The sequence below is a fragment of the Aquarana catesbeiana genome, linkage group LG12 (assembly GCF_042186555.1).
Source record: "Aquarana catesbeiana isolate 2022-GZ linkage group LG12, ASM4218655v1, whole genome shotgun sequence".
NCBI lineage: Eukaryota > Metazoa > Chordata > Amphibia > Anura > Ranidae > Aquarana > Aquarana catesbeiana.
This window is the reverse complement of record NC_133335.1, coordinates 45,285,336-45,429,514: the sequence shown is the minus strand read 5'-3', so window position 1 is coordinate 45,429,514 and position 144,179 is coordinate 45,285,336. Positions and strand designations below refer to the sequence as shown.

The 144,179-nt window shown below is 43.4% G+C and overlaps 2 protein-coding genes across 3 annotated transcripts in view; one reads left to right on the top strand and one right to left on the bottom strand.

Moving 5' to 3' along the window:
• Nucleotides 1-33,867: 33,867 nt before the first annotated feature.
• CYB561 (cytochrome b561) lies at nt 33,868-91,147 on the top strand. Of its 2 annotated transcripts, none has more exons than XM_073607676.1 (6): nt 33,868-34,140; nt 52,866-53,092; nt 66,904-67,002; nt 70,621-70,724; nt 72,860-73,017; nt 83,322-83,535. In XM_073607676.1, the coding sequence occupies exons 2-6, from the start codon at nt 52,891-52,893 to the stop codon at nt 83,518-83,520; spliced, it is 762 nt and encodes a 253-aa protein (XP_073463777.1). In that variant the 5' UTR covers nt 33,868-34,140; nt 52,866-52,890; the 3' UTR covers nt 83,521-83,535. The 2 variants fall into 2 exon arrangements, with proteins under 2 accessions (XP_073463777.1, XP_073463778.1); XM_073607677.1 differs by lacking the exon at nt 83,322-83,535 and adding an exon at nt 86,925-91,147 and having other exon boundaries at nt 33,871-34,140.
• Nucleotides 91,148-120,213: 29,066 nt separating this feature from the next.
• Nucleotides 120,214-144,179, bottom strand: part of TANC2 (tetratricopeptide repeat, ankyrin repeat and coiled-coil containing 2) — a 710,755-nt gene continuing 686,789 nt past the window's right edge. The window contains 6 exon segments of the mRNA XM_073607675.1: nt 120,214-127,953; nt 134,996-135,096; nt 138,063-138,209; nt 139,419-139,510; nt 142,704-142,733; nt 143,499-143,631. Coding sequence (XP_073463776.1) covers nt 126,006-127,953; nt 134,996-135,096; nt 138,063-138,209; nt 139,419-139,510; nt 142,704-142,733; nt 143,499-143,631 — 2,451 coding nt within the window. The 3' untranslated portion in view covers nt 120,214-126,005.

Here is a 144,179-nt window from a genome sequence, read left to right as displayed (position 1 = left end):
ATAGTCTGTTATATTTGTTAACATTCAATTTGCAGCAGTCAGGAGGTGAAAATTGTGTGTGATTGATGTAAAAAAAACTAAAACTATGTCCCTTTTTCATACACAGTAAGACCACAGTAAGCCAGGAGGAGGCTGTGGAATGTGGCAGTCAGGAGGAGGCGGGGATTAGTGTCAGCCAGGAGGAGGCGGGGATTAGTGGCAGCCAGGAGGAGGCGGGGCTAAGTGTCAGCCAAGAGAAGCCTGGGACCAGTCGCAGCCTGACTGAGTCTCAGGTTCCTCCCCTCCGTCTGCCATACAAAAGGGCCAGGAAGGCCACTCCCAATCCTGTGCAGGATTCAGCATACAGGCTGATCCAGGAGGCTTCTGCGTCCCTGAGAGCCTTCCCCAGTCCTGAAGAGGCCATTGCCTGCATGGCTGCCACCAAATTGCAGGGCATGCAGGAGGGCCAACGCAAGATCTCTGAGGACCTGATTTATAAAGTCCTACGTAAGAGGGAGAGTGGGGAACTGACACACAAGACGGATGTCATTGAGATCAACGATCCTCCTCCTCCTCCTCCTGCTGCCACAACTCCACCACCACAGCCAAAGGCTGGAAGGAAGCGTGGAAGGAAGACCAAAGAGTGATTGCCCTGGGTTCAGTCTGGTCTGACAGAAGATGCAGTCTCTCGTATGACCACAGCCTGGGGACACAGATGTCATCTGCTGCTTTCCGGATCTCTGGGACTTCTGGACCAGACTGCCCTCCCTTAGATAAGGACTCCTCAGGCCACCAATTTTGCTTTTAAAAAATTGATGTCTGCCCTGGGGGTCCAAGGCTTCGCCCACTTCTGCAGTTTCTCCAGCGTTGCCTCCCTCTTTGTTTATAGTTGTGACCCCTTAATAAAATATTTTTAGGTAAATTCTACTCTCCTGTGTGTGTTTTCATCCAAAAAGGACAGTTTGTTGGTGACGATTCAGGTACATTTCTAAAGTACAATGTGAAATTAACAAGGGACAACAACACCAAACAATCTCCTACAGATTAAATAGAACAACATATCAATGGTGTTGTGGGAACTTGTCACAAAAAACACACAAACATTTTCGGGAGTACAAATCAAAATCAGCAAAAAAAAATATTAAAAAAGAGAAACACAAAAAAATATTCTACATTAAAGTCAAAAAAATAAAAAAAATATGTTGTCAGATGTGAGAAATCAAAATATATTGAGGGAATCCCGATAAATAGTAACGAAAGAAGTTTGTGAGAAGTGTGTGTGAATATGAGCATCAAAACGACTTAATTCTTGTCACATTATAAAGAAGAAGAGAGTGCGCTGTACTAAACCATTTTGAACATTGCAGCGTGACGAAAGTGCTGTATCCATTACGAACGCTAAGTTTACCAGAACGAGCTGTCCCGTGTCGGAATTTCTTCTGAGCATGCGTGGCACTTTGTGCATCGGAACAGGCCACACACGGTCGGAATTGACGCGATCGGATTTTGTTGTCGGAAAATTTTATCTCCTGCTGTCCAACTTTGTATGTCGGAAAATCCGATGGAAAATGTCCGATGGAGCCCACACACGGTCGGAATTTCCGACAACACGCTCCGATCGGACAATGTCCATCGGAAAATCCAACCGTGTGTACGGGGCATTAGTGTGTTGTATTTCTTGTGGCCTTCAGTTACATTATGCAGAATCATTCTTGTGTTTGCTTCGTGATTCAGTGCAAAGGTGACCATACCTGGTCGCTACAGTTATAAAGGTGCCTTGGTATTCAGTGCTAGGAGAACTCTCCTTCCCATTACCTCCTGGTCCCCTCTTGCACAAGGGGCCCGATGGAAGGATCATGCGTGGCTCCGAAACGTTGCTGTTTGCTGTAACGATGTGATCGCTGAATAAAGCTTTGGACCCAATTTTGGAGACCCATGGTGCAGTGCCATCTTAAGAGCATTATAGAGTTCACTGGGGCCCTGTCTACACAATCGCGAACGAGAATAAAAATGCAAATTATCAATAAGGCTATATTTATTGGTACTTCCAACAAAATCAGTGTTTAAACATTAACACAATGTTTGGACAATATAACACGAGCTTGAAAAGCAAGAAATTGCTGGTATTTTTACACAGTGTCCAGCCAAGCAGAGGCATTGGGGCAGGCAAAATATCCTGGATTCCGACCGCAGCGATGGGAGTTGTAGCACGCTGTAGGCTGGCTGCGCTGCTTTCCTCAGACTGACTCCCCCCAGGAGCAGGGAGCTTGAGCACGCAGCCGCCGCGGATTACAACTCCCATAAACAGCAGCGGCCGGCGGCGTCACACAACGTCACCTGACAGACTGCCACTCAATAATAAGTCATTCAGTGATCAGTGGGCGGATACTCGAACAGCCGCAGCGCTGGCCGGCGGCCATGGTTTCGATTATACAAAACAGTACAGCACTTCATTTGGAGGGGCACATAGTAAAATTGGGGGGGTCATGGCCCCATCAGGCCCCACGCTGGTGACGCCATTGGACAGCGTTGGCACAATGGGGCAGCGAACTTTGTGACATCTAAATGATGCTTGGCTGGTGGGGCCCCCCAGGCAAGTGGGCCCCCGGGCAACTGCCCAGCGTGCCCATACGAAAAGGCGGCCCTGCCTTGGTGTGCTGGTGACATCTCTTGCTCTGATTGTTCACGGTTCCTGCCGTTGGTTTGACCGGGTCAGAGAAACTCCAAAACTGCAGTTCTTGTGGGATGTTCCCAGTCTGCAGTGGTCAGCACCTACTAAAAGTAGTCAGAGGAACAGAGGCGGCTGTCTAATTGGGCAAATTAGGTGGTGGCCTAAGGCCCCGCACTCACAGGGGCCTCGCAATCGCCTAATTTGCCTAATTGCAGAGCCATCTCTGCTGACAATGCCGCTGCGGTGGCGCAGCGCTCCGGCCACTCGGCCAGCAGAGCTGCCTGTGTGCTCCGTGGAGAGATGAGACGGAGCCTTGGCTGTGTCTTTGGGAGAAGGCAAAATGACAATACAAATATTCCCGCTCCTCCGCTGTATTGGATTGGGCTGTATTGGAGCCGATGGGAGGGAGGAGAGAAGAGCTGAAGAGGTGTCCGGGCCGCCCCTCTCTGGGGCTGTCAATCAGTGCGGGGGGGGGGTGGGCGGGATTCGGGGATCCAGCTGCAGGGAGAGGAACATCTACCATGCCACAATCCCCTTCTGCAGTCAGCCACCACTATCATCACTATCATCAGAGATAGCCAACCCCTCATCCCTGCTCCTCCAGCATCCCTCAGCCACAGCTACTTGCCTTTATTTTCACCCCCTGTCCCATCCCCTCCACTCCCTTCCTCCTGATAATCAGTGCCACAGTCAAGGCAGCTCAGTCCTGTGCCAGTGTGTCAACCTATGATTGACAGCCCCTGACCCCTCCCTCCACCCTGCCATTACCCCCACCTATGCAGGGCTCCACTGCGGGGTCGGGACGTCCGAGCCCAGTCCAGTCCAGTGCTGATCCTTAGCCATGGTGGGCCGGGCGCTCTTCATCCTGCACTGGCACTGCCTGCTGATTGGCTTCTCCGCTGCTACCTCCCTCACTGACACCAGCACCGAGATAGAGAGCACTGACACCAGCAGTGACATAGAGAACACTGACACCGAGATAGAGAGCACTGACACCAGCACCGAGATAGAGAGCACTGACTTGGAGAACACTGACACCAGCACTGACATAGAGAACACTGATAACAGCACTGACATAGAAAACACTGACACCAGCACCGATATAAAGAGCACTGACACCAGCACTGACATAGAGAACACTGACACCAGCACTGACATAGAGAACACTGACACCAGCACTTTAAAGTTCTTAATTAATGCAATTTATACAGTTAATTTTTTTTATCGCTTGAATTATTTTTCCCATTATGGGCGTGTTTGGGCCTCATGTCTAGATTTTGCCTAAGGCCTCACAAAGCCTAGAGCCGCCTCTGCCGAGGAATATGTAAGGAGTCAGCAGGTTTATACATCTAAGTGACGTTACAAGTTTATTTTGACTACAACTCAGCTCAGTATGTTACATATCTTGATTACATGACTGCTGTGCTTTGCAGACTTAAGCAAGGTCAGTGTATCATCTTTTTTTCCTTTATCTGTCTAGAACATGTGACAGAATTGGTTCTTTTTGCATAATATGACAAACCACTTCTCTATTGATAATGCAGAATAAGGGTTTTATGCTTTTGCCACTTCCTGACCAGGCCATTTTTTGCGATGTGGCACTGCGTTACTTTACCTGACAATTGTGATGCTGTACCCAAATATAATGTATGTCCTTTTTTTCCCACAAATGGAGCTTTCTTTTGGTGGTATTTAATCACATCTGCCATTTTTTAGTTTTTTCGCTATAAACTAAAAAACAATTTTGACAAAAAACAATTATTTTTGCTTTCTGTTATAAAACCTACCCAATAAGAAAATAAAAAAATCAAATTTTTTCATAAATTTAGGCCAATATGTATTCTTCTACATATTTTTGGTAAAAAAAAAACAAAACAAAACATAAGCGTATAAAGATTTGTTTGTGCAAAAGTTAGAAAGTCTACAAAATAGGGGAAAGATTTATGGCTTTTTTTTTTTTTTTTTTTTTTTTTTTTTTTACTAGTAATGGCAGTGATCAATGATTTTTAGCAGGACTTCCACAATTGCGGCGGACAGATCGGATACCTAGCTGACATTTTTTACACTTTTTTTGGGAACCAGTGACATTAATACAGTGATCAGAGCTGACATTGTACTAATGACACTGGCAGGGAAGGGGTTAACATCAGATCTCTGTGTCATCCCCTGACAGAACAGAGATCTGCCTTGTTTACTATGGCAGATCGATCACCTGTCTGCAGTAGTGTATTTAGGTTTTGTGCTGCCCTAGGCCTGACTAAACTCGTGCACCCCTAATTTAAATATGACTCACCCCTTCCTGTCAAGGCCACACCCCTTGCTGTTTAAGACCCGCCCTGACATTTTCGAGTGGGGACACTAGTTCTGGGGACTGGGGAGGGGGCAATGGATTCCCTTAATTTGCATAGATTTCCTTTCAATTCCTGTTTGGCTATGGGGCAGTCAAGGGAAATCTCTGCAATAGGACAGGGATGGTAAAAAATTTACTGACCTGGGTTATAACCCTCCCTTACTCTATCCAAAATGAAAAAAAAAAGTGTTGCCTATATTTCAACTTTAAGCACACATTTCTGATAATTTTATGGAGAGGACTAAGAAGGGATAACCATGCCAATGGTGCAGCAAAAAACATAGAGCACAGTGAGGAAGGTTTGTGGTCCAGGATGAGAGGACAGTCAAAATTAGAAGCGCCCCCCCCCCCACAGTTGCCAGCCGTCCGCATACCGGAAACAGTGAGGCCGCTTTATGGAGACGCTAGACTAATTTGCCTCTCAGCCCAGTCCACCTCATAAGACTGGTGCTAAACTAACAGTGTAGCACAAGCCGGCGGGGACTCTTTCTGTGCTGCCCTCCTGCAAAGTGCTGCCCTAGGCCTGGGCCTTGTTGGCCTAGGCCAGGATACAGCGCTGGCTGTCTGTCTCTGTGGGTAATGATCGCAGGTGGCCGGCGGATATCGAGTCCGCCTAGACCCACTGATTGGCTCCCCCCCGTGTGTGCCCACAGAACCTGGTGCACAAACCGATGTACACCTATGGTGATTCGGGCCGCTGAGCCAACCTGCCGCAGTATAACTGTGGCGGCTGGTCGGCAAGAGGTTGTATTTTCATTCTCCCCTTCATACTCCTTTTTATTCTTATTCGGTCTCTTCACTTCTACACAGCTATTCACCTTCATTCTTCACAATTAGTCACATTTAATCTCAGCCTTATATTCAACCCATTGCTACTGGATTGGGTCTGTGTTCCCCTTCCTCTCCCTTTCTTCCTTCTATCCTTTTCCCTCACTTTCACATCACAGCTCCCCTTTCATTCCCTTTTTTTTTTCCCCTCCCCCCTCTCTCCTCCCCTCCCATTCTTTTCCTACCAGTTCATTCCTCACTTGTCACTCTTCTCCATCATCTCTTTTCTCCTTTTCTGTCTTTTCACACAGACCATCTAAGCTGCAATATTTGATACATAACACATGTATAGTGCATATATAACATATCAACACATAGATATATTTTTTAATTATCCTCTTGAGCTGTTCATTCATTACATATAATACCTCTAATACAGGTGCTGCCCGTCTATTTCCTCAGCCTCCCCGAATTCTTGGGATCACCTGCAGTGTGACTCCTCGTAAGGCTCATATGAGCAGTAGGCTCTCCTCTTGTTGACTGTGCCGACCATTGAGAGACGCTGGGATTGAGCAAGGGGTTCTCCTCACACAGAGGCTATTTAATATGGCTTAATACATTGTGATCGGTAAATATACAAAAATGTTCATTACTGTTTTTCTTCTTTATTCATCAATTAAGAATTCCAATATGTGTTAACACTTTTACAGCTTATAAATTCACATTCACATACAAGACTCATGTACCATGTTTCTCCATGGTGTAATATCATTGTATACTGTCATGTCAGTGACATTGTTTTTATTTACCATTTGTGTACCATAGCTCATGTTTTGACTATTTATGTCCAAAGCAGCAATTTTTGATACTTTGTTATAAATAAAAAGTCTCAACTACGATTTTTTTTTTTTAATTGTTTATTTAACATTTATGTATGACAAATATAATAACAATGGTGTCACATTTGGGATGAAAAGGAAAAGAAAGCTTCAACACTGTCAATCAAGGATGCACAAAGCCAAAGTCTAGGGATAGTTTTCCTAGCCGCTAATAAAACAAAGGACATCAGTTTCTGCTTTGATTTGTGAAGACCTTGAAAGGGAAGGCCTAGTAGATAGTGCATGGGGTCTAGGGGAACGAGGATTCCCAACAGTTTCTCTAGTAGGGTTTGGATCTGCTCCCAGATTTGGGAAACTAAAGAAAATTCCCAGAAAATGTGAAAGTGGGAACCAACCGCCTTATTACATCTCCAACAAATTTGGGGTATGGATGAATCGATTGCGTATAGTCTTTCCAGGGTTTTTTACCAAAACATAAGAACCTTATAGGCAGTTTCTTTATGAGATATGAAGCGGGAACTTTTGGAAGTGGGGTCCCAGATCTTACCCCAGTCTAGCAGAGATATGTCATGTTGGAGAATCTGTGACCATTTCCTCATATAGTAATGTGTATCTACTTTTAGGGGAATGGCTTCGTGCAGTATTCTATAAATGGTGGATATCAGTTGGGGTTCATAAGGGCCCTAAATACGATATTTTTTGATATATATTTTTCAATTATCTTTTGCTGCCTAGAAAACCCCTCATGGGGGACAATCTCCTTTTCTGATATTTTCATTCGGGGTGTGCAGCTACTTTTGTCTTCCCTCATATGAGTTTCCTTCATTCAATTTTATTGACAGAACAGAGATCTGCCTTGTTTACTATGGCAGATCGATCACCTGTCTGTCTCTGTGGGTAATGATCGCAGGTGGCCGGCGGATGTCGAGTCCGCCGGACCCACTGATTGGCTCCCCCGCGTGTGCCCACAGAACCTCGTGCACGAACCGATGTACACCTATGGTGATTCGGGCAGCTGGGCCAACCTCCCGCAGTATAACTGTGGCGGCTGGTCGGCAAGAGGTTAAAGACAGAAAGTCACAAGTAAACACTTTATGTGCTGCAAAGCTGAATGAAACCTCATTCAACTGATTTTTTGTGTTGTATTATTTATGCATTTGATTATATTTCTACATCAGTAACCTGGGCTTATGGTTATACTGTGGACCCTGAGCAGGAATAAGTACATCTTATTTATTTAAGGGAACCCGAGCTGACAGAAATATATAAAGCACCATTGCTGATCCCTTTCTAAGAATGAAACTTTCTGAAGAACAATGAAAGTGTTGGCCCATTGGGGTTTATTTACGAAAACTGGAGAGTACAAAATCTGGTGCGGTTCAGCAAAGAAACCAATCCGCTTCCAGGTTTTTTTGTCAAAGCTTAATTGAACAAGCTGAAGGTAGAAGCTGATTGGCTACTATGCACAAATGCACCAGATTTTGTACTCGCCAGCTTTAGTAAATCAACCCCATTATATCAGTATGAGAGCCAGGATCTATGCGTTTCTTTAGGTGACCCTGTTGCTAAACCAATGTTCCTCAGAAAAGCTTTGAGGACTGTAAATGCTTATCTTACCAGCTACCCACATCACAACACTGCTTCACTTGTCAGAAACGGTCCCCTGAAGTCTGGGGAACCGTCTGTTGGTGCTCAGTAGTTCCTCCAGCCAATCTCCACTCTACTACTGTGTCTTGTAGTGCCATAGAGGTCGGCGGGAAGAACTAGTGGGAAATACACCAGACAAGGGAGATCAACACTCCTAAAGTCTCCGTTTCCCAGTAGACTTTGGGGGATGATTTTTCATGAACAAAGGGGTGTTTAGTGGCAGCAAGAGAGGTGAAGGTTTACAGTCATTTATTACTTTATTACCATTTAAACTTGGTAGATGTTAATATTACCACATAGAGATAGAACGTTGATTTTTATATATAATGGAATTGACCTGATCCTGTAGGTATACCTGTTATGGTCATTTACATACTTTTTATAATTTACAATAAGGCCCCATGCACACTGGACATTAAAATAACATTATACAAATGTCAGTAGCTTTGCAGTGAGTTTATCAACTTTTTTCAACGTTTTAGCAATAGCGGTTTTTTAGCGTTTTTCTGCGTTTTTTTGAAAATTTTTTTTTTTGAGAAAAAATGTATTTTTTTTTTTCAATGGATCAAAAACGTTAAATGCTGGTGAGCGTTTTTGAGCGTTTATCAGCGTTTATCAACGTTAGAGTGTTTTTACAACTGAAAAACGTCTCTCAGAACCCACTAGTTTTGGGGTTTTTTTACTGCTCAAAAACGTTACTGCCCAAAACTGCTGATAACAGCCTATTGCCCCATACACACGGTCGGACATTGATCGGACATTCTGACAACAAAATCCTAGGATTTTTTCCGACGGATGTTGGCTCAAACTTGTCTTGCATACACATGGTCACACAAAGTTGTCGGAAAATCTGATCATTCTAAACGCGGTGACGTAAAACACGTACATCGGGACTATAAACGGGGCAGTGGCCAATAGCTTTCATCTCTTTATTTATTCTGAGCATGCGTGGCACTTTGTGCGTCGGATTTGTGTACACACGATCGGAAATTCCGTCAACAGATTTTGTTGTCGGAAAATTTTATAGCAAGCTCTCAAACTTTGTGTGTCGGAAAATCCGATGGAAAATGTGTGATGGAGCCTACACACGGTCGGAATCTCCGACAACAAGGTCCTATCACACATTTTCCGTCGGAAAATCCGACCGTGTGTACAGGGCATAAGTGTGCATGGACACATAGGATAACATGATGGAGAGTTTAATGACTGTAGAAAAAAAGTCTACTGACAAAAACAGCTGCTGTAAAAACATCCAAAAATGTCCAGTGTGCAAAAAAAAAAAAAAAAGTGGGCTTTTTTGTCTGTAGGGAAGAGCACCCTCGTCTAGTTCTAATCTAATTTTGTCACAGTTAAGTGTTATCAATATCCCAGGCTTTTGTATATATGTAAAGAATAAATATGCACAGAACTCATCCAGAGTTTGGGAATCTCTATGGTTAATTTTGATTATTTTTGGATGCTTCCTGCACCTGTCCTGGATTTCAAGATATAATTGTGCTCAAAAGATTGCATACCCTGGCAGAAATGTTGTCATTGATCTTGAAAATATGACTGATCACGCCAAAAAAAAATGTCTTTTATTTAAGGATACTGATCATATGAAGCCATTTATTGTCACATAGTTGTTTTGGCTCCTTTTTAAATCAAAATAACAGAAATCCTCCAAATGGCCCTGATCAAAAGTTTACATACCCTGGAATGTTTGGCCTTGGTACAGACACACAAGGTGACACACACAGGTTAAAATGGCAATTAAAGATTAATTTCCCACATCTGTGGCTTTTTAAATTGCAAAAAAGTGTCTATGTATAAAAGTGTCAATGAGTTTGTTCTCACGTGGATACACTGAGCAGACTACATACTGAGCCATGGAGAGCAGAAAAGAACTGTCAAAAGACCTGTGTGACAAGTTAAAGGGACTTTATAAAAATGGAAAAGGATATAAAAGATTTGAATATGCCAGTTAGTATTGTTTAATCACTTATTAAGACTTGGGAAAACTCTGGGATCTCTTGATGCCAAGCCAAGGTCAGGTAGACCAAGAAAGATTGCAGCCACAACTGCCAGAAGAATTGTTCAGGATATAAAGAAAAACCCGCAGGTAGCTTCAGAAAAAATACAGGCTGCTCTGGAAAAAGACGGTGTGGTTGTTTCAAGGAGCACAGTACTACACAAAAAATATGAGTTGCATGGTCGAGTTGCCAAAAAGAATTCTTTACTGTGCCAATGCCACAAAAAAGTCCAGTTACAATATTACCGACAACACCTTGACACGTCTCACAGCTTCTGGCACACTGTAATCTGGAGTGATGAGACCAAAATAGAGCTTTATTGATCATAAAGCTGATTGATTGTGACTTAATCATAAGCATAATACATTTGGAGAGGGGTCAACAAGACCTATAGCTACAAGAATACCATCCCCACTGTGAAGCATGGTGGTGGCTCACTGATGTTTTGAGACTGTGTGAGCTCTAAAGGCACAGGGAATCTTGTGAAATTAATGGCAAGATAAAAGCAGCATGTTATTAGAAAATACTTGCAGACAATTTGCATTCTTCGGCACAAAAGCTGTTCAATGGGACTCTCTTAGACTTTCCAGCATGACAATGAACCAAAGCACAAGGCCAAGTTTACAGAGGAAAAGGGTGAATGTTCTGGAGTGGCCATCAGCAGTGGCGTAACTAGAACCTTAAGGGCCCTGATGCAAGAAATCATGAAGGACCCCCCTGACCCCCGGACAGGGCCCTTTCCTCCGAGCCCGGTGGTGGAACAACAGGGCCTGGTCACAAGTGGGTGGCTGCATATAAAGGAACCGATTTCTCCATTTCCCCTTGCTTCTCCTCCTCTCCCTCCCGCAGGCATTCAACGGCTGAAGGAGGAAAATGGAGAGATCGGTTCCTCTATGCCAGTGTTTCTTAATCTTTTTCCAGTCAGGGCACCCTTGAAGTATACCCCTAGGTGAATGGGGCTGCACTGAAACCACCCTGCAACTGTGTGCATTGCATGCAGTTGCAGCATAGTGATGATGCATTTAAGGGGTTAAAATAGGCGGTCAGGAGGCAACATATTGCCTCTTTACAGGCTGTCAAATGCCTCTGAAGAGCAATCTGAGCATGGATCGCTTTTTAGAGGAACAGCATTTTTTTGCTAGCACTATGAACAAGCAGGAAAAAAAATCAGTTCTGATTGTACACATAAAGGGTGTCAGGATTAAACACACATACAAAAAATATGTATTCATACATGTAAACACACACACATACAAACACATATATAAACACACACACATAATACACACATATATACTGTGTGTGTATATATATATATATATATATATATATATATATATATATATATATATATGCACATATGCACACACATGTAAACATATGCACACAAACCTACATACATACATACATGTACATGCACACACACACGGTGGACGATTATCTAGGGGCGAAAACAGAGATGGAGAGCTTTCCAGTCGATGATCCACTGGCTTACTGGGTCATGAGAATAGACCACTGGCCAGAACTTGGCCAGTATGCAGTTGAACTGCTAGGCTGCCCTGCATTCCAGCATGCTTTTCGAACAGTCATTCAATGCTGCTGGAGGTTTTGTTACTGAAAATAAAACGCATCTGTCCACAGACTCGGTGGACCGTCTGACATTTATCAAAATTAATCAGTCCTGGATTACCAGCAGCTATGAAGTCCCTGATGCTGATGTCACTGATTAAGTGTTTTGGGATGTGGAATCTCTGCAGGAGTTTGTACAAAGAGATACCAGAATTTATCCCAAAAATCTCTAATCTTGTTCCCTTTGCACTACATTGTAGGCTCATCATACAGACTGGTTCCGCAAGCCATTGCTTACAAAATAAAGACAGCTTGCAGGCAAATAGTCTGTCATCACACAATTCCTGGACGAAAATCCGATCATGTGTACAAGGCGGTGTCACATTTTGGCACCTTCGGGGGGGAGCAGACACCTGTCTAATCCAGGTATTTGCTCCCACTTCCGGGCATAAATAGCCACAGTATCCGCGGATATCTACGCCATGTCCGGCCCTTCCTCTGTCCCCCCCGCTGTCTTCCGGGAGACACACAGGTCCCAGAAGACAGCAGGGACCAGTGGGATCGCGAAGCACAACTCGCGCATGCGCATGTAGGGAACCAGGCTGTGAAGCCGCAAGGTGGCGGCGCCTCCACCCGAGAGCCGAGGGACCGATCGGCTTCAGGTGCCAAAATCGCGGGTGCCCTGGACAGGTAAGTGTCCATATATTAAAAGTCAGCAGCTGCAGTATTTGTAGCTGCTGACTTTAAAAAAAAAAAAAATTGGCGGAACTCCGCTTTAATAAAAAGCATTCTTGGTCTGCTTAGTTTTAAAAGATTTGGTGTGTTGCCACTAGGGATGGGCCGAACACCCCCCCGGTTCAGTTCACACCAGACAAACAGACAAAAAGTTCTAGCAAACATGCAAATCCTATTAGGCTCGATTCACACCTATGCATGTTGCTTTTGAGCGTTTTTGGAGGTTTTTTTTTCATGCTTGCCACGTTTTTGAGCCGCGTTTTTGCCGCGTTTTTGCCGCGATTTGCGTTTTGCGTTTTTTTTTTTTTTTTTTTTTTTTTCATTTTTTTTACAGTCTTACAAAAAAATTACAAAAAAAAATAATAAAAAAAAAAAAAAAAACGGCAAAAACGCATCAAAAACGCATCAAAAACGCATCAAAAACGCTGCAAAAACGCAGCACTTGCGTTTTTGATGCTTGTCCATTGAAAACCATTACATGCAAAACGCTGCTTTTTGCATGCAAAAAAGTCCCCGACCCTTTCCAAAAACGCTGAGATACAAAAAAGCATTGATGTGAACATGTTCCATAGGAACCCATGTTAAAAAATTCCCGTGCATTTCTGCAAAATGCAAAATGCATCAAAAAACGCGCTAGTGTGAATGGGGCCTTAAAGTCTATGGGACACAAACATGAAAAATCAACAGTGCTAATTTTAAAGGCTTAGATGCAAGTTATTGCCATAAAAAGTGTATGGGGACCCGGGTACTGCATCAATGTATCAATAATATATCAATGCAAAAAAAAGTGCATTATGGGGCGCTACACGGCACTCGAATTTGCCGCATACGCCCCATATGTAGGTTTGTTCTGCAAACAAATGAACAGCGGATGTTCGAGTCGAACATCCAGACCATCCCTAGTTGCCACTCCTCTGGTGATATATTTTACATGTTACCTGGAAGGAGGTGTCTGCTGTCCGTACACATTCCAGGATACTAGTAATGAGGACCTTCTCTGATTTCATTCTGAGCAGTAGGCGGTGTTCATAGGTCTTTATCACCCAACAACAATAGTTGTAAAGTAGCGTTGTTTTATGTTACTGGACTGAAAGTATGCAAGTGACTGAGAATGCATCTGTTTAGTCATATTTTATGACCATAGGCTGAATGTTTCAGCATTAATTTTACCAGCAAGGTAATTACCAGAAAACCAAATAAACCGCATAAAAGCTTTATAGACATTATGGGCTCAATCACACCAGGAGTTTCATCCAAGGTCAAGTTCAGTTTTTTGTGTTCCTGCGCAGCCTATTGATTTCAATGGGCAGCTTTAATGTCCATGAAATGTGCAAAAAAAGGTGCCAGCACAATTTCTAAAATAGCGCTGCAACAAAATGTATGGTACTGCGGTACCATGCAATTTGTTTTGTGCAAACGCAAGCACATTTGCTAGAGTAAATGGCACCCATGCATATTTCCAAAAGGCGGTGCGTCTTGGTGTGGTGTGGGAACAGGTGAGATTTTGCATGTGTTGCCGCACTGCACATGGTGTGAACAAGCCCTCAAATACAAGGGTTCTTCAAAAAGTTTCAGCGCTCTTTTTTTTTATGTTTCGCACACATTTTCACCACATCTTGACAACTCTTAGTAATAAACTAAAAAAAAAATAAACTAAAAAAAAATAAACTGCAAGGTCAGCCCGCTTGCCAGACAGACTAGTCACATGACACTCTCAGACACAACCAATTACTACTCCTCCCGCCCTCACTGTCTCCAACGAAAATATAAAAGTGCAGAAACTTCTTGAAGACCGCTCGTACAAGGAACTAATGTGGCTGCAGTAAAAGCTTTAATCCCCTAAACTGCACTATCACACTGAAACCAAATTTGACTGGCAGATGTCTGTCTTTTTTTTTTCTGTCTTTCAAAATCAAATTTATTTACCTTTTCCCAGAAATTAGCAGAAATTTATGGGTTTATTTATTTTAAAAAAATGTCGTGTAATTGCCTCAATGTAATGTGATATGTCTAATATGTTTATTTCCAATGATCATCAGTGCCATCCAGTGGCCATAATGCGGTATTTTCCTGAAATACCGCAATCAGAAAAATATTGCATTATGGCCATTAGACTGACACGACAATCATAGGAAATACACATATTGGATATATATTGGGAATTATTTACCATGTTTGTGTGAATGCTGAGGCATTCGCACAACACATTTTTGATAAACAGACCCAAGTAATTACTGTGGAATTTTACTAGTGATATACAGTTGCAATAAAAAGTATGTAAACCCCTTTGGAATTATATGGATTTCTGCACAAATTGGTCATAAAATGTGATCTGATCTTCATCTAAGTCACAACAATAGACAATCACAGTCTGCTTAAACTAATAACACACAAAGAATTAAATGTTACCATGTTTTTATTGAACACACCATGTAAACATTCACAGTGCAGGTGGAAAAATTATGTGAACCCTTAGGCCTGATTCACACCTATGCATTTTTAGTGCTTTTTGCAGATTTGCACTACAGAACGTCTTCCATAGGAAACCATGTTAAATGGATTCTAGTGCAAATCTACAAAATGTAAAAAGCACTAAAAATGCATAGGTGAGAATCAGGCCTAAGACTAATGAGATCTCCAAGAGCTAATTGGAGTGAGGTGTCAGCCAACTGGAGTCCAATCAATGAGATGAGATTGGAGGTGTTGGTTACAGCTGCCCTGCCCTATAAAAAACACACACCAGTTCTGGGTTTGCTTTTCACAAGAAGCATTGCCTGATGTGAATGATGCCTCGCACAAAAGAGCTCTCAGAAGACCTACGATTAAGAATTGTTGACTTCTTCTTTCATACGACGAACTGTGACATACCTTTCAACTCCCCACAAAAATGTTTTTTCGCTATTTACAGCAATTCAAGTCCAATTTCCTACTGATATTTAACTCTAGTCACATATGGTGGAGTGTTTCCTTATTTCTACTACTGCAGACCATATCCTCTTCTCCCTGTACCTCTGGATGTCCTCTGGGACTGATGGCCAGGGGACTAGGCTGCTTAATAAATGGAAGATGGATGTGCCCTCCCTGACGGATGACGACTGGGAAGAAGGTATTCAACAATATGTTCCTCTGATGATATCCACTAGGGACAGGTACATCCAGTTAAAATTCCTTCACCAGGCATACTATACACCCCAAAGGCTTGCTAAAATATATCCTACCCACTCTGACAGATGCCCAAAATGCAACACTGAGACGGGTACATTTTTTCATGTGGTGTGGTCATGCCCCCTCATCCAACAATTCTGGAGGGAGGTGGTGCAATGTATCAACTCAATTGGGAACCTAACGATTGCACTTGATCCCTGTGTCCTCCTGTTGGGTATTTGTGACAACCTTACCACGAACACCCACAAGAGGCTATTAATCTTCAATGCCTCATTTTATGCAAGAAAGGCCATTTTAATTAAATGGAAGCAGCCCGACCCCCCGACAGTGGGACAGTGGAAAACTCTCATTGACAATACCCTTCCTACAAGCTTACATATATGAGCCGAAAATGCCTCAAAAAATTTGAGAAGATATGGAGTGCCTGGGCTACTAGGTAAATCTCTGATGACGTTACGAGGTTCTGTTATGGTATCTTAGTATAACCAAGTGGACAGACCCTATCTGGGTTTTTCTTCTATACCCCCCAGGGAGCCCCCTTGGCCCTTCTGTCACCAACAGGGTTGATAAGCCATAGGATTATTCGCAAAAATAAGTATTGAAATGTGCCTTCTTCTCTACGGAGACTGTATTATTGATGACATGCAATGAAAAACGCATATAAATAATGGGTCCACTGTGATGTCTTACTTTTTGCTGTAATGTCCATCGATATGTATTATTCGCTTGTTCCTTTCTTTAAATAAAAACTTTTCTGTTAAAAAAAAAAAAGAATTGTTGACTTGCATAAAGCTTGAAAGGGTTATAAAAGTATCTCCCAAAGCCTTGCTGTTCATCAGTCCACGTTAAGACAAATTGTCTATGAATGGAGAAAGTTCAGCACCGCTGCTACTCTCCCTAGGAGTGGGCATCCTGTAAAGATGACTGCAAGAGCACAGCGCAGACTGCTCAATGAGGTGAAGAAGAATCCTAGAGTGTCAGCTAAAGACTTACAAAAGTCTCTGGCATATGCTAACATCCTTGTTAGCGAATCTACGATACGTAAAACACTAAACCAGAATGGATTTCATGGGAGGATACCACAGAGGAAGCCACTGCTGTCCAAAAAAACATTGCACGTTTACAGTTTGCACAAGAGCACCTGGATGTTCCACAGCAGTACTGGCAAAATATTCTGCGGAAATATGAAACCAAAGTTGAGTTGTTTGGAAGAAACACACAACACTATGTGTGGAGAAAAAGAGGCACAGCACACCAACATCAAAACCTCATCCCAACTGTGAAGTATGGTGGTGGGGGTATCATGGTTTTGGGCTGCTTTGCTGCGTCAGGGCCTGGACGGATTGCTATCATCGAAGGAAAAATGAATTCCCAAGTTTATCAAGACATTTTGCAGGAGAACTTAAGGCCATCTGTCCACCAGCTGAAGCTCAACAGAAGATGGGTGTTGCAACAGGACAACGACCCAAAGCATAGAAGTAAATCAATAACAGAATGGCTTATACAGAACAAAATACGCCTTCTGGAGTGGCCCAGTCAGAGTCTTGACCTCAACATGATTGAGATGCTGTGGCATGACCTCAAGAAAGCGATTCACACCAGACAGCCCAAGAATATTGCTGAACTGAAACAGTTCTGTAAAGAGGAATGGTCAAGAATTACTCCTGACCATTGTGCACGTCTGATCTGCAACTACAGGAAATGTTTGGTTTATTGCTGCCAAAGGAGGTTCAACCAGTTATTAAATCCAAGGGTTCACATACTTTTTCCACCTGCACTGTGAATGTTTACATGGTGTGTTCAATAAAAACATGGTAACATTTAATTCTTTGTGTGTTATTAGTTTAAGCAGACTGTGATTGTCTATTGTTGTGACTTAGATGAAGATCAGATCACATTTTATGTCCAATTTGTGCAGAAATCCATATCATTCCAAAAGGGTTCACATACTTTTTATTGCAACTGTATTGTTAATTTATCTTTTTTTTTCTTTTTTTATGTCATGTTAGGTAAATTTTGCCTTAGTTCTTTCTAGACAACAGGAAAAGAGAGGAAATATGAGTAAGGGTTAGCCAGTAGTCGCTGTGACCGCTGTACTAATGGGAAGATTTCTCCTCTGTTACTGTTCCAGTGGAATTCTAATCCATTTCTGTCCATGACAGGTCACCAAGACTGAGAGGGCAAATCTGTCCAAAACAAAGACACAAAGTAATCATCTGACTAGAGAAAAGTCACCACTTTGTGATAGCAATGCACCTTTTTAAATTCTTAAAGTGTTTGTTTGTAACCCCCCCAAAAAAAGGATCCTATTCCCTTAAAGCAGTGGTCATCATCCGTGTCCTCAGGGCCCACTAACAGGCCAGGTTTGCAAGGTAACTGAAATACATCACAGGTGATATCATTTGCTGCTCAGTGATTGCAGTATTCTAGTCTGCATCTCCTCAAGGTAATACATAAAACCTGACCTGTTAGTGGGCCCTGTGGACTGGGTTGATGACCACTGCCTTAAAGCATGCATAACAGCACAGTGCTTGTGCTGTGTAATTTGGCCCCTTGTTTAACCTAAAAAACCTAGCTGATCCTGCCTGGTTCTGCCTTCCCCCTCTGTAAACTGGCCACGGTTTATCATTTTTGCTGAGCCCTGACACCATGGTCAGTTTACGTGCCTCCGTCATCCGCAGCTCTCCTGTGCTCCTCTGTCCTTCTCTTCCCCCGTCCTCTCCTCCTCCCTTCCCTTTTAGCTAGTCTGTGCCACTATGCTCCCTGCCCCTTCCCTTCCTGCTGCTATCATATCTGTATTCTAAACTTACCACCCCCACCAATTATACCTAATATCAGAGCGTCTCCCGGCGCTCACGTGACTCCTCGGCTCTCTCCTCCTGGGTGACATCAGTGGGAGTTCTCGGCCCATCCCGCTATAGCTGTCAGCATGGGAGAGGAGAGAACCAAGGAGTCACATGAGCGCCGGGAGATGCTCTGATATAAACTATAATCTGCATTTTTTTTTTTCAGCACAAACATTAGGACACACAATGGTAGCTAACAGAGGGGATGGGATGTTTAGATTACAGTGGCTTCACAACCACTTTAATACACAATGCCCTATGCCATGAGAATGTTAACAGATAACTAGGTATGCACACCTGTGCACATTCCTTCTGCCAACTAACAAACTCCTAATATATCCCTTGCCCTTGGATATCGCTTTCTGATATTATGTACCATATAGCTCTGACAAGCAAGCAGGGCACTATAAACCACATCTACGCTTTGAATTACAGTAGGGATGCTGAGGGCAACTGCCAAGGACATGGGCTAATTATCTGCCTTGCAACAAATACATCCAGCTGCAAGGTTTCAAAAACATTTTGTGAACAACCATTCTGTGTACAGTGCTTTGTCCACATTGGATTTTGGCCAGACCAGTTTATCAACTCTGAACCTGATTTCATTTTGCCTGAAGCCTAATCAAAATCTCTTAATGAATATAAATAACTGGTAGAGGGTGTGGTGTGTATTGCGTATAACCTGAAAGTATATATTTTCTAGTATGTTGTTCTTGGTCAGATTCCAGCATGTTGAAATAATTTAGCTGCCTGTTACTATAATCCACTAGTAAAGCTGCAGGTCTTGGCTAATTCCATGAAGCTGCCTTAGAAAACTTCAGTCTTTATGTAGCTAAATTTACCTAATTGGTTATAAAATGCTTATCTGACATGTTAAACACTCATCTATAAATTATAAACCTAAAAAGCATACACATTATGTAGTGAGAACACGATGTACATTTTCAAAGAAACATTTTCCAGTTATGGGATTGGAAACCACCCAGAATCCGTTCCTTCCTCAAGCCAAAACTAGAGGGCAGATTGGGTTTCTTGACCTGTTGATATATCACAAAACCAGTTCAAGACTAAATATTGGTGCAGATATGTTTCTGAGAAACGCTGGATCCAAATGCTGCAAAGAAATACTGCAAAATCTCTTGACCCCCATTCCTTGTTGGTTGTACACTCAAGCTGCTGACTCGTGATAAGCAAAACCTACATCATAATTCTGCACCCTCCAGTTGCAGGGACTTCAACTCAGACTCAACACTTCCTACCCCTGAGGGCTAAAAAGCCATCCAAGAAATTCAAGACATGACAATACCCCTTTACATATACAGTATCTCACAAAAGTAATTACACCCCTCACATTTCTGTGAAAAAAAAAAAAAGAATCTTCATGTGACAACACTGAAGAAATTACACTTTGCTACAATGTAAAGTAGTATTTGTACAGCTTGTATAACAGTGTAAATTTGCTGTCCCCTCAAAATAACTCAACACACAGCCATTAATGTCTAAACTGCTGGCAAGTGAAAATGTCCAATAGCCATTTTCCCTCCCCGATGTCATGTGACTCATTAGTGTTACAAGTTCTCAGGTGTAAATGGGGAGCAGGTGTGTGGTGTTATCGCTCTCATACTGGTCACTGGATTTCCAACATGGCACTTCATGGCGAAAAACTCTCTGAGGATCTGAAAAAAAGAATTATTGCTCTTCATAAAGATGGCCTAGGCTATAAGAAGATTGCCAAGACAATGAAACTGAGCTGCAGCACAGTGGCTAAGACCCATCAGCGGTTTAACAGGACAGGTTCCACTCAGAACAGGCCTCACCATGGTCGACCAAAGAAGTTGAGTGCACATTCTCAGCGTCATATCCAGAGGTTGTCTTTTGGGAAATAGACATATGAGTGCTGCCAGCATTGCTGCAGATGTTGATGAGGTGGGGGGGTCAGCCTGTCAGTGCTCAGACCATACACCGCGCACTGCATCAAATTGGTCTGAATGGCTGTCATCCCAGAAGAAAGCCTCTTCTAAAGATGATGCACAAGAAAGCCTGCAAACCGTTTTCAAGCAAACAGACAAGCAGACTAAGTTCATGGATTACTGGAACCATGTCCTGTGGTCTGATGAGACCAAGATAAACTTGGACAAGTGTGTCTTGCCTACAGTCATGGTGGTGGAAGTGTCATGGTCCAGGGCTGCATGAGTGCTGTCAGCACTGAGGAGCTACAGTTCATTGAGGGAACCATGAATGCCAACACCTACTGTGACATACTGAAGCAGAGCATGATCTCCTCCCTTCGGAGACTGGGCCGCAGGGCAGTATTCCAACATAACAGCCCCAAACACACCTCCAAGATGACCACTGCCTTGCTAAGGAAGTTGAGGGTAAAGGTAATGGACTGGCCAAGCATGTCTCCAGACCTAAACCCTATTGAGCATCTGTGAGGCATCCTCAAACGGAAGGTGGAGAAGTGCAAGGTCTCTAACATTCACCAGCTCCGTGATGTCATGAAGGAGTGGAAGAGGACACCAGTGGCAACCTGTGAAGCTCTGGTGAACTCCATGCCCAAGAGGGTTAAGGCAGTGCTGGAAAATAATGGTGGCCACACAAAATATTGACACTTTGGGCCCAATTTGGACATTTTTAACTTAGGGGTGTACTCACTTTTGTGTGTTGAGTTATTTTGAGGGGACAGCAAATTTATACAGTTATACAAACTGTACACTAACTACATTACATGGTAGCAGTGTAATTTCTTCAGTGTTGTCACATGAAAAGATATATAATAAACTATTTACAAAAATGTGAGGGGTGTACTCACTTTTGTGAGATACTGTATGAGGAGCACTCCAGATTCATCACTTCCTTAACCAGAACTTCAAAAGGGTACCCTGCCCCCATTTCCCAACCATCTTTTAGGAGCTGTGCTTGGAATTGATTGCCTTGAGACACAGCTCATTCAAAATCTTACTGTATCACAACCAACTGACTAATACACACCCCCTTACCTGACTGATGGGGGTAAAAACCCAGGCATCAAACTTACTGATGAACAAAAGGAACACATTCTTTTCTTTTCCCATAGAGCATCTATCTCCTTCTAGTAAACCCAGGAAACAGGTTTCAAAACTGTGTTATGCTGGCACTGTGCTTCAACAGCTTGTACACAGTACACTGTCCCCTCAGTGCACCACCATTATGGAATTGCCCTACATTGAAGGACTTCTGGGACAAGGTGAAATACTGTATATTACTCCCAAACTTGCAAAGGTTCTACTGGACCAATTGTACTTTCTCTCTGGAATCCCACACCCCTCTGCAAACTCAAATGGATAATCCCCTCTTCCAAAACCAGCTAACTTTGAAATGGCCCCTTTCTGATTGCCTCCATTCTATGTTATTTAAAGACTTTGAGGAAAGTCTTCCCCCCTCTACCTGCTTAAGCTGGGCATACATGTAAACATTTCCTCCATTTAGCATAATCACATGGATCTGAATCTCCCACTGCAGGCTATAGTTGTCAGAATACCTGAACAGTGCCCACAATTTTCTAAATTGCTCCTTTGACAAGAGGCGATTGAAAAATGTACTTTTGTTGATCTGGGTGTTGCCAACAGGGCCACCCATTGAGCAAATTTTGGTTGATTCATGCTGAGTTTGATGCATGTATGGCCAACTTTAGTTATATCCTGCTATTCCTTTATTTTCCCTTCTCATACCTACTTAAACTTATTACAATACATGTTCTCTCCTATCGCTCTCAAGTAGAAATCTCTGACTGGAGGAGGTGGACCTTTCAATTATCTACCTATCCTTCTTTCATAGATTGCTTTTCATTTATGGAAGCTCTAGTACTGTGCCAATGAATGGAGGAGGTGGTCAGATGCAGTGCAGGCATAGTTGGCACTCTTGATGAGTGCCATTTGACAGGTTCAGTGATGGTATTAACCCCTGGATCACCAGAAGTTTATACAGCATCTGGGGTATGGGAGGGGGCAGCAGACTTTTTGGATTTCCAGTATCTCATTCGGCACCAGCATAATGGACACTTTGGATTAAACATAAATAACGTCCTTCGTAAGTTAAGCTTGGTTTTTCCCTTGGATTTATCCTTGGCCTTGTGTGTACCTTTTGTTAGCCTTTCAATGCTTCTTACTGCGATAGCCAGCTATAGATGGGAGCAAATGCCGTCTTTTTTGTATCATTGTCTTATTTTTTTAACTATTTTTCCCCAAACTTATGCTAGACTTTTGTGTCAGAATACTGCATGCGCGGGAGCACACATGCATTTCTGTGCATTTAGGGCAGCCCATTCATTTCAATGGAAATATGGAAATGAAGTTCCTGACCCTTTTCCAAAATTACAGTGCACTGATACACGTGCCTTAGCAGATACCTGGGGGTAACATTAAGAATGAATGGCATCACCGCACGTCTGCTAAAAAGCAGCACATCACATGTTGGGAGAGCGCTCGATTTTATGTGCGTTCCCTACCTGCACTAGTGTGAATCTAGCCTCAAGGTGACAACACAGCATGGTGAGTGTAGCCACCCTAGAGCAGGAAGTGTTGGGCCCCATTCACACTTTATGTAATGGGAATGCGTGTTCTCACTCATGATTTTTTTGGTGGTGAAATACACGCAATACCGTACATCACGCATTACCGCACATCACGTGATGAATGCACATTACGCATTCATTTGAATGTGCTGCTCTATGCGCTTTTGTCAAGCAAAATAGAAGCTCCTGTACCTTCTTGGGCGACAAGCATTACGCAATTTTTTTCATGCGTGTTTTGCCACAATCTTTGTGCATGTGTGTTGCGCAGCAAAATCGCACTGTGTTTGGGGTGTCTTTTAAATGTAAACCTACATTTTTTTTTTTTAAATGACAAACCGATCATACTTGCCTGTTCTGCTCAGTTGTTTTGTACACCGCAGCCCTGATCCTCCTCTTCTCGGGTACCCCGCCGCTGCTCCTCCCCCCTGCCAAGTGCCCCATTAGCAAGCTGCTTTCTATGGGGTCACTTGTGTGGATTCGCTCATGTGGCACTGTCTATTGACACACGCAGCTCTGCCCCACCCCCTCCTAACTCCTTGCAGGCTTTGACAGCAGAAGCCAAGGGCTCCTACTGCTATCTCTGAGACTATGTGGAGGGAGAGAGCAGAGAGAGCCGCTGCTCTCAGACACAATGCAGGATTGAGATCGGGCTCAGGTAAGTATGGGGTTGCTGGGGGACAGCAGAATAAAGAAGGTTTTTTTTTATCATTATGCAGAGATTGCAATAGGGTAAAAACCCTTCTAGCTTTACAACCACTTTAACCACTTGCCTCCTGGGCACTTAAATCCCCCCCCCCCCTCCTGTCCAGACCAATTTTCAGCTTTCAGCGCTGTCGCACTTTGAATGACAATTGCGCGGTCATACAACACTGTACCCACATGAAATTTTTATCATTTTTTCTCCACAAATAGAGCTTTCTTTTGGTGGTATTTGATCACCTCTGCGGTTTTTATTTTTTGTTAAAAAATTTAAAAAGACCGAATTAAAAAAAAAAAAAAATTTATATTTTGTTATAAAATTTTGCAAACAGGTAATTTTTCTCCTTCATTGATGTACGCTGATGAGGCTGCACTGATGGGCACTGATGGACTGCACTGATGGGCACTGATGGGCACCGATAGGGCAGCACTGGTGGGCCCTGATAGGCGGCACTGGTGGGCACTGAGAGGTGCAACTGATGGGTGGCACTGAAGGGCATTGATAGGTGGCATTGGTGGGCGCTGAGAAGTGGCACTGATAGGTGGCACTGACAGCTGACAGTGATGGGCACTGATAGGTGGCAGTGATGGGCACTGATGGGTTACACTGAAAGGCAGCACTGCTAGGTGGCACTGATGAGGCACTGATTGACACCACTAGTGGGCATTGATAGGTGGCACTTATGGGCATTGATAGGTGGCACCTGTGGGCATTGATAGGTGGCACTGGTGGGCACTGTGGGCAATGGCATGTGGCACTGGCAGGCACAGAGGAGGAGGCAGATGTGCCTCCTTCCTCTTCGGGACCGATGTCCCTTGATCATAAGCTGGTGATTGGCTTTTTTTTCTCCTCACGCTGTCAGCGCGAGGAGAAAAAAAAAGACGATTACCGAGCTTTTGTTTACACATGTGATCAGCTGTCATTGACTGACAGGTGATCACGTGGTAAGGGGCCGGGATCGGCCCCTTACTCGGATCGGTGATCACCCGAGTCTCGGTGATCACAGTGCGCGCCGCGTGCGCCCTGCAGGGGGCACGCGGGGAGCGCGCAAAGGGCAGGATGTCCTATGACAGCCTCCCGGAAATTCAGGTCCACGCTGTGGCCGTCATTCGGCTATAGCGCAGACCTCAAGTGGTTAACAATGTATGACACTCAAATGTGGTGTGTTTTAGCACAATTTCAAATTGCTAGGTGTGAATTTGCTGGATCATCAGGAGAAAATAAAAGGAAAAAAGGGAAAAAATACCACGCTAAAGTGCATAGAAGAATGAAAAATGAAATAAAAGAGCAGCTGCTAAAACTATGAGATACACATAGAAAAAATACAATAAAACAATGTAGCAGCGCTAATAAATGTGAAAAAAATTATTATTGAGTAAATCCAAAACAATTTGATGTGTCTGAAATGAACAGTTGAATGTGACTAGGATGAATATTGAAGACACAATCCAAAAAGACACATATGTGAGTGCCGACCACCACATAGATATGTGCTTACCAGAGGCAAGCTATAAGAGAGCCTGTGGCTAATATCCAGCCAGGGCCTTTTCCACAAGAAAGTTGATGTCAAACCACCAGCAGAGGGAAACCTGGACCACACTCCAATTGGCTCAAAGATCGAACGTCGGCCACCGGGGGTTAATAAATATATTGCCCGAAAAATAAAGGAGAGAACTCCATAGTGCAGATTGTACCATAATACGATTTAATGTAAAAAAGGTAGTACACTTACATTGTGAAGGATAAAAACAAACATGTAAAAACGGCCGGCCAGCAAGCAAACACCTGTCGCTGAGAAGCGTGATGACGTCAGTACATCCATCTCCCCAGGGAGGTATTGAACCCTAATGGACGAAGACTGGGATGCCATTAAAGTTCATGTGTGTGTAAAGGCAGGCGTCCCAATACTTTCGGTAATATAGTGTGTTTTGGTCAGTGGAATCTCCACTACAAGTTCTGTATTGGCCTCTTTCCAGACCTGTATGCACTGGTTGGTTAGTTGCAGAGTATTACCCTAAATTTTGGAACAATGGTACAGCCTGTGTTGTAATCTACCTTCTGATATTTTTCTCTGAAAATTGAACTCTGCAAAATTTGAAGTCCTCCTAGTATGCTACCTTCCGACCCTGACAGATCTGTGTGTCCTGTGTAGCACAAGTCCCAATACTTTCTATCTGTTGTGGATTTGTATGTGATCAGTATTGCACAGTGTTACAGTACATATATGTCTGTTGTGGATTTGTATGTGATCAGTATTGCACAGTGTTACATATATGTCTGTTCTGGATTTGTACATACCTCCCAACTTTTTGAGATGGGAATGAGGGACACCTATCAGCAAAAGCATGCAGGCATAGGACACCCCCCCTTAAAGGAGAATTGTACAAAAAAAAAAACAAGATTGGTTAAACCCACAAGTGCTTTTTTTTACCACTACTATTCCTTTATATTGGCTTTTGGAATTTACAAATGCAGCAATTTAGAAATCAGATGAAAGGTTTACTGCTGGAAAACACTTTTTGATAGATAAAAAGTACATTTTAAAAACAAGTATATTGATCAGACCAAAATGAGCGACAAATGAGCAGGAAAGAGGGGCAGAGGGACATTGCTCCAAATCAGGGACAGTTGAGAACTATGTTTGTATGTGATCAGTATTTCACAGTGTTACATATGTATCTGTGTAGATTTGTATGTGATCAGTATTGCACAGTGTTACATATGTATCTGTTGTGGATTTGTATGTGATCAGTATTGTACAGTGTTACATATGTAATGCCCCGTACACACGGTCGGACTTTGTTCGGACATTCCGACAACAAAATCCTAGGATTTTTTCCGACGGATGTTGGCTCAAACTTGTTTTCCCTACACACGGTCGCACAAATTTGTCGGAATTTCCAATCGCCAACCACGCGGTCACGTACACCACGTACGACGAGACTAGAAAAGGCCGGTTCAGAACCAAGCGCGGCACCCTTTGGGCTCCTTTTGCTAATCTCGTGTTAGTAAAAGTTTGGTGAGAGACGATTCGCGCTTTTTCAGACTCGTGGCTTTCAGATCGTTTTCTGCCGTTCAGTTTGTGCTTGTGGGTTTGTCTGCTCTTCAGTGCATTCAGTCAGTTCGTATCGGAGTTTTTTGTGTGATCTTGCCTGCTCGTTGCTGTTTTTCAGGTCGCTCTTCACAGGCCTTGCTGTTCTTCAGTGCGTTCTGTTACTTCGTTCTGAGCAGCCGACCGTTTTCTAGCCATGTTTCGTATGCGTACTCCTCGTACAGTTCGTGCTGTGCGGGGGCTTGGTGTTGGGGTCCTGACCTTGACACAAGTCCAGTCCATGAACAGGGTGGGGAGGAGTTCATGGACCAAGAATTGGTTGCTTCAGTGTGACCAGTTCTCTCATATGCCTTTGCTCCGTGAGATCCGTGAGAATAATCCTGATGATTTCAGGAATTTTCTCCGGATGACGGACCCCGTGTTTCACCATTTCGCTGACCCCCTATATCAGCAGGCAGGATACCTGCATGAGGCAAGCCATCACTCCGGAGCAGAGGCTGGTCGCTACCTTGCGGTATTTGGCCACAGGGAGAAGTCTGCAGGACCTCAAGTTCTCGACAGGCATCTCCCCCCAGGCTCTTCTTTGTGGACATTTACTGCTTGTGTTTGTTTGAGCTGACCCTGACAGAAATGTGTGGAGTGCAGAAAATGTCGTGATTGTGTAACCTTATACAAAGCACGGTTGGTTGTTATTTACTAAATGCAAAGACACTTTTCACTACAAGTGCACTTGCAACTGCACTGAAACTGCACTTGTAGTGCAAAGAGGATTTGCCCTTAGGAAATAACCCCCATTTTCTCATAAAACAACAATTACATCACCCCAAAAGTGTTGTAGCGTTGAGACAATAATCCACACATTCTTGATGAACAATCTTTTTAATACCTGCACAATCACATGTGCATTTACCAAAGGTTTTTCTGACAAACCAACATGTTTGTTGTATAACAATTTTTGTGGTGTCATTATCCAAAATCAAAATGTGCATTTTATAGAAAACAGGCCTGTGTAAAACCCACAAGAAAGACACAAATCTTGATCTTACAAAGTTCACATTTGGTAGAACTGGAAGGCAATATCAGACATGAGTATTTAGGAACTGTGTTTGATATTGCGTTCAGATGGGGGGAAATCACCCCTGGAAAAGCCAAATTTGGAAGATGCACACAAATTTCCCAATATCAACATGTGCGACCTGCCATTACGGGGGATCAAGGGACGTGTTTTGGGGGAGAAAGCCCTTCCTCACCGCTACTTTATTATTGAGGAAGGGGTTGCACCCCCAAAACGCGTCCATTGATCTCCCGTGATGGCAGATAGCACATGTTGGCACACTGTGTGCATCCTCCAAATTTGGCTTTGGGAAAAATCACAAAAACATTTTGCACATTGTAGCACACAAAAGAAGAAAGTGATTTGGAGGGGTTTTAAACTCGCCCCAAAACATCAATGATGTTTTTATATTTTGGAATAACATCATTGATGTTTTGCTTGATGTTTTCTAATTGTAAATTACACCCCATGATCTCCCCGATCAGGATCTGGGCACTTTCTGATGTGAAAGGATCTTCATCCACAACCTCACGATCACCTAAAAAGAGAGGAACCCAAAAATAAATTAGGTCTAAAAAATATGCCGCCATCCATCTCTTATCTGAGCCTGTGGTCGCAGACACTCACCTGTTGTGGTGACTAGTTCCACCACGTCTTCTTCCTCCTGCTCATCTTGTGTTGGGGGGATTTCCCCTTCTTCCAGGGGGGGGGGGGGCTCTAGTCTCCTCGGATGAGGGGTGTCCTCCGAGTCTTTTCTCCCCTATGTAAAACAAAAATGGTATAATTAGCACACAGATATTTGATGGCAGAACTATAAAGATGAAACATTGCTTGGAAGTGGGGTACAATGATCTATTTTAGCAGAGTTCCAAGATGTAGCTTTTTTAGTGTCCTTTGTCAAGCTTCAATACTTTACCTGTTTAGTACAAGCTTCACAGATGGAGACCCCCCTATAGTATACACTGGAGCACCTGTGTGCCTCCCCTAATAAAAAGGGTGTTCTGGGGTCCCACACTAGTGCTCGTGTCCAGATGTGAAAACAGCTGCTCAGTGTCCTCTCCTTACACACAATCTAGTTTGCATTTCATTCTAGTAACAAAGCCATCTACACAACCCAATTCTTTGAAGACAAGTATAGGGCGTCAAAATGGTGGTCAAATGCATATGGCCTAAACAATGGTATTTTATCGTCCGAAATAAAAATGTGTGATCCGAACGAATAATGTGCCCATGAACATGAAAGTTGCCATTTTAAACTGTACAACAGTTCCTAAAAGCACATGGAGCAGCACGAACGTAATAAACACAAGAACAATAGGAACACAGCACAAATACTTACTTTTTTGCAGCACTCTCCGGATCTTTCTGTACTGCTCATGTTCTCGTAATTTGAGGTCCGACCACCGCTTCCTGAGCTGATCTTTCGATCGTCGTACCCTGAATTTCCGGTGCAGACTCCTGACCACTTTCGCCATGATCTTGCCCTTTCGGACATTGTGGTTGGGGTAAGGCCCATACTTTCCATCATAGTCGGCCTTCTTCAGGATGTCCACCATCTCCAACATCTCCCCAAAGGACATATTTGAGTCCTTTAATCTCCTTCTGGATCGGGACGTTTCAGGCTCCGGCCTTTCCTCCTCCTCCTCGTTGCTGTAATTAGCACGATCCTGCTGTCTATCCGCCATGTGCTCTTCCTCCACTGCGCCGAACGAAAAGGGGCGGGGAATAGAATAGAAAGAACGTCAGGGGCGGGCGGAGTTATACGCATGCGCAGTGTGTATAAATCGTAACGCGCGCGTCTTACGTACAATCTGTGAGCGGAGGAAGGAGCATCGGAGACGCCGATCGTGCTAACGAAGGTAGGATCTAAACTTGGGCCTATACTGCTTCGAAATGGAAGCCTATATTGTAACAAGATTAGGGGAGTTTGGCCTGACATTAGGGTTTGTCTTGTGTTGTGTCTTGCAGAGAAAATGGATGGGTTCAATGACCACAATTTCCTGCCCCTGTTCATTGACAAGTACAGGGAGCTGCCCTGTCTGTGGCAAGTGAGACACCCCCACTATAATCACAAACAGAAGAGGCAGGCAGCGCTGGAGAAACTGCTGGAGTTGGTGAAGCCGGTGGTCCCCACAGCAACCATCCCCTATATAAAAGCTAAAATTGGTGGCCTGAGGAGCACATATCTGAGGGAGCGCAAGAAGGTCACAGATTCCCAGAGGTCCGGAGCTGCAGCAGATGACATTTATGTCCCCAGGCTGTGGTACTATGAGAGACTGCGATTTCTGTCAGACCACACTGAAGTCAGGGAATCCCTCTCCATTCTTCCTTCCACCCTTCCTTCCATCCCAGCTGAGGCTTCCGATGTCCAACCTGGGCCTTCCAGCCAGGAAGAAGTGGAGGAGCCCAGCTGGAGTCAGGTATAGCATTCTTCTACTGATTTCTGGGCAATAAAGAAATGATGTTTACTAGATGTTATTATTGATCATTAATTGCTGATTAAAAAAAGTGTTTTACATATCAATAGACAGTAGTGGGCACCCAAAATTGGGACAAGAATGCAAAATGCTGGGCTCAGAAGGATAGTCTGTTATATTTGTTAACATTGAATTTGCAGCAGTCAGGAGGTGAAAATTGTGTGTGATTGATGAAAACAATACTAAAACTATGTCCCTTTTTCATACACAGGAAGACCTCAGCCAGGAGGAGGCTGTGGAATGTGGCAGTCAGGAGGAGGCGGGGATTAGTGTCAGCCAGGAGGAGGCGGGGCTAAGTGGCAGCCAAGAGAAGCCTGGGACCAGTCGCAGGCTGACTGAGTCTCAGGTTCCTCCCCTCCGCCTGCCATACAAAAGAGCCAGGAAGGCCACTCCCAGTCCTGTGCAGGATTCAGCGTACAGGCTGATCCAGGAGGCTTCGGCGTCCCTCCGAGCCTTCCCCAGTCCTGAAGAGGCCTTTGCCTGCATGGCTGCCACCAAATTGCTGGGCATGCAGGAGGGCCAACTCAAGATCTCTGAGGACCTGATTTATAAAGTCCTTCGTAAGGGGGAGAGTGGGGAACTGACACACAAGACGGATGTCATTGAGATCGACGATCCTCCTCCTCCTCCTCCTCCTGCTGCCACAACTCCACCACCACAGCCAAAGGCTGGAAGGAAGCGTGGAAGGAAGACCAAAGAGTGATTGCCCTTTGTTCAGTCTGGTCTGACAGAAGATGCAGTCTCTTGTATGACCACAGCCTGGGGACACAGATGTCATCTTCTGCTTTAGGATTTCTGGGACTTCTGGACCAGACTGCACTCCCTTAGATAAGGACTCCTCAGGCCACCAATTTTACTTTTAAATAGTTGATGTCTGCCCTGGGGGTCCCAGGTTTTACCCACTTCTGCAGTTTCTCCAGTGTTGCCTCCCTCTTTGTTTAGTTGTGACCCCTTAATAAAATTTTTTTAGGTAAATTCTACTCTCCTGTGTGTGTTTTCATCCAAAAAGGACAGTTTGTTGGTGACGATTCAGGTACATTTCTAACATAAAATGTGAAATTAACAAGGGACAACAACACCAAACAATCTCCTACAGATTAAATAGAACAACATATCAATGGTGTTGTGGGAACTTGTCACAAAAAACACACAAACATTTTCGGGAATACAAATCAAAATCACCAAAAAAAAAAAAATTAAAAAAGAGAAACACAAAAAAAGAATCTACATTAAAGTAGAAAAAAAAAAAAAAAAAGTATGTTGTCAGATGTGAGAAATCAAAATATATTGAGGGAATCCCGATAAATAGTAACGAAAGAAGTTTGTGAGAAGTGTGTGTGAATATGAGCATCAAAACGACTTAATTCTTGTCACATAATAAAGAAGAAGAGAGTGCGCTGTATTAAACCATTTTGAACATTGCAGCGTGACGAAAGTGCTGTATCCATTCCGAACGCTAAGTTTACCAGACCGAGCTGTCCCGTGTCGGAATTTCTTCTGAGCATGCGTGGCACTTTGTGCGTCGGAACAGGCCACACACGGTCGGAATTGACGCGATCGGATTTTGTTGTCGGAAAATTTTATCTCCTGCTGTCCAACTTTGTGTGTCGGAAAATCCGATGGAAAATGTTCGATGGCGCCCACACACGGTCGGAATGTCCGACAACACGCTCCGATCGGACATTGTCCATCGGTAAATTCGACTGTGTGTACGGGGCATATCTGTGTAGATTTGCATGTGATCAGTATTGCACAGTGTTACATATGTGTCTGTGTAGATTTGTATGTGATCAGTATTGTACAGTGTTACATATGTATCTGTGTAGATTTGTATGTGATCAGTATTGTACAGTGTTACATATGTATCTGTGTAGATTTGTATGTGATCAGTATTGTACAGTGTTACATATGTATCTGTGTAGATTTGTATGTGATCAGTATTGTACAGTGTTACATATGTATCTGTGTAGATTTGTATGTGATCAGTATTGTACAGTGTTACATATGTGTCTGTGTAGATTTGTATGTGATCAGTATTGTACAGTGTTACATATGTGTCTGTGTAGATTTGTATGTGATCAGTATTGCACAGTGTTACATATGTGTCTGTTCTGGATTTGTATGTGATCAGTATTGCACAGTGTTACATATGTGTCTGTTCTGGATTTGTATGTGATCACTCAGTATTGTACAGTGTTACATATGTATCTGTGTAGATTTGTATGTGATCAGTATTGTACAGTGTTACATATGTATCTGTGTAGATTTGTATGTGATCAGTATTGCACAGTGTTACATATGTATCTGTTGTGGATTTGTATGTGATCAGTATTGCACAGTGTTACATATGTGTCTGTGTAGATTTGTATGTGATCAGTATTGCACAGTGTTACATATGTGTCTGTGTAGATTTGTATGTGATCAGTATTGTACAGTGTTACATATGTATCTGTTGTGGATTTGTATGTGATCAGTATTGCACAGTGTTACATATGTGTCTGTGTAGATTTGTATGTGATCAGTATTGTACAGTGTTACATATGTATCTGTTGTGGATTTGTATGTGATCAGTATTGCACAGTGTTACATATGTGTCTGTGTAGATTTGTATGTGATCAGTATTGCACAGTGTTACATATGTATCTGTGTAGATTTGTATGTGATCAGTATTGTACAGTGTTACATATGTGTCTGTTGTGGATTTGTATGTGATCAGTATTGTACAGTGTTACATATGTGTCTGTGTAGATTTGTATGTGATCAGTATTGTACAGTGTTACATATGTGTCTGTTGTGGATTTGTATGTGATCAGTATTGTACAGTGTTACATATGTGTCTGTGTAGATTTGTATGTGATCAGTATTGTACAGTGTTACATATGTGTCTGTTGTGGATTTGTATGTGATCAGTATTGCACAGTGTTACATATGTGTCTGTTGTGGATTTGTATGTGATCAGTATTGCACAGTGTTACATATGTATCTGTGTAGATTTGTATGTGATCAGTATTGCACAGTGTTACATATGTATCTGTTGTGGATTTGTATGTGATCAGTTTTGTACAGTGTTACATATGTGTCTGTGTAGATTTGTATGTGATCAGTATTGCACAGTGTTACATATGTATCTGTTGTGGATTTGTATGTGATCAGTATTGCACAGTGTTACATATGTGTCTGTTGTGGATTTGTATGTGATCAGTATTGTACAGTGTTACATATGTATCTGTTGTGGATTTGTTTGTGATCAGTATTGCACAGTGTTACATAAGTGTCTGTTCTGGATTTGTATGTAATCATTTAGTAGCAGGTTGAGGAGGTTGTTACATGACAGTGTGCTGTCTCAATGCAAGGAGGAGGGTGTGGAGAGTACACAGTGACAGCAGTACACACCCAGACACACACACACACACACACACACACACACAGGGCTACCTCTGGTTTCCATGGAAACAGTAGGATGGCCCTCACACTCCGCCCACTGGTGACAACCCGGAAGTAGGACAGCCCTGTCTGTTCCCTATGTGACATGGACAGGGAGGTGACTGGGGAACTCTGGGATCGGTAGGCATAGGAGAGGGAAAGGGACTGTTACAGACAGATGGACTCAGGGACTGAGCAGGAATAACAAGGGACTGGAAGCTTTGGAGGGACTAGGAGAGAGATCCATGCACTGACAGGTGCCAAGACACAGAGATCAGAGACTGGAGGATTGTGTCTGCAGGTAACATTCTGCTCCTGTCTTCTATGTACAGATCTATTCTAGAACTAATGGGCTTGTCTATCCTGGACATGTGCATCTCATAATCACCGGCTCCACTTTCCTTTCATCTCACATTTCTTTCTGCCCAGTTCTCATTTCATAATATGCTTTTTATGGTCTCAGCATTTTTTTTTTTTTTTTTAGTTTGTGTTGCAATATTTCATGTGTTTGATTGTATTGTGTTTATGTTCTGTATGGAGCCTGATATTCTGCTCCACATCCCAAAGATCAACGACTCACCAGATCTATACCTGCCCTGTCCTCGGGGCAAATGTCTTCCTTGTGTTATCAACACTTCAGCCCCGGAGGATTTTACCCCCTTCCTGACCAGAGCACTTTTTGCGATTCGGCACTGCGTCGCTTTAACTGACAATTGCGCGGTCGTGCGACGTTGTACCCAAATAAAATTGATGTCCTTTTTTTCCCCACAAATAGAGCTTTCTTTTGGTGGTATTTGATCACCTCTGAGGTTTTTATTTTTTGCGCTATAAACAAAAAAAGAGCGACAATTTTGGAAAAAAAAACAATATTTTTTACTTTTTGCTATAATATCCCCCAAAAATATATAAAAAAACGTTTTTTTCCCTCAGTTTAGGCCGATATGTATTCTTCTACATATTTTTGGTAAAAGAAAAAAATCGCAATAAGCGTATATTGATTGGTTTGCGCAAAAGTTATAGCGTCTACAAAATAGGGGATAGATTTATAGCATTTTTATTATTAATTTTTTTTAATTAGTAATGATGGCGATTTGTGATTTTTATCGTGACTGCGACATTATGGCGGACACATCGGACACTTTTGACACTATTTTGGGACCATTGTCATTTACACAGCGATCAGTGCTATAAAAATGCACTGATTACTGTGTAAATGACACTGGCAGGGAAGGGGTTAAACACTAGAGGGTGATCAAGGGGTTAAGTGTGTCCTAGGGAGTGATTCTAACTGTGGGGGGGATGGGCTTCAAGACACATGACAGCGATCACTGCTCCCGATGACAGGGAGTAGTGATCTCTGTTATGTCACAAGGCAGAACGGGGAAATGCTTTGTTTACATAGGCATCTCCCCGTTCTGCGGCTCCGCAACACGAACGTGGACATCGAGTCAGCGGGACCCGTGGTCACAAAGAAGGCGGCTGGCAAGTGCCCACAGCACTGCTTCTTAAAGCGGGCGTACCTGTACGCCCTTTTGCCCACCCGTGCCATTCTGCCGACGTATATCGGCGTGCATCGGTCGGAAGCGGTTAACATAAAACCTTCAGTGTGTAAATCAAATATTTTACTTTCCCTGGTGCTTTGTATGCATGACTTTTTGTTTATTAATCTCACATGTTGTTTTCCATATTCAGAATCAGTACGATCGTACAGTACGGTCTTGTTTGCTCACTTTGGAGCATGCGTACTCCTTTGCTCAGTAGAGGGATCAATATTTTTCCTGTTGGCCACACAATGCAGTGAGTGAGATTTACTAAAACTGGTGCAACTGTGCATAGTAACTAAGGATGAGCTCAGGCGTGTTCGCAAACCGACGCGCCCGCCAGGAAGCTGACACGCCGCAGCGCTAATCGCAGGCAGTGAGACATTTCCCCATCTGCGGCTGCACAGAAATGTCTCGCTGCCTGTGATTAGCGCTGCGGAGTTTCAGCTTCCGGGCGGGCACGTCGACTTGCGAACACGCCTGAGCTCATCCTTAATAGGAACCAATCAGATTTCAGGTTTTATTGTCAGCTTAACTGAACAAGCCTAAGTTAGAAGCTGATTGGCTACCAGCTGCACCAGATTTTGCGCACTCCAGTTTTAGTAAATCCCCCCCATTGTGTTCTGATTTTCCTATTCCCTTCCACAGACAGGAATTTAGAAGCCAGTGTGAAGTGTCTGTTCTGTCTTGCCAAGTTTTTTTTCGTATTTTTAAAGACTGTGAAGCATATTTGGTCACTCTGTGCTCATACACGTATAGACTAGCGTCCAAGATTGGTTTGCGGAGGATGGTAGTGATAGTAAATACAGTAATTATACAATTACTACTTGGATCTTGGTAACTGCATCAGATCCCTCAGTCACCATGTTTCAGGAGATGGGTGGTGAGGAGCTGCCAGACTGCTCTGCCAAATGTACCCATTTCTGTGTCTTTTACAACAAATTGATGGTTAGGTCACCCTTCACCGAGAACACAACTAGTGTGCTGGCCATCAATGGATATCATCTAGCATTGTATGGATCACCTCGAAACTGCTTGGAGTTGACTGTCCCTCAGACTTTAGAGGTGCCACACTGTGGATATTGGGAGTAGAAAAGGTCCCAACTTCAGTGGAAAAAAAAATGACCCATCGTTGGTGTCATTGGGAGGGATTGTGCCCCATCGTCAGTGTCAGTGGGATGAAATGTGCCCCATCATTGGTGTCATTGGGATGAATTGTGCCCCATCATTGGTGTCATTTGGATGAATTGTGCCCCATCGTTGGTGTCATTGGGATGAATTGTGCCCCATCATTGGTATCATCGGGATGAATTGTGCCCCATCATTAGTGTCATCGGGATGAATTGTGCCCTATCATTGGTGTCATCGGGATGAATTGTGCCCCATCATTGGTGTCATTGGGATGAATTGTGCCCTATCATTGGTGTCATCGGGATGAATTGTGCCCCATCATTGGTGTCATTTGGATGAATTGTGCCCCATCGTTGGTGTCATTGGGATGAATTGTGCCCCATCATTGGTGTCATCGGGATGAATTGTGCCCCATCATTAGTGTCATTGGGATGAATTGTGCCCCATCATTGGTGTCATCGGGATGAATTGTGCTCCATCATTGGTGTCATCGGGATGAATTGTGCCCCATCATTGGTGTCATTGGGATGAATTGTGCCCCATCATTAGTGTCATCGGGATGAATTGTGCCCTATCATTGGTGTCATTTGGATGAATTGTGCCCCATCGTTGGTGTCATTGGGATGAATTGTGCCCCATCATTAGTGTAATTGGGATGAATTGTGCCCCATCATTGGTGTCATTGGGATGAAATGTGCCCCATCGTTGATGTCATTGGGAGGAATTGTGCCCCATCATTAGTGTCATTGGGATGAATTGTGCTCCATCATTGGTGTCATTGAGATGAATTGTGCCCCATCATTGGTGTCATTGAGATGAATTGTGCCCCATCATTGGTGTCATTGAGATGAATTGTGCCCCATCATTGGTGTCATTTGGATGAATTGTGCCCCATCGTTGGTGTCATTTGGATGAATTGTGCCCCATCATTGGTGTCATTGGGATGAATTGTGCCCCATCATTGGTGTCATTGGGATGAATTGTGCCCCATCATTGGTGTCATTTGGATGAATTGTGCCCCATCATTGGTGTCATTTGGATGAATTGTGCCCCATCATTGGTGTCATTTGGATGAATTGTGCCCCATCATTAGTGTAATTGGGATGAATTGTGCCCCATCATTGGTGTCATTTGGATGAATTGTGCCCCATCATTAGTGTAATTGGGATGAATTGTGCCCCATCATTGGTGTCATTTGGATGAATTGTGCCCCATCATTAGTGTAATTGGGATGAATTGTGCCCCATCATTGGTGTCATTTGGATGAATTGTGCCCCATCATTGGTGTCATCGGGATGAATTGTGCCCTATCATTGGTGTCATTGGGATGAATTGTGCCCCATCGTTGGTGTCATTGGGATGAATTGTGCCCCATCGTTGGTGTCATTGGGATGAATTGTGCCCCATCGTTGGTGTCATTGGGATGAATTGTGCCCCATCATTGGTGTTATTGGGATGAATTGTGCCCCATCATTGGTGTTATTGGGATGAATTGTGCCCCATCATTGGTGTTATTGGGATGAATTGTGCCCCATCATTGGTGTCATTGGGATGAATTGTGCTCCATCATTGGTGTCATTGGGATGAATTGTGCCCCATCATTGGTGTCATTGGGCTGAATTGTGCCCCATCATTGGTGTCATTGGGCTGAATTGTGCCCCATCATTGGTGTCATTTGGATGAATTGTGCCCCATCGTTGGTGTCATTTGGATGAATTGTGCCTCATCATTAGTGTAATTGGGATGAATTGTGCCCCATCATTGGTGTCATTTGGATGAATTGTGCCCCATCATTAGTGTAATTGGGATGAATTGTGCCCCATCATTGGTGTCATTTGGATGAATTGTGCCCCATCATTGGTGTCATTTGGATGAATTGTGCCCCATCATTGGTGTCATTTGGATGAATTGTGCCCCATCGTTGGTGTCATTGGGATGAATTGTGCCCCATCATTAGTGTAATTGGGATGAATTGTGCTCCAAGCAAATTTGGAGACCCCTGGTTTAGACAATAGGGGAATTTAATTTGAAAAAAAAAAAGTCTAAGACAAACTTTGGCTCCACTGGAGCAAAGTGTATCAGCCCCTGCTGTCCCTCTGAAAAGCAATCTGTGGTGGCCCGCTTTTAACCCTAAAAATGCTGACCCATTTCACTGCAGCCGTGTACATTTTACAGCAGCCCCATACACTTGGGTCACATTTTGCTGCGACCGTGGCATGTGTACAGCCTTGAGGGGCTGCATGTTCCTATTTTAGGTGGGCAGCAAAATCATGGCTCAATCGCCTGCTTTTACTATCCCCTGACCTCTTGTTTGAATAAGACCTTCCATTTTCATTTTCTAAGCTATTTGGAAAAAATTAAAAAAGCAAATTGATTGCTATGAATTAATTCCCCATATATGTTTTGCCAGGTGGGTATCTTCAGGTACCTAAATGAAGCTGGCACATGTTTTAGCAGGAGTTGTTCTTTAAAGTCTCTCTCCCCGGGATTTATGAAGTGCGGTGTATTTGAAGCACACGAGGTTGAACTGCTCCAGTGCACAACCCAGAACCAGTACTCAGAACCACATGACCATTGTTGTGGATGACAAATCTATAGAATGCTTTATGGAACGGGATTCTTCTTCAGTTGTCCTCTGAAGCAATGCCACCACTGCCATACACTGTGATTTATTAGGACTAAGGAGTGCAGTAAACAATTCTATAAAAGTGTAGGATAGTTTCACATGAAATAAAACACAACCGCTCCTTCTAAACTCTGACACCAAACCAACTCTGGGAAGTTTTCAGTGGCATCCATGGAAGAAAGAGAGATGGGGGGCACCATGAGGGTAAGGAGGACAGGGGTGGGCTATAAACAGATCCTGGCACGTTCACTTCAAAGGGCAAGGTTACATTCTCTTTAAAGGTTTCTATTTGGGGTTACGTGCTGTTGTTAGGATCTAGTTAAAGGGTAACTCCACCTTTGTGGGGAAAAAAAATAACAAATAAATAATATAGCGTATACAATCTTGACACAAGTCATATAGTAATGGAATGTTATTTAACTACTTCAATACCAGGCACTTCCCCCCCCCTTCCTGCCAAGGCCAAGTTTCAGCTTTCAGCCCTGTCGCTTTTTATATGACAATTGCGCGGTCATACAACACTGTACTCAAACATCATTTTTATCATTTTGTTCCCACAAATAGAGCTTTCTTTTGGTGGTATTTGATCCCCTCTGGGGTTTTTATTTTTTTTGCTAAACAAATAAAAAAAGACCAAAGATTTTGGAAAAAAAAAATTTTTTTTTAGCTTCTTATAAAATTTTGTAAATAAGTATGTTTTCTCCTTCACTGATGGGCACTGATGAGGCTGCACTGATGGGCACTGATGAGGCTGCACTGACGGGCACTGATGAGGCTGCACTGACGGGCACTGATGAGGCTGCATTGACGGGCACTGATGGCACCAATGAGGTGCCACTGATGGGCATTAATAGGCGGCACTGATGGGCACTCATAGGTGGTACTGATAGGCGGCACTGAAAGGCTGCACTGATAGGTGGCACTGATGGGCACTAAAAGATGACACTGATGGGCATCACTGATAAGGAGGCACTGGCAGGCATTACCGATGGGCACTCATTGGCATCATTTGTGGGCACTGATTGGCATCCCCGGTTGCCATGGGTGGCGTACCTGGTGGTCAGTGGTGGGCATCCCTGGTGGTCCTATGTGGGCATTTTCGTCTGCGCTGATAATCAATCAGTGCAGACCCCCCCCGTCAGGAGAGCAGCCAATCGGCTCTCCTCTAGTCGTGTCTGTTAGACATGATAGAGGAAAAGCCAATACACGGCTCTTCCTGTTTACACCATGGCCAGCTGTAATTGGACACAGCTGATCACATGGTAAAGAGCCTCCGATCTCGGCTCTCTACCGAGATCGGTGTTACGGTGTGTCAGATTTGAAACACCACACCACCGATCGCCGCGCTGTGCGCCATATGACGTCCAGTCAGGATAATGGAAGTGGTTAAAATTATTTTTTCCTTTTCAATCTGCAGCTCTGTAATTCTCTGTAAAATGCAATGTAATATGGCAACCTGGAGGTGTTCTGTACACAGATGGTATACAGAACGCCCCCCAGAAAGGTCATTTCCAGCTTGTGTGATTGGCTTACTGAATTTCCCAGAAGTCTACACTAAGATACAAGTCAAGTTTTGGGCATCTCCTGCAACAAGAATCATTTTTGGTAAGATACTTCCAATGTGAATTCTCGTTTAACTATTTGCTGCCTGCCCACAATAGTTTTACTGCAGGCGAGCAGCACAGGCAGGCTGGACAATGTACCTGTACATCGCCCCCTGTCTTCCAGGTTCAGGGCGCACACATGCTTGGATACAGCACACGTTTGGCTGAAATCAGCTGATCGCTAAAAGCAACACATATTACACGCATTACATATTGTTAGCACACAGTTAAACCCTTGATTGCCCCTAGGTGTTAACTCCTTCCCAGCCAGTGTCATTAGTACAGTGTACATGTACGGTATTGTCACTGATCACTGTATTGGTGTCACTAGCGATGTCAGTTAGTGTCTTTTGGCACCAGATTGCCCGTCACACTATAAGTCGCTGATCACTACCATTACAGTATAGCGTCTATAGCTGTGTAAATTCCAGTCTGTACACCATAGTTTGTAGACACTAACTTTCACATAAACTAATTAATATACACTTATTGGGATTTTTTTTTATTTTATTTTTTTACCAAAGACAGAATACATTTTGGCCTAAATTTAGAAAGAAAAATGTGATTCTTTTATTTTTGGATATGTTTATAACCAAATGTAGAACATATAGGTGTTTTTTTCAAAACATTTTTTTCTTCGTTTACTGTATATAATAAAAACTGTAAAAAAAAAAAAAACACAGTGGTGATTAAATGTCACTAAAAGAAAGCTCTATTTGTGTGAAAAATTATATAAATTTTATTTGCGTACAGTGTTGTATGACGACTCAATTGCCAGTTAAAGTAGCGCAGTGCTGAAAAGCAAAAACATTCCCTGGTCATGAAGGGGGTTAAACCTTCTAGAAGTCAAGTTGTTAAAGGGATGCAGACCCTGCTTTTCCTCATTAGAGCCCAGCAAGTGCAGCAGCTGATTGATAATTATGAAATCACTTCCATTAGATTCACTGTGGGCATGGACACAGACAAACACAGTGCTATTTCTTCAGAATTACAAAAGGTAGAAATCTGCAACAAAGTTTTGTTAAAATCATTGCAATTGTAGCGCTACCCCTGTAGGAGCCACTGGTGAATAGGGATCTCCCACCCAGCAGAGCCAGGCACAACTAATTCTCCACAGGCTCACTGAGACAGAAAATGGTCCATGCAGCTTTGTTTTTTTTAATTTTATTTAGGGGTTAATAACTTGGATGGGGATAAGGGGTATTATAGGATGCCCACTTGACTGGAACAAGTGTCTCTTCAGGGAAACTCAACTATATACACTCCATCACTTGCTTGCAGAAACACTCAGGCCCAGATTCATAAAAGCTCCTTACAGGCAGGGACCGCGGGCCCATTTGGTGTGCAGAAAAGTCCCAGTGTCCAGGTACCTTCCTCCAGTGTCCAGGTACCTTCCTGTGGCGCCTGATCCCAGCACCACCTCTTCAGGCACTGCCAGCCCACCTTGCTGCAACTGCTCCTTTCACTAGCCCTTCTGGCTAATCTTCCACAGTCCTCCCAGTCCGACTCTACAGCCATCCCAGACTGCCACTCCTCAGTCCTCTGAGGCTGTCTCTCATTCCTCTCCAACTGCCTAACTCACTGTCTTCTCCTTGGAGATCTCCTGGACGTGCTCGCTGGCTCCTGCTCTCCTCACACCTGCTCCTGTGCTACTGGACAGGACTCCTCCATGTGTTGTGGGAGGATCCCTCCTACACCCAGGCCCGAGGTCACCCCCTAGACTAGGGGGCTACCCTCAAGTGCCTCTGGCAGCCTCCTCAGCACTCCATCTCCAAACTTCCACCCAAACACCTGCTGGCCTGACCCATAGTATTTAAGAGGTTCCTCCCCCTGCCATTTAGCCAGGGATTGGTTGGAGCCCTCATCAATACTCCAGGCAGCTCCTCTTAACCTCCCTCCCATTCTTCTGGAAGTTTCTCCAAAGTTCTAGTAAGTAGGGGGGAGGTAACAGAGGTGCTGTCTGATGAGTCATCCAGCCTCCCTGAGTCTCTCACCCTGACCCAGATTCAAAACACACAGGCTACCAGCCAAGCCTAAATTTATCTACACTACAAAAATCCTATTTATATTACCTAGCACTCTACACTAGAGGGTGCTACACAATGTACACAGATCACCCAGGGGGGAATGTTTTTTTTCTCAGCAAAAGTGGAGTTACTCTTTACATGTTATGGACAGACTAGGTGTCAGCACTTTAATATTTTCATGCTTTGCACAGAAAGCTCCACTCCCAAGAACAGTGGCGCTAAATTTGCTATAATTCCAGAAATTAACTGTAGCGCAGCTAATGGAATTACCACACCATTTCCTAGTATTGGGGACTCGGCACACCTGCAGCAAGTGTACAATCACATTTAATAGATTGCTAAAATTTACATAAAGAGCTCTGTTCAATGTTTTTTTTTTTTTTGCTGCCCTGAGGTGCTGCCAGCTTCCATCTGCCCTGCTTGTTAATAAATGGGAATGCAATATAGGAGAGATGTAATTAGTTTATCCCAGACATGTGGTTGGTGTTCTCAGCTGACAAACACATTGTCCTCCTGGCTCTCTTCTACCTGCGTCATCCCTCTGCACTTTCCCATTTAACCTTATCAGTGACAGAGACACTGTGTTCAGCAAGGCACTAATAAGATCATCAGATATACATCACACAGGAAAAGGCTACCCTAGTCTTTGAAGTGTGGCTTTTAGAAAACGAAAATCTTCTCCGGCTTGCATTACCTCCTGTCTGTATGGCAGTTGCTGCAAACCAAAAGGCTTGTGTTGTTTGATGGGTAAATATTTACACCTGAATTTATCTCCACAGTAAAGAGCGTGATCGACTTCAATGCTGAACTGGCTTAAACAAAGTCTAATTTAATATAAAAAGCAGTTCATCTGATAATCGCCCAACATTTTTTGCTGCCAATTATAAAAAATCCCCCATATATCCAGCGTAAGGCACATTGAGGAGGGGGTATTTGACTTTTTTTTATAATAACCTAACAGCATTTCCACATTAACATTAAATATTTATTTTTGCAGGGTGCTCCCAATGGTCTGATTTACATGCTGGATAACTAGCTTAGATTTTTTTTAATTGAAATTCTCAGATTTTTACCAGGAATAGTCTCCTCACTGTGAGAATAGGATTGATGGCTCACTGAGGTTTTACTTTGCTCTATTATTATTATTATACAAGATTTATATAGTGCCAACAGTTTACGCAGCACTTTACAATGTAGAGGGGGGACAACACAATTACAGTTCAATACAGAAGGGACAGGAGGGCCCTGTTCATAGAGCTTACATTTTAAAGGGAGGGGGTGGTGGTACAAAAGGTAATAGATGCGGGGAATGATATGGTGGGGGGGCGCTCGGGGACAGTTGTTGGCTCCATTAGAATAAGTGTTATATGATTTTCTTTGGTTGTTTGTTAACCTTATTAAATGCACACAGACATAGGTGTGAGTAGCCCAAAGCTCAAATACACATGGGCGTGTGTGTATATAGATATATCTATATCTAGAGATAGATGGATATATATACAGTGAATATAAAAAGTCTACACACCCCTGTTAAAATGTCAGGTTTCTGTGATATAAAAAAATGAGACAAAGATAAATCATTTCAGAACTTTTTCCACCTCTGTGACCTATAAACTGTACAACTCCATTGAAAAACAAACTGAAATCTTTTTTTTGGGGGGGAGTAAAAATAATAAACTAAAATAATGTGGTTGCATAAGTGTGCACACCCTCTTATAACTGGGGATGTAGCTGTGTTCAGAATTAAGCAATCACATTCAAACTTATGTTAAATAGGAGTCAGTACACACCTGCCATCTTTTAACCACTTCAATACCAGGCATTTGGACACCTTCCCGCCCAGGCCAATTTTCAGCTTTCAGCGCTGTCGTAATTTGAATGACAATTGCGCGGTCATGCTACACTGTACCCAAACAAATTTTTTATCATTTTGTTCCCTCAAATAGAGCTTTCTTTTGGTGGTATTTGATCACCTCTGCGGTTTTTATTTTTTGTGCAACAAGTGAAAAAAGACAGAAAATTTTGAAAAAAAACAAGTTTTTCTTTGTTTCTGTTAACATTTTTTGTAAATAAGTACGTTTTCTTCCTCAATAACGGGCACTGATACGGCGGCACTGATGGGCACCAATGAGGTGGCACCAATGAGGTGGCACTGATTAGGTGGCACTGATGGGCACTAATAGGCAGCACTGATGGGCACTCATAGATGGCACCGATGGGCACTCATAGGTGGCATTGATTGGTACTTATGGGTGGCACTGATGGGTTCTTATGGGTGGCACTGATAGGTGGCATGGATGGGCACTGATGGCCACTGATAGGTGGACACTGATGGGCACAGATGGGCACTGACAGGTGGCAACGATGGGCACTGACAGGTGGCGCTGATGACACTGGTGGCACTGATTACACTGATTGGTGGCATTGCTGGGCAGAACTGAAATATAATGGTGCCAACCAGTGCCCATTTAAGGGCACTGATTGGCACAGATTGGGCACATTGGGCACATGTGGATGGCCATGGGGTACATACCTGGCCATCCACATGTTGCCCTCTTCCCTGGTGGTCCTAGTGGCATCCCTGGTGGTCCAGTGTGGTCATCTGAGGGGGGGCTGCGCTGATAAACAAGATTTACCAAGATCGGTGGAGCAGTGTGTCAGGCTGACACACCGTTCCACCGATCGCCGCGATGCATGCGGCGGCATGTTATCCCGCTGGACGTCATATGACGCCCAGTCAGGATAACGGAACCACCGCCCGGCCGTCAAAGTGCCTTAGAATATAACCCAAAATAAAGTTCAGCTGTTCTAGTAGGTCTTTCCTGTAATTTTCTTAGTCGCATCCTACAGCAAAAGCCATGGTCCGCAGAGAGCTTCCAAAGCATCAGAGGGATCTCATTGTTAAAAGGTATCAGTCAGGAGAAGGGTACAAAAGAATTTCCAAGGCATTAGATATACCATGGAACACAGTGAAGACAGTCATCATCAAGTGGAGAAAATATGGCACAACAGTGACATTACCAAGAACTGGACATCCCTCCAAAATTGCTGAAAAGACGAGAAGAAAACTGGTAAGGGAGGCTGCCAAGAGGCCTCCAGCAACATTAAAGGAGCTGCAGGAATATCTGGCAAGTACTGGCTATGTGGTACATGTGACAACAGTCTCCCGTATTCCTTATATGTCTGGACTATGGGGTAGAGTGGCAAGCTGGAAGCATTTTCTTACAAAGAAAAACATCTAAGCCCGGCTAAATTTTGCAAAAACACATCTGAAGTCTTCCAAAAGCACGTGGGAAAATGTGTTATGGTCTGATGAAACCAGGGTTGAACTTTTTAGCCATAATTCCAAAAGATATGTTTAGCGCAAAAACAACACTGCACATCACCAAAAGAACGCCATACCCACAGTGAAGCATGGTGGTGGCAGCATCATGCTTTGGGGCTGTTTTTATTCACCTGGAACAGGGGCCTTAGTCAAGGTAGAAGGAATTGTGAACAGTTCCAAATACCAGTGAATATTGGCACAAAACCTTCAGGCTTCTGCTAGAAAGCTGAACCTGAAGAAGAACTTCCTTTCAGCATGACAACCTCCCAAAGCGTACATCCAAACCAACAAAGGAATGGTTTCACCAGAAGAAGGTTAAAGTTTTGGAATGGCCCAGTCAGGGCGCAGACCTGAATCTGATTGAAAATCTGTGGGGTGATGTGAAGAGGGCTGTGCACAGGAGATGCCCTTGCAATCTGACAGATTTCGAGTGTTTTTGCAAAGAAGAGTGGGCAAATATTGCCAAGTCAAGATGTGCCATGCTGATAGACTCATACCCAAAAAGGCTGAGTGCTGTAATAAAATCAAAAGGTGCTTCAACAAAGTACTAGTTTAAGGGTGTGCGCATTTATGCAACCATATTATTTTATCAATAATACAGAGAAACAGTACAGATTTCCATATCGATACATATTATGCTGAAGCACCTTGCATTTAGTATACAGCATCCTCGGCACATAATCATATTATATCCGTATAAGATTCAGTTTTAACAATGGAATACATTCGGTCACAGAGTAACTGAAACAACAAAAGAGGGGATAGAGGGCATCCCTGCCTTGTGCCTCTAAATAGGCTAAAGTACGAAGATACTCTCCCTGACTCTCCGATTGCTGCCTTTGGGGAGCTATATAATAATTGAACCCATGCGATATATTCCTTCCCCAGCCCAAATTTGTGAGGCTAGCCCATAGATACGACCATTCAATACTATTGAAGGCCTTGTGGGCATCAAGAGAGAGCAAAGCTCTATCCCCCGTGTTATCAGACCTGGACTGTATATTGATAAACAGCCTGCGTAGATTTATAGCCGTGGATTTCCCGAGGCATAAATCCTGCTTGATCGGAATGAATTATGGAGGATATTACCTTGTTCAATCTTATGGCCAACACTTTTGCCAGTACATCTGTCTGAAGAAGGGATATTGGTCTATAGGAGCCATGGTCCAGGGGGTCCTTACCAGGCTTTAGGAGTAAGACTTTAATGGCTTTAGTCATAGATGATGGGAGGCGCCCATTTTTTTGGCTTCGTTGAACACCTCTAACAATTTAGGCAATAGGGTCTTGTCATGTTGCTTATACACCTCTACAGGAACACCATCCTCCCAGGGTGCTTTGGAGTTAGGGAACATCCCGGTCGCCACTTGAAGCTCCTCCAAAGCCAGAGGGGCATCTAGTTGTTGCCTTGCACTATCTGAAAAAGTCGGTAGTTCCACTTCCCCAAGATATGCGTGTAAAGAATTTTCCGTGTACGTTTGCAGAGTTCGGTATAAATCAGAGTAGTAGGACACAAGCACTGATATAATTACATCAGGTGAGTTTGTGACTACACCAGTGCGTAGTCCGTAGAGTAAGTCTGTGGAGCTCCAATGGATGGGGATGTCTGCTGTGAGTGGGCAATTTTTGCTAAAAGGCAACCACTATGCTCTCCCTTCTCATAGAATGCTAGTTTACTAAAAAATCGTTTCCGTTCCGCCGTAGCGTAAGTGAGAAGACAGAAAGCATCCTGAGCTGACAGCCATGCCTCCCTTCGGACCTCTGTAGGATTGGAAATAAACTCAGCCTCCAGGTTGTGCACTAGATGTCCTCTTAAAAGCTTTAATTTCCCTAATAAACATGCCCCTAAGAAAGGCCTTGAAGGTTTCCCACACCACCCCTGCGTCTGGTTGCCCAACGTGATCCTGCCAAAAATCTGCAATTTTCTTCCCTATCTGGGCCTGAGCCAGGAAAAGATTAAGCCAAAGGGCATTCAGTTTCCATGGGGCCCTAGACAGTGTCGAGGGGGGGCATACCTCAAGAGTGAGAACCAGTGGGGAATGGTCTGAAAGTGCATATTTAATTTCTGACACAGATCATACAGCAATGTCCGAGCTAAGGCATAGATCTATGTGGGATAATGATAAGTGGGATTTTGAAAAGCATGAAAATTGTCCTTCCCCAGGGTTTTTACTGCTCCATGGATCACACCACCCCACTTCATCAACCAATTTTTTCAAGGCTGTGCGGACATACTCCTCTCCCCTGCACCACCGGGGGGGTGCTTGTCCAAAAGGGGGTCTAGGTAGCAATTGAAGTCACCCAGCATATACAACGGCACATCTGGATGACCCAGTTGGTACTCCAGTACCACCCTCAACACCTGATGGTTACACAAATGCAAGTGCACATTTTAAAGAAAATAGGCGGCAGTATAAAATGATATATCTCCCCTCCTCGTCCACCAAACAGTCAAGTTCCTGGTAGTCAAGTGACCCGTGTATCAACACACTCGCCCCCCCTAGAAAAGGAGTTGTGAGTGGAGTGATAGATCTTACCCACCCACCTATAATTCAGGCAGGACAAGGAATCAGGCATGAGGTGAGTCTCCTGCAAAGCACAGATAGCAGGGAGATACTTGCGCAGGGATGTAGATACCATAGGCTGCGTGAAGGGGTCACCCAACCCTCTAACGTTCCAAGACACCACAGGTATTCTAGTCATCATCCCACATATAAGATGTGTACATCAGGGTATATATTAGGAATCACTTTGCATAGAACCAAATGTCCTTCCCTCCCCTCCCAGTCCCACCAGCCTAGTTCCAGCAAGGTTCCGAGTATATGGTGAAAAGTCCAAAGTGACTCAGATCTGCAAGGTTGAATTCTCTTTATTGTTCCAAACAAGTTGAACCATTGAGTGTAACGGCACTCTAAACTCAGTGTGTGTAATCTGTTGGTTTGATGCATGAGTCAGGACCCAAGGCATGTATTGCAAGGCCCCGGTCTCTACAGAGACCTGTATGCCATTTTGGATTTAACTTTCTAATAAGCATTGAACATTAGGATTGTAAATAGGACAACGGGTCCCGCCATCCACTGGCCACACAACTACCAGCAGAAGAACCACGTCTGTCAGAACATGGTACATTTAACATTGTATAGAAAGTCGCTTTGCACTTGCTCTCCGTAGGGAGAAATAGCACATCAAATCAACTTTTGTTCCCAACTCTGCTTTGAGCAGTGGAGTAGATGGAATAGAAAAACAGGAAAATGTAAGGTGCCCACAGGGTATTTCCAAGGCACATAGAGATAAGTAGCTTTCTGGAACCTGGATTATGTCAATCCTCTTCAGCCGCCTGTCTTATGGCCTGACGAAAGGCGTTTTCATTGGTATCTAGCCAGCCAGAGACATCTGTAGCACTTTCAAAGAATTGGGCCTGACCCCTTGCAGTGATCCGAAGCCTGACAGGGTTAGAGCATCGCATAAGGTGCCTGCAATTTCTGCAGCCTTTTTTTTTTAACCTCTGTGAAGCAGGTCCTGCGTTTCTGAATGTCAGAGGAAAAGTCGGGTAGAAGGAGACACGTGCTCCATTGAACCGTATGTCTTGCCTCTCCCGGGCCGGGTGCAGGATGATCTCTCTATCTCTGTAATGCAGCATGCGTGCCAAAATGGGGCGAGGAGGGTGCCCTGTTGGCAAGGGCCTCATGGGGACTCTGTGGGCTCTCTCCACCGTGTACAGAGCAGTAAATTACTCCTTCCCAAAGACCTCCAGCAACCATCTTTCCACAAAATCAGTGGGGTCTCTACCCTCTGTTTTCTCAGGGAGTCCCACTATGCGCACATTGTTGCGTCTCAGCCTGTTTTCAAGATCATCTGCGCCTCGATCAACCGATGTAGCCAGCCTGGCATTAGATTGTGAGTCTCTGATCAATGGAGGAAGTTTATCTTCTATGTCACTTATCCTGCTTTCAGCAGCAGTGGTTCTCTCCCTGATCTTTTGCAGATCCTGTCTTATCAGAGACACTTCCTCCTTCAGACCACCAAAGCATTCCTGTAATGTGTTAACTGTGGCAGTACATTTATTAACTGCTTTCAGAATCATAGCTAGGGTCAGCTTTTCAAATTCCTCTCCTCCACTGTCTTCTGCATCTCCTCTGTCTGTGCCTCCATGTGTTCTGTGTCTGCTCCTCTTATCGTGTCTTCCTCCTGCTCTGCAGCTTCCCCCTCAGGACCTACCCCCACTTCTGCCGGGTCTGTGAGCACCAGTGTGCCTGCCAGCTTCTGTGCATAGTACCGCATGTCCTTAGGGGGATAACCGCCAGTGTTCTTAGGGGTTTTTGGAGCTTTACTCACAGATTCCTTAGGCTTCTCCGTGCTATGCGGTCTGCGCTGCTGGAGGCCCGTGGCGGCGCCATTTTGGATCTCCGGACGCTGGTTGCCCTATTTTCCCTTACCCCGGGTAACCATCACAGATCCATGTGTGCCTGTGTATCTGAGACGGAAACAGGATCAAATCAGGGTAACCTGCTGGAGCTCTGTGAGATGCAGCTGCTCAAGTGCCAGTCCTGGCCACGCCCCCCACTTAAAAGATTTCAGTTTGTTGTTCAACTGAGTTGTACAGTTTATAGGTCACATTAAAGGTGGAAAAAGTTCTGAAATGATTTATCTTTGTCATTTTTTTTTACATCACAGAAACCTGACTTTTCAACAGGGGTGTGTAGACTTTTTATATCCACTGTATACACACACACACACAGAACCCGTGCGAAAAAGACCTTCATTTTTATTTATGCTTTACATTTTTGTGTTTGCTGCCATTTTTTACATTTTTTTCACAATGCCTTTTTTCGGGAGGGGGCTTTGTCTCAATGAGAATGAATGAACAGAAAGATCTCTGCACAGCCTTCCTGTTCATTCTGAAAATACATATTTACTGCCCCATTCCCCACTCTCCATCCTGAAGATCCCGCTGTGACTGCAGCAGCCAGTGGGAGAGGAGAGAAGTCGGCAGCGCTGCTGGGATGGGGGGGGGGCAGGCACTAACGGTAATGTGCATGGGGTCATTAGGGTGTGCCTAGGCACACCCCATGCACATGCCTGTGCACACAGATATGCTTATACCCTCAACTATGCAAGCTATGCAGTGGAATAACAGCCTTACAGGATGTCTCCAACTTACAAGCCGACCTCAGTGCACTGCACTATTTCATTGGGTGATTAAGTGGCAAATGAGGTTTAATGTTGATAAATGTAAAATTATGCACTTGGGGGCTAAGAATATGCATGCACAGATGAGGTTGCTTAAATGTTCATAGAGATACCTGGAGACACACTTGGGCAGGCAACAGTACAAACACTGGGGCAGAGGTGGAGATGCTAGGATTATTGACTAAATGGCAGGAGATTGAAAGGACATGTCGGGTAAAATTGATTCAATAACCCCTTTACTACGAACTATGTATCCTCATATATATGCATACAGCAGGTTGTGACTAATGGTTGTGTAACTGACTCTTAATTGATGATACAAAATGCAATGTCCTACATGTATGGTGATGTTTTATGTTTCTTGAGCAATAAAAACCTTTTGATTTAAAAAAAAAATATATGCATGCATCATACATACTAGGGGGAGTACAACTGGGGGAATCCATAGTGGAGAAGGATCTGGGGGTTTTGGTAGATCATAAGCTCAATAATAACATGCAATGCCAAGCTGCGGTTTCCAAAGCGAGCAAAGTCCTTTCTTGTATTAGGAGAGGTATGGACTCCAGAGAGAGATATCATTTTGCCCCTGTACAAATCATTAGTGAGACCTCATCTGGAATATGCAGTTCAGTTTTGGGCACCAGTTCTCAAAAAGGATATCTGGGAACTGGAGAAAGTGCAGAGAAGGGCAACCAAACTGATAAGAGGCTTGGAGGAGCCCAGCTATGAGGAAAGATTAGAGGAACTGAATTTATTCTCTCTTGAGAAGAGGAGATTAAGGGGGGACATGATGAACATGTACAAATATATAAGGGGTCCATAAATTGAACTTGATGTTGTTGTTCACTTTAAGGTCATCACAGAGGACAAGGGGGCACACTTTATGTCTAGAGGAAAAGAGATTTCATCTCCAAATATGGAAAGGTTTCTTCACAGTAATAGCTGTGAAAATGTGGAAAAGCCTCCCTCCAGAGGTGGTCATGGCCAGCTCAGTACATTGCTTTAAGAAAGGCCTGGATACTTTCCTAAATGTACATAATATAACTGGATACTGACATTTTATAGGTAAAGTTGATCCAGGAAATATCCGATTGCCTCTCAGGGGATTGAGAAGGATTTTTTTTCCCCTGCTGTAGCAAATTAGGATCATGCTTTGCTGGGTTTTTTGCCATCCTCTGGATCAACTGTGGGTGAAGGATTGTGTATATAGGATTGTATTTTTTTTTTTTTAATTGGTTGAACTAGATGGACTTGTGTCTTTTCAACCTGACTATGTAACTTTCTGGGATGAGAAAGAGAGACATTTAGCAGAAAGTATATAAGACAAAGGACAAACCCCTGCTGTGCCCCTTTTACATGGACCGTGAAGAATTATTGGTTCGATAAAAGCACAAATTATTTTTTCTCCACTACTTTTTCATAGTACTAACTTTTCAAAATAATATGGTATCCAATGGGAAATCTTTTTGTTTTAGGGAAGGTTAAATGTTGGTGTAAGGATGCTTGTTTTGTATATACGATAGTACAGCTCAGCATGCATTGGGTACAAGACTGTTGTCATAATGTTGTCACATTGCTTTAACAGGTAAGGCCTCTCTTCTTACTTTTCAATGGAGGACTCTCTTTCTCATCAGAACACAGGCTTTATGCCATACCTGGTGGCTACATCTCAGATCTTGGGGGTGGCAGTATTAGCCATCACAGGGACATGGCTGTCCCGTTACAGAGGAGGCTTCTCATGGGAGGGACCAGAGCAGTTCAACGTCCATCCACTTTGCATGGTGCTAGGAATGGTATTCCTATGTGGTGATGGTAAGTACACATGTTGTTCAACCTATTATCTGAAGTAATACAAATAATACTCATATGAACGTACATAAGTGTTCAGGGTGTGGTGTCATTCTCTACTCATTAGAGTTGCTCCTAATCGTATTTAAAAAAAAAAAAAATAGTACAGATTACTTAGCAAGATGGTTTGTTGTTGTAGTCTTGCTTCATGACGGTTTCTGTTAATACATATTGATTGTACTGAACATAGGAACAGATTTTTCTAATAAATTTCGATATTGGCTATTTCAGTTTTGGTTGGGAGTTTTTAAAGTGCACTTGTGTCCAGACTATGGGCATTAAACTATTTACATATTCTTAACAACATTTTTTTAGGACAAGCTGTCCACAATCTCTCTAGCTGCTTTTAAAAGAGAAGTACAGTGCATCTAGAAACAAGTATTTACAGCGCTTCACTTTTTCCACATTTTGTTATGTTACAACCTTCATTATTCATTATTTTCCTTAAACTTCTATAAACAATACCCAATAATGACAACATGAAAGAAGTTTGTTTGAAATCTTTGCAAATGTATTTAAAAAAAAAACAAAAAAAAAAAAATCACTTGTTAATAAGTATTTACAGCCTTTTCTCAATACTTTGAAGCACCCTTGACACCAGTTACAACCTCAAGTCTTTTGGAGTATGATGCTACAAGCTTGGCACACCTATTTTTGGGCAGTTTCTCCCATTCTTCTTTGCAGGACCTCTCAAGCTCCATCAGGTTGGATGGGGAGCGTTGGTGCACAGCCATATTCAGATCTCTCCAGAGATGTTCAGTCGGGTTCAATTCTGGGCTCTGGCTGGGCCACTGAAGGACATTCACAGAGTTGTCCCATAGCCACTCCTTTGTTATCATGGCTGTATGCTTGGGGTTGTTGTCCTGTTGGAAGATGAACTTTCGCCCCAGTCTGAGGTCCAGAGCGCTCTGGAGCAAGTTTTCATCAAGGATGTCTCTGTACATTGCTGCATTCATCTTTCCCTCAATCCTGACTAGTCTCCCCGCTGAAAAACATCCCCAAAGCATGATGCTGCCACCATCATTCTTCACTGTAGGGATGGTATTGGCCAGGTGATGAGCAGTGCCTGGTTTCCTTCAGACATGACGCTTGCCATTCAGGTCAAAGAGTTCAATCTTTGTTTCATCAGACCAGAGAATATTGTTTCTCATGGTCTGAGGGTCCTTCAGATGCCTTTTGGTAAACTCCAGGCGGATTATCATGTGCCTTTTTACTGAGGAGTGGCTTTTGTCTGGTCATGCATACATACATACCATACAGGCCTGATTGGTGGAGTGCTGAAGAGACAGTTGTTCTCTTGGAAGGTTCTTCTCTCTCCACAGAGAAACGCTGGAGCTCTGTCAGAGTGATCATCAGGTTCTTGGTCACTTCCCTGACTAAGGCCCTTCTCCCCCGATCGCTCAGTTTGGCCAGGTGGCCCGCTCTAGGCAGAGTCCTGGCGGTTCCAAACTTCCTCTATTTACAGATGATAGAGGCCACTGTGCTCATTGGGACCTTCAATGCTGCAGAAAGTTTTCTGCACCCTTCCCCAGATCTGTGCCTCGATACAATCCTGTCATTTTTTGGACTTCATGGCTTGGCTTGGGCTCTGACTGTTAACTGTGGGACCTTTATATAGACAGCTGTGTGCCTTTCCAAATCATGGCCAATCGACTTAATTTACCACAGGTGGACTCCAATCAAGTTATAGAAACATCTCAGTGATCATCAGTGAAAACAGCATGCACCTGAAAATAATGAATTTAAACCCTTTTGGAATACGGATGTAACATAACATAAAATGTGGAAAAAGTGAAGCTCTGTGATGAATACTTTACGGATGCACTCTATGGTGTTTCCCCCAAAAAATGTATTCTCGCCTAGGTGGATGCAGCATCAATACTATGCTGCATCTGTCCCTCACCGCCTCTGCACTGAGAATTGAGCAATCATATACTACTGATCGCTCAGTTCTCAGCTCTGCTCTGAGCAAAGAGCCGTGAATGTCAGTCGCCAGATCTCTTCTCTGCCCTTCCAGTGCTCACTGGAGTTCTGGGCTGGGGAGGGGGTGGGAGAAGCTGGCTTAGTCTCCCAGCGACTCACTGAGAGGCTGAGCCAGCTGCCGGTCCAGGCATGTGGGTGGATCGCTACTGTAAAGTCTGGATCGATCCAACGCCTGGACCGGCTGAGTGACGTCATCCAACAGCAGACTGTAGCCTGCTGTCAGCTGAAAACGGGTCACAGGAGCGCAGATTGAACTACACTTCTGTGATCCATAGGAGAAGTATGATCAAAAAAGCCTTTTATTGTAAATTTATACATTCTCAAAGATCTTAACAAAGAGAACTTGTGTTATTACTATCACACAGTGAATTGCGTACTGTGAATGGCGGAGGAGGAGTTGAATGTCAGCGTCTCCTTTGCCCATTCACAGAACGCAATGCAGCCAGCGAAAATGTTGGCACGGGGACCTGTCCTTGCTGGGAGAACACAGTGATTACTGCTAGCAGCTATAGCCGCCAGGCAATAATCGCATACTAAAAAACTGACATGCTGGTTGTACCCAAGTTGATCAATGAATCGACTTTGGTACATTCAGCCTGCTGAACCATCTATGGGTGGCTTTAGAAACACCTGTTTGGTTATTTACATTGAAAGGCCAGCAGGCCAAGATTCTGGTGCAATAGAAAGTAATAGGGAAAGAGCTAGGATTTCAATGCCTGAGTGGTGAACATTAAAAATGTATTTCTTCATAATGCTAATAGATGTAAGAGCTTGTTTTAAAGTGCTTTTCCTGCTTTTTCAGAATATTTATATTTTTTAGTGTGCATGATCAATGTGGTGGTCATCTTGCTAGCAACCAAGCAAAACAAATATGATTTGGGAGAGTTGGCCTTCAGCACTCACTTCTTTTAGGGCTTGTTCGCTTTTTAAATCAAAAGCAGACATTGATGTGAACTTGAGGCCGGAGACCCGACTTCTGATGTTTTTGCAGGCCAAAGTTCATTCTCTGAATCTAATAAAGCTTAAAAGGTTGTGTAAAGCTGAGTCTGAGTGTTCCCTAGGTGTGAAACACAACCACGCCTCTTTATAAGAATGACAGGAAAGTGATTTTTCCTGGTTACTCAGCTTGAGGCCTGAAACATGATCGTTCGGTGGACTGTAGAATTGAAAGGATGCAGGAATAGCGTGCAAGTGTGTCATTGCATGGATTCTACCAATTAGTTGCTGACCATCATGCCCTGCATAATGGAAATCTGTACTAATACAAAGACTCATTTACAAATGTTCATAGGGTTCTGATCACTTTCTTGGCTGCTTTTGCATATATTTAAAAGAACCTGTCCGTATAGAAATATGAGAACTGCCATTGCTGAGGTTTTTTTTTTTTTTTTTTTAACTTTAGGATTTAAGGCAGTACATTTTCCTTGCTGCATTACTTAATGAAGCACAAACAATGTGCATATAAGGTGTCCTGTGTATGCATATTCTTTTTTTAGAGGTCAGTAGCTCAACACGCAGTGATCGTTATTTGCTATATGATCACACACATGTGTTACTTTTAAATTGACAGGTATCCTCCATACATGCGCTTCACACCCCCTTTCAAATTAATTGTAGTGATTCTGCTTCCTTAGTAACCTTTCCCTAAGGCCCCTTTCACACTGGGGCGGTGGGGGCGTCGGCGGTAAAACAGCGCTATTTTTAGCGCTGTTTTACCATCGTTTTTGCGGCTGTATTCGGCCGCTAGCGGTGCGGTTTTAACCCCCGCTGGCGGCCAAAAAAGGGTTAAAACCGCTCGCATAGCGCGGCTATAGCCGCGGTATAGACGCACTGCCCCATTGATTTCAATGGGCAGGAGCGGTTTAGGAGCAGTGAATACACCGCTCCAAAGATGCGGCTTGCAGGAGTTTTTTTCTTCTCCTGCCAGCGCACCACTTCAGTGTGAAAGCCCTCGGGCTTTCACACTATACAAACAGCAGCGGCTGTTTTGGGTCGGTTTGCAGGCGGTATTTTTAGCGCAATAACGCCTGCAAACCGACCCAGTGTGAAAGGGGTCTAAGTGCTGGTTGTACATTGTGTCAGAACAGCCATTCTCAACCAGGGTTCCTCCAGAGGTTGCTAAGTGTTCCTTAACCTCCCTGGCGGTATGATTATTTCGGATTTTAGGTGCTGAAAGCGGTACAATTATTTTTCATGGAAATTTGGCGTTTTATATTGTAGGTCTGTAATTCTTAACAATAACACACTTAAATCTGTCCAAACCAGAGTCTAGTAGATATCCCGGGTATGATAAAGTTTGAAACACAAAAACATAAATTATAATATAATAAATAAAAATAAATAATTAAAAAAAATAAAAATAAATAGTAATAAAATAAATTTCCCCACGATTCACTATCGCTCAATTCTGCAAGTGTTTTAATTTATTATCGCTGTTTTCTAGCTGGTCTAAAGCCACTTTTGACGTAAAGGGACACTTTTTGGTTGCTATGGACAATCTCCAGTTTCCAGGCAGAAAGAACAGTATATATCACATAAAACTGCATGCAGGGCATGGGCCAAAGCACTGGGGACAAAAGGGATGTGAAATCATTTCATACAGTACTGTAATCTGTAAGATTACAGTACTGTATGTGTTATGATTTTTACTTTTTTTTTTTAATTTGCTGCCAGGCTCCGCCCCCGTGCGTCGCGACGCTCGCAGGGAACGGAGCCTGGCAAGGAGAGGCTTCGGAGGAGGACGGAGCCCTCGGACACTGCGGGGGACATCGCAGGATCCCGGGGACAAGGTAAGTAAAGCCGCACCAGGATCCTGCGATGTAATCCCGTAGTGTGGCTCGGGGTTACCGCTAATGGTCCTGAATTTTAACCCCGAGCCACACTCGGGAAAACCGCCAGGGAGGCTAAGCTGTGACTGATGAACCACCTATTTGATGATGCCTACAGAGTTGAAGGTTCAGCACCACTTAGCAAACCCAGCAGCATGACACCAAATATCGTTTTAGCTGTCTTTAAAGTGGTTGTAAACCCTTTACAACCACTTTAACCTACAGGTAAGCCTAGATTAAGGCTTACCTGTAGGTGCTCGAGATATCTCCCAGACCTGCACGGTCTAGGAGATATTTGCAAATTGCCGTAGGGCGATTTCTTCTGCGCATGCGCCAGAGTTAGAAGGGGCACACTGTGCCGTTTCTAGCTTGGGTCATACCGTTAAAGGTGGCTCCCGTGCGCATGCGCGGGAGTGACATCACGCGACTCCGGCCAGTCACAGAGCCAGAATTCGCGGCCCCAGAAGGAAGAGGGGTGAAGAATGGACGCTTTCTACTATCGAAGAAGACTGGGACATCACAGGCTTCTCCTGCAGGGAAGTGTCACATAACGTGCTACTATGTGATACATACTAGCCCATTATGCTTTACCTTTGCAGGGAAACAAAGAGGAAGTAACACCCATCAGGGTTTACTTCCTCTTTAAGGATGACATTCTGAGCACCACTTTAAGGGGGACATTCTTACTATTGACCACCAATATAAGGGGCATTGTTCCTATTGAGTCCCGATGAATTGGTTTTAGTAAGGGTTCCTCGAGAAATAAATTACTTTTGGGGTTCTCCTAGGGTTAAAAGGTTGAGAAAGCCTGTGTTAGAATGATGGTAATCTGCAACCATACTGAGCCTTGATTGGCTCAAGGCGCTGGCCCTTCCTCTCCTAGTAGAATACTGCTGTATAGCATATTATGAGAAGGGTAATCATAAAAAAAACTCATATATTATTACTTGCTGTATTGAAAACTATATACATTATTCTCAAATACATATCTTTAGCTGGAGGTCTGATTTGCTAAAAATTACAACTTTGTTCAACTTTTTTATGTCGGACTACCTCTTGACTCCTCGCCTAGGAGAAAGAAAAGAAAATTCAAAAAGTACAATTTTGGTGTAGCATTCATGGACAGAGATAAATATATTATGAGGTTGAAAATTACAGATTCACTCACCAACCACTTTATTAGGTACACCTGTTCAATTGCTTGGTAACACAAATTGCTAATCAGCCAATCACATGGCAGCAACTCAAAGCATTCAGGCATCTAGATGTGATGAAGACGACTTGCTGAAGTTGAACAAACTGAACATCAGAATGGGGAAGAAAGGAGATTTAAGTGACTTTGAACATGGCATGGTTGTTGGTGCCAGATGGCTTGGTCTGAGTATTTCAAAAACGGCTGATCTACACGCAAAACCATCTCTAGGGTTTGCAGAGAATGATCAGAAAAAGTGAAAATATCCAGTGAGTGGCAGTTGTGTGGAGGAAAATGCCTTGTTGATGTCAGAGGAAAATGGGCAGACTGGTTTGAGATGATAGAAAGGCAAAAGTAACTTAAATAACCACTCATTACAACCAAGGTATGCAGAATACCATCTCTGAACGCACAACACATCAAACCTTGAAGCAGATGGGCTACAGCAGCAGAAGACCACACCGGGTGCCACTCCTGTCATCTAAGAACAGGAAACTGAGGCTACATTTTGCACAGGATCACCAAAATCGGACAATAGAAGATTGGAAAAACGTTGTCTGGTCTGATGAGTCTCAATTTCAACTGCGACATTCAAAATGGTAGGGTCAGAATTTGGTGTAAACATGAAAGTCTAGATTCATCCTTCCTTCTATCAACGGTTCAGGCTGGTGGTGTAATGGTGTGGGGGATATTTTCTTGAGCCCCTTAGTACAAATTGAGCATGGTCTAAACACCACGGCCTACCTGAGTATTGTTGATGATCATGTCCATCCCTTTGACCCCTTTCACACTGAGGCAGTTTTCAGGCATTTTAGCACTAGAAATAGCACCTGTAAAGCACCGGAAAACTGCCTCCCCAGTGTGAAAGTCCGAGTGATTTCATACTGGGGCGGTGCACTTGTAGAACATTAGAGAAAGTCCTGCAAGCAGCATCTTTGGGGCGGTTTAGGAGCGATGAATACACCGCCCCTGCCCATTGGAATGAATGCTACACGGCGCTTTTAACCCCTTTTTAAACCCTTCTTGGAGGTTAAAAGCGCCCTGCTACTGCCCAAATTGCGGCGCCAAAGTGCCGCTCTAACAGCGGTAAAGCGCTGCTAAAATGAGTGGCGCTTTATACTGCTAACGCTCGGTTGGCTGCAGTGTGAAAGCAGCCTTTAGGACTACAGTGTACCCATCTTCTGATGGCTCCTTCCAGCAGGATAATGCACCATGTCACAAAGATCAGATCATCTCACCACTGGTTTCTTGAACATGACAATGAGGTCCCTGTACTCCAATGGCCTGCACAGTCACCAGATCTCATCCAATAGAACAACTTTGGGATGTGGTGGAATGGGAGGTTCGCATCATGGATGTGCAGCCGACAAATCTGCAGCAACTGCGTGATGTTATATCACTATGGACCAAAATCTCTGAGGAATGTTTCCAACACCTTGTTGAATTTATGCCACGAAGAATGAAGGCAGTTCTGAAGGCAAAAGGGGGTCCAAACTGATACTGGCAAGGTGTACCTAATAAAGTGGCCGGAGAGCGTATAGAGGTTTTAATACAGTGCAATGTGATTTACAACATCAATGTAGAGTTTGAAGTGTTTAGATCTAAGAAGAATCCTCTCTGCTGTCCCATGTGGTCCCATCAGTTGTAATTTGAATAATATAGGTAGGTTTCCTAAGTATAGTAAACAGTTGCAGCAAAGCGCCTGATGCAACTTCTGCAGAAGAGCCCTGAGGCCAAGTAAAAGAAGAAATAAAAAGCTGTGTGATTCCAAGATATTAGATAACAGTTCTAAGATCATATCTAGGATTTATCTGACCTTTTTCTTTCCAACTTGGCTCTTCTACAATATGATTTGAAGAAAGCTGTACACAGTGAGGCATGATACCAAACATACTGGAAAATAACTCGAAAATCTTTGTCTAGTCAGCGGAAAGTTGTTTTAAACTTAGAAAAGTAAAAGTCCGACCTCAGTGCCAGCACAATGTGTTTGGTATTAGCTGTGTGAGCTAGAAACTCCTCTTTTGTGTGTCTCTTTTGGTCCTGGTTTTACTTTGTTAAACTAATTAAGTCTCATTTTTATTTTAGTTAGAAATAAAAAAAACATTACAATTATCTTCTCTGTGCAGTGGATTTGCATAAAGCAGCCCAGATCTTCCTCTTCTCGGGTCCCTCTTCAGTGCTCCTGTCCCCTCGCTCCTGACAGGTGCCCCCACAGCAAGTGGCTTGCTATGGGGGCACCCGAGCCGAGCCACAGCTCCCTGTGTCCATTCAGACACAGAGCCGCAGCCTGGCCCCGCCCCTCTCGCTTCTCATTGGCTGGCTGACAGCAGCGGGAGCCAATGGGGCCTTGCTACTGTCTGAGCCACTGAGGAGGGGAGTCCCGGGCAGCCAAGTCACTCCTGCAACATTGCTGGATCTAGAGGGATGTCAGGTAAGTATTAGAGGGGCTGATGGGGGCTGCTGCACACAGAAGGCTTTTTATCCGAATGCATAGAAATACATTGAAGTGATTGTAAAGGCAGAAGGTTTTTTTTATCTTAATGCATTCCATGCATTAAGATAAAAAGCCTTCCGTGTGCAGCAGCCCCTCTAATGCTTACCTGAGACCACTCTCTGTCCAGCGATGTTGAAGGATTGTCTCGGCTACCCGGGACTCCCCTCCTCATTGACTGAGACAGCAGCGTGGCACCATTGGCTCACCGTTGCTGTCAATCAAAGTCAGTCAGCCAATGAGAAGAGAAGGGGGCGGGCCGGGCCACAGCTCTGTGTCTGAATGGTTACACGGAGCTGCAGCTCGGGTGCCCCATAGCAAGCTGCGTGCTCTGGGGGCACTCGTCAGGAGGGAGGGGCCAGGAGAGCCAAAGAGGGACCTGAGAAGATGAGGATCTGGGCTGCCCTTTGCAAATCCACTGCACAGCGTAGGTAAGTATAACATGTTTGTTATTTTTTACAAAAAAAAAATAGACTTTACAATCACTTTAAGATAAAAAAAAAAAACCTTCTGCCTTTTCAATCACTTTAAAGTGTGACTATGTAGACTTTGGGGCGAAGTCTTTGTGCTCCTTTATAGTAATAATGCTTAAACCCACACAGGAAAAATAGGATTTCTGTACTTACCACAAAGTCCTTTTCTTAAAATCCATTGAGGGACACAGCTTGATCATTTTTAAGCAACCTAAAGTTATACTGCCATCTACAGGACAAAGGTACAGTAGGCACATACAAAACGGAAGGCCAGTCCCTTTGAGGCTTTAATCCCTCCCTCCTCGTACCTACTCAGTTGTAGGCAGCAGTCCAAAGGGAAAATTATAGCATATAAGGGGAGGGGGCTGTGTCCCTCAATGGAGAAAATTATTTTATGGTTTATCTATAATGCTTTAGACCCCTTTCACACTGAGGCGCTTTACAGGCGCTATAGCGCTAAAAATAGCACCTGCATATCGCCTGTAAAGAGCCTCTCCTCTCACTCCAGTGTGAAAGCCCGAGTGCTTTCACACTGGGGCGCTGTGCTCTCAGGATGCCAAAAAAAGTCCTGCAAGCAGCATTTTTGAGGCGCTGTAGGAGTGCTGGGCAGCGCTGCCAAAGAGCCGGAAAAGTGCCGTTTTGCCGGCGCATTTAATCCTTTTTCGTCCGTTAGCGGGGGTTAAAAGTGCCCCGCTAGTGGCCGAAAAGTGCCGCATAAACTACGTAAAAGCGCCACTAAAAATAAAACGCCAACGCCCCCAGTGTGAAAGTAGCCTATGGGACAAGGGTTAGTGATAACTAGGCAACCTAGGGATGTTGATAGGCAGTCCAAACTGAGGGGCAGACACCCCTTAACTCAGTAAAACTAGCCCAACAAGAAAAACTAAACAAAACCGGACACCAATGTCATTAAATTGCCACTTACAGAATCTTTTGCCAAAACTAGCATCTGTAGAGGCAGATATACTGACTTTTAGAATGTATGTACAGAAGACCACGAGACATGAGGCCTGAAGATGAAAAGCCCAGGAACCACTCACTGCCCTAGTAATGTAACCTATACCGGGAAAAGGTACTTGTATGCATCTGCACCGGGAAGATTGATGCAGGGATTGTAGTTGTTGAACACTTCACCCAGGCAGAAAGGCCCATGGCCTAAAAGGTATCCAGGAGAAGGCTCAGATACCGAAAGTTGTGTGACAGAATCAGGGATGATTTCTTAAAGTTTAAGATCCACCTGAAAGTTCTCCAAGGGTCCGCATTGTTATTGACACATTTGAGTCCAAGGCTAGGGATGTCTGTACCTGCAACAGTAGATCATCCAAATATTTGATGACTGGAATGCCTCTTGGACAAAGAAGACCCAGAACTAGAACAAGGACTTTTGGCATACTCTTGGAGCCAATGCAAGACCAAAGGGAAGAGCCACAAACTGATGGTGTTTGAATCTCATTGCAAAATGAAAAAATTGCAGATGACCAGGAATGATGAAAAATGTGTAAATATGCATCCTTTATGTTAATGGAGGTAAGAAGCCTCTGCATTGAAAGGAGACAATAACTGATCAAATGGGTTCCATCCAAAACTTTTGAATGACTAAAGGCATTGAGAGCCTTTCAATCCAAGATAGGATAAATGCCACTTCTGGGTTTTGGAACTACAAACAGGTTTAAAAAAAACCACCTTGAAATCTTTTGGTTTGAAGAATGGAAGTGATAACCCCCTGGTTCAACAATGGCTGAAAGAAGGTATGTCTGACATGCTGAGACACAGAAAGAAGCAAAGCGAAAAATTGAGGTGGAGGACAGAGGCAAAACTCTATGGAACTGGTGGGAGCAGACCTTCATGCTGGGGCAGATTCATCTGCATTTTTAGATTCCTTGGTTTGCCAAGGATGTTTATCACTCCCTGAGTCCAAAGAGGTGGAAGAAGACTGTTGTGGGTTTAATAACTGGAACTTTACTATGAGGAATGCAAAGAACACTTTGATACAGGATGAGACGGCATCAGCCTGCACAATTCTTTAATGTAGCTGAGGGAAGTATTCTTACCCCCTGTTGTCTTTTTATTGAGTTCATCCAGCGAGGAGCCAATAAGACCATGTCTCACAAAGGGTAGTTGTAACAAGGGATGCCTTGACGTGGCCACTGAGGCTTACACATATGTTTGCAAAAGTGTGCGACTAAAACCCTTGTTTTTAATGTGAACTGTTAGACGAGGTCAATTTGGTTTTGTTGCAAGTTAGCTGGTAAGTGAGCTGGGAATTCTAGTTTGCTTTTGATGTGCGCTGCCCTTTCATGTGCTTCTTGCTGCTAAGACTAGTTACATACTTCCCAACGTTCTGAGATGGAAACGAGGAACACCTATTAGCAAAAGTTTGTAGAACATATAGGACGCACCCCCCTTTAAAAGGAGAATTACATAAAAAATAGATTGGATTAACCCACAAGTGCATTTTTTACCATTGCTATTCCATTATATTGGCTTTTGAAATTTACAAATGCAGCAATTTAGAAATTGAATAAAAGGTTTAGCACTGGGAAACACTTTTTTTTTATAGATAAATAGTAAATTTTATATACAGCTATATAGACCAGACCAGACCAGAACAAGGGACAGGGGGACTTTGTTCCAAATGAAGGGCAGTCCCTCAAAATCAGGGACGGTTGGGAGCTATGTAGTTATAGGTTGGGACGGTTGCCATTTGTTTGGTTGTAACAAGGCCTTCTGGTAGCTCATGCACTTGGGCATGTTATTTTTTGAAGGATCTTGCTGGCAGCAAGTTGTACAAATTGTATTCCCATGTGCCCCTTTACACTGTTGCTTTACTGAACAATTCTCCCTGTGGAGCTGGACAGAAGAAAGGGAAACTAGAGGCATAAGTTGGCTAGTATCCAATGCCGAATCATACATAAAGTTCAATGATAAAGTTAGCTGATGAATGCATTTAATACATTGAGTGTCAGATCCCTGCTTAGCAGGTTGATGAGTCAACAAAAGTCTTGGAAATGAATGCAGTGGTGAGCATGGGTTGAAGGGCAAATCCTACCAGGGAGTAGATATAAAGAAATGACTTGTGATATTTATCAGTAGAGTTCTTTAAAGCAGTGGTCATCAACCCTGTCCTCGGGGCCCACTAACAGGCCAGGTTTGCAAGATAACTGAAATACATCACAGGTGATATCATTTGCTGCTCAGTGATTGCAGTATTCTAGTCTGCATCTCCCCAAGATAATACATAAAATCTGGCCTGTTGGTGGGCCCTGAGGACAGGGTTGATGACCACTGTTCTATAGGAATGATCAGAGCTTTGTTAAGGCACTGGTGGGTTGATTGCAGGAGGAGAAGTTCATTTTGTGGCAAAATCCTCTTCAAAAGGATAGAGCGTCAGAAACCGTTTTAATGGTAAGTAATCCAATTTTTGTGCATGATCAAATAGTGGATAATGAGGAAACACTTTGGTGAAAATAGTATTGGTGTAGCAGTCCTTACACTGCAATATACAGCCCCAGAGTGAGTATCCATCATAATACTCTGAATGGCAAGCACTCATTCCTCAACGCAATAATATGACCATGACCAATGAGAAACGCATTTGAGGATTTGTCTTCTGGTAAAGTGTCTCAGAAAAAAGAAGCACTTCTCATTGGTTAATGTGGTCATGTGGCGCACTACAGCTGCTATGTGCAGCGGGGTCTGAAGGGGTGCTCAGTATATTTGGTGTGCTTTTTTTTAATACCTATAATGGGGGTTGTGTTATGAGCCCTAGAGAAGAATCCCTGAATGCTGAAGTTTATTTTGTTTGTTGTTAAAACTACACTTTTTTAATATTTACAGAAACGGCGACCAAATATGTTCTATTTGACTAAAGCTGCATACACGCTATACAACTTTTTTTGTTCGTTTTTCCTTTCGATTTATTTTCAACTATGTAATGCAAGGGCCTGCCTGATTGCATACAAATTGAAAGTGTTTTGATTTGACCTCATATTATATTGTTTTGGTAAATCTAAAGGAAATAAATCTAAAGAAAATGAGCTTTCCTGAGGCAAAATTGGTGAACAATGAAAACTTCTCTCCAAACTTTTCATCTAGACCCTGTTATTTCCCATTGGGTGAAGCCATCTTCCCTCTCCTATAGCACAGTGAGGCCCCTTTCACACATGGGCGCCTCTGTTGGATGGAATCTGCTTGCTCATTGGTGGATCGCTCCGCTGATCCCCTCTGAGAAGGTGGATGACGTGTCCATCTTGGCTCACTGTGCAGAGTGGAGACGGACAGAGTTCCGCCCTCCTCTATGGGGAAGAACCGGTGAAAACGGGCCTCCTTGTCCATTTTCATCCAATCTGATCCACCAGATGGATGGAAAATAGGACCACCATCCGTCTGGATTTTGCAGACAGGATCAGATAGCAGTGGATGGCAGTGGACAAGTCACTGCTGACATTTGCCGCTCAATAGGGGTGAATGGAGGGTCCGATCAGGTCCTGATCGGACAGCCTGTGTGAAAGGGGCCTTAGGATGAAACCAGGTTGCCAATCACTGCCTGCACATCAATGGCACCTCTGTCCTTTTGTCATAAATCACAAGACAGTAGCCCCTGCTATCTGTGCAGGTTATTAGGCATAGATCAGCAGCCAGGGGTAATGCTTAGAGATGGGGATGAGGGCTTTAGTTACGGTTTTGATTAAAAAAAAAAGTTCAGCATTTTCTTATCTTTAACAAAGCTGTTTAAAGTCATAGTAGTTTAAGTGGAACTGTGGTAATTACCGACTAATATAAATGATGTGCTTCTTTCATTGCCACAGCTTTATTGGTGTATCGAGTGTTTAGACATGAAACAAAGAGAGCAACGAAGATACTGCACGGAGCATTACATATCCTGGCACTGATCATCTCGCTTGTGGGTGAGTAACTAGAAGATGTTACTATTTCTCATCTGCTACTTGCTAGACATCTTTTGTAGTTACTGGTAGTTCTAGAAAACTGCAAATCTCTGCATACCAGTCTAGAGGGCATGAGACCGACCATAGATGAGTCAAAAACCGAACCTTCCGTTGATCGAAAAACGAAAATGGCACATACGATTGTGCCATAATTTGCTTTGTTTTTCTAAAAAAAAAAAAAAATACAGCATGTTGGATCAGTCACTTTTAATTGTGGCACGAAAATCGCGTGTCACAACTGACACACTAATGATGTGAAAAAAAAACGACCTGACGATCGACTAAAAATTTTGTTTTCGACTCATCTATGGCCTGCTTAACACCCTACCAGTGGTTAACTTAGCAGTAAGAGTAATCATCTGTGACGTATATGTTTTTAACCTGATAATATATCTGTATTTTATTAGTCTCGCCTTGCCTACAGGGTAAGGATGCCAATAATCCTTCCCACCTGGAATCCCCCTGGTAGGAAGGTTTAAAAACAGCCAGGAACACATGTACTTTGTGTATATCAGATGATTGCTATGGCTATTTAATGTGATGGGAAGAAGATAAGAACACTTGTAATGATAGACCGAAAAATGTGAACACAGCTTACTGGAGATGTATATCCCTGCCAAATATTGTACTCTAGTGCAAAATATTTTTTAGTGCAATTTTGCAAACTAGTGCATACACATAACTACAAGGGGCTTAGGAAATGAGAAGTGTGCTTTATTCATTCACAAATCATTGTCTGTTACTTGACAGGATGGGGTTCCCGCTGGTGCAGTGTTGCCAACCGCCAGTATTTTTACTGGCAGCCAGTAAAAAATGGGCACTCTTCTCTTGCCAGTAAATGGCAGTGACAGGAAAAGGTTGCCAGTAAAAAATATGACTGACGCTCAGCTCGGAACTGTGCATGCACAGCTTTGGTTCGGAGCCAGCAGAGACCATCCGAGTGCCTGCTCCAATTTGTTTAGGCGGAATGGTGGAGGCGGTGCCTGAGCGTGTTGTGTGATGTCACGTTGCAAGGGAGCGCAGTGGAGCGGCCGGAGCCTCGTGTGCCGTTCTGCAGGACAGGAGTGAGGCAAACCGAGAGTGGGACTGTCAGTGCTGTTTGGACTAAAGTGACCACTTGGCATGGGGAGAGACTGTCACTGTGGCTCAGGAGGGGACATGTCATGTCGGTGAGGTGTCATCATCATCTGTTCTGCTGCACACTGCTGTCATTGTCACTGTGAGAGTCAATTTCATGTGTGTGTCGCACATACGACGTCCACTCAGAACGAGAGCCGCACTGCTCCTCTGTCATTTGATGTTGGGCAGGTGGCAAGTGGTTAAGGACTGGATGCGGCCTTTTGCTAGCATTTATCCGGCCCTTGGGGGAACTATTCCTCCCAGTGCTATGAGGCACTATTCCTCCCACTAATATCAATGTTGATGCAACATTCCTCCCATTGACACCAACAATGGGGTACTATTCCTCCCCCTGATAACAATGATGGGGTACTATTCCTCCTCCTGATACCAATGATGGGGTACTATTCCTCCTCCTGATACCAACAATGGGGTACTATTCCTCCTCCTGATACCAACAATGGGGTACTATTCCTCCTCCTGGTACCAACAATGGGGTACTATTCCTCCTATTGACACCAACAATGGGGTACTATTCCTCCCCCTGATACCAATGATGGGGTACTATTCCTCCTCCTGATACCAACAATGGGGTACTATTCCTCCTCCTGATACCAACAATGGGGTACTATTCCTCCTCCTGGTACCAACAATGGGGTACTATTCCTCCTCCTGATACCAACAATGGGGTACTATTCCTCCTCCTGATACCAACAATGGAGTACTATTCCTCCTATTGACACCAACAATGGGGTACTATTCCTCCCCCTGATAACAATGATGGGGTACTATTCCTCCTCCTGATACCAACAATGGGGTACTATTCCTCCTCCTGATACCAACAATGGGGTACTATTCCTCCTATTGACACCAACAATGGGGTACTATTCCTCCCCCTGATAACAATGATGGGGTACTATTCCTCCCCCAGATACCAACAATGGGGTACTATTCCTCCCATTGACACCAACAATGGGGTACTATTCCTCCCCCTGATACCAATGATGGGGTACTATCCCTCCTCCTGATACCAACAATGGGGTACTATTCCTCCTCCTGATACCAACAATGGGGTACTATTCCTCCTCCTGATACCAACAATGGGGTACTATTCCTCCTATTGACACCAACAATGGGGTACTATTCCTCCCCCTGATAACAATGATGGGGTACTATTCCTCCCCCAGATACCAACAATGGGGTACTATTCCTCCCATTGACACCAACAATGGGGTACTATTCCTCCCCCTGATACCAATGATGGGGTACTATTCCTCCTCCTGATACCAACAATGGGGTACTATTCCTCCTCCTGGTACCAACAATGGGGTACTATTCCTCCTCCTGATACCAACAATGGGGTACTATTCCTCCTCCTGATACCAACAATGGGGTACTATTCCTCCTCCTGATACCAATGATGGGGTACTATTTCTCCTCCTGATACCAACGATGGGGTACTATTCCTCCTCCTGATACCAACAATGGGGTACTATTCCTCCTCCTGATACCAACAATGGGGTACTATTCCTCCTCCTGATACCAACAATGGGGTACTATTCCTCCTCCTGATACCAATGATGGGGTACTATTCCTCCTCCTGATACCAACAATGGGGTACTATTCCTCCCCCTGATACCAATGATGGGGTACTATTCCTCCTCCTGATACCAACAACGGGGTATTATTCCTCCCATTGACACCAACAATGGGGTACTATTCCTCCCCCTGATACCATTGATGGGGTACTATTCCTCCTCCTGATACCAACAATGGGGTACTATTCCTCCTCCTGATACCAACAATGGGGTACTATTCCTCCTCCTACAGACCTCCAACCCTGAGTCCATGTTTATTCTTACTGATGCTGGGCCCAGGACATTTTCTACCCCCCACTGGCCACAATCCGGACCCCCTATAGTCTGAAGAACAGTATGCTGGCCTTTTGTTTGAACCATTTGGAGACCCCCTGGTTTAGTGGAAGGACTGATAACAATGTGGCCCAGCTAAGAGCAACCTGTCACAGATATGCAGGTGGGTATGGGCAGTTTTCTTTTTTTCATTTTCTTTGGCAGCAGTAAAGACCCCTTATGTTTTGTCCAATAACTATAAATTGTTACCTAGAAATGTTTTCAGTGGTCACTAAGAATTGTTCTAGGGAAACTTTCAGACACTGAGCAGAAAGCAAAGCTAAGGAGTCAATGGGGGCTATTTACTAAAACTTGAGAGTGCACAATCTGGTGCAGCTCTGCATAGAAACCAATCAGCTTCCAGGTTTTATTGCCAAAGCTTAATTGAACAAGCTGATGTTAGAAGCCGATTGGCCACCATGCACGTCTGCACCAGATTCTGAGCGCTCCAGTTTTAGCAAATCTCCTCTAATAGCTCAATGCATGTGGAGGCAGAGGGACATGTACATTTAACTGATTGGCATTATGTTCATTTATTGCTCTTTTTCAGGGATCATTGCTGTGTTTCAGTTCCACCAAAAGAAAAAATTCCCAGACATGTACAGCATACACAGCTGGTTAGGCATTGCTACATTCAGCTTCTACATTCTGCAGGTAAGATAGTAGAAGCCGTTATATTCTCTGCTCTGCAAGAAAGGATCCTAGCTTTACAGCTTCACAAATTCTATGTGTATACACTACAGTAGTGAGGTCAGCAAGTCAGAAGCTACATTTCACTGGTTCGGGATAGCCATAAACTGGTAGATTACAAAGCCATTTAGTCCAAACTATACACAGCTGTATGAGGCTTATTGACTATCAGCAGTGCGGTGCACGTAAACAATGGCATCTATGGAGAGGGGCTTATGCAAGGTACACACTATGGAGAAAAAAAACTGAGGAGGTTGAGAGGAGCTTGCTGTACTGACTATGCAATGTTAGTACAGCGATCTCCATACTGAGCTATTGTGTTCTGACAGGGGACTGCCTGCCCTTGCTGCAAGCGCTGATTGAAAAGCCGATCAGCAACTGTTTTTCCAGCATGCCCGTTCGACAGTAGCCAGGCAGGCAGCTTCAGTCGCACAGGCTGCTGTACACATAGGCCAAATGCCAGCCGGTTTCTGTTGAACCGCCCGATGTTCGGCCCGTGTGTACCAGGCTTTAGGGTAGCAATGAGAAAATGTGCTTGATGCTGTTTCATACAAATGCTTAAAAAAATTACACAGGGGCAGCAGAAAAATGAGAAGGAACCTGATAAATGCAAAACAGAGAGATCAACACTATTCATTTTCTGGAAAGTAGATGTCCTGTTTGACTTGCTGCTTTCTTGTATCTACGGGCTGGTGCAATTAATCAGCAACTCTAATTTTGTCTTCATAGACTGCTTATCTATGATGACCAGAAAAGAAAAAAAGTTAACCCTGCGCTTACTCAACAATTTCAGCAGCTCACACAACATATTGGATATTTGTCCAAGATAACAGGTGCATAGAAAGTGTAGCGCTTATTGTATCAAATGAAAAAATATATGTGATATTGCATACATAAACCAATGAAAAAAAGAGAAAAAATAAATGTCTCTATTATTGCATACAGCACGAAGTATAATCCCTGGTAATCTTCAGATATAACTTGAGTGCAAAGATTTATTCATAGTCCAATGATTCAGTAAACGATCCTATTCACCACGTTAATTAACTGATACGAAAAAAGTGAATATGATGGACCCTCCACACAGAAGGTCTGCAGGCTTACCAGAAGAGTTGGACTAGAACATATGCTCAATGAGCCAGAAGGGCTTATATTACCAACCGGTAATGATGAAGGACCTTTCAAACAAATGGCAATGGAACTCCAGAGACATCAAGAACTTGAGGAAACCTCTTCTCTTAGGAAGTAGCCCGTCTCAGAGAAATAGCCCATATGAAATAAAAAGGGGGCCACATAGCATAATTCCGTTTATAAAACAAATTTATTAAAAAAGTAAAACACTTACATTTATGTAGTAAGAAAGCGCTTAATATAAAATCATGGCAGGCAGTGGAGTCTCCCGACGCGTTTCGTCTCACTAGACTTCGTCTGGGGTGCTCAACCACTGCTGCCATGCTCCTTAATAAGGATACTGTGACCCCCTTGATGAGAATCCAGCTCGTGCCAATTACCTTAATGAACTTCCGGATTCGGCCAAGATGGCGGACCCGCATGCGTTCCAAGCCTCATTGTTAAATATTACTATGCGTTCCAGCACCCTACATTTAATTAAACACATTTCCTTATGTGTACACTCTTCTGGTAAGCCTGCATCACTTCTGTGTGGAGGGTCCATCATATTCCCTTTTTTCGTATCAGTTAATCACGTGGTGAATAGGATCGTTTACTGAATCATTGGACTATGAATAAATCTTTGCACTCAAGTTATATCTGAAGATTACCAGGGATTATACTTCGTGCTGTATGCAATAATAGAGACATTTATTTTTTCTCTTTTTTTCGTTGGTTTATGTATGCAATATCACATATATTTTTTCATTTGATACAATAAGCGCTACACTTTCTATGCACCTGTTATCTATGATGACCACTTTAGTTGAAAATCCAGAGAGGGAAGATGAGCCTGTATTATTGGGAATTGTGTAATCCATTTCTGTGGCCCATTAGACCACTGCCTACATTGGCTGACCTTGCCACTCGTGAGCTATGTGATCAGCATTGCTTAACCCTGCCATATTTATTCTTTTTTTTTTTTTTAGTGGATAATTGGCTTTATCGTGTTCTTCGTGCCTGGACTGGCCTTTGCATACAAAACTTTCTATAAGCCTCTACACATATTCTTTGGTATGGGACTTCTGGTGACTTCAATTGCTACTTGCCTGCTTGGCCTTACAGAGAAAGTGCTCTTCTCAATCCCGTGAGTATATTTTACCTTAATAGATCAGAACATGGTATGTTGGTGCTGGTCTCAGGGGGCTCCCATGTTGTGTGTTTGGTGCCAAATCTATGCATTGCACTGGTCTCCAGCTTATGTACATAGGCTTTATCAAATGCCTGTAATCATTCAATGCAACCAGTCATGTTTCATCTAGAAGTGAAAATTAAAATCTGGGTAATAAATCCTGGAATCTGGTGAGGCAATACATAGAATTGTTATAGAAGACTCAATAAATAAGGCCTGCAGAGCATTTCAGTTCACCTCTGGGATTCTCCGTGACTGCCTGCAGAGTAACTGATTCTGCCAAGATGTTCTTCCCATAGTGGATGCAATCGGTGGAATAGAAATTGATTTTGTAAACGTGTGAAAGAAAAGACATTACTATGGTTACTGTCTCCTTCTTCTTTTCTGTACAAATGATTTGGTAAGGGTTGCTGGTTCTCATCAGAGAAGATGTTTGCTCCTCTTATACATTTAGTGGATGGAGCTCATTAGACTGTTGTATAATGGCTTTTTTATTATGGGGATTCTGGTTGTTTTGAAATGTGAATTCTGTGATATCTGTAAGTAAAACATTTGTGTGTTTTCAGACAGTACACATTTAGGTTATTTGAGAATATAACCATAGTCATTTTTTTAACCACTTCAGCCCCGGAAGGATTTACCCCCTTCCTGACCAGAGCACTTTTTACAATTTGGCACTGCGTCGCTTTAACTGCTAATTGCGCGGTCATGCAATGCTCTACCCAAACGAAATTTGCGTCCTTTTCTTCCCACAAATAGAGCTTTCTTTTGATGGTATTTGATCACCTCTGCCGTTTTTATTTTTTGCGCTATAAACGGAAAAAGACTGAAAATTTTGAAAAAAAATGATGTTTTCTACTTTTTGTTATAAAAAAAATCGAATAAACTAAATTTTAGTCATACATTTAGGCCAAAATGTATTCGGCCACATGTCTTTGGTAAAAAAAATGTCAATAAGTGTATATTTATTGGTTTGCGCAAAAGTTATAGCGTCTACAAACTAGGGTACATTTTCTGGAATTTACACAGCTTTTAGTTTATGACTGCCTATGTCATTTCTTGAGGTGCTAAAATGGCAGGGCAGTACAAAACCCCCACAAATGACCCCATTTTGGAAAGTAGACACCCCAAGGAAATTGCTGAGAGGCAGGTTGAACCCATTGAATATTTATTTTTTTTGTCCCAAGTGATTGAATAATGACAAAAAAAAAAAAAAAATTTACAAAAAGTTGTCACTAAATGATATATTGCTCACATAGGCCATGGTTATATGTGGAATTGCACCCCAAAATACATTCAGCTGCTTCTCCTGAGTACGGGGATACCACATGTGTGGCACTTTTTGGGAGCCTAGCCGCGTACGGGGCCCCGAAAACCCAGCACCACCTTCAGGATTTCTAAGGGCACACATTTTTGATTTCACTCCTCACTACCTATCACAGTTTTGAAGGCCATAAAATGCCAAGATGGCACAAACCCCCCCCAAATGACCCCTTTTTGGAAAGTAGACACCCTAAGCTATTTGCTGAGAGGCATGGTGAGTATTTTGCAGCTCTCATTTGTTTTTGAAAATGAAGAAAGACCAGAAAAAATTTTTTTTTTTTTTTTTTCAATTTTCAAAACCTTGTGACAAAAAGTGAGGTCTGCAAAATACTCACTATACCTCTCAGCAAATAGCTTGGGGTGTCTACTTTCCAAAATTGGGTCATTTGGGGGGGGGTTGTGCCACCTGGGCATTCCATGGCCTCCGAGACTGTGATAGGCAGTGAAGAGTGAAATCAAAAATTTACGGCCTTAGAAATCCTGAAGGCGGTGCTTGGTTTTCGGGGTCCCGTGCGCGGCTAGGCTCCCAAAAAGTCTCACACATGTGGTATCCCCGTACTCAGGAGAAGCAACAGAATGTATTTTGGGGTGTAATTTCACAAATCCCTATGGCATGTTTGAGCAATATAACATTTAGTGACAACTTTGTGCAAAAAAAAAAAAAAAATTTGTCTCTTTCCCGCAACTTGTGTCACAATATAAAATATTCCATGGACTCGACATGACTCTCAGCAAATAGCTTGGGGTGTCTACTTTCCAAAATGGGGTCATTTGGGGGGGTTTTGAACTGTCCTGGCATTTTATGCACAACATTTAGAAGCTTATGTCACACATTACCCACTCTTCTAACCACTTGAAGACAAAGCCCTTTCTGACACTTTTTGATTACATGAAAAAATTATTTTTTTTTGCAAGAAAATTACTTTGAACCCCCAAACATTATATATTATTTTAAAGCAAATGCCCTACAGATTAAAATGGTGGGTGTTTCATTTTCTTTTTTCACACAGTAATTGCGCAGCGATTTTTCAAACGCATTTTTTGTGGAAAAAACACACTTTTTAAAATTTTAATGCACTAAAACACACTATATTGCCCAAATGTTTGATGAAATAAAAAAGATGATCTTAGGCCGAGTACATGGATACCAAACATGACATGCTTTAAAATTGCGCACAAACGTGCAGTGGCAACAAAATTAATACATTTTTAAAAGCCTTTACAGGTTACCACTTTAGATTTACAGAGGAGGTCTACTGCTAAAATTACTGCCCTCGATCTGACCTTCGCGGTGATACCTCACATGCATGGTGCAATTGCTGTTTACATTTGACGCCAGACCGACGCTTGCGTTCGCCTTAGCGCGAGAGCAGGGGGGACAGGGGTGCTTTTTTTTTTTTTTTTTTTTTTTTCTTTATTATTTTTTTGCTTTTTTATCTTATTTTTAAACTGTAACTTTCATTTTTTTTTTTTAAATCATTTTTATTGTTCTCTCAGGGAATGTAAATATCCCCTATGATAGCAATAGGTAGTGACAGGTACTCTTTTTTGAAAAAATTGGGGTCTATTAGACCCTAGATCTCTCCTCTGCCCTCAAAGCATCTGACCACACCAAGATCGGTGTGATAAAATGCTCCCCCAATTTCCCAATGGCGCTGTTTACATCTGGCGAAATCTAAGTCATAAAATGCTTGTAGCTTCCGGTTTCTTAGGCCATAGAGATGTTTGGAGCCACTCTGGTCTCTGATCAGCTCTATGGTCAGCTGGCTGAATCACCGGCTGCATTCTCAGGTTCCCTGTTGAGACAGGAGAGCCAGAGAAAAACACGGAAGACGGTGGGGGGGGGGGCATTCCCTCCCACTGCTTGTAAAAGCAGTCTAGAGGCTAATTAGCCGCTAGGATTGCTTTTACATGAAAGCCGACCGCTGGCTAAAAAGAATGATACCAAGATGATACCTAAACCTGCAGGCATCATTCTGGTATAACCACTCAAAGTCGTGAATGGCGTACCTGAAGACAAAAAAATGGTTAACAATAAAGCACAGTAAACTGTAAAGTATAAAAAATTGCATACCTGAAAAGCAAACATGATTAAACATAATAACAATAAAACATTGCAGAATATAATACAGTAAAAAAGAGCAGAACAATAGAGAGAGAATAGAGAGAGAGAGAACAATAAAACGACAACTATTTTTTTTTATTTTTGTTTGTGTTTTTTTTTTTTTTTTTACACTTTTTTTTTGTAACTAACTTTTATAACTGTAACCGGTTCCAGGTTCGGGTCTCTCAAAATGCGATGGCATCTTGGGAGACCCTGTGAAAGTGTGCCTAGTCTGTGCAATGCTGTACCCTACGCTAATACTCAACTAGTGAATGGTAGCGTTCAAAACATTCACCAATGCAAAGACCAGGATTGTCAGGACAGGAGGGACAATAATAGCGGGTGTCACGTCTATATCCGCGCTTGCTGCAGACACAATTTTTTTGGGGGGGTTCGTTGGGTAGGGGTACTCGGGAGGACATATAAATGCCTCTCATGCAGCCGACTGCATTTGGTTGGGGATGTGAATAGGGGAAGTACGGGCGCTGCAGAAGCGGTGGGTTCACAAATTAGGATTGGCGAATGCAGCAGGAAGGGCACTATGGGCATGACAGGCCTATGTTTGTCTTTTTGGTGGCAGCGCGACACTACTTGTGCTTGCCACCTCACCAGCTTGAACTGCACTTATGGGACTCGCCACGTCACCAAGTGTTACTGCAGTGCTGGTTTGACTACGACCGGGGTGTACTAGGCCGCTGGCGCTTGCCAGTTCACCAAAACGCTACAAAAAAAAGTGACAGTGATCGATCGATACTGCACTTGGGTGGGCTGGGCTGGGCCAGGCGGAGGGGCAAAACGCAGGTGCTAGCAGGTATCTGGGCTGATCCCACTAACACTGCGTTTTTGGGAACCCTAAACTGCTGGGGACGCTAGTATAGATCTGATCGGATCAGATATTGATCCGATCAGATACTATACCACTAAGGGAGGTGTACGGTGCGTGCGTGGGTGTTAGCGGTACTGGCGCTAACCTGACGCTGCCTGGGGCTGGCGCTTGCCAGTTCACCAAAATGCTACCAAAAAAACTGTTAGCGATCGCAGGGATCAGGCCTGACTCTGTGAACGCTGCAGTTATGCATTTAGTGTTTTGCAAGTGTCAGTGATCGATCGATACTGAACTTGGGTGGGCTGGGCTGGGCCGGGCGGAGGGGCAAAACGCAGGTGCTAGCAGGTATCTGGGCTGATCCCGCTAACACTGCGTTTTTGGGAACCCTAAACTGCTGGGGACGCTAGTATAGATCTGATCGGATCAGATATTGATCCGTTCAGATACTATACCACTAAGGGAGGTGTACGGTGCGTGCGTGGGTGTTCGCGGTACTGGCGCTAATCTGACGCTGCCTGGGGTGACGCATATCACCGCCGGGCGATCAGGGGGCTAAACCTTTATTCGGTAATAAACGGCGGGTGCCCTGACACTATAAAAAATAAACGAACTAACCAGCGTCACCCGTAACGGTTATACGGTGATCAGTGGTGAAAGGGTTAACTAGGGGGCAATCAAGGGGTTAAAACATTTATTAGGTAGTATATGGGGGTCCCTGTCGCTATAAAACGCTGACAGCGAACCTAAATATTTACGTCCCTAACTAGCGTCACCAGCGACACTAATACAGCGATCAGAAAAATGATCGCTTAGCGACACTGGTGACAGGGGGTGATCAAGGGGTTAAAACTTTATTAGGGGGGGTTAGGGGGGTACCCTAGACCTACAGGGGGCTAATACTAACTGCCCTACCACTGCTAACTGTCACAAACTGACACCATGCAGTAATCAGGAAAAAAACAAAACAAAACAAAAAAACTGCTTGGTGTCAGTTTGTGACGGGGGGGGGGGTGATTGGGGGGGGATCGGGGGTGTAAAGTATGCCTGGCATGTTCTACTGTGTTGTGTGTGTGTTGGTGCACTTACATGTCTTCTCTCCTCGGCGCTGGAACGGAAACTGGCCAGCCGAGGAGAGATGACATCACATCCTCTGCCTCTGTGTACTATACAGAGGCAGGGGATGTTTCTCATTGGCTGGGAGCGATCGCGAGGGGGGGGCCACGATCGGATGGTCTCCCCCTCATCTCTGATCGCTTCCAACCAAACGCCGACCGCCGATGGCACCGGGGGGGGGTGTCCGATCGGACCCCCCGCCCGCGGGAAGGCAATCACGTACCAGGTACGTGATTTTGCCTGCCCGTGCCGCTCTGCTCACGTATATATGCGTGAGGCGGTCGGCAAGTGGTTAAAAGCTGTTTAAACTAAAAGGAAACCTACCATGAGAGGATGCCATCATGGACCTCTCCCTCATTGCCTGAAATCATGCTGACCTTCTGACTTCAGTACTTTCTAAATCCCTGACCCAGAACATATGTGCAGATCAGGGCTGGGCACTTCACTTGATGCTCCTGTGACTCAAGTTTACTGAACTTGGGGACCAATAGCATTTCCAGATCAGGTCAGCAGTGGCAGCCCCTGGATTTCTCTTATGACGGGCGTTCTTTAAAGCTGAAGTTTAGGTGTGTCAATTTTTACATAGTTGCATTAGTCCAGCTTGGATCAATGTATGTATGTGCCTAGGGCTGCAACTAACGATTATTTTCATAATCGATTAGTTGGCTGATTATTGTTTCGATTAATCGGATAATAACCTTAAAAAAAGTGTGGTGTATAATTTTATATGTAAAGTTTAAAAAAAAAAGGCAATTTATTCTTCAAAATCTCTATGCAGTGGTAAATATAAATAATCAACTATATGATTAGGGAGCAAAATCTCTAATCCACTCTGAGAATAACAGACAGAAGAGATATACTGTATATACTATTGGAGGTTAAATCTGGTAAATATCATCAGACTCAGAGATCACATTTTTTATTTAGACCCCATTCACACTGGGGCACATGTAATTGTAGTGATCGAATATATTAATTAATATTTAGGTATTATTATAATGATGATGTAAGTAATCTTCCGCAGCAACCCAATTCTTCCATAGAGATGCACTTTATTGACATCCAACACAGAACAAAGTCCAAAGTCCACAGATGACAAAGAAATCCGACAGAGGAGATATAATTCAGAAACCCATCTCCTAGGTCTGTGTCTTCCCAGCCATACACAGACAAGCCTCACCTCATATACAGACAAGCCTCACTCAAAACTAAATCCAGCTTGAATGTCCTCTATGAAATACTAGTCCACTAAGAGGGAGTTTCTGCTAGGTCAACCCAAAACACTCCTTGATCCCATTGTTACCCCCTCAAGTCTAATTACCATCAATAAATACTTCTTCTATGGTCCTTTAAACAATGTACCCTTTGAAATGTTCAATTAGACTTACATAAGATTAACACATCAAAGAGTCTTCAGCTGTTAAAATTCAGTTGGACAAATCAACCATTCTGTCATTGTTATTCTGGCCTGGTCAACATTGACTGCATGTGTACATACACACAACAATGTCCCACATAAATCGGTGAACATATTACAACATATACAACATATACCCCCTCTTGGGTCGGTTCTAACTACTAGAACTGACCCATAAATCAAACAACAAAAAATATCATTATGATTTAAGGTACTGGATGCTTTACAATGGCTCATATAAAATATGAAGTTGAAACTGGTTACATCTCTCTTCACCAGCCTCTAAAATATCCCCATGAAACAGTTATTAGATAATATAACTTTTAGACCATGACTAGACAAGGATTTGGTAAACATCAGTGGCCCATATAGCTGTTAGGCCTTATTATATCACATCAAGATCTTGAAAATTGCGCAAAGACGAGCTGATGTCACAGTCCATTCTTCGGTCTGACTTCATCACATCTCTCACCATCTCACTGAAAGTAAACTTGGTATGCTCTGGGAACTCCAATCCACAAGTCCAGGATTCTCTCATCTCCAGGCTCAAGCTTTTCATTTTTAAAGATGCTTTTACGCAAACACTCTACTTTCATCTTTATAGTAAGAAGAACCATCAATGTACCAGCACTCACTTTCAAGGTCAAAAAGGTTTGGATATGGCAGTAAAACTATTTCCTTGCACTTGACATTCATGAGTCCATCTTTGTTGATTGCCAGTCACAATTTGCTTTTGTAATTTGCTGTAGGCCAACCCCTCATTGCCTTCAATAGAGCAGTTACTTGGATCATTCAGTCCACAATTACACTTGAATGGTATACCAACATACACATATACATATACCCCCACACGATGGTTCAGATAGAGTCATCAGTGTTTATCAGATCTTCTATCCAGACAAAGCGGCAGTGGAAATTCTTGCCAGTATCTTCACCATAAAAGGTAGAAAGGTCTTTTTCATCCATATATGTCATAGCCTTTAGCATATTATAAACAACTGAATCAACAAAGTTTCAAATCATGACTAGAGTGATGAATTTCACTCACCCCTCTTATAAATTTAGGAAAACCACCCAACATACTAAAATTTATGCTATGCCAAGCCATTGTGCAGCATCTCACCTTAGATGTCAAATATATTGATCAATACGCATTATGTAATATGTACAGATGTTATGAAAATTATTTTAGGTTAAAATGCCTCTCTTTGGTTTTAAGATAAAGTTCAAGAAATAAAACAAACAAAAATAAAAAGTGAAAAGCAAAATATATCAGGAAAAGGGAGAAAAATGAAAAATTAGGGCGTTGAAGAAAAAAGAAAAAAAGGTCCATTGCTTGATGAATTTCGAGAGAGTCCATGAATACTTTATAATTCCATGTATAGTGATATATTGTCTATTCAGCATTTCTCCCATAATTCTCCCCCACTAGCCAGCAATTTCAGACTGTGCTTCTGCTATTCACATGCAAACCAGCATTTCCAGACGTACCTGAAAGACAAAACTTTCCAACAAAAACTCATTAGCAAGGTCCTTAAACGTTGTTTGAAGTTAAAACAAAAGACTATTTACACGTTTACAGTTTAGAGCTAATTCACCCCCACTGCTAGAGAAGTGTCATTTGCATTCAAAGACAGATCTGGAGAATGTACATCTTCTGCATTTATGACACCCTGTACCCCCTTCAACTTCTCTAATAATTTATCACGTTCCCCTCTCATCTTGTCATACTCAAACTTCAGGTGGTCATATTTCTGTTTTAACTGAGAAAACGGTATCCAGTTCTTGGACCTTTTCTTATTATTATTTTGGTCAGTTCTGTTTTTCATATAATTATCACCTATATTTGACCCGGTGTGTCCTCTCTGGGTGTTATCATAGGATATTATCTTCTGATCTTTATGCTCAGTATTTGTCCTAAACAATGTGGCTAAATCAATCTTGACAGCCTGCTCATTTGACTTTCTCCATAAATGGTCTGCTCTCAACAATATGTCTTTTAAATCATGAGGATTTGGGGTAACTAATAAAATATTTTGTTTGATATCTTCATGCAACGCATCTAGAAACATACTCATATGTATCAAGCCACCACGCTCAAATGCAAGATTATTACCGACCAATAATTCCATAATAGTTGCTATCCTGTGCGACAATTCATATGGAGATTCATTTTGCATTTGTTGGATCTTTCCATGAATAGTAACATCAGAACGTACACCATACAAAACACATAATAATTCCAGTAATATGTCCCTTGTCCTCAGAGGCTGAATACAGATCTGTTTAATTCTCATCCAAAGACCACTTCCTACAGAATGTTGCAAAACTCTTTCTAAGTCAGATGGGTTGAGATTGTACATATCTCTGACTTGCTGCACGTCACAAAACCATTTTAAAAATCTGTTTAAATCATGGTATGGAACCATTCCTATTTCTTTAAGAATTGCGTCTAATAATTTTGGTTTCAAAGGCTTCATTACAAGCTGAACTTCACCTGTATTATTATTATTGTTATAAACTGTGGTAGTCACAGTGGGGGCAGCTGGTAATGAATTATCAGATTTAATATGAGGTTCTGTTTGCTGCAGATTGCTGAATCCAAGATTTGATGCATATCTGCATTCCTGAGATCTCTTCTCTAATTCCTTAATTCTTAATTTTATTCTCTCATTTTCCTCTGATAATTCATCACAATGTTTAGATTTCTCAAGTAAAGCTTCTCCAATGGTAACCGCATGCAATTTTAAATTTACTGTCTCGGTGTCTGATTGGTTTTGTAACCTCTCACAAACATTGTTGCTATTATCAACTGCCTTCTGTAACTGCGCTATTTCCTCAATCTTACCATTCAAAGAACTTTCCATTGTTAAACAGCAAGATAACAAGCCCTGTATAATGCAACCTTTTCTTTTACTTTCTGAAATTTTGCTATCAAAAACATTTTTCTCTAAAAATTCCTTCATCATCGTCCATGTCTGCTTACATTTTTCTGGAATTTCATAAGGACCGCCATGGCGCTTAATACATTTTAATACCCATCTGTTAACTTTATCAGAACTGACACTAGCTTCACACTGAGTAAGCATTTTGACTATATTACTAATAATTTAAAAAAAAAGAATATTTTACTCACTGCATCAGTTACTCCTTCAGTTTCCAGTTCTTCTGGTACATGACACAGTCCTTTTTTTTGTTGTTGTTTCCAGTCTCCAGAGAATAATTCTGGGGTTCCCAACTTGTTTAAATTTGTAGACCAGACTCTCTTATGTCACAACCAGACATTAGAGTCACAGCACAGCTCTTGGTTCTTCATCAGACTTCTGTCCACCTCACAGGATTGTTGTCACCACCGACTTCTGTTACTAAGTCCGAAAATGCTCTTCTGGTCGCTTGAACAGCACCAATGTAGTGATCGAATATATTAATTAATATTTAGGTATTATTATAATGATGATGTAAGTACTCTTCCGCAGCAACCCAATTCTTCCAGAGAGATGCACTTTATTGACTTCCAACACAGAACAAAGTCCAAAGTCCACAGATGACAAAGAAATCCGACAGAGGAAATATAATTCAGAAACCCATCTCCTAGGTCTGTGTCTTCCCAGCCATACACAGACAAGCCTCACCTCATATACAGACAAGCCTCACTCAAAACTAAATCCAGCTTGAATGTCCTCTATGAAATACTAGTCCACTAATGCCCCGTACACACGATCCGAAAGTCGTATGTAAAATGCCGCATTCGAAACGATCGTACGATAATCGGATCGTTAGTACAGAGCTTTCGAGAGCCGATCAGGACAGTTCATCCGATATTATTCTATCGGACATGCACGGAAATTTTTTCCGTACGATGCCAGATCGTACGATTTTCGTTTAATCGGTACAGCTATCGTTCGAAAATGCAATACAAATGCATTGCAACACATGACATCGCTTCCGAATTTTTATTCTGTCGTACGGGAATTTTCGGGACTTTAGTAAACTCATCAGATTCGATGTGAGATTAGCATGCAAACAAAAACGGACGATCATTCGTCCGATATTCGGATCGTGTGTATGGGGCTTAAGAGGGAGTTTCTGCTAGGTCAACCCAAAACACTCCTTGATCCCATTGTTACCCCCTCAAGTCTAATTACCATCAATACTTCTTCTATGGTCCTTTAAACAATGTACCCTTTGAAATGTTCAATTAGACTTACATAAGATTAACACATCAAAGAGTCTTCAGCTGTTAAAATTCAGTTGGACAAATCAACCATTCTGTCATTGTTATTCTGGCCTGGTCAACATTGACTGCATGTGTACATACACACAACAATGTCCCACATAAATCGGTGAACATATTACAACATATACAACAGTAATGTGCCCTGCTCCCACGTAATGTGCCCTGCTCCCACGTAATGTGCCCTGCCTCCTTGAAATGTGCCCTGCTCCCACGTAATGTGCCCTGCTCCCACGTAGTGTGCCCTGCTCCCACGTAATGTGCCCTGCTCCCACGTAATGTGCCCTGCCTCCTTGAAATGTGCCCTGCTCCCACGTAATGTGTCCTGCCTCCTTGAAATGTGCCCTGCTCCCACATAATGTGGCTTGCCTCCATGTAAAAGTTTACTTTAAATGTAATAGTAATGCCTTCTATTACCTCCAGTCTATCAGTCTTCACCTTCTCTGGGTTCAGATGCTGATCTTCCCTGCTCAGTCTCTAAAGTCTTTTTTTAAAAAAAAACAAACATGGTATACTTACCTGCTCTGTGTAATGGTTTTGCACAGAGCAGCCCCGATTCTTCTCTTCTGGGGTCCCCCACCGATGCCTCTGGCTTCTCCTGCCTTTAGAGTGCCCCAATAGCAAGCTGCAAATTATAGTATAGTGTGCCTCTATAGCAAGGTAAAAAAACTTCTGCTTTTAGACCCACTCACTTCCTGCCCAGGACTATATGTTCCATGAGGCATTGCTCCTCACACATTCACATTTACACTTCCTGACATGTATGGACGGTGTACTGAGCTGTATGTGTGCTGCACTGTATTTCCTGATATGTAAACAAATAATGCATTCTGTATGCAGGCCAAATAATTGGCTGGCCGATTAATCGATTATGAAAATAGTTGACAACTATTTTTATAATCAATTAATCGATTAGTTGTTTCAGCCCTATATGTGCCATACCTATGGGATCCTGTGGAAGCTGGATTTCAGTGTAGTAGGCACCACTACTACATCGATCTTCTCTAACTGCCACGTCCTGTGCCATTCAGGGTAAAAAGTTTGTATTTCCTTTAGCAATACAAAGCGCTCTGTAGATTTGGACGAAGTGGAGATGGGTAGTGAGGTCACAATCTCCACCTCATCCAATCAGAGAACAATGTGCATTCATTGAGAGAATACAAATTGTTCTCTGAATGGTGCCTGTGCCGAGTGAGCAACCACCCCTTGTACAGTAAGCAGTAGGGCAACTTCTCAGCATAGGACTGGAAGTTAGTGGCAATTACTGTAGTAGCAGTGCCTTTTACAATGACTTCCAGGTTCCACAGTTATGGAAATACATATATAAACTTGAATGGATGACTGCACTCTAATAAAAGAAAACGATTTCTTTATTTCAGCATTATAAAAGGACAGAGAGAGTGGCAGCAAGGGAAGGGAGACTGCTAAAATGTTACATGCTGTGTAGCACTTAATTTGTCATAGATCAACCTGGAGCAGTGTTTCACTTTCATGGCACATACATACTTACATTGGTCAAAGCTGGACCAGTAGAATGATGCAATTGCCATGTTCAACTTCAGCTTTAACAAATGAGAAGATAACCATCCAAAGAGATAATACAGCAGTGTGAAAAAAAATGCTGTTTCATATTAAACCTTCATATTCCTGGGATAGTATGTAGAAAGACCATTCTACAAAAAATAATTGGTAGATAAATGTCGCCAGGAAAATTAGTTTGTAGAGTCGATTTGGATGTTTTTTTGTTTGTGTACTTAACGTCTTCAGGGCAAAGTATAACCAAAGCTATTTTGGCTGTACTTCTCTTGTGGGTCATAGGACTGCAGTTTGTTCTGCACCCCTGCGACCCGTTTTCAGCCAACAGTGGGCTAAAATCCATTGTCGGCTGATGTCACTCAGCCGGTCCAGGCTCAGGAAAGATCTTTACAGTTGGGATCCACCCAGATGCCTGTACCAGTACCAGGCATCTGTCTCAGCCTCTCAGTGAGCCAGCCGCTCTCCTCCACTCCACAGCCCAGCGCACCAGTGAGCACTGGAGGCACAGAGGAGAGAGCTGGTAACAGAGTCACTGCTCCCTGCACATTGAAGACAGAATTGAGCGATCAGTGATCTTTGATCGCTCAGCCTTTGAAGTGGTGGGGGACAGATGCATCATAGAATTTTTTTTTGGAACACAAACATCTCTTATAATAAAATAAAAGTCATATACAACATGCATTTGTATTTCCTGGAATTCTTGGTTGGACATGTGTATTTTAGAAATGTATAATTACTTTATGAAACAAGTCTATTGATCTCCTTATGGCAAAGAGAGCTTGTAAATAACCTTCTGATGACGAGGTCACTTTAAAGCCAAACTCCAACCAAACAAAAAGGCTGGATGAAAGCTGCCCTGTAGTGAAAAAAGAGAATACTTGCCTCTCCTACCAGTGTGGTCACAAGGAATCACCTGCTGAAGTCTGTGCCGAAACCAGCTCTTCCAGGAGTGCCGGTCTTCTGTCCTTGTGTGATCAGTGCTTCCTCCCATTAATCCCAATGTCAGTACAAGGCACAGTAGTATCATGGCTGTCAGAAGGAGAAACCAGTGAGCATTGCAGGGGACACAGAAGATCAACGCTCCCACAGAACAGACTTCACCTGGTCAGAAAGGCAGAGAGAGGCAAGTCTTTAGTTTTTAAAATAAAGACTTTTTAAAATAAAGACATTTTAATTGAAGTGGATCTCAATGTTTTGGCACCATCTTCTGAACTAGAACCTTAAAATAAGTGTGCTGCATGCAAGTGTTCATGATGTATGATCAGTTATTGTTTGGGGAGCTATTAATCACCCATTATTATTTTTTCAGAGATCAATACTCTCAACTGCCACCAGAAGGTGTTCTTATCAATGTATTAGGATTGCTGCTTGTAGCGTTTGGGATGGTGATTGTCTACATCCTTACACGGGAGGAGTGGAGGCGACCGGCATTACCGGAAGAACAAGCTCTCTCCATTGACTTCAAAACTCTGACAGAAGGGGGGGAGAGCCCAACAGAGCCCTGACAGCACCCATGTCCTGCTATTCATAGTCATTGTTATTGGTGATTCTTCTATGTATGGAGGTTCTTTTCTGTGTGGTTACAATAAATACATAATTTTTACATCCCCGATATAAATCTAGGCAGTTACAATAAACAGCTAAACCCCACAGATGAAGTGGAATCTAAAAGTCTCACTATCTCTGCTGTCCATAGCAACCAGACATTTCATCCTTTTAACCTGCACTACAGACATGAAGAGGTGCCAGGTGGTTATGGGTAGAGGCCCCCCTTTCACCTTCATACATGAAGCCACCTGCAGTTCTTTTTGAAGGCTTCTTTAATAACCGTGTGCAAAAAGCAAGTATGTGCTATTGGATTTCTCTGCTACATGTGGACATGCTCTGCCTAATTTCTTTTACCCGGTTTCCCCGAAAATAAGACCTAGCGTAATGGTCGGTGATGGCTGCAATATAAGCCCTACCCCCCAAATAAGCCCTAGTTAAAGTCCTTGTAGGTCTTATTTTCAGGGTAGGGCTTATTTTCGGGGAAACAGGGTAGGGCTTATTTGGGGGGTAGGGCTTATATTGCAGCCATCACTGACAATCACGCTAGGTCTTATTTTTGGGGAAACAGGGTATAGCCGAATAGTCCGTGACATGAATGCCTTTCATAACACTGTGCCAAAAAGGCCTTTAAAATTCACCTAAAAGATTTTCATGGATTTAGGTGAAGTTGTGGCTTGTAGACCTATTTGTTTCCAGTGTAGACAAGATATTTGAATGTTTCTCTCTAGCCAAATAAGCATTAAAGGGTTTGTGAACCCATTTGTCTAAGTCTAAGCCAGACCCTCTATTAGAGCCTGGTATAGCACACTGTGTAATGCATTTTTAAAAACAAATAGTGTAAATACCGATTTTCAGCTGTCTTCAGGTTGGTCACATAACTCGCGGCAGCTTTCCAGCTCCGATGGATTGCGTCTACGGGAGGGGACATGATCTCCCTCTGAAGTCGGCCAGGGAGATCACGTGACCGCTCGGCTTCACCCGCAGAAGCTCTGTCTCGTAGCTGTAAAGCGGCCGCTAGTCACGTGACCGGCCTTAAGACAGCTGAAAATACAGTGTGGTATGCCAGCCTCTAATAGCGAGGCTGGCAGTGACAATTGTAGTTTTTTTTTTTTCCCAAAAATAGCAGCGGGGGGCGGGGCTCTGAGCAGAGTCAGAGAGGGCGCTGACAGAGAGGGGGGAGAGAGAGGAGAGCAGAGCAGGGCAGTGTATGACGGAGGGATGCATTTTGACCTTGGTGATCAGCAGCCCTGGCTATCGTGGTCTGTTTAGAGAGAGCATACAGGAAGTGTTTTGTTATTCAGAAGGAAGTGTCTGTACAGATAAGAAATATGCCACTTTCCTCCAGAATGCCCTAGAATACATGGGCACTTTTCTTTGCATTGGTCCTTCTCAATACATAGTGCGCATAACTTGGCAAAGTAAGTATATTGTTTGTGGGCAGATTCACCCATACACAGTAATCAGATTTCATAGCAGTTTCAGTTTGCATCTGATTTGTGGCTGTTAGTAATATAAAGGGTCTTACTGAAGAGAGAGCACACCACCTGTTACTGTGAGCTGTTTGTAGTTAGAGCTTGGATCCTCAGCACAAACGGTCATATACGGTACTTGTTCTCCCCAAAAATTGAAAGAGCCCTGAATAGGATGCCAGAAACTTAGATGAATACATTGTATGGTGCCTGTGTGTTCTAGTCCTATAAATATTCAGTGCTAGGGTAATCAGACCTCTGACAATCTTCAAATGCCTTAAGGTGCACCTGTCACCCTGCTCAGAAAAGCACATATTAAAGAGAAGCTCTACTTCAAGTAACTTTGGCAGTCTCCCTTTTTTTAATTGTTGTGTTGTTTGCAAAGAACGATTTTTTTTTTTCATATTTCACTAATTCACCACCTGTCGGTGTAGAACGATTCTTACTAGATAGACTAGGACAGTGATGGCGAACCTTGGCTCTCCAGATGTTTTTGAACTACATTTTCCATGATGCTCTTGCACTCTGCAGTGTAGTTTAGCATCATGGGAAATGTAGTTCCAAAACATCTGGCGTGCCAAGGTTCACCATCACTGGACTAGGACAAGTCACAGTAAGTCGTTTTTGACATTTATACTCCTTCTGTTCCAAAGAAGGGGGTCTCCAAGCTTTTCCGGTATGAGGGCTCATATATTTTACAATTATTTGTAAGCCAAAAAAAAAAAAATTATGTTTTATAAGTGAATGAATAAAATGTAAATGAACTTAATATCAAAAGCCCCCCTATCACATTAGAGTCCCCCTTACAATGTTTCCCCATACAGCCGGGTCCCCATCAGGGTTCTCCCTTGCATCAGGGTCCCCCCTATCAGAAGCAGAGACTATCTGATTCCTCAGCTTCTGAATTGAGTCTGAGGACATGCCACTGACCCAAGCTGCAGTTGTCAGACTCCATGAAGTCAGACCGAGACAGAAGTACAGTTAAATCACACTTGTTTAATAATAAAAGTAAAAAGAACAAACTTAGTCAAAACATAGCCAGAGTTTAGTAAGCGGAACAGATAGTCAGTCAAGCCAGAAATCAGGGATAAAAGTAGTGGAACAGCAAGCAGGATCTGGAGCCAGAAGGGAAGTTGGCAAAGCCAGTCTTTAAACAGGAATGCAGGAGATGTTTCTTGTGATGTTGACCAAGGCGAAGGCAGAGCTCCTCTGGACTGGACGGCTTAAGTAGGCAGGACTGACGAGCAGGATATCAACAACAGCTGAGTAACTGTGGAGAGAGATGGGAGCTGGCAATTAGCCGACAGCTGAGCAGCCAGCTCAGAGAAGGAAGAGCTGAGCCCTGACAGCAGGCTGGTAAAATCTTCTAGCCAGATGTGGCCTGCAGGCCGTAGTTAGGAGACTCCTGGTCTAAGCCAAATGTGTTCAATTACAGGTTAGAAAATATAAAAGTTAAACGCCAGGCAAACCACTAAATACACAGTTGAAATACAGATCTGTTTATTATTATATCTGCCATTTTTATTTAGCTACTTACATGATTTACATATCTCTTATACACAGGTCCTGGATCTGTTCTCTGCTAATTGCAGAGGTAATGGTGAGTAGGCTGGAAAGACAACATAGAAAGCTGCATTGCAGAACCAGGAAAAAAGCATATCGCTTACCTAGGTGGGCCAGATATAAGTAAATTTATAAGAGTGGCTGTATAGAATTACATTTTTTTGGCATATATATGTATTTACAATGTATTTAACTGTTTGCCCGGCGTTCTGCTTTAATAGAAACCTTTGCCAGCAATAGCAGCCTCCATATTCCTCTCGGCACAGGTTTCCTTTAATCCCTCCCAGCAGCATATCTCACCTGTGGAATTCGTTCGTTCCTCTCCAATGTCACATTTCTCTGTAAATCATGTTCTAGAGTCCTGCAATTGCTTAAGGGAAAAAAATAAATAATAATTATATATATTAGTACTGACCTTGAATTCTTAATGTTGTAAAACAGGTGACCTGCTAAATCTAAGCTATCTAATGTAAATTTGTGATATTTAGAGGTAGAGGAGAGTTATCATGCAGGAGACTACATAGTCATTCAGTAGAATCAGTGGTGACCAGTGGAAATCTGCAGCCTTTATTACTGAGCTGACTTCATTGGTGAGTTGTTTCTATTCTTAAGTCCTTTCTTTGTGCCATTTATATACTGTATTTTGTGACAAATATATAGTCTTTTTTTGTCGTACTACAGAACAGCTGTTGGTGGTGTTTGTGATGTTTTATGCTCAGGTTTGTAGGATGGGATTAAAAGTTGGAGTGCCATCTGTAACGCCAAATTATTATTTTAATTTTTTTGTTACATTAAAAAAAAATGCTAAGTTTTATGTCCAAATGCACAACTGTCATTTCCAAGGTGTAAACTTGTTTACAAGAGAATGCGGTATTTATATATACAGGATATATTTGTTAATGTTTTGACCTATTTTGAAGAGTATTAAAATTGTCAGTTTCTCTGAAAAAAATGTGTGACTTGATAAAACATTTCTCTATATCCATGTGTGAATGTGGGAAAGAATGCAGCAGAAATGAAATGGTCAGGCATGTTTAGTATTGTGTTTTATACAGTAAATATAGTTTAAAATTGGAAAAGAAGAAGAGGGGGCGCACCATTTAAGTGCAACCTGTGGTAATGCTTAAATAAGAATTAATAAATGCACTTGCTTTATGTGAATCAAGTTTAGCATGTAAAGTTGGTCATCTGTAAGGTTGCAGAGATCGGCAATGCAAGCGGCTGGTGGATGCAGCGGTTGCACTTAGATGGCGCGCCTCCTCTTCTTCTTTTCCAATTTATAAGCGTTAGGCTATCTCAAGACCTGATCCAGGGGAGAAGCAGCCATCACCCATCTTGACCTCATTGCACCATAGTTTTAATTTATACTTTAAGCGCTCATGCACACTGCAGCATTTATAGTTAAATAGTGAGGTTGAAGAAAGACACAAGTCCATGAACTCCATCCTATTTGTGTGATTATATTCAGTATTACATTGTATATCCCTGTATGTTATGGTCCTTCAGGTGCTTATCTAAAAGGATTTTTTAATAGTTTAAATTGACGCTCCCCGCTGAAACCACTGCCTGTCCCTTTTCTTACAGTAAAGAACCCTCTACGCCACAGGTTTCAAACTGGCGGCCTCCAGCTGTTGCAAAACTACAACTCCCATGAGGCACTGCAAGGCTGACAGTTACAAGCATGACTCCCACAGGCGGAGACATGATGGGACTTGTAGTTTTGTAACAGCTGGAGGGCTGCCAGTTTGACAACCCTGCTCTACGCAGTTTAAGGTTAAACCGCTTTTCTTCTAATTTTAGTGAATGGCCGCGTGTCGTTTTAAATTCCCTTTCACAGAAAAGTTTTATCCCTATTGTGGGGTCACCAGTCCGGTATTTGTACATTGAAATCATATCCCCTCTCAAGCGTCTCTTCTACAAAGAGAATAAGTTCAGTGCTCGTAATCCTTCCTCATAACTAAGGTCCTCCAGTCCCTTTATTAGTTTTGTTGCCCTTCTCTGGACTCTCTCCAGTTCCAGCACATCCTTCCTGAAGACTGGTGCCCAGAACTGAATGGCATACTCCAGGTGCGGCCGGAACAGAGTCTTGTAGAGTGGGAGAATTATCGCTTTATCTCAGGAGTTAATCCCCTTTTTTAATGCATGCCAATATTCTGTTTGCTTTGCTTGCAGCAGCTTGGCATCGCATACCATTGCTGAGCCTGTCACCCACTAGGACCCCCAGGTCCTTTTCCATCCTAGATTCCCCCAGAGAGTAGATTGCATTCAAATTTTTGCCACCTAAATGCATTATTTTAAATTTTTCTACATTAAACCTCATTCGCCATGTGGTTGCCCACCCCATTAATTTGTTCAGATCTTCTTGCAAGGTTTTCACATGCTGCGGAGAAGTTATTGCCTGCTTAGCTTGGTATTGTCCGCAAATGCAGAGATTAAGCTGTTTACCCCATCCTCCAGGTCAGTTATGAATGAATTAAATAGGATTGGTCCCAGGCCGGGACCCCACTTTTCACCCCAGACCATTCTGAGTACTCCCAATTTATCACTACCCTCTGAATTCAACCCTGTAGCCAGTTTTCAATCCATGTACTCACCCTATGGTCCATGCCAACGGACCTTACTTTTTTACAGTAAATGTTTATGGAGAACTGTATCAAATGCTTTTGCAAAATCCAGATACACCACATCTAGGGGCCTTCCTTTATCTAGATCAGTGTTTCTCAACTCCAGTCCTCAAGGCGCCCCAACAGGTCATGTTTTCAGGCTTCCTATTATTTTGCACAGGTGATTTGATCAATTTCACTACCTTAGTAATTACCACAGCTGTTTCATCTGAGGGAAATCCTGAAAACATGACCTGTTGGGGCGCCTTGAGGACTGGAGTTGAGAAACACTGATCTAGATGGCAGCTCACCTCCTCATAGAAGGTTAATAGATTGGTTTGGCAAGAACGATTCTTCATGAATCCATGCTGATTACTGCTAATGATACCGTTGTCATTACTAAAATCTTGTATTTAGTCCCTTATCACTAGGGGTGCAACGGATCAAAAAAATCACGGTTCGGATCGTTCCTCGGATCAGAGTCACGGATCGGATCATTTTCGGATCATTTTCGGATCAACAAAAAAAATATATATCCACATCTCCCCCACTGTAATATATCCACATGTTCCCCACTGTAATATATCCACATCTCCCCCCACTGTAATATATCCACATGTCCCCCCCACTGTAATACATCCACATGTCCCCCCCACTGTAATACATCCACATGTCCCCCCCACTGTAATACATCCACATGTCCCCCCCACTGTAATACATCCACATGTCCCCCCCACTGTAATACATCCACATGCCCCCCCCACTGTAATACATCCACATGTCCCCCCCACTGTAATACATCCACATGTCCCCCCCACTGTAATACATCCACATGTCCCCCCACTGTAATAAAGCCACACGCCCCCCCTCCACTGTAATAAAGCCACACGCCCCCCCTCCACTGTAATAAAGCCACACGCCCCCCCTCCACTGTACTAAAGCCACATGCCCCCCCTCCACTGTAATACAGCCACACGCCCCCCCGCACTGTATACATTACAGTGCTGTTAGTCTGACCTGTTAAGAGAAGCCGGCGCCGCCAAGCCAGCCGCCGGACCCACGAGTTGAGGGCGGGGTGATGACGTCAGCACGCAGCTGAGCGCCGCCGGGTGTACCAAGATGGCCGCGGCTCCGGAGCTAGGCCGAAGCCGCGGCCTTTCCTAAAACCCGAGGCCGCGGAGCGCTCCGCGGATCGCGGGTGTACCGATCCGAACAGCCTGGCCCGTTCGGATCACGGATCGGTGACGATCCGTTGCACCCCTACTTATCACCCCCTCCAAGAGCTTGCATACAATTGATGTTAGGTTAACTGGTCTGTGATTCCCAGGGATGTATCTTGGCCCTTTTTTTAAATATTGGTGCTACATTGGCTTTTCTCCAATCAGCTGGTGCCATTCCAGACAGTAGACTGTTCATAGAAATTAGGAACAATGGTCTGGCAATTACTTGACTGAGTTCCTTAAGGACCTCTGGTGCAAGCCAACTGGTCCTGGTGACTTATTAATGTTACGTTTTTCAAGTCTATTTCTAATTCTGTCCCCTGTTAGCCATGAAGGTGCTTCCTGTGATGCGTCGTGAGGATAAACATTGCAGTTTTGGTTCCTGAAGCCCCCTTATTCCCTTGTGAAGACTGAGGAGAAGAATAAATTCAATACCTTCCCCACCGGATTCCCTTCATCAATCTTTATGGGACCAATATGATCTGACCTCCCTTTCTTACGATTTATGTACTTAAAGAATTTCTTGGGATTTTTTTTTACTCTCCTCCACTATGTGCATTTCGTGTTCTATCTTAGCCACCCTGATTGCACCCTTACATTTCTTGTTGCATTCTTTGTAAAGTTGGAATGCTGATGATGATCCTTCAGCCTTGTATTTTTTGAAGGCCTTCTCCTTTGCATTTATATGCATTCTTAAGTTGGTGTTAAGCCACCCAGGACTTTTATTAGCTCTTTTAAAAATTTCCAATTGGGATGCAGTGGCTAATACCCTTATTTAACATGCTCTTAAAGCATACCCGTTTTTCCTCCGCGTTCTTTGTTCCTAAGATTTTATCCCAAGTTTAGGGAAGTTGGCTCTTTTGAAATTCAGTGTCTTTGTATTCCCCTTATGTTTCCTATTTGTGTGATTTATACTGAAACAAATTGACCTGTGAGCGCTGTTTCCTAAATTGCCCCGTATTTCCACATCCGTGATCCGGTCTGTATTGTTGGTAATCAGTAGGTCTAGTAACGCTTTTTTTCTAGTTGGTGCATTTACCATCTGAACCCATGAAATTTTCCTGCAAGACATTTAGGAACTGGCGAGCCTTAGATCAATATGTGGTTACTTCCACCCAGTCTATGTCTGGATAATTAAAATCCCCCATTAAAATGACACTTCCCATCCTTGCCACTAATCTAAATTGTGATAGGAGGTCTGCCTCCGCCTCCTCCTTCTAGTTAGGGGGCCTATAGTATACTCCCAAGTATTACTTTCCCCTTAGTTTCCTCCCTTTGTAGCTGTAACCATAAGGATTCCACCTCCTCCCTTGCTCCCTTAGTGATGTTGTCTCTCATATTCACTTGTACATCATTTTTTATATACAGGCATACCCCTCCCCCTTTTTTTGCCCTCTCTAGCCTGCGATATAGGGAAAACCCTTGAATGGTTGCCAGCCAATCATGAGAGCTGTTGAACCAAGTCTCTGAAATTCCTACAAAAATCCTCCTCCTACAACAGTAGCTCTAGTTCTCCCATCTTGTCCGCCAGACTCCTGAACATGCCACGTAGTTTAGACCGGTCGCATACTCACCCCTTATTGGGTGTTCTGAGGTTGCAAATAGGACTTGTTACTGTACTTACCTCCCTCGGGTTGAGGTGCTTTAGTCAACCTACCACTAATGCCCCCAATACTACCCTCTGGAGTTTGTTCCACGCTGACTATCTTTACCTCTGGACCCCCCCCCCCCACCATCGCCTAGTTTAAAAGCCCCTCTAACTTTTCAGCCATCTTCACTCCCAGCAGATCTGCACCCTCCCCATTTAGGTGCAGTCCGTCCCTTCTATAGAGCTGGTAACCAACTGAGGAGTCCGCCCAGTTCTCCAGGAACCCAACCCCCACCTTTTTACACCATTATAGGCATTTGATTATCTGTAGGGGGAGTGGGATTCTTCTCAGTGACCAGCAATAGATTGAGCGTTCTTTCTATTGAATACCAGTGTCATGGGGCCTTCTAATACTATTCACCAGTATAAGGGGACCTTTCTCACTGACTAGAAGTGGAAGAAAGCATGTTGCAGACAACTAATGTAAGAGGGGGGTCCTTCACATTGAAGTGGGCATTTCCCCACTGACTGCCCATGTGAAAACTTATAGTTCACTGTCTGCCTTAATTTTCTGGCAATTATGCATTATTCATTTTTAAATTTAATGATAAACACTGGAAACTATTTGTTGGGTGTTCAATACATTATAAACTCCACATTTCCTATTCTTTAACTCTTTCACCACCAGAGCCATTTTTGCACATATTTTCTGAAAGAAGAAAACCCTGTTAATAGTTTTTATGTTGCATGATATTAGTACAGCTCAAACCCATATTTTCAGTAAAAATACACTCAAGTTATTTTTTTAGAAACAAAACATTGCCCACTTTTTTTTGGGTAAGGTTACCAACCCATGAAAGTGATCAGGCAACTTCACCTAAAGTGTAATGTCAAGGTTTCCTCTATACAGGCTTAAGCAGTGTCTTTTATGGCAGATGGGATGGTCTTTGTGCCACTTCTAATCTAGCTGGAAAAGTTTCATTCAAAATAAAATGTTAATGCATTGGTTGGTGTGACATTACTTGACATAACTGTGTATTGTTTTGGCAGTAAGGAGGGCATTGTCAGAGATGTGTAAAATAAAACCAAAGAATTTCCAAGCTCAACTTACGAACCAGCCTGCGACCAACCGAATTAACCTGCCCAACAGTATGCGTTAAAAACAGGGGTTTAGTTGCACATATTTGCAAATACATGCATACGCTGCAGGCCATGGCAAGGCACCCTGCAGACCCTAACTCTAACTTTGAAGAGTCTCCACAGTGGGAGTACATGTATTCTAATGGATAGATGAAGGGCAGATGCAGGAGCAGACTGAACACCCAGCACATTGCACAATGGCAGCAAAGGTGTCAGTGTGTTGCCTGACCAATAGGTCAACAATACAAAAAAAGGTCACTGCCCCACCTATAACTGGACTTCACAGCAAGGAGCACTGGAGGGGCAAATGCATTTAAAATAAAACCAAAGAATTTCCAAGCTCAACTTACCAACCAGCCTGCGACCAACCGAATGAACCTGCCTAACAGTATGCGTTAAAAACAGGGGTTTAGTTGCACACATTTGCAAATACATGCATAAGTTGCTTACAGGATACAGGGTGCCTTGCCGTGGCCTGCAGCTTATGCATGTATTTGCAAATGTGTGCAACTAAACCCCTGTTTTTAACGCATACTGTTAGGCAGGTTAATCCGGTTGGTCGCAGGCTGGTTGGTAAGTTGAGCTTGGAAATTCTTTGGTTTTATTTTACATGCGTTTGCCCTCCCCTTTTTTTGTATCATTGTCAGAGATGTGTCAAGTTTCCTTAACTAAGCCCCATGTTTTGCAGCTCAGTTTGCTCTCCTCCATTGCTGGAGTAGCATGCTTGAATGTCTCTGGAAGTGCAAAATTTTGTGACTGAGCAGCCAATAATTGTCATGGGTGTGTTTTTTATTTAAATACAGATTTTCACAAAGTACTGCTTTGGGAGGAAGGTTTGTGTACCACTTATTTATTTTTCCTCAAGGTTCTAGCATTCGATTAGGAATATTGAGCAGGTACCCCAGAGTTAGTTTACTGATTAAAGTTGAGATACAAAGCTAAATACTGGTCAAACTTTTTGTACAGTCACCTCTATAAACCGAAAATTCAGGACATATTGGCACTGGGTTGACTTATACATTTGCTTCCCTTTTTCCTGTAGAGTAGACTGCCCCTACACCTAATGCTTGTTAAACAAGTCCATAGCTAGAAAATAGGGTGGATTTTTATGGTAAGCTTTGTACACACAGCCTCAGTTTTTATAAGACTTGCATGAAAAACCTCACCAAGATTTGAGCAGCTTTTCTGAAGCATTTTAATGCATTCCTTTAGCCCCGGTTTGGTGAAACAGAGATCTTACAGAGACACTGTCACTTTGCCAATACAGGACCTTCCAATACCCCCACCTTCCTTACCACAAGGTTCTTCAGTGGGCTTATGGGTATGAGGGTCATGTGACCTTCCTCAGTCTGAGCTTACCCAGGTTGGACTTTTTCTTTAAAAGCCTGTTAACAGCTTGTGTGATCATACCTCAGTGGTCTAATGCCCCGTACACACGGTCGGACTTTGTTCAGACATTCCGACAACAAAATCCTAGGATTTTTTTCTGACAGATGTTGGCTCAAACTTGTTTTGCGTACACACGGTCACACAAAGTTGTCGGAAAATCCGATCATTCTGAACGCGGTGATGTAAAACACGTACGTCGGGACTATAAACAGGGCAGTGGCCAATAGCTTTCATCTCTTTATTTATTCTGAGCATGCGTGGCACTTTGTCCGTCGGATTTGTGTACACACGATCGGAATTTCCGACAACGGATTTTGTTGTCGGAAAATTTTATATCCTGCTCTCAAACTCTGTGTGTCGGAAAATCCGATGGAAAATGTGTGATGGAGCCTACACACGGTCGGAATTTCCGACAACAAGGTCCTATCCGTCGGAAAATCCGACCGTGTGTACGGGGCATATGACAGTGGTTCTCAACCTCAGTCTTCAAGTACCCCCAACAGGCCATGTTTGGAGGTTTTCCTTTATCTTGCACAGGTGCTTTAAATCAGAGTCAATAGCTTGGTATTTTGGACAGCTATTTTATCTAACAGAAATTCCCAAAACATGGCCTGTTGGGGGGTACTTGAGGACTAAGGTTGAGAACCACTGTTCTAAGAGGTTGGATGCTGTCTCGAGCTCTGCTGATGAAGACTATATATATTTTTTTACTATTTTTTTTAATCCTTTATCAACATTCTCAGTACTTCGTGGAATGTTTTTTTTTCTTTAATCTCGATATTAAGCTGCTTGAGCTGGTCTCTGCATAGCAGGTACCTGGATCACCTAATCCTATGCGCTGCCTTGGAGTATGTACCTGGATCCCACAGGACTGAAATTGCAGGCCTGACTGTAATGTAACTTATGGGGACACAGAGTGACTTTGCTTGTGGTGGTCCTCAAACTAGTGTACTGGTTTGTTAGCCACAGAGTGCTTTACAGCTTCAGAGCCATGTGACAACCTCTGATGTGACCTCGCCTCTGGAGACTCACTTTGTGAGTAAACCCAAGGATGGGGTGAAGACCTACTAAAAGGTGACCTTCAGGCACTGGACTCTGCCTTTGAAGCTTTCCAGACCTGTGGATACTGCGTCAGTTGGCCACAGATCACTCTCTAGAGCAATCTCCAGTGTCTCCATAGACAGATAATCTTGGTAAGTGGAATCTCCGCTAAAACTTCTGCATTGGGTTCTTTCCAGACCTATATGCACTTGTCAGTTAGTTGCAGAACACTACCCAAACTTTTGAAACAATAGTACAGCCTGTGTTGTAATCTGGCTTCTGATATTTTTCTGTGGAAATTTACCTCAGGGAAAAATTGAAGTCATTCTAGTATGCTACCTTCTGACGCTTACAGGTGTGTGTGTCTGTGTGTGTCCTGAGTAGATTTGCCAAAAACACACTCATTTAGAGCAGATGTACTACCTCCATTATACCTAAGCCCTGATCATAACTTTCATGGTCTGTTATAGTTTAAGGTTTTCTTTAGACATTCAACTCTACAATGGCATCTCCCAGTGCTTCTACTGTGGCTATTGGTGCCAGAGTTTCTGTGTCCAAATCTTTTAACGCTGATTATAATTAGATGTCTGTTATGGTACATTTGACTAGGGCTGCAACTAACAATTATTTTCATAATCGATTAGTTGGCCGATTTATTGTTTCGGTTAATAACCTTAAAAGTGTGGTGTATAATTTAGTGAATATGCAAAGTTTAAAAAAAAGGCAATTTATTCTTAAATATATATATGCAGTGGTAAATATAAATAACCAACTATATGGTTGGAGATCAAAATCTCTAATCCACTTAGAATAACAGACAGAAGAGATATACTGTATATACTATTAGAGGTTGAATCTGGTAAATATCATCAGACTCAGATCTTTAACTTTTTTTTTCTTTAAATAAAAAGACTGTTTTGCAGATTTTTAAACAGAACTGTAATATATTATATGCTGGCCATACAAAAACAACGTCTTCCTTAAAAAAAAAATGTCATTTTAAGAATGTTCGTTCGATTTTCAAATCGTTAGTGGGGTCAAATCGTTAGTGGGGTCAAATCGACGTTCGTTTTCAACCACGGTGACAGGAAAATTTAGAAATAATAGAAAACGTCTTGGTCAAAGGAATTTTCAGACAGTGTATGTAGTTTTTGTTCAGAAATTACATTCATTTTAAAACAGAATGTTAAAAGCAAGTGAAAATTTCAAACAACATTCTTTCATTCAGCGAATGTACAAAGATTTTTCATATGAATATTCTCGTCTGGAAATTGATCCGTGTGGCCAGCATAAGGCTCGGCACACACCTATGCAGTTTGCTTTTGATCTGTTTCTATACTGCTTTTTGCTGTGCGTTAAGTACAGTATAGAGTGCCACAATAGCAAGGTAAAGAGAACTTCTGCCTTTAGAACCACTCACTTCCTGCCCAGAACTACATGTCCCATGAGGCATTGCTCCTCACACATTCACAAGTTCTCAGGCACTTACTGACATGTATGGGCGGTGTACTGAGCTGTATGTGTGCTGCACTGTATTTCCTGATATGTAAACAAATAATGCATTCTGTATGCAGGTCAACTAATTGATTATGAAATTGATTTGATACTATTTTCATAATCGATTAGTTGTCGATTAATTGATTAGTTGTTTCAGCCCTACATTTGACACATGACCTTTATTAACTGCATGCTGTTAAGTAATAGCACAATACAGTCTTCTATCCAGGCCTAGAGTGGTGGTTTCTCTTTTTGGTGTGATCCTGTCACTTTCACTCATTTTATGAGCAGAGTTTCTATGCAGAAACATCAGGAATTACCTCACAGCTGAAGTAACGCAATCAGTCTGTGAGATATCACTCACGTAGCCTCCCTGGCGGTTTTCCCGAGTGTGGCTCAGGGTTAAAATTCAGTACCATTAGCGGTAACCCCGAGCCACACTCGGGATCGCATTGCAGGATCCTGGGGCGGCGTTACTTACCTTGTCCCCGGGATCCTGCGATGTCCCCCGCAGTGTCCGAGGGCTCCGTCCTCCTCCGAAGCCTCTCCGTGCCAGGCTCCGTTCCCTGCGAGCGGCGCGACGCACGGGGGCGGAGCCTGGCGGCAAATTCAAAAAACTGTCAAAATCATAACACATACAGTACTGTAATCTTACAGATTACAGTACTGTATGAAATGATTTCACATCCCTTTTGTCCCCAGTGCTTTGGCCCATGCCCTGCATGCAGTTTTACATGATATACACTGTTCTTTCTGCCTGGAAACTGGAGATTTTCCATAGCAACCAAAAAGTGTCCCTTTACGTCAAAAGTGGCTTTAGACCAGCTAGAAAACAGCGATAGTAAATTAGAACACTTGCAGAATTGAGCGATAGTGAATTGTGGGGAAATTTATTTTATTACTATTTTTTTTTTTTTTTAATTATTTATTTTTATTTATTATATTATAATTTATGTTTTTGTGTTTCAAACTTTATCATACCCGGGATATCTACTAGACTCTGGTTTGGACAGATTTAAGTGTGTTATTGTTAAGATTTACAGACCTACAATATAAAACGCCAAATTTCCATGCAAAATAATGGTACCGCTTTCAGCACCTAAAATCCGAAATAATCATACCGCCAGGGAGGCTAGAGCACTATCCACACTGCTCAGCCTGTTTCTTACCCTTGTGGAAGAAAAGACTTGAGCGGCTGCTCCTATTTACGTGCATGTGGATTCTCTGTCCTGATCCACTGCCTGCCTTCAGCGATGGTTTTTACTTCTAGCTGCCTATACATCACTCCACCTCAATCCATTCTGGTTTGTGAGCGAGGACTTGCCTCTATGTGGGCCTAGTTATTTAGTGCAATAACTCACAGAAGCATGTATGTGTCCTGAAAAAAGTTTAGAGGACAGTGCTGTTACCGTAGGTGACCTTGTCCATGGTTCCCCTTGTCCTTCTGGGAATGATTTGACAGGCTACTCAGAAGGAACCAACATCTGTAGTCAAAAATCCTTGGACCCCCCAATAGGTTTGTCCTCCTCATTAACTTTTCTGATTTCATTACCTGAGCCTGGTAACTCTGCCAACATCAGATGTGTAGATTAAATAGACCTGGTAACTTTAGCAGTTTGTTCATGATTAGTGAATCAGTCTGGTTGCAGATGTTCAGAGCTTTATGCACTACCTCTTCATCAGAACTAAGCCTATTGAAACTTCACCTATATGAAGTATGCCTGAGGCTCCTATCATTTCTGGCTCCCTATTCAGACTCTTCACAGCCTACAGGCAGTCCCTGGCTTACAAACAAGATCTGTAGGTTTGTTCTGAAGTTGAATTTGTATGCAAGTCAGAACAGGTACATTTTTTTTTTTTTTGTGTAGCTCCAGCCAAAAAAATAATTACGTTCTTTGGATAGCATAGGGAAGGGTTATCACCTCTGTAACATTTGTTTTGCTGTGCGTGCCCCTGTCCAGAAGATTTCACCTCACTTTCTGTCCCTGTGACAATTGGATTTTGAAAATTTTGGGTTGTCGTGGAAACAAGGATTGGTGATAAAGCATCAGTAGAGACACCTTTTCTCATGATAACTTCCTAGGGGTAGATTTCCTATTGCTTCCTGTTGTCTCCCTCCGGTTGTAAGTAGGGTTCGTATGTAAGTCAGATATTATATGTAAAAAATCTCATGCTTAATATAAGTGAAGACTGCTGGACTTTTGCCACTCCTTAGATACAAGGAGATAATGAAAAATACGTGAAAAAAAAAAAAAAATTGCACTCTCTTAAATAAATAAAAACTCTAATCAGAGAATTATTCCAAACACAGTGTCTCAACATGTGAGTCTTGTGAAAATAATAATCATAAAATGCAATAAACAAAGCGTCCATATGTATCCAAAGTGTATCAATGGCATTCCACCAATTCAACGTGCTGTATACCCGTCCCAGTGATAACATAATCCATTAAATATCCATGTGAAGATTAGATTGGCCTCTTACCAGAACCCGATGATCTCTAAATGATAGTAGATCATCGCTCGCATGAGGTAAATAGATGCCCAATGTCTAGCCACGTCCTCAGTGTCTCCCGACCTCTGAGATGGATGGATTCGACAGTCCTGGCTCAGCGTCCGCACACAAGGTAATAACACAAATGCCATTGATGGTTGATGCAGGAATCTCTCCCACTGTACCTTTTGTATTGTGATGGGGGGTACAGTGGGAGAGCTAGTGCTTGTTTTCCAGCATGACTGTCCACAGAAGCTGGTCATTTGACTGGTTTCTGTTAAACATATAGCAGTACACAAATACTGAAAGTTGTCCAGTCCCTGCTGAACCAGCTGACTTGGTATACCCAGCTGAAGGATTCTTCTACCACTACTGAAGTCTGTTTCCTTTTTGTGGATGGTGTTAGTAGTCTCATAGTGCATACTAGGGACCCTCCAGCTGTGTTGCAGAACTCCAAGTCCCATCATGCCTCTGGGAGTAATTGTAACTGCCAGTCTTACAATGCCTCATGGGAAATGTAGTTCGACAACAGCATGAGGGCCCCAGGTTGCCTAAAACTGGTGTATACGTTATGCCAGCAGAACTCAACCTCTGGTTTCTGGATCCCTGCCTCAGATATTCCAATATTAGATTCATGGTTCTCTATATTGTGATGGTTCTTGTCTCAAATACAACTTCCTTTATTTAATGCTTTTGCTTCTAGAGCTTTTTTGTGCACACATTTCAAAAATTTAGGCCTAAAGATTAGTAAAACCCCAAAACATGATGTATTTTCTGAAAGCAGAGACCCTGCAGAGTGAAATGGCAGTAGGATCATTTCTTTGCCACATGACATTTACGCAAGAGTTTATCAAGCACAAAATTTTCAGTTAAAAAATACAGTTAATTTTGGGGCACACATGTAATATATTACCCAATTTTTTGGTATAAATATAAAAAAAATTAAGGTTGCGCCAGGTAAATAGATATGTAACATGTCAAGTTTTACATTTATGCACACCCCCAAAACAATAATAATCTTTAGTGCTCTATATTTTCCATAAGTGCAAGCTTTAAACTGAAGACCTGTAGGGGTTTTTACACCTAACTATGACTAATGGCCCTAGAATTATTGCTCTCCTTTCTGTGTGCATGGCAGTATATTCATGTAGGCAGGGGCTAACTTTTTTTGTACAGTTTTTAAAGTGCTTGGGTGTAGCTTTTTTTCACTTTTTATTATACTAAACTTAATTTATATCACATATACACTATATTTTCAAAAGTATTGGGACAACTGCTTTTACACACACATGAACTTTAATGGCATCCTAGTCTAAAGCCACGTACACAAGGTACGATTGTTGGCCAACCGAGCGTCTGATTTTTGTCGAAAGGGCATGTGCCAGGATCTGGTCTTGCATACTAACGATACACAATTGTCGTGCCACAAACACGAACGTAGTGACGTTCTACGAGGAATTTCAGCTCAAGCACCACCTTTTGGGCCCCTTCTGCTAATTTCATATTTGGCGAGCATTGATTCCAAGCATGCGTGTTTGTACTTTCAACTTTTGTGTGACAGATTTGTGTACTGCCCATGAGAAAATCTGACATCAAACTGTTGTCCGGCAAAAATTTACTAGCCTGTCATCCAACATTTGTTGGCGGAAAATTGGACAATTATTGTCAAAAGGAGTGTATACTAAGGTAAGATTTTAGGACAACAGTCTGTCAACAGAAAATCCCCTGCCAACAATCGAACCGTGTGTACGAGGCTTTAGTCTGTATGGTTCAATATTGAGTTGGCCCACCCTTTTCAGCTATAACAGCTTCAACTCCTCTGGGAAGGCTGTCCACAAGGTTTAGGAGTGTGTCTATGGGAATGTTTGACCATTCTTCCAGAAGCGCATCTGTGAGGTCAGGCACTGATGATGGACAAGAAGGCCTGGCTGGCAGTCTCCTCTGTAATTCATCCCAAAGGTGTTCTATCAGGTTGAGGTCAGGACTCTGTGCAGGCAGGTCAAGTTCCTCCACCCCAATCTCGCTCATCCATGTCTTCATGGACATTGCTTTGTACACTGGTGTGCAGTCATGTTAGAACAGGAAGGAGCCATCGCCAAACTGTTCCCACAAAGTTGGGAGCATGAAATTGTCCAAAATGTCTTGGTATGCTGACGCCGTAACAGTTCTTTTCACTGAAACTAAGGGGGCAAGCCCAACCCCTGAAAAACAACCCCACACCATAATCCCCCCTCCACCAAATGATTTGGACCAGTGCACAAAGCAAGGCCCATAAAGACATGGAGGAGTGAGTTTGGGGTGGAAGAACTTGACTGGCCTGCACAGAGTCCTGACCTCAACCTGATAGAACACCTTTGGGATGAATTAGAGTGGAGACTGCGAGCCAGGCCTTCTTGTCCAACATCAGTTTCTAACCTCACAAATGTGCTTCTGGAGGAATGGTCAAACATTCCCATAGACACACTCCTAAACCTTGTGGACAGCCTTCCCAGAAGCGTTAAAGCAGTTATACAGGGGATATTAAAAGTCTACACACACACACACCCCTGTTAAAATGTCAGGTTTCTGTAATGTAAAAAAAATGAGACAAAAATAATTAATTTCAGAACTTATACCACCTTAATGTGACCTATAAACTGTACAATTCATTTGAAAAACAAACTGAAATCTTTTAAGGGGGGGGTAAAAGTAAAAAAACTAAAATAATGTGGTTGCATAAGTGTACACACACTCTTATAACTGGGGATGTAGCTGTGTTCAGAATTAAGCAATCACATTCAAACTTATGTTAAATAGGAGTTAGTACACACCCGCCATCATTTAAAGTGCCACTGATTAACTCCAAATAAAGTTCAGCCTACTAAACAGTTCAGCTGTTCTGGTAGGTCTTTCCTGACATTTTCTTAGTAGCATCCTACAGAAAAAGCCATGGTCCGCAGAGAGCTTCCAAAGCATCAGAGGGATCTCATTGTTAAAAGGTATCAGTCAGGAGAAGGGTACAAAAGAATTTCCAAGGCATTAGATATACCATGGAACACAGTGAAGACAGTCATCAATTGCAGAAAATATGGCACAACAGTGACATTACCAAGAACTGGACGTCCCTCCAAAATTGATGAAAAAATGAGAAGAAAACTGGTCAGGGAGGCTGCCAAGAGGCCTACAGCAACATTAAAGGAGCTGCAGGAATATCTGGCAAGTACTGGCTATGTGGTACATGTGACAACAATTCTTCATATGTCTGGGCTATGAGGTAGAGTGGCAAGACAGAAGCCTTTTCTCACTAAGAAAAACATCCAAGCTCAGCTAAATTTTGCAAAAACACATTTGAAGTCTCCCAAAAGCATTTAGGAAAACATGTTATGGTCTGATGAAACCAAGGTTGAACTTTTTGGCCATAATTCCAAAAGATATGTTTGGCGCAAAAACAACACTGCACATCACCAAAAAAACACCATACCCACAGTGAAGCATGGTGGTGGCAGCATCATGCTTTGGGGCTGTTTTTCTTCAGCTGGAACAGGGGCCTTAGTCAAGGTAGAGGGAATTATGAAGAGTTCCAAATACCAATCAATATTGGCACAAAACCTTCAGGCTTCTGCTAAAAATCTGAACATGAAGAGGAACTTCATCTTTCAGCATGACAACGACCCAAAGCGTACATCCAAATCAACAAAGGAATGGCTTTACCAGAAAAAGATTAAAGTTTTGGAATAGCCCAGACCTGAATTCAATTAAAAATCTGTGGGGTGATCTGAAGAGGGCTGTGCACAGGAGATGTCCTCACAATCTGACAGATTTGGAGTGTTTTTACAAAGAAGAGCGGGCAAATATTGCCAAGTCAAGATGTGCCATGCTGATAGACTCATACCCAAAAAGACTGTGTGCTGTAATAAAATCAAAAGGTGCTTCAACAAAGCATTAGTGTAAGCGTGTACACACTTATGCAACCATATTATTTTATTTTTACTTCCCTCCACCTAAAAGATTTCAGTTTGTTGTTCAACTGAGTTGTACAGTTTATAGGTCACATTAAATGTTCTGAAATTATTTTTGTCACAGAAACCTGACATTTTAACAGGGGTGTGTAGACTTTTATATCCACTGTAGCTGCAAAGGGTGGGGCAACTCAATATTAAACCCTACGGACTAAGACAGAGATGGCATTAAAGTTCATGTGCGTTAAAAGGCAGGCATCCCAATACTTTTGACAATATATACAGTTGTGCTCATAAGTTTACATACCCTGGCAGAATTGATTTCTTGGCCATTTTTCAGAGAATATGAATAATAACACAAAAACTTTTCTTTCACTCATGGTTAGTGTTTGGCTGAAGCCATTTATTATCAATCAACTGTTTACTCTTTTTAAAATGTGCAGTTCATGCAAGACAGCCCAAGAATTTACAGGAACTGGAGGCTTTTTGCCAAGAGGAATGGGCAGCTTTACCATCTGAGAAGATAAAGAGCCTCATCCACAAATACCACAAAAGACTTCAAGCTGTCATTGATGTTAAAGGGGGCAATACACAATATTAAGAACTGGGGTATGTAAACTTTTGATCAGGGTCATTTGGGTAGTTTCTGTTGCCATTATGATTTAAAAAGAGTAAATACAGTTGATTGATAATAAATGGCTTCAGCCAAACACTAACCATGAGTGAAAGAAAAGTTTTTGTATTATCAATCATATTCTCAAGAAACCAAATTCTGCCAGGGTATGTAAATGTATGAGCACAACTGTATAATATATACATTATTTATATATATATATATGTATATATGAGGGTTCTCTCTGATGAGACATTAAGGTCTAAAAGAACACAATGTCCCACCTATCTTCCAGTGAAGCGCAGACAAGAGAAACAGGAGGTCACTTTTTCCATGTCGCTTCCAAATTCATTCTAGCTAGGGGAGATCATCAAATGAGTATTAGCTGGTCTCACTCTCCTCCACCCAGTGACATTTGCCATGCAGGTCCTGGGCCCAAAGAACGGACAATGGAGGCTGGGAAGCATGGCAGGGCGGGAAGGGGATAACAGAAAGCAATTGGTCGGCTTTACAGCCGCCAGGTTGCTTTTATTATTTAGCAGTTGGCAGCAGCTGTCGCGAGTGTAAAACCACTGTTGCAGCAAGTGGATAAGTTCACCTTTGAAACATGTTACACCTTTATTTAGGGTGGAATATGTTCCAGCTTCTGCCTCCTATCCCCCCCTAACTGTGACAGCGTCCGGGGGATCCTTTTCATGTACCAGCTGTCACATTTTAAAAACAGTGTGGCCATGTGGCTGTGTCATTCATTCACAGAGTTCTGTGAAAGAATGAACTACATCGACCATCAGATTCTGCCCTCCAAAGACTTGTAGCTCCCAATGAACTGCGAGGGCGAGCATCCTTGTAGTTCATTGATTCTTCCTGCCATTCAGTAACTGTTTGCTCATATGAGATGTAGGGGGCATACATTGTACTAGGCGTTTGCAGGATCCTGGCATTGCACCCACGATCTACTGATCACAGGTTCAAAGCCTTACAGGCTATAGAGTAAAAAAATAAATAAATGCAACATTTTTTACCTGCAAAAATATGTGCATTTATTATTTTCTGTAATAGGCAAGCTAAGAAATTAAAAGGAAATATCCATTTTGTTAGTTCTGTACTTCAACGTACTGGATGATCACAGAGACAGCACCTTACTGCCGTACAGCGAGAGAATGTCACCACCAGCACACCATTCATCTCCAGATTGGGTCCAAAGCTTTATTCAGAGATCACATTATTACAGCAGAAGCAACGTTTTGTAGCCTCGCATGACCCCTTTGATCAAGGTATCCTACGAGGGTCTGAAATGTTGCTTCTGCTATAATAATGTTGACTAAATGCTTTGGACCCATTCTGGAGATCCATGGTGTACTGGTGACGTTCTCTTGCTTTGACTGTCTTTGGTTCCAGACTATTATCGCTGCAGCACCTGCTAATACATACAGCCATTTCTTCAGGAATGTATGCATTAGAATAACTGCCATACAGAGTTCCTATAACTGGTAGCCTGTTTAGGTCCAATGAGGGGCCTCTGGACAGTTACTAGATGAAACTCCCTCTTCTCCTAACAGTCTGATTCTATCTATACAGTATCTCACAAAAGTGTGTACACCTCTCACATTTTTGTAAATATTTTATTCTATCTTTTTTTAAAGATTTTGAATGAGCTGTGCTTCAAGGCAATCAATTCCAAGCACAGCTCCTAAAAGATGGTTGTGAAATGGGGGCAGGGTACCATTTTGAAGTTCTGGATAAGGAAGTGATGAATCTGGAGTGCTCCTCATACAGTATCTCACAAAAGTGTGTACACCCCTCACACTTTTGTAAGTTTGTTATTATATCTTTTCATGTGACAACCAGGGCCGGACTGGCCTACCGGGAAATCTCCCGGTGGGCCGGCTGCCTGGCTGCCCCTGGGTTCGCTGTGAGGGCAGCGGCGCCTGAAAAAAATATGGCTGCGGGGCAGGTCGACATGCAACTGCGCACTCGCCAGCTGTTCCGAAGCTAGCCGTGCTCGGGAAAGCCCGTACAGGCGGGCGCATGCACAGTGACACGATGGCGCAGAGCGGCGCCATTTCTAAAAGTAAAGCGCTCAGTGAGGTCTCGTCTGGTGGCGTGTGCCTCTTCCTACGTCCCCCCTGCAGCCTCTGACCTCTTGTCCGCCCCCCCTTGCAGCCTCCAACCTCCTGTCCGCCCGCCCCCCACAGCCTCTGACCTCCTGTCCCCCCCTGCAGCCTCTAAGATCACCCCCCGCAGCCTCTGACCTCTTGTCCGCCCCCCCGCAGCCTCTAACCTCCTGCCCACCCCCCGCAGACTCTGACCTCCTGTCCAGCCCCCCACAGCCTCTGACCTCCTGTTTCCCCCCCTGCAGCCTCTAACCTCCTGTTTCCCTCCCTGCAGTCTCTAACCTCCTGTCCGCCCCCCCCGCAGCCTCTGACCTCCTGTTTCCCCCCCCTGCAGCCTCTGACCTCCTGTCTGCCCGGTCCCCCGCAGCCTCTGACCTCCTGTTCACCCCCCTCCGCAGCCCCTGACCTCCTGTTTCCCCCCTGTAGCCTCTGACCTCCTGTCTGCCCGGCCCCCTGCAGCCCCTGACCTCCTTTCCACCCCCCTCCGCAGCCTCTGACCTCCTGTCGTCCCCTCTGCAGCCTCTGACCTCCCCTGTTGTCCCCTCCGCAGCCTCTGACCTCCCCTGTCGTCCCCTCCGCAGCCTCTGACCTCCCCTGTCGTCCTCTCCGCAGCCTCTGACCTCCCCTGTCGTCCCCTCCGCAGCCTCTGACCTCCCCTGTCGTCCCCTCCGCAGCCTCTAACCTCCCCTGTCGTCCCCTCCGCAGCCTCTAACCTCCCCTGTCGTCCCCTCCGCAGCCTCTAACCTCCCCTGTCGTCCCCTCTGCAGCCTCTGACCTCCCCTGTCGTCCCCTCCGCAGCCTCTGACCTCCCCTGTACCAGCCGCAGCCTCTGACCTGCTGTTGTCCCCTCCGCAGCCTCTGACCTCCACTGTCATCCCCTCCGCAGCCTCTGACCTCCCCTGTCGTCCCCTCCACAGCCTCTGACCTCCCCTGTCGTCCCCACCGCAGCCTCTGACCTCCCCTGTCGTCCCCTCCGCAGTCTCTGACCTCCCCTGTCGTCCCCTTCGCAGCCTCTGACCTCCCCTGTCGTCCCCTCCGCAGCCTCTGACCTCCCCTGACGTCCCCTTTGCAGCCTCTGACCTCCCATGTACCATCTGCAGCCTCTGACCATCTCTTGTCTTATATCACGTCTGCAGTCTGGAGAGGAGTCAAGAGTGGAAGTGCCGCAGGGATAGGGGTCATGGGAGAAGTCAGACGTGTACGGACTGTGGAGAGGAAACTATGGGATAAAACCAGAGTCACCAAGCTGGAGCCGACTGACTGAGCCCTGCATGGTGCACCCGAGAGGAGGTCAGTGACAGCGCCGCAAGGTCAGCCTGAGGGGGGGGGGGGGGGGGGTCAATACAATATTGTAAGCAGGCACTGATATAAAGGTTTCCCCCTTATATCAGTAAACCCCCTTACCTTTGTGTTTTTTTTCTGCGGAAGGTGGTCTCTGGTCACCAGAGTCCTCCCCACATTCCCAGAGTGCCCCTTTAAATCATAGTCTGCAGGATTCCACCTTACAGTGCAAGGGGGAACTCTGATGTAAAGGGCAATGCTGCAGACCCTGATGTAAGTGAGAACTCTGATGTAAAGGGGAAAGCAGTGGACTCTGATGTAAGTGGGGTCTCTGGTCACCAGTGCCCCCCTTTTATATCAGAGTTCCCGCTTAGATCAAGATCTGCAATGTTCCCCTTTATGTCAGAGTTCCCTTGCACTGTAAAGGGGAATCCTCCTGCTATAAGGGGGAACTTTGTGCTGGGTTATATTAATCTGCCATTTTAGGCACCTTTTTTTTGCAGTGTCAGTAAAAAATGTAACAGTAAATGCCATGATTTCTGCCAGTAAAAAAATGGTGCTGTTTGTAAATGCCATGTCTCTCTTATCTATATATAATACACTCTTCAAATGTGCTTTAAAATGCATGGTTTTCCCTTTTGTGAACAAGAAAATAATGACGTTATGCGGTTGGGCTGGTATAAAAATGCTATGGGGCTGGTATGAAATTATTTCCAGGGTTGGTTTTTATTCCCAGTCCGGCCCTGGTGACAACACTGAAGAAATGACACTTTGCTACAATGTAAAGTAGTGAGTGTACAGCTTGTATAACAGTGTAAATTTGCTGTCCCTTCAAAATAACTCAACACACAGCCATTAATGTTTAAACTGCTGGCAACAAAAGTGAGTACACCCCTAAGTGAAAATGTCCAAATTGGGCCCAAAGTGTCAATATTTTGTGTGGCCACCATTATTTTCCAGCACTGCCTTAACCCTCTTGGGCATGGAGTTCACCAAAGCTTCACAGGTTTCCACTGGAGTCCTCTTCCACTCCTCCTTTCTCCATTTTCCTTCCCTGTTGTCATGTGACTCTGTCACAGATCAGCTGCGGTGCTTATCTGTGTCTTACCTTTTACTACTGTAGGTCGGCTGGTTCCTGTGGTTATACAAGCTTGTGTTCTGCTCTTGCTGCCCTCAGCAGTTATGGGTGTCGCTGGCTTCACCTGATGCCTTTTATATACTTCCTTCCTGCTACTTCCTGTGCAGCCTCCCATGTGCTTCTCTATTTAAATTCCACTCAGACCAGTTTCTGGTTGCTTGAGCAACACTTGTTCCTGAGTGCCCTTCGTGTAACCTACTTTACCTGACCTCTCATGAACCGATCTCTTGCGTACCGACTCAGCTAGTTCTCCTGATTACGTTGTCTGCTGCCCGCCCTGACTTTGGCTCGCTATCCGGCTCTCCTTTGCTTCATCCATCCATCCGTGTCGGACTGTGTTTTCTGGTACTCTCCTTGCGAGCAGGGTGAACCCGGGGGTCGTGACCTGGGGTCAGCCCGTATCTAAGCCCAAACCCTCCTGAGGGGGTCCCTGGCACAATCCCACACCCTGGAGGATCCCGTGTCACCTGCTCGCCTGTGGGCTCACATCAGTAGCACCGTGACAGACTTGGTGTTACAAGGTCCCAGGTCTGAATGGGGAGCAGGTGTGTTAAATTTGGTGTTATTGCTCTCCCTCTCCCATACTGGTCACTGGAAGTTCAACATGGTACCTCATGGCAAAGAACTCTGAGGATCTGAAAAAACAATTGTTCCTCTACATAAAGATGGTCTAGGCTATAAGAATATTGCCAAGAAACTGAGCTGCCGCATGGTGGCCAAAACCATACAGCGGTTTAACAGGACAGGTTCCACTCATAACAGGCCTGCATGGTCGACCAAAGAAGTTGAGTGCACGTGCTCAGCGTAATATCCAGAGATTGTCTTTGGGAAATAGACGTATGAGTGCTGCCAGCATTGCTGCAGAGGTTGAAGGAGTCAGCCTGTCAGTGCTCAGACCATACGCCGCACACTGCATCAAATTGGTCTGCATGGCTGTCATCCCATAAGGAAGCCTCTTCTAAAGATGATGCACAAGCAAGCCCGCAAACAGTTTGCTGAAGACAAGCAGACTAAGGACATGGATTACTGGAACCATGTCCTGTGGTCTGATGAGACCAAGATAAACTTATTTTGTTCAGATGGTGTCAAGTGTGTGTGGCGGCAACCAGGTGAGGAGTACAAAGACAAGTGTGTCTTGCCTACAGTCAAGCATGGTGGTGGGAGTGTCATGGTCTGGGGCTGCATGAGTGCTGCCGGCACTGGGGAGCTACAGTTCATTGAGGGAACCATGAATGCCAACATGTACTGTGATATACTGAAGCAGAGCATGATCCCCTCCCTCTGGAGACTGGGCTGCAGGGCAGTATTGGAGCATGATAATGACCCCAAGCACACCTCCAAGACAACTACTGCCTTGCTAAAGAAGCTGAGGGTAAAGGTGATGGACTGGTCAAGTATGTCTCCAGACCTAAACCCTATTGAGCATCTGTGGGGCATCCTGAAACGGAAGGTGGAGAAGCGCAAGGTCTCTAACATCCACCAGCTCCGTGATGTCGTCATGGAGGAGTGGAAGAGGACTCCAGTGGCAACCTGTGAAGCTCTGGTGAACTCCATGCCCAAGAGAGTTAAGGCAGTGCTGGAAAATAATGGTGGCCACACAAAATATTGACACTTTGGGCCCAATTTGGACATTTTCACTTAGGGGTGTACTCACTTTTGTTGCCAGTGGTTTAGACATTAATGGTTGTGTGTTGAGTTATTTTGAGGGGACAGCAAATGTACACTGTTATACAAGCTGTACACTCACTACTTTACATTGTAGCAAAGTGTCATTTCTTCAGTGTTGTCACATGAAAAGATATAATAAAATATTTACAAAAATGTGAGGGGTGTACTCACTTCTGTGAGATATTGTATATATTTTCAGACTACTTGCATTGTGACAGTCACACCTTTGGGTGGGGTGGGGAGTTGCAGTCCCCCTGTCAGAACAGAACAGTGGGGGTGATTGCCGCACTAAGATCGCTTAGTTAGTATGGACATATCTGGGGGGGGGGGGTTTATTTCCGCTCAGGCTGCAGAGTTTAACTAAAAACTTTATGCGTGTACCCAGTCTTATGCCGCGTACACACGGTCGGACTTTTCGGCTACAAAAGTCCGACAGCCTGTCCGACAGACTTTCGACGGACTTTTGGCGGACTTGCGGCAGACTTTCTAACGAACGGTCTTGCCTACATACGATCACACAAAAGTCCGACGGATTCGTACGTGATGACGTACGACCGGACTAAAACAAGGAAGTTCATAGCCAGTAGCCAATAGCTGCCCTAGCGTGGGTTTTTGTCCGTCAGACTAGCATACAGACGAGCGGATTTCTGAGTCCGGCATAGTTACGACGTAAAGATTTCAAATCTAAAGTCCGTCAGATTTGTGGCTGGAAAAGTCCGCTGAAAGTCCGGGGAAGCTCACACACGATCGGATTGTCAGGCGTATTTTGTCCGTCTGCGTCCGTCGGACTTTTGTAGACGAAAAGTCCGACCGTGTGTACGCGGCATTAATGTGTGTGTGAGTGTCTCTCCACTCCAAAAAGTGACTTGGTTTTTTGGATGTCCCTCATATCTAAATTACTATATCCGTGTCCCTCAATGAACAATAAAGAAAATATGATTTCTGTACTTACCGTAAAATCTTTTTCTTGGAGTTTACTGTGTATTGTGGTTCCTCCATACTGTTTTCTCACAAACTGAGGCATGATTGTTATAGGCGAGGTCTTAGTGGGGCTGGCTTTCAGCTTTCCTGTGTCCACCTCCTGAAGGCTGCTCCATCTAACACACATGTCTATGATTTATCCCTGTGTCCCTCAAAGGACTTATAAAAAATTTTATGGTAAGCATAACATTTCTTTTGCTGCTAACTGGGGCTCTGTTATAACATCAGCAGAACAGGAGGTGAGGGGAAATCTTTAACAGAGAAACAAACATTTTTTCTTTAGATGAAGGTTAGAATTCACTTTTATTGTTGTCTGTGTCCTAGTTGCATATTCTCTCTTACTGTCTCTGGTAAAAGTGTTGTCATGATAGAAAGTGAGGGGAATACTTCTAAGGCTGGATTCACACCTAGGCATTTTTAGTGCTTTTCGCATTTTGCAGATTTGCACTACAGTCCATCTAACGTGGTTTTATATGGAATACGTTCTGTAGTGCAAATCTGCAAAATGCACAAAAAATGCATAGGTGTGAATCCAGCCTAAGAGAGCCCCAAAAAACGCAGTTAAAAAAACAAACATTGGTTGAAATCCCTCCCACTCCATCTAAAATACATATTTTTAGCTAGACTAATGCCCTGTATACACGATAGGATTTTCCGACAACAAAACCGTGGATTTTTTTCCAAAGGATGTTGGCTCAAACTTGTCTTGCATACACACGGTCACACAAATGTTGAAGAACTCAGTGATGTACAAGGCGTACAACGAGCCAAGAAAAATGAAGTTCAATAGCCAGTGCGGCTTTTCTGCTTGATTCTGTGCTTGCGTGGCACTTTTGTGCATCGGAATCTTGTACACATGATTGGAAAATTTGAGAACCTGCTCTCAAACATTTGTTGGTGGAAATTCCAACAACAAATGTTCTATGGAGCATACACACGATCGGACTTTCTGACAACAAGCTCACATCCATCATTTGTTGTCGGAAAATCCTATCGTGTGTACAGGGCAATACACTCTCATGGGAATTATCTGAGCGGTGCGCCCTCTTTGATTAATTAGGAGCAGTATCTACTCCATTGTTATGTTTAGAGTAGTGGTGGAAACTTATGCTTGCACCACTCCTTGTTAATTCCCCCTCCGCCTAAGGCCGTGTACACACGGGCGGACTTTTCAGCATCAAACGTTCGACGGTCTTTCCGAAGGAGTTACACCAGACTTTCGAATGACCGGACTAAAGTCCGTTCGAAAGTCCGTTCCTGAACATGATGACGTACAAAGGGACTAGAATAAGGAAGTTCATAGCCAGTAGCTGCCCTTGCGTCCTTTTTTTGTCCGTCGGACTAGCATATAGACGAACTGAGTTTTCGATCGGACTCGAGTCCGTCGGAAAGATTTGAAACATGTTCTAAATCTAAAGTGCGTCACAGAAAAAGTCTGCTGAAGGTCCAATGAAGCCCACACACGATCGTATTGTCTGACAGATTTGTTCCGTCGGACCAGTCCGGTCGAAAAGTCCGCCCATGTGTACACAGCCTTACGCCTCATACAGGGAAGAAATCTACAGCTAAAAAATAAAGCACCTAAAGCTGCATTTTTCATATGTGTTTGGCGTTCATGCATTCGATTGGCCAGAGTATCAATTTATTCTGGCCATTAATGCACAAACGCGCCTAAACAAGCTAGCGTTAATGCGTGTTTGGAGATTTCCCCGCCCTAATGCTCCTCTCTCCTGAATGCGCTAATGATGCATTTCTTTTTCTGCCTCTGGCCATCTAGGTTAATATAGAGGGGCATTTAGAGGCAAAAAAATTAAAAAAACATCAAACACCTGTAAAAGCAGCATTTTCGATGTCCTGTGTGCATGAGAACTTACCTTCATTTGCTGTGCTTAAAGCAAAGATCACTGTACAAGTACACCTACAATATTACAGACAGCAATGGTTTGACCTAGTACACCTAACAAGTTGACTTGTATAAAAAGAGCCATTAAAGTGGTTGTAAACCCTTACAATCCACTTTTTACTACAGGTAAGCCTATAATAAGGCTTACCTGTAGCCACCCCGGATATCTCCTAAACCTGCACGGTTTAGGAGATATCCCCTGTATCAACATATGCCAACGTCATCGGCAAATTGGCACTGAAGCAATGGCTCGTTCGTGCCGTTGCTTCAGTTAGTGTGTCGGGAGTGACATCATCCTGGCTCCAGCCAATCACAGCGCCGGAGCCCGCGATACCCTGAAGTAACTCCGGGAGCGATGTCACCAGCCGGAGCTGTGTACTGGGACCGCTGCGGGGGCTTCGAACAAAGGTGAGTATTTCATAATGAGCTAGTATGCTATGCATACTAGCTCATTATGCCTTTGTCTTACAGAAACAGCTAGAACGCAACTTGTTAGACATACAGGGTTTGTAAAAAAAAAAACAGCCAAAATATAAAGGGGTAACTCTACTTTAGTAAATTTAAAAAAAATATAATGCCCCATACACACGATCAGAAATTCTGTCAGAAAAATCTTGGATGGTTTTTCCGATGGAATCCGCTCAAGTTTGCCTTGCATACACAAAGGTCACACAAAAGTTCTCTGAACTTTTGACTGTCAAGAACGCGGTGACGTACAACACTACGACGAGCCGAGAAAATGAAGTTCAATGCTTCCGAGCATGCGTCAAATTGTTTCCGAGCATGCGTGATTTTTAGCGAGTCGGAATTCCATACAAACGATCGCATTTTCAGATAGGAACTGTTTCCGACCGAAAAATAGAGAACCTGCTCTCAATCTTTTGCTGGCTGGAATTCCGCCAGCAAAAGTCCGATGGAGCCTACACACGGTCGCATTTTCCGACCAAAAGCTCTCATCGGAGTTTTGCTGGCGGCATTTCCGACCATGTGTACGGGGCATTAGTGTCACAAAAGGCATTTTGTAGTTTCCGTTTCATTCTGTAGTCAGCTATGCTTTTTTTCTAAAACGGACAAAAAATCAGATGTCACTTTTTTGCAGCTGGCAGCAATTCAGTAACCTGTATGCATACAGAATGCCCTCAGAAATGGAATTACTGCTCATAGGATATGCTTACTGCTTTACCAGTTTCCTCATGTAACACCAGGACCAATCATGTGACTTTAATAAGCAGAACCCCTAATTAGGACTCAGGAAGGAAGAAATTGTTGGAAATAAGATGTTACTAGGTGCAACATTTAACCACCCACCTTAAAGTAGAATAAAGACCAAACTTTTTTTTTTTTTGGACAGAGTAAAAGAGGGTTATAACTTTTGCCAGATTTTTTTTTCCATCCGTGTCCCATGGCCAAAATAGGGAAAGGTAATTCTTGGTCATCATGAGGGTCACCAAATTGGAAGATTTCACCTTTATTCCTGTTGTGGTGACAACCCAAATGTGGGACTTTCTTTCACTTTCATTCTGAGTGATAATGGTAAACAAGACAAATAGGGTGAAGCTCCCACAGAAAGCAAATACAATCTGCAAGGGGTTCTAATCCCTCTACACTCCATCCAAAATTAAAAAAAGTTTTACCTTTAGTAATACTTTTTGTTGTTTTTAGTGCTGAAGTCCTGGACTGAGATCTAACAGCAGAGGACTCCCAGCACTGGGGATTTAGTAAAACCGGTGCACACAGAATCTGGTGCAGCTGTGCATGGTAGCCAATCAGCTTCTAACTTGAGTTTGTTCAATTAAGCCCCTTTTACCCTGGTGGAAGTCCACCAGCAGATCCGCCCACTCAGCAGGGGATCTCTCTCCTGATCCCTGCTGAGCAGGCGGATGACTAATGTGGAGCAAACATGGACACAGCCCACTATTGTGGCCGTCGAATGGAAACTGACCACCTGTCCAATAGATGGATGTGGAACAGATTCCCATCTGTCTGTTTTTAGCAGACAGGATAGGATGCCGGCGGGTGTCAGGAGACACATGTCCCCATGATATCCAGCAGTCTATAGAGAGCTACTGATCGTCCAATCAGGTCTGCCTGAAAAATAGAGGCGGACCCGATCGGTCCATCAGTGTGAAAGGGGCCTAAAACTCGGAAGCCGATTGGTTACTATGCAGAGCTGCATCAGATTCTGTGTGCACCAGTTTTAGTAAACCTCCTCCACTGTGTTTTGCCGATATGTAAGAGTGGACCCCCTGCTCAGTGAAGGGTGTCCGCTATTACAGACCAGGCAATAGATGCAGCAGCCAGTATCTGAACTTTCTCTCACTAAGACCCCTTTCACACTGGGGCGCTTTGCAGGCGATATAGCGCTAAAGATAGAGCCTGCAAAGTGCCCTGAAAGAGCCTCTCCTGTCTCTTCAGTGTGAAAGCGGAGCGGTACGCTGGCAGGACGCTAAAAAAGGTCCTGCTAGCAGCATCTTTGGAGCGGTGCTCCTGCCCATTGAAATCAATGGGCAGCGGGGCTATACCGCCGGCATAGTGCTGCTGCAGCACTATGGGTAGCGCGGCTATACCACCGGTAAAGCGCTGCTGCAGCACTATGGGTAGCGCAGCTATACTGCCGGCAAAGCGCTGCTGCAGCACTATGGGCAGTGCGGCTTTACCACCGGCAAAGCGCTGCTGCAGCACTATGGGTAGCGCGGCTATACTGCCGGCAAAGCGCTGCTGCAGCACTATGGGCAGTGCGGCTTTACCACCGGCAAAGCGCTGCTGCAGCACTATGGGTAGTGCGGCTATACCGCCGGCAAAGCACTGCTGCAGCACTATGGGCAGTGCGGCTATACCACCAGCAAAGCGCTGCTGCAGCAGTGCTTTTGGGTGGTTTTAACCCTTTTTCGTCCGCTAGCGGGGGTTAAAAGCGCCCCGCTAGCAGCCGAATACCCCCGCAAATACGACGGTAAAGCGCCGCTAAAAATAGCGGCGCTTTACCGTCAACGCTGCCGACGCCCCAGTGTGAAGGGGGCCCAATGAGCAGTAAATCTGCACTTGCAGTTGTGTAGTCGCATAAACAACAGCATCATTAAAACTCTTATAATGAAAAGATAACGGTGTCAAGAGGCAATTGCGACATAGGAAACCCATGTAATACAATTGTGAAGCAACTTGTGTTTTAGGTTTAATGACCCTTTAATATATAAACACCATACTTTGCATAGCTTTGTCCATTGACCGTGACCCAAAGAACAAGTCCTCTGCTCACATCTGTTCTAAAAACATCTCACAGGCACCGTATAGAAACACAGTCACAGCTCCATCTAAGATCCCAAGCTTATCATACAGCTACTATGTTCATACATTAATAATCTTTTAACATCATCATCCCCATTCTCCACAAGACACGGCATCAGACACACAAGATGGCTGTTTTGATTCCAAGTGTTATTAACCATTTATAAATAAGTACATTTTTTCTCTTTTGTCTCATACAGTTTTTCTTGTTGAATTTACAGTTAAAGTCTGTATAGAGAAGGTGACTTTCGGGGGAAGGGAGGAAAGACTTTTCACATCTATCTCACATCTCACATGTACAGACAAGAAAAAACAGAGCAAGCAAATACAGTGTAACTGAGAAAAAGAAAAAAAAAAAAACCCAAGAGTGGTAAGGGGAGGCCGTAGAGGGTATTATAATACCCCGGGGGCACCTAAGGTGCAACCTCCCACCTCCTCTGCCTTCAGAGACCAAACACATCCGCTCTGCGCTGCACTGCAGGAGGTCCTGGAAGCAAAGGAGGGATCATAAACAGAAATAAAAAACAGAAACAAAACAAATAAAACATGATTTTTTGTCTTTTTTGTTTTCTTATTTACAAGTTCAATGCTCAAATCTGCAGACTCTTCCTCGTCTCCGGGGAGGAGGCAGGGAGAGGAAAGGGGTGACTTGGTAATAAAAAACTAAAAATTAAACAACCCCATGACCTGAGCACTGCACAATATATGTATTTTATATACATATATATATTAAACAATGGTTTGTGTTCTGTATATTTTTTTTTTTTTTAAAGAGAACGGACCATGCATTGAATAAATACACTGTACAGAGAAGAGAGTCCTTCTGACTTGGGGTGGCGAAGGCCCTGCTCACCCTTCACAAGGTTCCTTCAGTCTTTCTGATGTGTGCAATACAGCCGCAGCATGGAGGAGAAGGCGAGGGGGGCTGCTGATAGGAAAAGCAAGGGAAGTGAGCAGCCAGGAAGGGAAGTATCGCCAAAAAAACAAAAAACAAAAAAAAAAATAACCTTTCCAACATTGCATTGGGGTTCTTGAGCAGTGATAGTTAATAGCAGGTGTCTATTTTTACATAGCAAAGGCAACTCACTCTCCTCCCAGCTCAGATCTGTTGTGCCTAATCACAGCATGGGGTGTCAAGCAGGAGGCCAGTGAAAGTCTGCTTTTTTTTTTTTTTTAAAGATACTGTCTAGGGAAATAGAAAAAGAACCCTGCCACGACCACAAAAATCCCTGAACTGTGATACTCTGAGGACTTCGTTAAATTGAACTAATGACATTTTGTAGGCCCTAAAACTTGCATCTGTTCTCTATCCACAAACAGCACCGTGTCTGAAATTTACACCATGGCTATCACTTTGTAATAGAAGTAAAATACCAACATGTACAGTCTCCATAGAATTAGCTAAACACTTCCAACAATGGAATGCACCAAACCCAGCTTGGGAGCTTTTCCGAAGTCTGTTACCGTTATAAGGACAGATATTTGTCATCACTGCAGCGCCCTCTACTGGCTATAATTTGAGGCCATGCACTTTACTTACAACAATGGGCTGTTTGTTTCCTGTGCTGTTAAAACTTGTGTATTCAGTCAGTTTGAAATAAAAACTCAGAATGGGTTAGTCTCCCACATTCTCCAAATTTTGCAATGTTTTAAATATTACAGTGTGTTTACACAGACTCCCAGCTCCGTGTCCATTCAAAAGCAGCAAGTGCCCAAGTAAAGGGGAATAAGCGGTGTAGGCAGGGTCTCTGCTGTCCTAGTCGCTATTCTCTGCGTAACCCCGTCCCCCCCTCTGTCTTTACCATGGCGTAGGTGCTCATCTCTTTTAAAAATATATATAGAAGGGCCCAAGTCTGTGTAAACACTATAGCAGCCCCCCCAAAATCAGCTGGGCAGTAAGAATCGGGTGTTTTGCTGTGTAACAAGATAACTGCTGATCCTTTAATTGTACTGCAGCCCATATTCTTATTATGTATTCAGAAGTGCGGTTTAGAGCGTTACCCTGCTGAGAAAATGTGTTTGCATGGAAGCAAAGTGCCTTCATTACGCACTTCAAATCACAGGGAAGTGTCTTTTCACATTACTGGAATGTTCTCTTTATCACAATATACAATATACAGCAATTATCTAATCCCAAACAAGGTTTTGGTGCATCCTGTTTTTTTTCCCCCATTTATATAAAATATTGTAATTAAATAGCAAATAACTAAAATAATAAGTTGTATTTACTTAGAACAACATGCTCCAACAACTTATCCTTATGTCTGTTTCCATGAGAATGGAAACTGTAAGGTTTGTTTTTTTTTTTCCTTCATTATTGCACATATCACTGACACTAGAAGCATTCAACAAGTGGGTGTATTTGTTGCATTGACGTGGAGACTGTCATTGTAATGTATTTCAAACTGGCCATTTAGTGAATCTGCCCCTTTACAACATGAGCCCTTCTGGTCTGTTCTAGGACTACCAGCAGTCTGGAACATTTAGGAGAATCTGATGGATGTGGACAGGTCACAAGATATGTACACCTGAGAACATTGCTGTTTGATAGCAGAAAACCATATTGTAGCTACTGGTAGATTTCTGCTTTATGAATAGGTGTGATCATGTATGTCTTGGTCATCCCTCCAGTTTTTATTTATGCATCAGGTCTGGGCTGATTTAAACTCATCCATTTGCAAATGATGAAATGAATGGTTTCTTGCCCACTGCAAGTCAAATTCCTTCCCACCTGTCCTAGAAGCACACTGCTGCTCTTATGCTGGCTTGTGGTTCACAAAACCCTCCTAGTAGCAAGAGAAATGGAGATTTAAATTGATGCTAAATAGAAGATTACGAGATGGTGAATTCACCATCAGTGGATTAGTCATTCAGACTGCATTAGCCAATCAATAGATAGCTTTAAAATGGCACCCAAACTCAGAGGCTCCTGTGGGCACTTCCTCTGCTGTCACCCACATCTGGGTCCGAGTGCTAAATTCAGGAGGTAAAACAATTAGCTCCATAGGAGTGCAGAGAATTGTAAAAAGCAAAAGATAAAACAGGTGCTCAACCCTAGTTAAATACCTCCATCCATATAATCAATAAGGCCTGCAATAGTGCTTCCGAAATAAACTGACAAAAATGCACTGTATGGAAGCCCTGCTAGTTAACTGATTGGTCACAAAAGTAAACCTATGAAACTGGCATCTCTTGTGTAAAGATCCAATGCTGCTTGATGACCAGAGAGGGAAGCTCCGGGATCGTGTAGACCAGGGGTCTTCAAACTATGGCCCTCCAGTTGTTCAGGAACTACAGTTCCCATCATGCCTATTCATGTCTGTGAATGTCAGAGTTTTACAATGCCTCATGGGATGTGTAGTTCCGCAACAGCTGGAGGGCCGTAGTTTGAGGATCCCTGGTGTAGACAAACAAAAAGAGAGAAATCCAGCGCAAGATCATAGTGCAGTATATGTTAACTATTTATCAATAAAAAAAATATATGGATGCACTCACTAACATGATGGACAGCACATGTACACTGGCAGCTGATGTGACCACAAGTCCGTCCTGAGGCTCAAGTGTGCTGGAGAAGTCTGTTGGACTGGATGGGACATATGCTGCAGCTTAGCTCCATTGACTGCACCCAAGAGGGGGAAATATGGCCAATGTCGGTCCATACACCAGGACTGAAATGCCAGGGGGGAATTCCTCTTTCATCAGTCTCCAGTCTTAGCTTTTGCTCCTTGGGAGCTGAGTCAATGGAGGTATCCCAGAGCTGTAGTGCGCATCTCATCCAGCCAAACTTCCCCAGCATTCCTGAGCCTCAGTGGACCTGTGGTCTCATAATCAACCAGTATAATACACTACATGCTCCCTTCTTCAGCAGAGAATTGCAAATCCAACGCTTTTGTATTGTGTTTACATCGCAAGTGTAGCGACATTTCCTCTGAGCACAGAGGCTCAGGCAAAGCTGCTGCAGCTCTGTCCAGCCTCTACCTACAGCAGGGAATCACTGATATAATGAGCTATTACTGGCTGAATGCAAGACAGCAAATCTCAAGTTGATCTGTTCGATGCGGAGCTGTATAAGGGGTCCAGATTTTCATCTCCAGTGATCTGATCCAGATCCCCATGCAAAAAAATAAATGAAGTGTACAAAAATCAATATAGAGGTGTGCGTGTGTATATATATATATATATATATATATATATATATATATATATACACACACATATACACACACATGCACACACACATATACTCCTAAAAATGTATTAAAAGACTTCCTCCCCACAATAATTCCTTGGTTGCACTGGATGACATTTGCGTTTTACTGCACAAGATGCAAATGCTTATTTAAGTGAGCGCAACGTCATCTAAATTTTTAGCGACTGCAAAACTGTAAAAAAGTATCGCTGTGCTAATTTGTGCCCCCGTCCACCTGACTTAGTTTTATCTAAAAGTTATGTTGACAATTTATGCAACATTAACTTTTCCCTGTGTGTGTCGCAATGTAGCGTTAAAAGGGGAATAAAGCTCTCCTACAGTGTAAAAAAAAAATATATATACATTCACACTGAGCTTTACTATTCCACTATATTACATAAAATTTGCACTAGTGAATGGACTTTATTGATTTATATTTTGGGGTGCACAAATCGAATGAATGTTGTCTTGGGAAGATTTTTTTTTACCATATATTCCCAAAAAATATTTTAAAAATGTATGTAAATCTGATACCAAATTAAATCCGATCTGTCCCGAAAAACATGACATAAATTAGTGCAGACTAAAAACACTAAAAGTTATAATGGGCGGAACTGAGATATAACCAAAACGCTCTGGGACTCAATGTTTAGGAAAAAAAAGGCCCGGGGATTCAAGTGGTTAAAGCTTAGTCAAAAAGAGCAAAAAAAACATATAGTGCAACAATTCTCAGCAACCCACTAATGGAGATTAGTGAAAGCTGAATTCTGATCCATTGCCCAACATCTTCACTGCAGATTAGACTGTCTTACTGAATAGGCCTGCAAGAGTTTAAATGCAAAATGCTATAATGCCTAAATAAAAACCTTCTCGGTAATTATTGACTATTGTATGGGCACCAGTAGTCAAAAAATAGCCCTCTAGAGGTTTCTAGCAGGACAGGTGAGAGTAGTGCCTTTATAATACAGTTCTTGTAAAAGCATACTGTACATCTACCTATAACAACTTACTTTACATCCATTTCTCTTGCTTCCTCTAGTTAGAAAAGGACTGAGGTTTTGTGATCCCAAGAGCCAGACCCTGTAAAAAGCCTCAGTAAAAGCCTAGCATCCCCAGTGTATGTTACATATAGTGTTACATGCCTATTAATGTAATGATGACAATGAATAGAGCCCTTATTTTATCAGATTCCCAGATGCCTATTGTGCTGTAAGTGGCCTTGGATTTTTCTATGTTCCAGCTGCTGTACTTCCACATGCAGGGTCAGTCTAGTTACTCAGGGCTGTAAAACACACTGCCAGCAGAAGCTATGCTATGCAGGAGGAAACATGGGCTTGCCTCCAATAAAATCCACAGGTTGGCAGAAATATTCTGAGACCAGGGCCTGACTTCATTTTAGTGATTTAAGTGCAAATAATTTAATTTCAGTCAATTGAAAAACAAATACCAACTGTATACTGGGCAGTTGAAATGAAGGTGCCCATTGGGTTCCATGACCCAATCAAGTCTAGAGTGTTTTTTTAAGAACACCCTACCACACTAAACCGCCAGCTCTGCCCATCTTGGGTCAGCTAAGAACACTAAAGTGGAGGGTCAATGGCTGAGGGTCTGGGACAGGACTGATACCTTTACAAGAGTAACTCAGCCTCCAGTTTGAGGAAGGTATATGCAAAGAGTAAGGAGAAGGTTAATACCGAGAAAAAAGGGAAAAGCTAGGGGCAAGTCTGTTGTCCTACACATTGGACTCCACAAATGGTCTCTTTGGTTTGATGGGCGAAGTCTGGCCTTGCCGAGAGTCCCGAGACAGCTGTCTGTACAGGTTGTCCTGGTAAGCCTGTGCAACAGGCAATGTTCTGGCCACTTTGACATCAGGGTAGGAGGAGGCCTGAGTGACTCTCTCCAATATGTCCCCTCGAGAGCCATTGGCCAGCACACCGTGCGGGCCATAGTAGTCGTCTTCAAGGAGATGTCCATTCTGTGCATTGTTGGTTTTGTTATAAAAGGCGATGTTGCTGATAGAAGAGGGGGGGCTGAAAGATTCTGTCTGGGGCAAGATTCCGGGAGATGTTGGACTGAGGACAGTGTCAACAGAAGAAACAGCCCATGTTCGGCTTTGCTGATGATGATGGGGATGGGGATGGGGATGGGGATGGGGATACTGCTGAGTCCGTGCAGTCTTGTCAATTATGCCCATGAAGGGGGTGGTCCTAGAGCGCGTAGGTTCACCGGGGTAGCTTCCCTGGGGTGGGGACACGGGAGACAGTTCATCACAAAGTCTCTCATAAGCTGGTTTGAGAGGAATCTCCATTTGTTGTATAGAAGCAGACGGTCTAAAAGTAGCAGACAGGCTGGAAGAGGATGAAATGCTGTTGCTGGATGGGGAAAAGCGAAGTCCTACGCTCTGCGAGTGCAACAGGGGCCTTGGAGTGGGCGGGTGAGGCTTTATTTCACTAGGATTAATGCTCACTGGCCGTCTTATTAGGTGGGAAACATCTGGAGAACCTAGTTGGCTGGAAGGTAGAGAAGAGCGTTCTAGATCCAGCTTGGCGTGACATACAGGATAATATGATGCAGACTGGCTGCGCCCAATCTGTGGGGTCTGGTTATACCTCATACCACCCCTATAGGCTGATGTTGGCCTTTGGGGGATGTCTTCCTTAGCAATGCCACCATGCTGACAAATAGCCCCTGCACTTAAACTGGCTTGCACATGCTGCACGGGGCGTCCATCGGCTATGAGACCACCAAGGGAAGCTTGGTATACTAGACGGCTTTGACTTATTTCTCCAGAAGATGTTTGGTATTTACTTGCCATACCGTGTGCCATCTGTCCATATGTTCCCCCAGGAATCACAGCACTGGAGTGCACAGAAGAACTGGGCTGGTTACTGCGTACAATTTGTGCCTTGGCTGGCTGTAATCTGTGTGCAGGTTGTGGAACGGCTGTGGGAAGCTGTGACATTTGGAAAGATCGCTGTGATATCTTGGACAAAGGAGACTTGGGTCTTCCTGGATGCTGGCTTACACATGGCTCTTGCTGATATCTCACTGGAGAACCAGACTGTTGCCTATACATGCTAATACTTTCACTTGGCGGACTAGCTCTGTATTGCGGTGCCCTTCGTAACGGTGAAGGAGGAGGGCTTGGATAGTCTATTACCTGACCACCCACCGGTGGTGGACTAAAGCGATAGGAAGAGCTCTGGTGTGCAGGTGATGTCTGTGGAGGACTGGGCCGATAGTGAGAGTTCTGATGTGTTGGAGACAGGGACGGGGAAGTAGACTGATAACCTTGTCGTGTAGGTGAGCCCACTGAGCTGTTTGATCTGAAGTCAAATACTTGGTGTGATCCAGACATATAGGCAGAGTCGCGATTTGCAGGAGACTGAGGTGGGCTCTGCAATCCTGGAAGGCCCTGACACTGCCTTCCTTCAGACTGTAATCCAACAGCATCCATGTCTTGTTCCAGATATTCTTCTTCATACATGTCTTCCTGTGTGGAGTCAACGTCCTCATTTGGAACTTCAGGTTCTGGTTCATCCTGCAACTCCTGAACCTCCTCTTCTTGCTGCATCTGCCTGCATTCTTCCTCCACCCTCACTAGGAGCCGCTGGATCTCACGGTTGGTGGGGCAAAGCTGAATAGCCTCATTGAGATCTTCCAAAGCTGCTGTAAATTGTCTGCAAGATACAAATAAATTCTGGTAAGGAACACATTAATAACATAGATAGCCTTCATTATGTATATAATTTAGCGTCTTTAATATCACTTTTTTCTTACTGACAATGACAGTCTGCAAAGAATGCAAATAAAATGCAAATCTACATATATTGGAGAAATAGTGGGTATAGTTTCTAAACATAACAGTACTATTCTGGGATGGAAATGGCACTCTTGCAATTTCTTCACTTTATGGTGAAGCACCTATAGAGTATAGGAGATTTTGTTTTATGATGTACATGACACTATGGGGGAAATTTACTAAAACTGGAGCACAAAGAATCTGATGCAACTGTGCATTGTAACCAATCAGCTAACGTCAATCAGCTTGTTCAATTAGACTTTGACAATAAAACCTAGAAGCTGATTGGTTACTATGCACAGCTGAACCTGATTCTGTGTGCACCAGCTTAGTAAATCACCCCCTATGTTCTATAAGTAATATATGTTCTAAGTATTTATTTAAGTTGATTTTCCAGCTTAAAGTATTAACTAAAGCAAAACTTGTGGAGTGGAGAGGGGTTAGAACCCCTGTCAGTTTTTATTGCTGTCTGTGCCCCCGTTTAGGAGATTCACCCTCTTTATTTGTCCTGTTTGCCATTATCATTAAAAGTGAAAGTAGAAGAAAATACCAAATTTTGGGTTTTCCTCAGAGAAATAGAGGGGAAATGTTCCAATGGGGACACCAGTTCTGGTGACCTGGGGACTCCCAAGGGATTCCCTCACTATGGAGGGATTTCTGCTCACTTCCTGTTTGGCTATGCGACTGAAAGTGAAGGGAAATCTCTACAATGGGAACCAGATGGGGAAGGAAAATCTGACAGGCCTTACAACCCTCCTTTTTTCTAGCCAAAAAAAAAAAATTGCCTATAGTTCTATTTTAACCATTATCACTGCGAGTGAAAGTGAAAGAAAGTCACAAATTTTGGGTTGTGCCCAGAACAGGAAGAGAGAGGAAATCTTCCAAGGGAGACGCTAGTTCTGGTGACCCCCAGGGATACCCTCACTTTGGTGCGATTTACTCTTACTATGGAATATTGAGTGAAGGGAAATCTCCCCAATGGGACACAGATGGTAAAAAAGAAATGGACAATGGGGTATAATCAATCATGCCTTACGTAAAAGTTTTGCTTTCTCACAGTCACAAAAAAAGTGGGAGGTAACACAGGGTGGTGAATATCTTTTAGAGCTTATGTACACAGTGGGGGTGATTTCTGAAAGCCGTGCACCATCAGTAGAGGCGCAACGCACATTTCCATATTTACGAAATGGTGCACCCGTAATAGAGAGCGAATTCCCCATTTACTATAGTGATCTCGGCACACGGGAAAATGCAATCTGTGCACCCCTATGGACATGGCGCACGGCATCTACAAATCAATATTGACAGAAGATGGAGGTGCCAATATTATGGGGTGATGTGAGGAAGTTGAGTAACTGCCCAAGTATCAAATATGCCCAAAATAGAATGAGAAAGTAACTTTTTCAGAGAAAGCCTGCTGTGCCCGCAAGTACGTTTAGAACTGCGTGAGATCAATGTAAGCAGTGCGCATGCGCAAGTGGCTGTTGCTCTTGTTCACATGCGTTTGTTCACTGCGCGGCCAAAATCTTAGTAAATATTAAGCAATTGCATGGGTTGTACGGGCGCACCTCTAAACTTGACACATTTTTTTTACGCTGGTTCACTGTGTATTTTTTTAAGGAGATATGCACACAAGTCATGTTAGCATGCTTTGTTGCCAACATGTGACATGCACCTTGTTAAAATCATGTAAAAAGACTCTCGCTCCTCTAGCCCCTCCTAAAAGGGCATTTAACCTTCCCCCTCTAACCCCTTGGATTTCCATGGGCTAACTTTTGCTTTTAAAAGGGGGACTTCGCACTCCATTCTCCAATGCTCTTGTCTCCCCCCTCTAACCCCTTGGATTTCCATAGGCTAACCTTTGCTTTTAAAGGGGAATTCCGCACTCCACTCTATTCTCCAAAGGCTGTGAGCTGCCTTCACCAATCCAAACCACATCCTTTGCAGAGCATACAACAGGATCAGCTAGGAAAGGGGCGAGAAGAGCGATCGCTCAACCCCCTCCTAAACCATACAAGGCCACATGCACTCAACATAGCTGGCTGCCTTTGGTGCATGTTGGGCTCAGCCCAAAACCAACCACAAAGCACCTTGTACCCACTAGTTTAACCACCTTAATACAGGGCACTTATACCCCCTTCCTGCCCAGATCATTTTTCAGCTTTCAGCGCTGTCACAGTTTGAATGACAATTGCGCAGTCATGCTACACTGTAACCATGTGAAATTTTTATCATTTTCTGCACACAAATAGAGCTTTCTTTTGGTGGTATTTAATCACTTCTGGGGGGGTGTGGAAAAAATAAGACTGAAAATTTTGAAAAAAAAAGTTTTTCTTAGTTTCTGTCAGTAAATTTTGTAAATAAGTAATTTTTCTCTTTCACTGATGGGCGATAATGGTTACTGATAGGCTGCACTGATGGGCACTGATGAGGTGGCACTAATATGCTGCACTTATGGGCACTGATAGGTGGCACTTATGGGCACTGATGAGGTGGCACTAATACGCCGCACTTATGGGCACTGATAGGTGGCACCGATTTGGCACTGGTGGGCACTGATAGGCAGATAGGTGGCACTGGTGGGCACAGATAGGCGGCACTGATGGGCAGCAGTGATGGACATCACTAATAGCCAGCACTGACTGGCATCACTTGTGGGCACCGATTGCTGGCACTTGTGGGCAAAGGTGGACACTGATTGCTGGCAATGGTGGGCACGCATTTCTGGCACTGGTAGCCAAACAGGAAGTGAGGGTAAAACCCTACCAATGTCTTTCCTTGGGGACACACAGGTCAATCTAACTAGTGTCCCCATTAGGCAAATTGCACTCTAGCACTTTGTTGTGTACACTCCAAATTATTAGGTATTTTGGGTGTTATTAAAGGCAAGTCCACTCTGCAATACAAGTGTATTAGCTGTAAATCTGAGGGCAAGCACTGGTGATTTGGCCTCAAAACACACACCTACTTCCTGTGTACAGATTCACTTCCGGGCCAATGTATATTGCTTCCTGCTTCAGTGTGTGTATATGTATACCTATAGATGTAGGTTCTTGTGTCCACCAGCAGAGAGAAGTGGGTAGATGCCACACTCCCAATTCTGGAGGCATAATAATGGTCTAGCACAGGGGTCTTCAAACTATCGCCCTCCAGTTGTTCAGGAACTACAATTCCTATCATGCTTTGTCTGTGAATATCAGAGTTTTACAGTGCCTTGTGGGATGTGTAGTTCTGCAACAACTGGAGAGCCGTAGTTTGAAGATTCCTGATCACTCTAGCATGTTTTGAAAAAAGGTGGTTTTTCATGTACCTTGTATAATGCCCAAGAAATATTGTTTGGAAAATACAAGTGGGTCATGGCACATCTTACATTCCAAATTTGGCACTTAAGATCGTCATGCACTATGCAATCTGATTGACCAATCTCTGTACAACTCGATATTTAGGCAAAATGGGTAATAGCTTGAACAATTAATTCAAATTATAGGAAATCAAACAGGCTCTTGCACTAAAACTAATTTATTTAACCACTTCAATACAGGGCACTTAGACACCTTCCTGCCCAGACCAATTTTCAGCTTTCAGTGCTGTCGCAGTTTGAACGACAATTGCGCGGTCATACAACACTGTACCCAAAATAAATTTTTATCATTTTGTTCCCACAAATAGCTCTTTCTTTTGGTGGTATTTGATCACCTCTGCGGTTTTTATTTTTTGCTATTTTTTGTTTCTGTTAAAAAAAATTGTAAATAAGTAAGTTTTCTCTTTCACTGATGGGCACTGATAAGGCGGCACTGACAGGCACTGATACGGCGGCACCGATGAGGTGACACCAATGAGCGGGCACTGACGATGGGCACTGATATGCGGCACTGATGGGCACTGGTAGGCGGCACTGATGGGTGGCACTCATATGCAGCACTGATGGGCATTGATAGGCGGCACTGATGGGTGGCACTGATAGGCGACACTGACGGGCAATGAAAGGTGCCACTGCTGGGCACTGATAGGGTGGTGCTGATAGGCGGCACTGCTGGGCACTGATAGGCGGCACTGCTGGGCACTGATACGTGGCACTGATATGAGGCACTGATGGGCATCCCTGGTGGCACTGGCAGTGGTAGGCATTGAAGTGGGCACTGATTGGCAGCTGCCTGGGCACAGATTGGCAGCTGCCTGGGCACACAGTGGCATTTCCCTGGGGGTCTAGGGGCATACCTGGTGGTTCAGTGTGGATCGCTTCCCTGGTGGTCCTGGGCGGCTTCCCTGGTGGTCCTGGGTAGGATCCGAGGGGGGGCTGTGCTGATAAACAATCAGCACAGACCCCCCTGTCAGGAGAGCAGCCGATCGGCTCTCCTCTACTCGCGTCTGTCAGACGCGAGTGAGGAAAAGCCGATCACCAGCTCTTTCTATTTACATCGTGATCAGCCGTGATTGGACACGGCTGATCACGTGGTAAAGAGTCTCCGTCGGAGACTCTTTACCTAGATCGGTGTTGCAGGGTGTCAGACTGACACCCCGCAACAACGATCGCCGCGCTGCACGCCCCCGGCTTGCTGCTCCTGATCACGTCATATGACGTCCGGTCAGGAATATCAAACCACTTTGCCGCCGTCATTTGGTAATAGGGCAGGCGGCAAGTGGTTAAGATTTAACTGATTGCAGTGTATGGTCACATTTAAAGATCAAGATTGGAAAAAAATTAATTTATTGGGTTTAGAAACACTTCCCTGTTCTTTGTAATGTATTGAAAGATTTGGGTAAAAAAAGAAAAAAACACATTTCAAAGATATATTAGAAGTGATAGGAATGAGATTAGTATCAAAAGGGTTAATTAACTGAGAAGGGTTAATTAACTGAGAACACCTACTAATTGCCTAACAAGGCACATCCAATGAGATGAAATTAACCAATTGTATTGGGCGTGCGCTATTATCAATGAGAAAACCGCAGTTACCCTAGCGACAGTTGCAGTTTACATATGCGGGTATTATCGCTATTTGCGCTTCAATGTGCGCCGGTTTGCAAGTTCGATTAATGACTTTTCCGGCGCACCAATTAATGTATGAACTGGTGCAGTGCCTTCTTCTTAGTAAATCACCCCCAGTGTATTTCCATTAGTTTGAATCCTCCAGAGTAAATGGAGCTGAGGTTCTGGTTCTTGTAAGCCTCTGCTTTGTGTTCTATAGTCTGATCTCCTCAAGGAAGAAGTCTTGGCACGATGTACATAAAGCGGGGACGGAAAGTTTTCAGACCCGCTTAAATTTTTCACGCTTTGTTATATTGCAGCCATTTGCTAAAATCATTTAAGTTCATTTTTTTCCTGATTAATGTACACACAGCACCCCATATTGACAGAAAAACACAGAATTGTTGACATTTTTGCAGATTTATTAAAAAAGAAAAACTGAAATATCACATGGTCCTAAGTATTCAGACCCTTTGCTGTGACACTCATATATTTAACTCAGGTGCTGTCCATTTCTTCTGATCCTTGAGATGGTTCTACACCTTCATTTGAGTTCAGCTGTGTTTGATTATACTGATTGGACTTGATTAGGAAAGCCACACACCTGTCTATATAAGACCTTACAGCTCACAGTGCATGTCAGAGCAAATGAGAATCATGAGGTCAAAGGAACTGCCTGAAGAGCTCAGAGACAGAATTATGGCAAGCCACAGATCTGGCCAAGGTTACAAAAAAATTTCTGCTGCACTTAAGGTTCCTAAGAGCACAGTGGCCTCCATAATCCTTAAATGGAAGACGTTTGGGACGACCAGAACCCTTCCTAGAGCTGGCCGTCCGGCCAAACTGAGCTATCAGGGGAGAAGAGCCTTGGTGAGAGAGGTAAAGAAGAACCCAAAGATCACTGTGGCTGAGCTCCAGAGATGCAGTCAGGAGATGGGAGAAAGTTGTAGAAAGTCAACCATCACTGCAGCCCTCTACCAGTCGGGGCTTTATGGCAGAGTGGCCCAACGGAAGCCTCTTCTCAGTGCAAGACACAAGAAAGCCTGCATGGAGTTTGCTAAAAAACACCTGAAGGACTCCAAGATAATAAGATTCTCTGGTCTGATGAGACCAAGATAGAACTTTTTGGCCTTAATTCTAAGCGGTATGTGTGGAGAAAATCAGGCACTGCTCATCACCTGTCCAATACAGTCCCAACAGAGAAACATGGTGGTGGCAACATCATGCTGTGGGGGTGTTTTTCAGCTGCAGGGACAGGACGACTGGTTGCAATAGAGGGAAAGATGAATGCGGCCAAGTACAGGGATATCCTGGACGAAAACCTTCTCCAGAGTGCTCAGGACCTCAGACTGGGCCAAATGTTTACCTTCCAACAAGACAATGACCCTAAGCACACAACTAAAATAACGAAGGAGTGGCTTCACAACAACTCCGTGACTGTTCTTGAATGGCCCAGCCAGAGCCTTGACTTAAACCCAATTGAGCATCTCTGGAGAGAGCTAAAAATGGCTGTCCACCAACGTTTACCATCCAACCTGACAGAACTGGAGAGGATCTGCAAGGAGGAATGGCAGAGGATTCCCAAATTCAGGTGTGAAAAACTTGTTGCATCTTTCCCAAAAAGACTCATGGCTGTATTAGATCAAAAGGGGCTTCTACTAAATACTGAGCAAAGGGTCTGAATACTTAGGACCATGTGATATTTCAGTTTTTCTTTTTTAATAAATCTGCAAAAACATCAACAATTCTGTGTTTTTCTGTCAACATGGGGTGCTGTGTGTACATTAATGAGGAAAAAAAAATGAACTTAAATGATTTTAGCAAATGGCTGCAATATAACAAAGTGAAACATTTAAGGGAGTCTGAATACTTTCCGTCCCCACTGTACGTGTAATATGTATGTATTATAGACTGCAAATATCTCCTCCTGAACAATAATACACCATCTTACCTACTGCTCCGCTTGGCTCTTGCTCGGGCATAAAATGCTTCATACGATTTTGGTTTTAACTCCAGAGCCTTAGTGGCAAACTCCTCTGCCATTCCAAAGTCCTGTAATCACACAAAAAAAGAGGTTGACATTGAAAAAAATTAAATTTCAAATAAAAACCTTATCTGTGATACTGATATATGAGAACTGTGTAAAGCTGGCCATAGATGGATAGAAATCCAGTCAGTTCAGCAGGAACCGTCAAAATTCCAATCCATTTATGGTTCTTCCCACCTGAAAGGAGTTGCTTTAATGATCGACTCCTCTCAAACAAGACTGTTGGTATATTTTCGTTGGGTCAGCGCTTGTCAATCAGCATGCAGTGCTGATTAGTGTATTCTGACAGTGGAGGAAACCTGCTGTCAGTATACTGTAACGCAGAGGGAAGGATTTCCCTATCCACCTCACTTGTGCGGATAAAGGAATCCGTTCAAAAACTGAGTCATCAATGGCCAGCATTAGTGCCATATCTGAGCTAGTATGAAGCAAAGCATGCAGATGGAACCACACAGATATCTATAAAAAAAAAAAAACAGGACAAACACAGACATTCCATGACTTAAAAGAGAAGTGTCAGACTCAAAGCAAATTTAGGTTGCGCTCAGGTAGATAAGTAAAGTCCATCTAGACCGCTGTGAGTGCAGACTGAGATAGTGAGCTCATCCTAGCTCCAAAGATCCATAAGCCGCACATCATGACCCATGCACATGAAGCGAGATGAATGGCAGCCTCAGCCCGAACTCCAGCCATGATCCCTGATTAAGCTCCATGGGGCTTAACGAAACCTGTTGGGGATTTGGCCTGGCTGGAGTCCGGGCTAAGGCTGCTATTCATCTCATTTCATGCGCATGGGTCTGCTTCATGATGTGCAGTATGGATCTTTTCCTTTGACAATCAAAGAATCAAACATTCATACTTACCTAGATGGCTGCAGTATTGATCTGATACTGCTGTCCACCCCCCCCCCCCTGCTGGCTCTATACCGAGAACTGAGCGATCAAAGACAGCTGATCACTCAGTTCTCTGGTCCACCCTGAGCAGTGACTCTTCTCTGCTGTTTTCCCCTTGCAGCGCACACTGGACTGGGGAGGGGGTAGACGTGGCTGACTCAGACTCTCAACGGCACACCGCAAAGTCAGGCACCTGGGCGGATCTTGCCATTGTCAGGATCCCTGCAGAGCCTGGAATGGGTCTGTGACGTCAGCTGCTGGCAAGTTTTGCCTGAAAGCCCACTGTCGGCTGAATCTGGGTCATATGAGTGCAGAACTAAGTGCACTCCTGTGACCCACAGAAGTATGGCTAAAAAAGCTTTGGCCATACTTCTCCTTTTAGGCCTCCTTCACACGGCTGTTTTGAAACATCCACCGTATTCCAACGGCAGGAATCAGCAGATTTTTGCAGCTGGAAAAACCAGGGCATGCGAACAGCAGTCGCTCAGTCTATATAAACTAATATGTCAGCTGACAGAGGCCACTGCTGTTCGCATATAGCTGCATACAAAGTGGTTAGGGACGGATGTCCAAGCCTGGAGGGAGTTGGCTGCGTCCAGCTGGAATGACAAGAGCATGCGAATAGCAGCAACTGCTCAGCCTATATAAACGAATGACAGGCTGATAGCTGCCACTGCTATTCGCATGCATGGCCTGGTTATTCCAGCTACAAGAATCTGCCGATTCCTGCTGCTGGAATCTGGTGGATGCATGATAATGGCCATATGAAGGAAGTTGGCAATTTTTTTTTTTTTAACATAGAACTTAGCATGTTTATCACAAATATGTAAAAGTTCACTTCCAAGAACCAGTAGTAGTAGCTGTGGCTTCTAATGTACTCTCTTAGCTTTCAGGACCTCATGACAAGTCTCCCAGTAGTGATGACAACACAGAAGAACCTGTATATACAGTACATATAGAGTAGCCACAGCCAGGCAGATCTCACTGAACACAAAGGCCAGTGAAAGATCTACCCTTTTTTTGGCTTGAACTGCAACATGGGACCTACCAAGATCTTCCCTAAAGGCGGCCATAAACGATTTATATTTGTTTGCTCAACCATCAGGTTGAGCGAAAAAAATTAGCAGATTCCCCCATCCATACATTCAATGGGGATGGGGGAAATTCTTCCCACTGAGCTATTGTATTCTGGGTGGTGAAACTTCCCTTCTATAGCTGCAGCACTGATTGTGCAACAAAAACCTAACAGGCTCGTTGTACCTGTTGATTGATAGACTGACTTGTGTACAACCAGGCTGCCCCATACATAGATTGAAAATCGGCCAGTCCCTGTTGGATTGGCTGAATTTCGATTCACATATGGCCAGCTTAACTTGGTAGGTGAGCAAATGTGGGGCAGTCAGTGACAGGTTTATTTCTTTTCCTCTAAAATAAAGGGAACGATGAAAATTCAAACATGCAGTGATTTTCCAGCATCTCAGGAAATCTTTGCATGCAGTAACATGCTCATAAACATTCATTATCTTTCACTAGTTGACAATATATGGCTGAAGAAGAAAAACTGCAAATAAAAAATGTCACACCACCCAAAAGGGTCCTTATTTCTCCTGAGAAGAATCCGCTGCCTGCAGTTCTCACCATCACGGCTGTAGTGTAGCTGTTCATAGCAGATAACCGTATAATTGAATTCTTGCACAGTGTTATCCAAGAGTAGCTGATCCTTTTTCCATATATAAAATACTTTTAGGCTCGGTTCACACTGAGCCGACCTGTCAGGCGACTTAGCCGCCTGACAAGTCGCGCTCCATGCAGTGCAATAGAACTCAAGTCAAGTCGACTTAGAAAAAGATTCCTGTACCTTTTGGAGGCGACTTCAGAGCCACTTGCATTGACTTCCATTACAGAAGTCGTTTGCAAGCCGCAATGAAGTCGTGCTATACGGGGCGGCTATAGAGTCGGGCGACTTTGAAGCCACCCCAGTGTGAACTGGCACTTAAAGGCATCATACACCCCAACAAGCTTATATAATAACATCTAGTGACTTGATCAGAAAATCTAATAAGTAATTCTTTACTCACATTCATCTTCCGACGGCAGCGGGACAAATTGAGGAGAAGTGACACCTTCAGTTCTCGAAAAGTCTTCAGATCCTCTCCAAATCCCTCACGAGGAAATTTCTTCATGGCGTATTGGTATCTCTGTGCTGCTTCTTTTACTTTCCCTTTCTGAGGGAGCAAAGGCATGGTACTCACAAACACTATGTTCTCTAACAGTTCAACTACCTGTAGCTATTAAACTTCTGTCTACAACATGGTCTTTATTTTATTTTTTTATGGTCACTCTTTCCAATTCCCAACAAGCTTTCCTCATATTCTTAGCCTGGGTAAAATCCATTTACATTACCCTCTATCAATTCCTTACTAAGGACCTCATGACTGGCTGTGCTTCCTAAAGCAACCATCTTAATAGCAGACTAATAAAAGGGAGAGGCTAAAAGGTTGCTGGAGGAAACAAAGATTGTTTATTCAGACACCATGAGGCCCTCCTATTTACCTGATACACTCAAAGCCCCCTTAATGTGATTTACCACTTCTAGAGAGCATATAATGAACTCCTTGTCCCTGATATTCTAGCCACTATTGGAGGCCTTTTCTCTCAGATCCCCACTGTCCTGTCAGTACCAAAGCTTATGTATGCAAAAGTATCTTCAGAATGTCCTTCTGATTAGAAGAAAGCCGTATAGGTTTGAATGTCCCAAGCAAAGACATCTACTAAAGTGCCCCACATGTTACAAACCGGTCATCCAACACCTAAAAACTTAGATCAGAGAATGTTGGACTGGGTGTGATAAGTAAAGCCCTATCACTTCAATTATCTGACTGGAGGTTCAGAAATATTTGTGTGCCATACAATGATATTGCAAAGTGTATTTACAAGTCCTTCATACACATCCAACTATGCTATTAGGTTTGGGGTTTTTTTGGGGTTTTTTTTAAGTAAGCCTCCATCAAAGGATATTTTCATACAAATACATTCCGATCAGATGTCAAGAAAAATTCAGGAATGGTATGTGGACTAACTAAAATATGGGGCCAGTAGAACAGACCAAGCAGGCCTTACCCAACAGCTACATTACATCACTGCAACCAACCAAGGGTTGGCTGCTCTGGGACAGTTAATTTACAGTACTCTGTATGAAGGACATTTTAATATGTTTTGATACATGAAGTCACATGTGTAAAACACAAAAGACTATTTTCTTGCTGGAAGTGGAAACCCCAAATGTTAAAATATCACTATTTCTTCTCAGCTACTGACCACTCTCTTCTTGCAAGCTCACCAACAACCTTATATCCTGACATAAAAATCACATGCCTCCATTCTGAACCATCTTACTAAGTTTGCATCTTCCAAGCTTCTCCCAGGCTCCTCACCTTGTAGAACATGTCTCCCTCTTCCATCAGTTTACTCAGCAGAATGATCATGATGTCTGGCTTGGACGTTGCCATGGCCCAGGTGGCTGGACCTGTAGTGTACAGGATGCATGATGGGTAAAAAAACTAATACAATGCAAGGGGAAGAACCAAATGGGGGAGGGGGGAGCAAGAGAAGGAAGAAGATACAACATTGGGGTCATACAAATGGGAGACAGAAAGGACAGGGTGAAACAAGAGAGACCAGGGCTGAATGTTGGGTGGGGATAAAAACTGGGACCAGGAGAACAAATATAGGTGCAGTTTGAATGAAAGTGGTTTAAAATATCCGGGAAAGGAGAAGGACCATTTATAAACTGGAGAGGCTGAAAAATAGCCAAGTTCTCCGCTTTACTGATGCCATTGAATAAGAATGTAGAATTTGTCCAGTTTTTTCAGCCAGAGCAAGTTTTGTAAATGTGGAGAGGAAAGGAAGAAAAGAGTTCTCAGGAGGTCATGTATGTCCCTATGTGATAAAAATGTTTGAGTGTGACCCCACAAATAAGTGTCTGTTGTCCTAAAAAAAAACAAATTTATCAAACCATCTGAAACAGGAACTGTCTGTGATCCCAGTAGCAACCAAATAGATTTGGAGTTTCATACTTTTCATGTAAAACAGAAGTTAGAAATTCAAAGGGGGAGCAAAGGCAGTTTTTTTTTTATTCAGACATTTTGACAAATGAGTCTGAACATACACCAGGGTGTCAGACTGACACCCAGCAGGGTCTACAGATAAAATAATGAATTAAAAAAGCCAAATCCACATATCTTTTGTGCATATCCCTTTGATTGTCTATGCAGCATATGATAATATATGATTCTAACTGTATGGGGCAGGAACAGTCACTAAGCAGCAACATGCCATCAGGTAAGGGCAGTCAGTAAATTATTAGCTTAAAACAAGCCAAATGTGTTAGTAAATGTGCGCCCATGCTTTTATTCGCATCAAGATATTTTTGTTAACTCTAATTTTTAGGGTTTTATAGGACTAAATTAAGCCACGTCTATTTATGGTTAGAAAAAGGATTAAACGAGAACTGCACTTTTAAAACATGTTAGCTTTGCAAATATATCCCCTTACCTCAGCTTTTTCCTCCCTGTGCTGTGAGAGCTGTCATCCCAGGAAACATTGATTTGTTTACATTCAGCCTGTCTGCATTGTACAGTATAAAGAGCATCAAGTATGCAGTTCAGAATGAAGTATTACAAGAAAGGACTTAGCTCCACATATCTGCAAATCAATGTCTTGAAAGCTAGGAGCCATAAATGACTACTATTGTTATAGGGAACTGCACTCATGTAATCACTAGTAAAACAAACCACAAACTGCTAGAAGCCCTGCATAATAAATAAATAAGTCCTGTCTCCCTCCTCTTCCACATCACTACTGACTGTCCTTATCCTTAGACCGGATTTGCAGGCATTTTGCACTCTACACCTAATGGTACAGACAGGATGATTATAAACAAGCAATGTTAGCACTAGTATGGGCCTTTGATGAGAGTTCTAATACCCTCCTGACCCCTTTTAGCAGCCCTTTAACAGGGTCTTTATGCCGGAGGCAGGACAGACATCCGATCAAGTGATCACTGTGATGGGCTGTCATATGATCGGAAGCCCATCCTGCTGGTTTCTGATCATAACCAGAGTGAGCACGCTCTGCACAGAAACCACACCTGGTCAGCAAGAGGTTAAACCACAGGGATAGAAAAAGAGTAGTATGGTGATATTTGCAGAATTTCCAGTTGTCCCTGGGTATATTTAGAGAACTAATGTGTTTAAAAAGTCAACTCATTCTTATTGTCAAGCATTACTTTATTTGTAAAACATTAATCTTAAAGTGCTGTCCTAAACCACAACAATCAGCCCAAGGGACATCCCTTACAGTCAGTAGGATATGTCCCTTGTGCTGTTGCCTCTACTGTTAGGTGAGATCCTCCACCATCGATGGATAGTTGATAGAACTGTGGGAGTTGTCACAGGCTCATATCAGGAGTGCCTGACTATGCCAACCCTTACCACCCAGCTCCTCCATTCGTAGAAGCTGATACTGCAGCTTCTATGAATGAAACACGATCTATGAATGGGGGGGAGGACCTTTCATTCATCCACCCATTCACAAATCACATAACGTGTAAGCCTTAAGTTCTAATTACTCAGGGATGGTCGTGAGCCCATACGCTTATTACTAATACTAATACTAACATTTTCTACTACAGTGCTTGGGGGGAGAGGCAAGTGTAACGTGTAAGTTACACTTATCCCAGTGGTGGCCTTGATATGCTGCAGGAAAAATCTCAGCTCTCCTGATGTTCACTTAGTGGCTGCAGAGTTTACATTGAGCAGAAGGCAGGAACTGGACAGGAAATCTCCATAGACATTCTATGCAGCTGAACACTTCCAGTGAAATGTTGCATGTGAGCCTCAGGTGAACAGCAGGCACAGCAAGCGCAGGAAGCTACAAAGGGTAAATGTAACGTACACATTACATTTCCCAAGTGCTTCCTGCAGTCTTTCTGGGAGAGCCCACGCTGTGTGAAGTCTTGGCCATTACTTGAAATCCGTGGTACAGAGACTGAATGGCCTGTCGGTAACGGCTGTCATAGCCGCTCAGAGATAAGGAATGCAAATCGCCGATAAGGAATGCAAATCGCTGTACAGTTCACTTACTCTTTCCTAAAAAATAGTTTTTAACATTATCCCAAGTCTACAAACCTCAGCACTTTCTATAATGTCCCCTGATATTTATCAAAATATAATTTGAAAGTTAACATATCTATATTTAAAAATATGAATGGATTCCAAACATTGAAAAAAGAAAGATTTTCACTTAGGATGTCAGCAGATGATCATCCGCTAACGTTCGCTATCCCATAGAGATACACGTATGTCTGTTTTTTTCATCCGTCATCGGATGGATGAAAAACGAACATACGGAATGGCCCTGTGAAAGGGGCCTTATGGTAAAATCAGCTGAATCCATGACTGTGTCCTCGTATAAATAGAGACTACAATATGGCCACTAGGGGGACCTATATCGACACAGGAGCAGCCAGAGTAGCGCTCCAAAATAATATTTCCAAATGAAGAAAACCCTTGGGAAACCGGTGGACGGTATATTACACAAATGGGGTAAGTGCAATTTAAACTTAGTCAGTGCTTGAGCTATTTCTAGTGCTCGGTCCATGTGCGTAACTGGTGAGTAAGCATGCGGAGCAAAGCTGTGAAGAGAGAGCAAGTTCTAACCTTTGGGTCGGCTTGGTAAGGTCTGACAGCCTTAAAGCAGCAAAGAAGGTCAGAGTGGATAACAAAACAGAGGGAGAAAGAAGGTGTGTGCCGAGTGATCAATGGAATCAAATTTGGAGGATAAGTAGGCAAAGAGATGGAGGACAAGTTGGAATAAGAGAGGAGAGAACAGAGAAAAGTGAACGTGACAGACATAAGGGGGGGGGTGCAGAGTTTAAAAACAAAAAAAGAAATTAAACATTGGGGACCAGGAAGAACAGGAAGGAACGGGGTGGTGTGGAAAAGCAACAGACACAGAGGTAGTGAGAGGGAGCATTGGCGATAAACGGATGGAGTGACGGAGGAGAGAAAACAAACCATGTAGCAGGAGTGAGAGAGCAGCGAGCACAGAAGCTTAATGTCTGAGCAGCAGATCATCAACAAGCAGCAGTGACGGGGCAGTGAGAACGCGGCTAACCAGTGATGGACATTACAACACGCAGCGACAAAGATTCCGGCAGCACTGGGTCTAAAAAGGGATTCTGCTGTGCCAGGCACTGAAACTGATTAGAAAACTGGCAAGCTAGTCAGTGATATGGTTAATAGTCGCTGTTTTGGTCTTTGGAATATACAGTAGGGGTGCAATTCTGTGATCTTAATTCTTGTAAGGTTCACAATATTAAGCTGAAGCTGACAAAGAACATGCAAGCCTGTTTATACTGACAATAAACACAATGGGAAACTTTACATCTGGACATCTAAACTTTCTGTAGGACAAGGGAGGTAGCAACGGCATGTCACTGCTTTGTCACTTACCTATCTTGGCTCCTTTCTTTAGAAGAGCCACAACAACTGAAGTGTTCCTGCAACCTACAGCTCTGTCCAGTGGGCGCATTCCACTATAATCCACGTGCTCGATCATTGCACCATGGTCCACCAGAAACTGGACCTGTAAACAAACAGGAGCAGAATGAACGTCATCAGGACTTGGTAAAGTGCTGGTAACTGGTCTGTACATATTGGTGGAAAGAAAAGTGTACTGAGGTGTAATTGGCTGCAGCAGGAGGGAGACTTCCAATGGGAGCTAGTCTTCTTACTGAACACTGAAGTACAGATACGTTCTATATGCATTGTTCATCAATCTAATGGATATTATACAGAGTACAGTGGGATCACAGCCCTTTAAATGCAAGTGCCTGAACAGAATCACGCAATGCTTTCAAGAAACAGACCACACTGGGTTAACAAGGCCATGATACTGAGCACTTCCAGGGTATATAAGGCGCTTGTTCCAGGATACAAAATTTATCTAACGCGTTGGAAGGCCTCCACAAGCAGCTGTAATACGTTATTTTCCCTTATTTTGTGTGTACAAAGCAGGTCTGAAAGAAGATCACACAGGGTTCTGCTTTGGAGTGCAAGCAAGAATCGATAGATCCATTGGCACCCGTTGTTCTGGTTAGAGATCCGTCTATCTAATAGCTGACGTGACCTAGC

Bases quoted from the DNA above. Each gene is read 5' to 3' on its own strand.
- CYB561 (XM_073607676.1), top strand. From the start codon at position 52,891: ATGGAGGACTCTCTTTCTCATCAGAACACAGGCTTTATGCCATACCTG. The intron at 67,003-70,620 runs GTGAGTAACTAG...GCTCTTTTTCAG, and splicing joins ACTGATCATCTCGCTTGTGG to GGATCATTGCTGTGTTTCAG. The intron at 70,725-72,859 runs GTAAGATAGTAG...TTTTTTTTTTAG, and splicing joins TCAGCTTCTACATTCTGCAG to TGGATAATTGGCTTTATCGT.